Below are 140253 nucleotides of genomic sequence, written 5' to 3'. Positions count from 1 at the left end.
ATTAACAACGTGGGATCGGATAGATTGTTGGTTGCTTGCTTGTTTCCGGGTCACTGTCAATCACATCTGATCACACTAAAATTTGATAAGATGCCTCAAGTGATGTCACGTGTAAAGACTACAAGTGAGGGTTGCCTCAGTGACAAAATGTTAACACTCGCTAATAAACTTGTGACGACACCGGACACCGGATTAGAACACATCTTTTACAAGATGCTCACCTTCTATATTGTGCCGTGTTAATTTACTGCTAGTGCTAACAGAACATTTCCTCCTGCTGCAGCTTCACATTGAAGGTGTTTACCTGGTGAAACACAGGTTGACTTCTCTTCTGAAGTAGGATAGTATTCAGTGAATTTAGTACTATAGTGCTAATAGTACTAATAGTACCGTTAATGTCCATCAAAAATGCATCTACAGAGCAAAACAACGGTCATCTTCTACCTTTGGTGACAGCAGATCAATTATAAATATATCAGAGAGTGTTATTTAACAGTCTGTGGGAGTAACTGAACAAGACGCAGCTGTTGGATGAAGAGCTGTATGTGACAGGATGCACACCTCCAACTTCTCAGTGAGGTAACCAACTCCTTCTCCCCTTATTCACATTGAAGGTTTGAATCCAAAATATTTCCAAATCCTACGCCATCGTATGGCAGCTGCGTTTATGGCTAGTGAGTAATTCTGAAACAACTTACACCAGACAATGAAAGGAAGCTCCTGTTTACTCAGATCTGTAGTCAACCGTCTGACACACACTTTAGCCTACACAGCTAAAACACACCAGCAACATTGAACCCTCACTTGTTCTCTGCCGTCTGTGTTTACAAAGGGTAACACTGTGCCACCTAGTGGCAGACACAACAGACACGGACACAGATACTTTCTGTGCCAGTGTTGGAATGAGACTCGACAATGAATGATCTTTCCACACTTTCCCCTATAGTTCATTTTTGAGTCTCATTCCCAGGTTGTCAAGTATTGACACTGTGGGTTGGTGATGCACGCTATCAGTGGTTTCTGTGAATTGTTTTTAAGCTCAATAAACACAGATTGATCGGAACTTCTCCCATTTGTCCAGGACATTGAAATCTTACAGGACACGTGGACCAGCACCATTAGCTGGCATTAATTTCCACCCAAACAGTCGACAGTTGCATTGTGGGTAATGTTTGTTCCCAGGTTTTGACAAGGACGAAGATTGTGTGAATTAAAAAAAACTTTTTCTGCATTGATTTTGATATTTTGTCAGTTGTGAGTCAGACAGTGTTGGAGTACTGTTTGATTCAACATTTGTAATGATTGTTGTTATTTTGTCATCGATATTTCATGTGACTAAGAAAAAAACTTTAAAGCACTTTAAGTTACTGTGTGCCACTAATAGATACAACAGTATCTAACAGTGATTCGTGCTGTCACAAGGGCTGAGAAGATGAAGAGAAGTGAGCCAAATGCTGAAAAACAAATTAAATTGAGGAAAAATATGGATACAGATGTTGTCTGCAATGACTTGACGACATAAAAAGTCACAGATTATAACTACAATCATTATTCCTTTACTCTTACACCTTCAAAAGCACACAATTCTTTCTTATATTTCCTTATAAATGATCAGTAAACCTGATAGCTGTGGTTGTTCTTCTTCCTCTGTTGCTGTAAAAATCAATCCCACTTCCAATTCATGTGGATAGTAGCTTAATGGTAGCTTGCCAAGCTGACAGCGTTCCTAGCTAAACAAAAAGTGGAGAGCACTGTTCCTGATGCAAAACAAATTGGGATGAAGAAAATTATAGCTTTTGTTTAAACTTAACTTCAGTGCATATTTAGAGAGGGGCGATAACAGCAACGAACTGTATAAATTATACGACTGAAGCTCCTGAACCAGGACGGAAATCAAACTTGTAATTTGTTATGGAGGGAAATGTGATAATAATGTTACCATATTTTCTCTACAACCCAACAGCTATGGGCCCGTATGAGAGTAATGATCCTGCACTGCTGAGGCACAAGCCATTAGATTTGCAGGACAGTTTGGCACACTGACTTGTATGTGGAGGGGTGATTCGATAACTGGGGCTTTACACATTATACTTAAATGGGGTCATTTGCCAGCCTGTGTCTCCTCTCCCACTGTGTATCTGCGACAGAGATCAATAGGACTCATTCTATTCCATCGACTTTCAATCACGTTTCTCTGAGTTTCCCTGTTCCCCACCAGCCGCCAACCACTGACTCATTACAGAGCTGGGTAAAGGTAACCAGGCCTCTGCAGCCAATGCATTATGGGCCGAATGCCCGCGGGCAAAACAATCTCGTCCTGTTCGTGGTGCTGTAATGACAGGGCGCTGATGTTTATGCAGTAAATTTGCCCGCCTCATTCTCTGCAGTAACTTTTCTTGTCAGACAATATTGACTCACTGAAGTCATTCAGAGCGGACTGAATCTCTCATTAGGTCATACTCTGTGGCAACTGATGACGTTTATAAAACAACTATGTACTCGTATATTAGTTATAATTGGTCAAAATCCAATAAAATGGCTCCCTGAAGATATGTAAATTCTATTTATGGTGAGCAGGCGTCAAATGAGCTAACTGCAGGGACAGTTGTGGTCAATAATGAGATAATTTCATGAGAAACACATCCTGAACAGTGACAGTAATGTATAACATCATCAGCTCTCTGACAGTTTTTTCCAATAATAACTGCAGAAGGCAAGATTTATAACATTTATAAAAGCTCTTTTAGGGAATTAAACGTCAAAAAGGTGCCGTGGCCGTACAGTGTTTCCCCGTTAGTGACAAATTACTACTTAAAGGTGCAATATGTAAGAATGTGTGTTTAAAACGTTTAAAAATTACGAAAATTATCAACAGAATGTGAAGAAAATAACAGTTTTGACATTATCTCAAAAACATGTTTGTATTGGGTTGCAGAGATACCTGCTGATGTTAGCATGCTAACCAGCTAGCCCCTAGCTACTTTGTACCTCAAGAGATAACAGTCCGATAGTAGCCTGAATACTGTAACACTACCACTTCCCCAATGCTCCAAGCTCCCGGTCTGGGCAGTACTAGCTAATAGCATCGCTCGCGAGCTTCACGGTTAACTGAGCTAACAGCTGCTACAGTTAGCAGAAGAAGAAGAAGAAGCAGCCATGTTTGGAGTTGTTTGGAGTATGAATTTGGCAGGTGGCCAGTTCTTACATATAGCACCTTTAATAGAAAAACACTGAAGAAACAGCAGTAAGCACTGACTCTTTTATGTTCTTCTAATAAATCACCTGGTTTTCTATTGAATGTTGGATGTTTTTTTGTTTTTCTGAGCAGATGGTACGTTCTACACAATAAAAGGCGTTTGATCCCTGTGCTCAGTTGTCCGCGCACCTTTCCCCGCCATCAGACCTGTGACTCCAACTAACTAACATCACTTCCTGTACAGTAAGTAGGACTCTGATCACGGTGCAAGCCTGCTGTTCGGAGCCAGAGTTAACAACACCCACCCCATCTGTTCCATTAGTTCAGCAAAAAAAAAAAAAAGGGTTTAGGTCCATCTGAGAAACCACAAAAAGAAAAACAGATTCATCTCCTTTGGAAAATATTATTAGGCTTCCACGGCTGTGTGTACACAAGGTCTGCCTGCTGCCAAGCACACAAACACAGATGAGTTTTACTGTCTATTTGGCTTCAAGTGAGAGGTCAGCTGGGACCACTTCCTCCTTCTCCCGTGCTCTTGTTCTCTCTCTGTCTATTGCACTGCAAAAAGTAGCCAACTTCCATTAATCTCCCACTGAGTAGGACTGTCACAACAATCACGTTTGAACAAATCTGAACCAACATGGACTATGTTCGAATAAATTCAGTGCAACCCATGAAGCCAAAATCCTGAACAGCAGAGTAAAAATTGCTTGACGGTGGAGATAACAGGCGGGAAGGCTGCTGTGCGAGACACCGCTGGATATTTTTGTGGATTGACAAGAAGTCGGCAAAACTCCAGCTGTGTTTGTGGCGACAAAACCAGTTATTTTAAGTGAATTCGTGATCTTCTCCCGATCCAAGTGGTTTTTGTGCCTAAACCTAACCAGAGCATAAGTAGAGCTTTTCCTGATTTGAGGAGCTGCTCTGAATCATCCCAAAGATCAAGGATCATTTTCTTTATCCTGCTGATAGTGCTTATTGTAATGTCAGCATGATTCAAGAATTTGACCTCATTGGAAAATGTACTCTCATTTCCTACATTCCTCTCGTGTTGCTGTCAGTAGTGGGTGATTTTCAGTGATCTCTGATATTTCTTTACTCTCTCTTTGCTCTAGATGGAGCGATGGTAGTAACAGATAAGACACAAACTGTAAAAACGGGATTGCACCACATCTGGTAAAGAGTTCTGTCTTTTCCAAAAGTTAGATGAAATTGGACCTTCTCAAAAAATGTCAAATTTTATAGCCTCATTTTATTGCTCTGGTACATCAGCACTGTATTATAGCCAGACTGGTTAAAAAATCCATCTTCAGTTCTTTGCACATACCTGTGAAAACTGCCAGTATTCACATAAATGGGACATTAAAGATAAAACATCAATATTAGCACTGACATTTTTTGCAGCGCTCTCTCTCCTTCAGCAGCTTTCTCAGCATTTGTTGATCTATGACATCGTTCCTTCCATGTGGCTTTGGGAAAGTAGGATGTAGGAGGGGAGAGACATTCATTAAGGTGGCCTTGACATCAAACAGTGGTCTGGAACAAAAACTGGATGAGAAGAAAGGGAAGAGAGGGAGCAGCAGAGATGAGCTGTAGGAATCGAGGCCAGTGGAGAGGGAGGAGGAAGGAGGAGGAGGGGGGGGGACGTGGGAATCGCAGCATATGGACGAGACAATAATTGTGAGCGTGTGCACACATGCCTGTGCATGTTTCGCTCGTGAAGATGATGGAGATTGAGCCATTAAAGACATTATCACTGCTCTGCTCAGGGGGACAATTGATGTCGACGCAGACAGAGACAAAACCATCTCAACCTGTCTCCTTGCCATTTATCATTGTTAGGACGACAGCTGCAGCTCTCCCAGTATCCCCACCAAGTCCCCCAAGTGTGTGCATGTGTGTGCGCTTGTGTGTTTCTAAGAGTCCCAACGTCTCAAACTGTATATTTCACAAAGGAGGCAATTTACGATGATGCGAGGGAGATAACGCTCGGGGAAAGAGAGGAAAACAGAAGACGCTGTTGGAAGGAAGCAAATTTTATCTTGGCAGAGGACGGGTGGCCAGAGGGTCGACGGGTGTTTTTGTATTCCAGATGCTCGCTGGAAAATGGGCTGTCGTCTGCATCTCTACATGAACACAAGAGGAGACAGAGGAGTGACTCGGGCTGTCCCAGTGCTCGGCTGTCTCTCTGTGTGTATATTTGTATATTCTACAACATTTAGGAACCTCCGGACACCTATCCAAACAAAGTTTCATTGTGCACTTGTTTATGCACGCACACGCTCGTCTGTCCGCTGACTTGATTTCCTGTGTGCGTGTTCATGTTTATATGTGTGTCCAGACCTCCTTTGGGGCTTGTCCAGGCCACAGTGTTGAGCACTGAGCGCTGAGTCAGTGCATTACTGTCATGGCAGATGTATCCTCCGGCCTGTCCCCTGGCTCTCACTGCTAGCCCATAGAGATGCATTCAGCTGCAGCCAGCGGCACTTTGCGTGATGAGCCTGGCCAATGGCCTCAATAAGGACTGATGGCACCATTTGGAGGGGAAAAGGAAGGGAGAGGTAGGAGGAAAGGAAAAAGCGAGGAAGGATTATTGAAAGGAGGCGATATAGATGTTAGGATGGAGCGATGCTGAGGAGAGTAATGGCAGGGAGAGATGGGTAAAAGAAGGGTAATATTGGTGTACACTGAGCTCTGTGTGCACTCAAATGGGCAAACTGCTGGCCATTACTGATAAACAGTCATGTTCTCTGACTGCAGCCAAGCTCAGTCACCTATCATTACCCTGGTGAATTTATTATTAGACACCGGGGGAAAAAAATTGAGTCCATTTCACAGCCACATTGAATCAATGACTGGAGCCTCGTTGGCAGCTGAGTCCACGGCACGTGTCGGCCGATGGCACGCTTTTAGAACCTTCACCGAGGCCTGCCGCTGCTGCTGATTGGAGGGGGGCCAGAGCAGGGGGTGCCATCTCATTAGCACTTCAGATCCATATTGCTGGGACTTATAAATAATTAGCAGTAAGGCACTATGGGGAGCCAGGCATGCTGCTGTCTCAAAAGTTAATCAACAAAAGGGTGATTTATTTACTTGGAGATCATTGAGGTGTCACACGGTTCACTCAACACATGTTGGTTAGCCAGATAATGTTTTACTTCACAGTTGATCAGATGTTGACCCCAGGTCAGGAAAGAGAGCATCGGTCAACAGTCAGCCAATATAATTCAGCCTCACAAGTAATATACTCTGTTTCAACAACATGCCAACATCTGTTAGCATCTGAAAAATGTTTCCATTTGAATTTGATTGATTTGTGACGCATCATCATCAGCTGATGCAGTTGTTCAATGAAAGCAGCAAAGCAGCGTCAGCCTTCTCTTAGTATGTACACATGATGCATTCAGGCTCGATACGTCTGTCTAGGTCAACTGTGTTTCAGCTGCATTTACAGCTCAACGCACAATCACTGTAGTTACATGCACAACGCAAAGCCTTGCACACCCTGTAACAGAGTTGTCACGACACTGGAATTTCTGACTTTGATACAATACCTTAAGAAAATTGCCACAACATTGAGGGAATTAAAGTTTCAAATTTTTATTGTGAGATCAAAATATTATGTGTTATGCACAACAGCATCTGAGTGTATTTACTTCTGGAGGAGTTGGGGCTATGTAGGCACTACAACAGTGCATTTGTCAAGAGAGGACAGCGGGAAGAAATCGAGCAAGTACGCCGATACTGCAAAAAAAAGGATTGAAACGGTTTCAAATATCCTATATCACTACTTTTGATAACATTCGCCTATAAACAGCTTTACTGACTAAAATAGAGCAGAGCTGAACTGTTGGGTATGTATTTTGTTTTCAGGCACATATTACAAATAACTGACTGGTACGAAGGTACAGACAAGGTAGTGGAGGTGATTCAGAGATCTTTTATTGATTTCTTTGAGAAGAGAGTTTACTTGTGTGGAGTGAAATGAACTGAACTGAATTTGAGTTGTCTGGGAAGAAAGTTTACCTTGGACAGGTCTGAGAAACTGAACTTCAAAACAAATTGTATTTATATCATTTGTTGTTTATTGGTGAATCCAAGGGAGGTGGAATTTTGTGTTACCTCTGCCAAGGAGGTTGAGGTTATGGTTGGTTGTTTGTTTGTTTGTTTGGTTGATTAGCTGGTTGGCTGATTGGTTAGTTGGTTGGATGATTGTTTGATTTATTGTTTGCTTTTTTGGTTGGTTGTTTAGTTGGTTGGTTGGTTGGTTGGTTGGTTGACTGGTTGGTTGGTTGGATTACAAAAAACTTTTTAACAGATTTCCCAGAAACTTGGATGGAGGATGGGTCTCGGCCCAGAATAGATCCCAATAACTGGATTTTCTCTCTCTCTCTCTTTAACATTGTGAAATAAGCTGTTTTTCGACAGTTTTGTTAATTTCTCAGGGAATAATTCATGGATTGTGGAGGAGGTGTAATTAGGTGGCTGCCATCTATAAGATGCAGATCCTACATCTGGTGATCTTAAATTATAGTTAAGCAGTTACTGTATGGGTGGTTTCAACTTTAGAGTGATACAGGTCTATCGACTTTGACATTGGATTAGGTTTGACTGAATTGCAGAGGACTGTTGGGCCTTGGCGGAGGTATGAGCTCTACTGCTGCTATTCTACATGAACTCAGGAATCTTTATTTTTTGAGTAGTATTATTTGAACTTGCCTAAACTTGACCTACAAAAAGCCACCAGGATAAAGTCAAACTGTTGTAAAATACCCCTATTTTTTTTTTTAGAATAAGAATTTGAAAATGCAACCAATGATCTGTTGATCTTTACAAATCCAGATACGTAACCAAAGCGGAGCTGTTAGTGGAGCCAATAAACAACAAATAACATGTAAATCAAAAATATAATTGAATTGTGACCTTAAACTCCAAAGATCAACAATGAATCATGGATGTGGAGAACTGTGACACCCATACTGCCCAAAAAATGATATTTGGGCCAACAGTAAAATATAGGGGTGTTTGTTCAGACAGACGGCGGGAGAACCACTGATAAAGTCAGCTTAAACACCTCCTACGTAAACTAATGTGACACAGAAAGCAATGGAAACGAGTTGTAAGGTTTTAAAAATGTTTGACAGGGTAAAAACTTTGTAAACCACTCACCACGATCTGATAAGCATATATCACACCCCACAGCACTGACAAATCAACACATCAGTGCTGACATTTAGCTGACTGAGACGACAGATGACTCAGTGATAAAAGTGAGAGATCGGCCTGCTGTACTCGCTAATTACAGAATATCACCTGTAAAACCCTTAAAAACCAAATCAGTCGAACTAAAATGATGTTTCCATTGGGAGTACCTGGCAACAACATCCATGGCTATGAAGGAACAACAGCCACAGTCCACATTTCCAGCGCCAAAATAACAACCATCACTTAACCCGGTGATGTCTGGTCACACTGAAACCGCATGAGACATCCAGGCCCACAGTAATCCTGGTAAACAATCCACTTACATCTTGATTTTGTGTGTGTGGGTTGCAAATGAGTGCAGGGAGTGTTTCCCAGACACATTTATGACTGATCATTTCCTGTGTTTCAATTTGCTCAAGAGTGCTTCTCCTATCAACAAAGAGGACAACTAATTTCTGAATATTACTAAAGTCTCATAATGAGTTCTTCCGCTGAAGGGTCGACTCAGACAAACTGCTTCCTAATCAAGCGCTGATCGCTCGCCGACCTGCTGCATCCACTTCCATTGAGCTTGATTATCTCCGTGCTGATTTCCGGCAGCGTAGCAACACTGCATGACTTCTCCATAATAAGAGATCAGTGCTGACGACTTTGACTACTAATTATAATGGAAAGGCATAAAGGCAGGAGAAAGTGAAGCCCACCGGATAACTTTCATTTTAAAGTTTCATGTGTATATTTGGCAAATCTTTTCTGTCAGTTTGGATTGGCTCCAGTCCCACACAACTTTCTGAAAGGATAAGCAGGCATAACTAATGGATGCTCAGGTTTCTCCTTCATCGCTCACAGTGGTTTGATTTTAATTACGTCTCTTGTATGATGCCCGATCAGGAGAATCACTCCACATGATCCTCATTCATTTGCTATTTATTATGGCAATGTTTCACCCCCAGAGCAAAACCTTTTTTAATGATGCCCAGTCCTTGTCCTGAAGGGCACACAGGACACAGTCTTGTTTCGTTGCTGAGTCTTGCAGATGTAAAGCTGCCTTCACTTCACTTTGCCTCTCCATACTGTAATTTAAGTGATTTCTCATTGCTTAAAGTGATAGTTTGGGTCTTTTGATGTGGGGTTGTATGAGGTACCTAGTCAGTGTATTACCTGCAGTAGATGACCGTCAGCCCTTCTCCACACAGCGGGAGAGCTGACGGTCATCTCCTGTAGGAAATGATTTCTGTCGGATGTGACAATAACCTTTCATGTTATTGTGTTTCACTTCTCTAAGTCAATATAAAGTTTTGAGGTCTGATAACATCCGTTGTATTCTGCAGATTTACACAGAAATACTTAAGATACCACAGAATCATCTGCAATGAAATAACATTGATTGCATTGGATCTCATTAATGCATAAGCATGCATTAGCTTATCACAGTGTTGGTTTGATGCGATGGTATAATCAATAACAGCATCTAATGAACTTCATCTCAGTACACCTAATCCACCAGGGGAAACTGTGCGTGCTTGTTTAGAGACGGATGACTGAATGAAGGGTCACATCGCATCCTGGCATCAACATTTCCTCGCGCGACGCTGCGTGTTGTATCTGCTCTGTATTCAGCTTCCTCTTCCTGTCACAAAGCACAAAGCGTTCTTCAGCACAAACCAATGCCCCCCTCCCAGCAAACAGACCCACAGTCATTATGTTCCCATTAGCTCTTGCTAACGCCGCTGCTCCTAACATTATCACGCCTAGATGCTAATGTTATGACTATGATTATCATTATGTGTTCTCGGTGCTGGAAACACACACACACCAGTGCTGGAGACCTCATTCTGTTCCCTTCCCTGCCGTGAAACAAATCAAAAACTAGTTACGCCCCTGTCTCCGGATGCCATCTCTGGAACCTCACCGCGACAATAATATCAGCTATCGATAGGAGCCGGCTGGGAAACTGTCGAGCGGGCGCACTTCGAAGCTGGAGTCAATTAGTGGGGAGGACGACCTCTTCAGATGCCCAATTATTATTCCCTCACTAAAAACCCTCTGGTTGGTGCTAGTCCGCCCTAATAGCATCTCAGCTGTGCTGCTAAGTAGAACTAATTCACATTTATGGAGGAGCATGGATGTGTGTGTGTGTGTGTGTGTGTTTGTGTGACTGTAGCACAGCCCTTCGGTTGCTAGTGGGGAGTAGCATCGCAGCAAACAAGCTGACATGAAACTGTTTGCTCTCACAGATTGTTTTCCACTTGTTGAAACGGTTTCATGACAGTTTTCAATGTTGTAAACCAAAGACAGCCAAGTGCAATGCAATCAGATCCTGCTGCTTCAATAATGGCAGTGCAATGACAAACAGATGTCCTTGATTGGTCACTTGCCAAACGCAATTTTCTTACTTTGTTGTTTTTCAAGTAGAGACATGCAGAGAAAAGGCTGAGACAAGAATATCAATAATTTCCCAATTCCTGTGAAAGCTGCAGCTGCTGCTCGAACGGACAGCTTTGTTTCATTAACACAGACCTATGAGAGGCACTGTGTTAACTAGTGTATTTACTGTGTGCTTCATTTCCACATTTCAAATGCAGCTAACCATGTAACTACTACATGTAGCTTTAGCTTCAGTCTTTCAGCACAATGTTGTAGCTGTCAGGTGCATATGTAAAAGGGAAGCCTGGTGCAACTCCAGAGGGAGCTGTGTAGAGTCTGTTAAAATCCCTGAAGATACAAGTTGGAAAATGAAAAAAACGAGGATGTGAAAGAAGTGAACAAACCGGACCTCTGTGGCCCGCTCCTCGACTCTGCTTGAGGCTAGCACTCGAGGCTTCATTAGCCACTGCCAGCATAACACAAGCAAGAGACCAACTGAGCAGTCAGGTTGCATTGTGGGTAATGTAGGTATAACTAGCTCAAGACGCTAGGTAGCTGCAGTTGATAAATCTAGTGACAGCTGCAAAAACAGTGGTAGCTGCTCCTGTCTGAAATGAAAGTCCCATTTATTTAAAAAACATCAAGAATAGATGATAAATACATGGTTAGCATTGTAAACTGTGACACCAGAAAACTTGAGAAGTAAAGCAACTAGTGCTGTCATGATACTCAAATTTATAACGACACAATAAAAAAACCCGATATCCGTTACCACAGGGAAACATTTAAGATAAAAGTTACAAGGCCTGTGTACTGCATGTTGGGCACAACAACAGACCCATAGACCATACTCAGATGGCAGCCATTTTCCTCTGACATCACGCTCAGGCTGGGAAAGCTAAATGTTGTACTGGTGTGTTCCAAGCAGGCCCCCAGGAAGTCTGTCGGGGTTTGAAGCCAATTTTTGTAGTGGCCCACAAAGCCAACATTGTGAAAAGAAGCAGCTGTCAAATGCTGGATGCATTTTTTTGAGTGTCACAAAAACCCCCATGAAATGACTCGTTCCACTGTCGTAGTTTGAGCCATTCGATCCAACAACATTTGGAAAGTCTAGAAGAGCCGCCAGTTAAATTATTTTATCCTCATTCAAGTTAGCCGGGCGCTAAACAGGAAGTTAGGTGGCTTGGTTGACCGAAGACTCTATTGCGCTCTTTGGGCCACACAATGTGGAAGAGCCCCGGCCAGAGCATGGCCGGAAGTCGAGCGATTTTGTCTTTGTGCGCTACTGAGCAGCTTTGAACGAATGGGCCTCCACTTCCAGGGCTGTGTCCACTAGTTATTGGTCCATGGTTCCACGTTGCGAGTCGTAAAACATAATGAGTCTGAACAGTCACTATAATTTCACTGCTTCCTGAATTAATTAGCAATTACCTAGGCATACTTTAATGTAAAACAACATACTTGATAAGCCATTACCGTCAATATATACCACCAATATTCTCTGACTTCCAAGCACACAGGATGTGATCAAGCCTGCAATCCAACATAACATTAAGCTTACGAAGCAGGCGTGTCTAACCAGCCTCTTCTAGTTTATCGGTGATTCAGAAAATGAGTACTGAAACCATTTTGAATATTCAGAATTGATATGTATCGATTCATCAATATTTCAGACAAAACCAATTGCAAAACACAACTTTAATATGACTCAGCTGAGCCAACACCAAACGATAATACTGAACTCTCAGACGTCTCTCTTCACCACCCAGCTGATTCAAACAGCCACGTGTGCCTGGAAAATCCCCCTCTCAGTATCTCCGCTCACCTCCTCTCTCCCCCCCTAACCTCACATCTTGTTCTTTTCCCTCTCTGATCTCACTCTGACAGATCTTCACTGCGCCCTTATTTTGTTAACAGTAATTGAAGAGGCATGATGTAAGTAAAATGCAGCTGTACTCCATTTGTAGTACAAATGCAAATGTGACTAACTGAAGTGCGGGGTGCACCTCTTGCTCCTGGCATTAAGACGTCTCTTCTGATTCTTTTCCAAACTATCGATGAATACGAGCGTTACAAGTGTGGTTTCTTTTCTTTTCTTTTTTTTAGAAAGGCAAAGCTAGTTCAGTGAGCCAGAGTTCATGAACCCTTACAGGTTACATGTATCAGTGTGAGTTCTCAGATCAGTCCTTCATTTAAGACTTTATGTAGCTTTACTTAGCTTATACTGAGCAGGTTTGAGGAAAGGCTTCACTTTCCACTTTTTCTCTCCAACTCATTAAATCCTCCCTTAGACTCCAGGCTTTGTTATTTTGCACAAATTGCATGCTGTATCCTGTGAACAACACGGAAAACAGACAATTAAAAAAACATCTTCCAAACCGCCCCGTCCCTCTCCGCATTCTCAATCTTCTCTTCACCTTCAGCTTTCTAATAGCAGTCTTAAGTTGACATTCAGTTTTTCCGGGGGCCAAACACTTCTGCTGCTGCTGTCTGCTTTCTAATTGTAATAATAATTGTGGTTCCGCCTAATCTCAGCCGGGGCTGTGACCCCGGCCCGCTGTGAACGGATTTGAGATAATGAAATAATTGCCCCAAATGCTTTTTTCCCAAACAGCCGCTGAAACCTGAACCCTCCGACGAAACGGCATCAACATTCACTCGGTCTCTATCAGCGGCATTTTCCACTTTAATTGAAATTTAGATTGTTGTTGACCCCCTGGGTGAGGTTTGGTGGACCAAGCCGAGGACAGGGAGGATAGCATGCAGCTCTAATGGGGTGGGTCGGCCCGGAGAATGCCATCTATCTATCACTGTAGTGTGTGTGTGTTTGTGCATGAGTGTGTGTGTGTCCACGGTTTCATAAAAAGAGGAAACTCAGATGATGTATCTTCCCTATCGCTGCAGCCATTTCTGCATATGTATGTGTTTGTGGTGATTTGTACCACACATCACACACACACACACACACACACATAAAGGACATGTATACCATCCGTAGCCGGCTGGGTGCATCATTTATCACGCAGGAGGCCGGTCGAGGCTCCGAAGCGAATAAATCTCAAGATAATTTCTGACTCATTCGTGATTGTCCTGCCTGTTTAGGGCAGTCTCTGTTCATATGTGCTTTCCCACTCCTGGTTAACAGGACCTGAGGGACATCAGTGGTTCTCTATGTTCGAGCATCAGTGGTTATCCTGCTATTAAACCATTACTCCATCTGCCTCCGTTTCATTTTCAGCCTCTCTGCGTCCGTTCGCTATATCTGCCTCGCTAACTAATGAGATCGGGAAAATGCCTGTAAATATATAAAATTACCAACAACTCGCCATATGTCTCTTTAAGCAGCCAGTTCAAGCAGCTTAAGGATTTCAGCTCAGTTATCAGCGCAGAAATGTAGGTTACAGCTTTCATTGTTGGAGCACGCTGCATCATTTAAGGAGCGCTGTGGGACAGAAATAGACATTAGATACGGCGGTATATATATCAGCTGTTTGTCACTGAAGAACACAACCTGAACATATGTATATACATTATATAAAGTTCTGTTTTCAGGCATTAAACTTATATATTGTATACTTTTGGTTTGTTATACAGTAGCAATTTATGCACCAGGATTCAACTTAATCTTATTAAGATAAGACAGAAGTTTATTAATCACCTGAAGAAATTGTCATGTTGGAGAGTGCTACAAAAATAGCATAGTAGGTTCTCTGGGTCAGGGTCACACACTGGGCCCAGTTTAACACAATAAAGAGTATTTAATATGAGTGAAATCTCAAATGAGTCTTCAGGTTTTCGACTGCTGGTTGGACAAAATAAGCAATTTGAAGACGTAACTTTAGTCCCTGGGAAATTGTAATGAGCATTTTTCATAATGATTCTGACACTTTTAGGACTAAACAATTGAAATATCCCGGAAACCTCAAAGAATGCTTGGTAATATTTCACAATTTAATGTCTGGCACCACTTTTTGACGACAGGTAATAAAATACGAAGGAACTCATTATCATTACACTGTCCCTTTCACTGCGTCATTACTGGGAAACACCATGTTTACATCATACTCAGTTACGCTGCGTGCGGCTCAGATATCACTGAGCGGAATCAAACACGAAGCCACTGAGAGGATTCCTCAGAACCGGACCCATTACTGAACGACCTGCGTAATATGGAAACTCCTCCCATGGTTGGGCTCGGATCAATACTTCTGGAGAAATGAGTAAATGAGATGTCTTTGTCTTGCTCTCCCTCACACTCACAGATGCACAGCACTCAGATCCATTGTACCAGAGTTGTACTTATAAAAGCCGCGATACAACAGCATGAATAATAGTCTTTGTGGGTCCACTTCGGGGCCACAGTGACCACAGCCTCAGGAATCAGTGTGTCTGAATTATTCAGACCGTGGAGGGATGGGTGTGTGGGAGTGAACATGCTGCTCAGGGATAAGAAGTATACAGATGACAATATAATTGCAGCAGGTAAATTATCTATATTGTCTTTATCTTTATTATCTGACCGATGAAACAACGCCGCCTCTTATTTTAATATCAGTCGAGTTATTGATGGCTACAGGGGAGCGTTCCTACTTAAAGTCAGGGCACGACCGGAGTAATTAAAGTGAATCAGAGGGGAGAAATAAACTTCATGTGTTTATTTAAGAGGATGTAATGGTCGATCACTGCGCGCTGGTGATGAATATGTTTAATATTTGCCTCCAGTTGAGTCTTCCACCACAGCGCCTCAGCCGAGTAACGACCGGAGAGCCGTTTGAAGTGTTCGAAATAAAGGACAAAGAGGGAGCGTTTTTCTCAAACTCCACAAAACGCTCTTCATCCGACGAGCTCCGAGCCGAACGGCATTCAGATCCCGGTTCCTACACTTTTCATCACGCTAATTAAACTGACTGGGGAACAAAAGCCAGCTCAGCCCATCCAGTTCCCTTAATTGCTTTTGACGCAATGCGCAGATCGTCGATGATAAGATCCAAAGTCGCTGTTAGAATTATTGCAATTTTTAATTAGCCTCTTTTATAGAAGTCATTTTCACAAAGGCAATAAGAGAGACAGGGATGTTTTTTGTGACCATTGAGAGTATTCAAGTGAAGGAATGACCTCATTCAGATACAGGAGGCAATTTCCTTATTACAATGCTCAACAATATTGCTGTATGACAGGAAGTGGAGACGCTAAAGCAAATATGAAAACTACTGCTGGGTCTGTAACAGTTTGTCTGAAGGGCCGCCGGCAGCTGTGGTGACACCAGGTAGTAATGGATATATTACATGCTACAGAGCAGCAGGGAAGACATGTTTTTGTAGGTTAACCTGGAAGTTAGCATCGCCTTGGTGCCCTGCTGTGGGATGTTTCAGTTGTATTTTGGATAAGTGAAAAAATAAGCTCTCTGACAAACTCTGAGTTTATGGTGCTTAAACATTTTGTTCAGTAAGATTCTCCTCAGATGAACACAACTAATGAGTTTGGAAGCATGAATGCAATCGGCAGGAGTATAAAGCTAACGTTAAGATGTAAAGAGGGTGTGAATCTTTAGTAATCTCACGATTCGATTCGATCAATTCGATTCCAATTCAGATTTGATTCTTGACTCAAAATCGATTCTCAATTGCACGAACAGAACAGGGGGCACTATGTTCAGTCTTTTGCTGCAGCTGGTGTCTCCATCTGCTGAAACACAACATGAAACACAACTGGAAATTAAGATAAAAGAGCCTTTTTATTTTCAAAAACGGTAACAGCATCAATGAATTAGTGAACGTGTGTATTTGGACAACAAAATAAGGGTGTGAGCTCCTCTGTGTTGTTAACGTGTTAGGTCCAGCAGTGAGAGCCTCCTCTCTGCTGCACTGTTAGCTCCGGGGGGTCCATCGTTGTACAAGACGCCGAGCGGAAGCAGAGATTTTCAGGTAAAACACACTGAGCAGAGATATTTTTATTCACCGCAGAGTTTGTGTGTTGAACGTGTTGGATGCTGCGGTGTGTCTGTTAGCTTGTTAGCGGGTATCAGCTGGTCTTGTTTGTTACTGCTGACCCCTGCTCCGGTTCGTTACCGTTACGTCGTAACATCTCGTCAAAGCTTAATGTTCATCTAGAAAAGGTAATTATCCAGTCATTAAGTAATATGAACACTAACGACCGCTGCCCTATTTAAAGATGAACTTCAAGATAACTCTGCGCTGTGTGTTGTCCGGGTGCTGCACTGCCCTCGCTTTTTTCCTTCTGTCAACATCAAATTATTAATTAACAGTTAGAAAAATTGATTTTAGATTTTTGTGAATGGGAATCAAGATTCTTACTGAGTTTTTTTACCCTCTCCTTGCAATAAACGAACAACATCGACAACACCACCACCTCCAATTCTCCTCCTAAACGACACGATACACACTTTAGTATTAACTGATCAATCTACAGGGTGTAAAGCTGTAATACTTTGTGGCTAAAGCCAGAATGTAAAGATGAAGTAGTGAGTACATGAGTCTCCTGTTCCTGACAGCCTCTGTCTCACTTTGCCACTTGTTAGCAACCGCCTTCTAAAAGACACGTTAACGCTAATGCGAGGGATTTACTGACACATTTCATGTCGGAACAAAACGTGAAAATCTCCTCTGCTTGTGTAAAACCACAGGCCTTATTTCAGCTGTCTAATTGAAAACCAATTTGAAAAATTAATTGACTCAGAGGCGAGGGAACCAGGAATGCAGATGCTAACACATTCCTGCAGCACTCTGTTGTGATGGGTTTAAAATGAATGGATGTGTTAGTGTTGGTCCCAGAGATGGAATTATCAGTTGTTTAATGGATTAATCGACTGACATAAAATGTTTCAACATCGTTTTGATAATCAGTCAATTGTTGAAGTCATTTTTCAAACTAAAACACCAAGAATTCACTGATTCTAGTGTCTCAGCTGTGGTTCTGTGACCTTATAACCGGGCTTTGGACTGTTGGTTGGACTAAAGACGACGTTTGATGACTTCCACCTTAGTTACAGCCTCAGTTGGGTCGCAGATTAGCTAATCTGTTCATGGCTGTTCATCACTTCGTGGCTTTGGTTGTGGTCCTTTCACATCATTTGCACTGGATTTGTTCTCTTCATGTCACGACCCTGACCCATTTATGAAATAATTTCATAAAGGTAAGCCTGAGTTCACTTGCTGATAAGACCTAACATGAGTATCATCACAGCCGTTTAGAAGTTTGTTTGCACACACTGTTTGTAATCCACTTTCCCGACATCGCTGAAGCCTTAATTCCCGAGCAAACGAGAAATGAGACAGTTGAATAATCATCGCATAAAGTTGGGCGGTCAGAGAGTCTGTGTGCGGTGGGATTAGGGGAGCGATTTAATCAGATCAGAATCTGAGACGCCCTCAGTTATCAAACAAGAAGTACGGTCCGAGGCTTCGGCTCGCCGTCCAGAGCGCTGAACTAACACGGCTGAGTGCGTCCGCTGAGAAATGCAACTTACTTATTGATAAATGCGCGTCTCGGAGTTAAAAATGTAACTGTACCGAGCATTTTAGATTGAGTGCAAATTTATGTTTCATATTTGGAATAAGCTTTGCCCGAGAATTTTAATCCAAACGTTTCAGCCGGCGTTCCTGAGAGGTTTGGAAATGAGATTCTGCTGTCGTGTATAATCCACTTCTATAATGACTTTCCTGTAAAAGGGATAGATAGTCTGAGCCCACGGGGGTTTGCTAAGTAACTCTGTCAGAGAGCCACAGCAACTCACCACTAACACAGCCTCTTACTATAAATACACACCGTCTGCTGAGCAGCACATACCCACAGCTCTGGGTTATACAGTAAGCAGACCTCTCTCTGCGTCCTCGGTGGACAGGTGACAACACGGCGGTGCGGCAGGTTTCGAGCCGAGGCTCAAAGAAAGACTTTAATGTTTCCCCCTACAAAGCTCCATCCGTGGCACACTGCCACAGTTTTATCACGCCTGCCACCGGGTGATTAATAATGAAAATTCCATTATGAAGTCTTCATCACTTCATGAAGCCGCGCCAAGTGGTGCACAAGCTGAGAGTTTGATAAGGCGGGAGGGTTCATTTTTTTAAGCCGTCATATTATCGGAGGTAACGTTGCGCTGAGTGTCTGCTAACAAGATGCATTAACGAGCTTTAACAAGTGTAGTTAACGAGAGCCATAGGAGGGAGGCTCCTCGTTAGAATGCACTCATGTACCGTATGTAGTCCGTCCACAGCTAATGTACAGCAGGTGGGCCGTTATAGACAGCACCTTCTCCAGTATCAGGTGCACAGGTGCTACAGTGTGACTGGATGCTACCTAAACTTCAAAAACTAGAAAATGACTTCATAAATTCAGGATCTCTTACTCAGGTACCATCTTTTTTATCTGTTATTTTCTGTTTTAAAGGGTAACTCCACCAGTTTCACACATTAAAGTGTGTTAACAGGTCTGTCTGAGTGTTACTGCAAATGTAAAAAACTAGTTTAAAGTCTTCTGTGGCTCCAGAGGAAGCTGCATGTACAGTAACCTGATAAATTGCCTCCAGTGAAGTCACTCCGTGGCTACGTTGCATTGTGGGTAATGTAGGCGCCAAGTTTTGATTTTGATCCTTTTGTTTATAAACTGTCCAGAATGAGTCCAACAGTGTTATAGCAGTGCAATACTAGACCAGTAGACCGCTTTTCAAAACCTGGCATCAACATTACCCACAATGCAGCTCAGTCACTGAGTTATATCACTGCAGTTAATTTATCAGATTATTTGCAGCTTTGTCTGGAGCCACAAAAGACTTTATACTACTTTTTTCACATATGTAGTAGAACTCCCAAAGTCCTGTAAACACACTTTGATGTGTCAAACTGGTGCATTGAATGTGAAGAACAGCAGAGCGAGATGACACGTTAGCCCACAGCTTTGAGTTGAAATATTCTCTTACGCTAAACTGTTAGTCTATGTGGCTTTGATAACATATTGAATGGGACAAAAAACATTCAGCCTGCTGTATTCCCAATGAAGCCAGTATTACAGGGTAACAGTATGAATGGGCTCTGTGTGTAAGACAACATGTTTGCACTCCTTAAGCCAGCACACATTCCCTTTGCTTCTGAGGGACTCACACAAAACAACACAACACACAAGAGGAGACAGTAAACACACTGCAAACCCAGTTACAGCCCATAACATCATACTGTAACAACAGTTAACATGAACACGACAGCATCATTCATTCCACCGCTGGTATTTTTTAACACAGGACATGTACTTGTGTTCCTACGCTGTGGTATTGTTACTCACAGGGCTCAGTACTGGTGTTTGGTGACTGGTTTATAAGCAAACGTCCCTTTTCTGCTCAAAATACTGAAAAATGGGATCTCGGGTCCAGTTACAACAATCTGTTATAAATCTTGTTTTTCCAGTTTCACGCACCCTCCAACTGTGTGTTCATGTTACTGTCGGTGGTACATGTGATCCGCTGTGTAAGCTGACCTGATTTAGACGCTATGGTCCATGTATCTTTACATATATACAGCCTAAAGGCCGTGCGTTAGTCGTGTGTGTTGCCCAGCGAGCGAAGCCAAACCTGAATACACACACACACACACACACACACACACACAAACACACACACCAGGACACCCATGAGTCACGCTGAAAGCACAGACAGAACACAGATACACACACACACAACATATTTCAGGATTTTCAGGCCACTGACCATACATCCTGTAAGTAGAACAGCATGCGGCTATACCCTTCATTGCCCTTAGTCAGTTCCTTTGTGATCATACAGCGCAGCATACACAACATGCACTTTGCTTTACAAGGCCGCAGCCCACATTTCCTCTGTAAAGAGCCATTTACATCAGGTTGACTGCTTCACGGAGCTCCCTGTCGTTCCCACAGTCATTCGTCTCACACAGCCACACTGCTGTCAGCTGACTTTAACCCTCACTTCCTCTCCTTTACACATCCCCCCAGAGGCCCAGTCCACGCTGAAGTCTGCTTATGATCCTAAAATGTTTGTGTTTGATATTACAGATGTGGACGTGTTTGACCGGGGCTAATATAGTCTCGTAGATCTTATCCTAATTGCCTGAGATTTGAGTGAAATTCTGCTGAGCACAGGAAAGAAAATTGTCTCTGGAAACAAACGGGGGCCCATCGCGGCTGTAGTACCAAAATAAAGTCCTGAGCAGGGCTCTCATAATATCTTCCCATCGAGGCTTGAGACAAAGCAAGGGAAAGCAAATAAGATGGACTGCCAGCGGGTAGCCATGCAGCCAGCCTCTCCGGGCTGTTTGAAATGTGTAACACTTCCTGAGCCCGAGTTTCCACTCACTGAAAATAATCACCAAAGAGGGGGGAAAAAAAGGCAAATGTCTGGGGTGTGTTGATTTAGCAGATTTGTTGCTGAGGTCCTCAGAAATGCTAGTGTTCAACATGAAGAGATTGTATCCCATGTCTCCTGCTGATAAAACTTTATCACTGTCAGAGGAAGCTGTGAAATCAGCGCAGGAAAAAATAAACTGATATGTTTTGCTCCTCTGGAGTTCTCACGCCCGTGTGTCCACTTCTGCAGAGGTCAAAATGCAAACACTTAGCCTCTGTGCATCTTTTATGAAGGGACACTCTGCTAATGTTACACATCGCTGTCAGTCCACAGCTGTGAATGAGTCCGTGGGAACAGTCGGGTACGTCTTTCTAAAGCCGTCAGGTTATCTCTGTTTGGGTTTAAGCCTTACAATTTTAAAAGATACCGATGAGTTGCATTGTGGGAAATGTAGGATCTGGCATTTTTGGAGCTTATCAGAAAAACAACCATGTAGTTTGAAAGCAGCTTATAACGACCAACGCAACACATCCACATGAGGAGGAGACCGGGGACAAGGACAAGACTTTCACCCCCGAGACCGCTGTTCATGTGCCGTGTGATAGAGATGTATGTTACATTACATTATCTTAAGTTACAATACATTCCATATATTGGTACGTTATGTAATTTAGGTTCGGTTACGTTACATAACGTAGTTATTTTGAGCACAAACCACACAAACCACAATGTTTTCCTAAACCTAACCAAACTGCGAGTGTACAGTACTCCTGTCTTGGTACGCTGCAACAGTGATGTTGTTTTGGGATTGGTGAGTCACTGACAATCAACCTTATCAGTAGTTAAGTTATGAGGGTGTGTTGTAAAAATCAGGACAATTCAGCATCAGTATTGATCTCTCTTTTGTGTACTTGCAAGTCCCAGAAATGTGTCGAAGTTGCAGATTAATGCCAAACTGAGAGTTTTCTGACCTACATCACATGTGTTACCAAAAATAAAAGTTTTTATAGATAAAAAGTTCATTTAACAGCATCAAAACTAAACAAAAGTGCTTTACGACAAAAACATACTCACCAGTAATAAAACACAGTAATGTATAAATAAACAGGCTGGCATGAGGAATAAAAGAGGAATTAAACAATATATGATTAAAAACCACAAATAAAACACTGAGGATAAAATGTAAAAGCAATGGGTGAATTAAACCAATAATAGAGCGGGGCAGGACTTACTGTAAGTGCACAATGTCAAGCATGAAGAATAATGTAACTCAATAGTAATAGTTTCAAAACTGACCAAAACATGTTATCTAGTTCAACATCAACAAGAAAGTGGGAGGTGAAGCTGGTGCAGCTCGATGTTGGGTACAAAGACTTTGTGCTTGCTGAACTGAATTGCCAAGAACATTCCTGTCTCTGTTCTGGCTTGTTTGTCTGATTCCCACAAAATGTTGCTGCAAAGACCCATAAAAACAAACTAATTTGGTGTAGAAATCTCCTTTTAGCGGTTCATTTTTTGGACTGTGGATGAGAAGAGAAAGAATTCTTAATGAGCAGAAGAAATGTGGGTGCATCGGTTTCACGGCTCCATGTTCAGGGGCTGGATTGTCCTGGATGGGCGATAAAAACCTGCAAAAGCTGAGACAGAAACACACATTTTGAAAGTAAAATGGTTCAAGTATACTTCCTTAAACTCTGAATGACGGTATTCTTATTTAACGACCAGGGTTAGCAGTGACTGTTTGACTGCGTCGTATTCCACAAGCTGATAAAAGAAAAATAATATCATCGAGGTTGAAGGAAGAAAGAAAGAAGCTGAGTTATTAAAATAAACAGACCTACGTTGTGTTTGTGCAGTGAAAAGGCAGCGATCTGTCTCGGGCTGAGAAAAATAACAATAAGGTTTCTCTGGCAGGTGTTTGGCAGTTGACAGTTGGTGCATAGTAACGGCCCCACTAGCCTCTCCATTTTCAAATCACATACATCTTTGTGAAGGGTGGATATCAATCAGAGAGAAAGCTCTCCGCTCCCGCTCTGGAATCTGGCTAAAAAACAGTTCATAACGTCTGGGTCAAGACGCCGGCAGAAAATCCATCAGGGGGAGGAAGCACAGAGGACAAAGGTGATGATGCAGAAAGTGAGATTTAAAAGTTTTCGGGCAAATCGCTGTTGAGTCTCACTTTTCTTTTTTCTTTTTTTTGAATAAGCACGAGATGGAGGAAGTTTTCAAGCCCAATTCGTTCTAATCTAGAAGTAGACAGGTATCGACTGGTCCTCTAAAGACTGAAAAACACAAACAACCCGAGAAAAGGAGCCTCCGGATAAACAAAGACGTTTCAAAAAAATAAAAACTATTCTCAAAATCCAAACATATCATTCATAGTTATCCATACATCCATGCCGGTCTCCAGGGCTCATAACTGCTCCTGGTGAAAGAGACCGGGGAAGAGGGAATCGCTCTCTGCAGCTGACCAATCAATGGTGTGATTAATGGAGCTAATTTTACCTGGACACCGCGGATCATTACTTCCTGCTCTCCATCTCCTCCTTCCTCCTGTCTATATGGAAGTCAGCGTGGATAATGTGTTTGCTTCACTAATGAGAGTCCCGCAGAGACACAGAGGACGGTGGAGGGTAAAGCCACGGACGACAAGTCATCTGGGACTGCAGCCCGGCACGCAGAGATGCTATCGGCAGCAGCCGCTGAAAGCACGGGCGCCGGCTTACGCAGTCGTGACCTTCTCCACAGTGTCCGCCGCTGACAGTGTGTTGACTCGAAATGTTATCCCGCATACCTGTCTCGTCACAATATTTCATTAGTCTGGTAAAAAATGTTTCAGGTGGTTTGCACACCAATTACAAGAGAGATGAAATGTAGGTGATCATCAGCTTTACTGCAGACAGTCGATTTAAAATGTGAAGTGAAGTGGCTCTCTGGTCTTAAATATATGATCGTAGCTTGACGGCTACAAAAGAGATATTTTTGATGAAAGACTGACGACCAAACCTGCTCGTTCATCCTCACAAGTATGATGGATCAGACTTCATTTCATTCTAAGATAGCAGTTTGGTTGCTTCATACAAGTAAGACAGAGGTTAGATTTAAGCTTCGTTACTTGATGAAATTTCTTCAATGGACTGATCAGACATATCTACTCAAAGGGAGTGCGGGACAATGCTATTTATGTTAGCCTGCACTGTGTCGTAGCGTCCATGGCTGGCCTCCACACAGTGAAGAAACACTTGTTGTGAACGTGGCTTCTTCCGAATGTAACCTGAAAAGCAGCATTACATGCCTTTGTCTAGAAATGAACACTAGGTTAGGTTACGGTACCCACCACTGTAGGTAGTAGTTCAACTAATTAGCTGGACATAGCTGGACTAATGTTTGCAGCTCAGCCTACATTAGAGCAGACTAAACACACACCATTCCTCACACATCTTTGTTGTCTGTTTGATTGTTGAAAGTCAAAGACAAAAAGACTGTGGGATACTCTATACTCTTCATATCACGCCACTTTAACCTGACAGGTCGCTATACTATGATGAATGGCTAGAGTAATGCCTGATGCTGCAAAACACACACAGCAGCAAATCATGAGACGCAGCCTCTGTTTTGTGTCAGAAAATAATCTACTTGCAGTATTACATGTTTGTCTCTGTAGGATGAGAAATGTTTTAGAGCTTTTCTCTTGTGAAGCCTTTCTAAAACATAAAATGGATTGTGGTTAAGATAAGGTCACATAAAAAGCAGAGGCTGGTTTTTCCCGAGCGAATGCAAAGTCAATATTTTGGACATTTTTATGCAACAGCAACAATGAAAAGCATCTTCTGTTGACCTCAACCACAAGCTCAATTTCACAGGAGGACAGGGTGGTATGTGTGATGCCTTTCTCTGTGAATTCAAGATGCCTGGCTGCAAAGGCCACCTGGGACCAAGGTTTGAAATATGACTAAAAACAAGGAACCTCCCGGGGCTGCTTTCTGAGGACGACCCCTACAAAATATGAACTTGTGACCCGTGTAGGAGAAAAGAAAAAATAAGCCCACAGGGGCTTGTACAATAGATGGTGAAGCTGACAACATGAGTCAACTGAGCTCTATACTCCATCAACTGTTGACCTACAGGATTGTGTCCCTTCAGTCTGTATCTTTCTGTTGTCTAAATCATCATTTAAGGAGTCAGTTTACCAAAAAACACATCGTTCCACCAGAGAGATGGGGCCACTGGGTGACAATGTGTTAGCTGCACTTTCTGCAGAGAGAAATTTACTTTTTGTGAATGTGATTTTTCAAAAGTATCTTCAGTCACGCTGGCAGTGTGGCTCTAGGGAAAGCAATGTCAATTGGTTGAACCATCCCTTCAGTCCAGGCTGAAATATTTCAACAACTATTGAATGGATTGACGGGTAATCTGGGATGAGATGACACTCGTGGTCCCTGGAGGATAGATCCTGATAATGTCGCGACCAGACTTGTTAATAAGCAAATATTGGCATGTTAACATGCAAAACAAAGATGGTGAACGGGGAACATTGTAACATTTGGGCCTGATAAACATTGGACTGTTAGCATGTTGGCACCAATTCAAGTCAACTCTCAGTGAATTCAGCACTCACCAAAGACTTGAGTTCTCTCTCTTCTTTTCCCCTTTCCTCTCTTAAAGTAAGGTACATTTCCCCTCCAGCTCCAGGCGGCAGTCAACATTACAGTGCTACATAGGCACCTGACAATGGAGGTCACCTCCACATATTGCTGCTGCAGTCAGGTCGATAAACAGGGGTGAAGATAAATCCTTTTACCGTCGGGAGGAGTGTTCCTACTCTGCACCTGACCCTGTAAAGCGCCCCTCAGATCATCCATTTTCTTTCCATTCTCACTGTGTAATAGTTGGTCGCAGTAGTTCACCTTAAAGCTGGTTGCTACCCACCACAAAACTGAAAAGGAAAAAGAAGAAGCTGCAGTATCAGTTAGATAGCTAGTTACACTACTCAAAATGAGGGTTAGGGATATTGGGATATGGGTGCATATGTGCATGTGCATGCAATAAAATTCAAATGAAATGTGTTGCATTATTATTGGGGACCAAACATATTCACAATACACAAAATAAAGATTCAGATATTTCACAGAATAAACAATCAAGTGAAACATGAAAATATCCCATTATGCCTCACTAATTTTGAGCATTGTATTACCGCAGTGCAAAATCACATTAGAGCCGGCAGACGAGACGAAACACCTGAAAAGAGTCAGCTCATCAGTGTGGGATTTTTTTTGATTCTGTAAAAAAGGCAGCAACAGTATGCAAAAGGAGAAAACACCATCACTGTGGTCACGTTAGCTTTTTTCCTAGCTGTAATGGTGCTGGTAGCAGGCTAAAGCTTGCAGAGGTCTGCAGAGGGAGCAATAATGGAGCTTTTATAGGTGAAGTCAGTCAGTATCAGTATGTAACGGATGAGCAGATGGTTCTGACATTCTTTATCCAGCAGTCTATAATACCTTAATCTACACAGTAAGATAATGCCTGCAGCTCCAACCTCATCAGCCTGATTGTAGGATGTGTGATTTAGTGCCCTCAGTACCATTAAACCCAAAATTCTTAGTAGCTGCGACAGGGAGCGAGTGAAAGTAAAGAAAAGAACTATTTACTGCATTTAAGTCAGTTCTGTACTGAACCTCCTCTCCTTTGTATCTCAGTCCATCAGCCCCATACCACTGAAGTTAATGATGTGAACATAACAGCGGCGTAGCGGAGACAGCTGGAGAATCAGAGACTAGAAAGCTTTCAGTCAAAACATGGTGGGAAACCTAAACAAAATGTCAGCAATTAGACAAAAAGAGTCTCCCACTGTAACAACAGGGCAGAAATACTTTCAACAAAAGCATAATGTGTCTCATTTGAGCGTCTGGAATGTGCAATATGCCCTGGGTATGTTTTCATATGCATGTAGGTGTTATTCTAAGCAGATTTCAGCAAGAAGGTGCATGACCGAAAACCCATTTGGAACCAATGATGGAAATGAAAGAAATTGGAAACAGATTACGAGCTTGTCTGGTCCGAGGCAGCTCAATCAAAGCCAGCAGACACACAAATGGGTATTTCTGTTGTAGATGTGGAGCCAGTGTGCTGCAGCAGAGAGGTACCATTGATTTGTTCGTTGAGTGTCATTCTACATGTCGCTGTGTTAGAAACTTAAGAGTTTCACTCACCGTCTGAAATCTCCCGTCCGCACAGGGGTGGTGGTTTTATTGCTGCGGAATTATTAAGAATGGTCTATTCTGTGGTGTGTGGAGGGATGCTCTCTGACTCTGAATGGACTAGAGGGAGATTGGAAGATGGCTTTCATCCGTCACACTACACAGAGTGACAGTAACTATTCTGTTTCTCTCACGGCACGGCTCTGGTCACCTCTTTGGGAAATGATACAAGATTTCTTCATGGATGTGGGAGGAATGACATGACAGGCTACAGTATATTCTGTAGGGTTACGTTCAGAAAAGAAACCCTGGTGTTTCCTTGATCATACGTAGCTTTTACCCTGTCAAACTGTCATGTAGTAGCCTCGACTTTATTCCTGCAGGGAATGGCTAAGGGTCACGACCGTGCATGCATGACCACGGGGACGAACAAGACAAGGATGCAGGTTAACATCTTTTAAAATGTATTTATTGGTCGACAAAGACGGACCACAACAGAAGAATGATGAAAAGAGACATTCAAGTGGAAAAAAATGGTACAAAAACAAATGACATGTTCCTCAATGGGTTTTATCGGTGTGCCTCCCCAAACTTAATGACATGTCAGTTGAGTGTTTCGCAGGCCCGTTGTCCACAGTCTTGCCTGTCAAGACATTTTTTATAAACAAAAGCCAGCTTCTCATTTCGGTGAAAGTTTGCTTCAACAGCTGTAGCAAGCAGATTTGATTAGCTGGTTAGCTAATTAAGCTAGTTCCATTAAATGGTTGAGGAGGTTTATATGTTTCCAATTTACGTGTTACAAGAATTGTGGAAAAAAGGACTTAAGTAGAAGCATTATGAGGAACAAAGTTGAATTAGGCTAATTTTATCCTAGCACAACCCTGTTTAGCTTCTCAGCGTACATACAAGAGGTTAGATTTATGCTTTATTGTTTTCATTTTCAGACATATTTCACTTTGAATGCTGAGAATCTTTCAGGACAAGGGCTGACTGATTTGTTGGGTAACTGTGACGCTTCAGTGTAGGATAAACTCCCCCTAATCCAAGAAAGAACATGACATAGCAGCTACCGTTAGCTTAAATTTTGCATCCAAGACCAGCTTCCACAGAGAGTAAACACTGCACAGTAAATGAAACCCTGTAAACCAAGCGTAGCACCCAAAACTTAATTAACCCACAAGGTTTAATTAAGTAATGTTCTACTTAGCCCCGCAATGCTCAACTACAGCAGGTAGGTGGGAAGCTGGTTGGCTGGACGAGCTAACGATGTTAAAGATAACAATGACAGATTTACCTCTCAAAGTTCATAGTAATTTTTGAAACAATGGCTTCTTGATTTCAGATAGAAGTAAACAAAACCTGGCTTCTCATTTCTAGCTGGCGACCATTTTGTCTTCTGAAATGAGGAACCAGATTTTATCAACTAGCTAGATAATTGAGCTAATGTGAGTTCCATGACATGATTGAAGCTGTTTGTGATGTTTCTAGTTGAATTGTTTAAAAAAAGAGAAATCTGTTAAAAGGGTCTGAAGTCCAAATAATGGGAAAAAAAGTAGGATGAGACTAATTTTAATCTACAAAAGCATGTTTAGCTGCTTAGCATAGCCTACATACAAGATTCATGCTTGATTGTATTTTCAGACATTTTTGATTTTTAATGTCGCAGTTGATGTTACTAACTGATGTGTTTGATAAATGTTAAATAATTCTACATAGCTAACGTTAGCTTAAACTTTGCGACCAAAACTGATCTACCTAGCTGGTTAACGATGTTCTCCGTGGCTTTTACTTACTACTGCAGATTGATAGTATGCTAGTTGGCCGGACAAGCTAACGATTGGAACGAGTTTGGAAACTTAAAAAACACCAAACACTCTTTAAATACAGTATCGATCTTAAGCTTTCGTCTGACAGGCCTGGGGCTTCGCGAACGCTCAATTTTGAGAGTGAGCTGAGAAGGAGATGCTGAGATGTCACATTACTCACATTAAACGTCATCAAACTAATGTAATGATCCAACAAACACAGAAAAGAAAGTGGCAAGAGGGGGCAAGCCGAGTTACAATGCTACCTCTGAATACTGATGTTCCACTGCCCACCCCCCGCTGCAAAAGACAGTACAAGTAAGCAACCATTAATCTCCGTATCTGTCGCCTATATATGCTTGAACCTATTTCATCCGGGCCATGGCAACAGATTGACCCCTGCCGACCTTCAGCAAGCTCCTTTCAGCTGCTTCGCCGTGCCGCGCTAATAACCACCACTTGGATATATGGTCCTTAACCTAGGAGGGGCCATTAAACAGTGCACCGTAAGGACTTGGTTAAATGAAAATGTATTACTTTGCTTCCCGTTGTAATCACTCAAGTTTTGAGCCAATGACAGCAGGAAGAGGAGGAGGGCTGACAAAAATAGCACCGTGGAACAACAGCCCTGACCAGCGTAGGTCAGTTTAGCACCAATATTTTAGCCTGGCAGTCACAAAAGAGGCTGCCAGGCCCACAGGGGTTTGTCGGGGCTCCAGTTGTGAGGTTGACACGCACTCACACACACACACACACACTGAAAGTCCAGAAAGCATGCACAGGATGAAGATACAGAGAGAGATTCACTTATAATAAGCCCAACAGAGACTGAGACACAGATACGCCTAGACAGGCAAAGCAACGTGGGTTTTGGTGGACCAACTTATTGCATTAACACCCACCACATACACAAAAAAAAAAGAAAAAGAAAAGAGTCCTGACTGGCTTTTACTGCACTAAACAGCTTGTATTACTGCTACAGGCCTGGTAAATACAGCTCCCACATCTGTGGGGAAGGGAGAACACAAATAGGCACATGGACACAGACACTCCAAGTCTGTATTTACAGAGATGGAGTGGGACGAGACAATGAGTTAGAGCCTCAGGAAAAAGCACCCATCTAAACATAGCTGAGCATATAATGCCTTTGTCTAAAAGCAGAGAGGCAATTTCACCACTGAACAGTCCTGTGATGAGACCCAATGAAGTGTTATTCCTACGAGTGTAATTTCATCACACACACACAGACTCAGTGACCACAGTCAGTAAACTGGTTTGACTCGCACCTTCTTTGTTGTCAGTAACTGTATGTTGTTAAATGTGTCCCAGCAAAGCTAGAATAAACACTAGGCGGGCCGTCGACGGCTCCTGTTTCACATTCAATACGCAATAAATGCCAGCACTCCAGCGCTGGGATCGTACATCTAAAGTGCTGATTATTATCACGCCACCCAAAAATAAAGCTCAAATAATAGCAAAGTGAGCTGAGCTCTCAGGCCCGGATCAACACGTACACCGTTTCCTCTGAATCAAATGCTACTTTTTTATCATTCTTTCCTGCTGCTGCCTGAGGTTATCTCTGGAGGTCAGAGTTCACTATAATTTTAGCCTTATGTACTAAATGTCAGTGGCCTTAGACTGTAGGACACACTGGATCCTAGTTGCTTGAAGTTCACCTACAATTATTTAGTCATCTGTTTTTGCATCAAAATTAATATCAATTTGGTGTTTAACTGCACTGTAAATATTTTTATCATTAAAAGAAAAAATCTGAGATGCTACTTTTCATATCTTCCAGCTGGATGCTGTCTTCCTATGATTGGCAGGCTGAGCCCTGGCAGGATACAGACAAGACCAACCTGGGCTTTAGTCCATGTAGCAGGCAGACATCGTGTTGTTAGTTGTGTTAAGGACCAACGACCACATCAGCAGTTTAGGACGTGGATGACATTTGCAGGTACATTTACTGACGTTAGCTGTGCACTTCTCCCAAGTTAATGTTTCTTTGGTAGCTTGTTCAACAAGCTGACATCCAGGCCAAGACAAGTGTAATCATGTTTGTAAGTTAGATAAGGCGGATGCTTAAAGCAGTGAATGTGATGTTGTTACACAAGTCTGTGGCTCTTGTTTCGTGTAGCAGGATGCTTTCTGGCTCACAGTGACTATAAGGTCTCCATCTACGTAGACAGATATTAGACGGTATTCTGTCAAATTAATGCAATCTGGGGGATGCCATCATAAAAACAATTCTGATTTCTTTTTTGCCAAAAGAGAACAAAGGACAAGTGAAGTTTAGTTCAGATACAGCAATCACCAGACTTTTACTCCAGTGTCGTCATCAGGTAAAATTTCTTTGTCATCATTGCCAACAAATGTTAACATGCATGTAGTGAACATGAAGTAAGCATTAAACTTGTAGAACATCAGTGTCTTAAGCATTGTTATTGTTAGCATGTTAGCATGCTGACATTAGCATTTAGCTAAATGCTATCGTGCATGTGCTGAACCACTGCGGGGCATATTTTGTGGTGTCATGGAGATTAGTATTGTACTTATCAAATTAATTATTTAAAAAATATTGGATCAAGTAGTGAGCCAGGCTGGTAAACGGTGACCCATATTTTACAGTACTTACTGTACATACTTTTTTATTTATAATCAATAATAAAATATACATATTTAAGCTACTTTTGATACCTTAAAAGGTGCAATATGTAAGAATTGAATACCTGTCAAATTCATACTCAAAACAATAAGGAGGCACCATATTCCAGAGTAACCACTTACTGCCGCTAACTGTAGCCACCCTTAGCTAGTTACCTCAGTTAGCCATGCAGCTAGCAGTTAAGACTGGGACCAGGGGAGTGTTATTTGTTTACAGTGCTAGCATAGGAGCTTTGGATAGGAAGGCTCGTTAGCTTGTTAGCATGCTAACATTAGATATTTCTGCAGCACAATACATAGACTTCATGTCAAACTGCTATTTAATTTTTAAACTAAAATTCTTACATTTTCCCCCTTAAGTACATAAATTGCCAGTAATTACTTCTGATATTTAAGTACATTTCATATCAGATACTTAAAAGACGTTTACTGAACCGTTTGTACTATTTCTGTAAGTGACTTTCATTTTACCAATGTATATATTTTAACATGAAATCTTTACTTTCACTAAAGTACTACTTTGAAGTACTCAACATGAATTCTGGGTGTCCAAATACCAACTTTTTTCAAAGTTTCAAAGCACAGCATGATCTTCCTGACTGCATTCAAACCGACTGACCACCACATTTATTCGGTTGGCCACATACTGAGGACATAAAGAGGAAGGAAGAAATCTTTTTGGGCGTTTGTGCCAGGCGAGCACAGATGTTACTCACATCACATAAGAGTTGGAGATGACGGACGACTATAAGCACAGCAAGATCAGATGTGTGGGACACAGATGCACAAACAGCTCCAATACATGCAGGTGAAAAGATGAGCAGAGTTCGAAGGCAGCTCTTAATCATATATTGATCAATTTATTCATTCTGTCAGGACACATTTCCTCGTTGTCCCATAGTCTTACACAAAGAAGTCATGGTGAGATGTCCAATTTGTTTTAACCAGAAAACAGGAAAGAAAGGAAAAAACCAGTATGTGATCATGAAAACAGACACACATTCAAAGACGCTCGCCGTGACAGCGAGGACACTACATGTTTGCTAATGGTTGGTTGCTTTGTAGAGGCCAATTTAAATTGCCACAGATCTTCCAAAGATCTCCCAATTGTACCACTTGAATCTTTTTTCTCTTTTTTTTCTTAGATTTAGTTGTACCTGGAGGTTAGGGGAGGGGAGGGGTACACTTAAAATGTACAAAAATAAATGCAAACAGTATTTTTTAAGAGTAAACTTCCTCCTCAGCTTTTTGAGGGGTTTCCAAAGCCACGTTGAGCAGAACCAGTTGGATGTACAGTATGTAAATGCTTGCATGCACGTTGACACAGGCACTGATCTTGACTTGGTGTCTCACTTTGTGGGTCCTCAGTCAGGAGACAAGAGCATTCTGGGAACTGTGAGCTCTCTCAAACAAGGCAGTCAACAGGATTCTTTTAAAAAATGGTCAGATAACCATACAGAATGACCATTTTGGATGCACACTTCTTTAAAATGAGGGGAGTATGGGCCGAGGACAGAAAAATTAACAACAGCAAATCCATTAAAAGACTTCCAGGCTTGTTATTAGCCTGATTTCTGTTGTACGGAAATGATAAAAGTAACAGTAACAAATATCTTAACACACAAAAATAGTGGCTTGACTCCAGAACCTTCCGACATCTTTTTACGATACAATACATTACTCTCATTACAGGCTGACCCTACTGTATGTTTTTTGTCCAGAATGGCTCAGCAAGCCAGTGCTGAGAATTCTGGGTAACGTAATAAAATCCAGAAAAACCAATCACAGGAAGCTCACAACAAGCTTCTGTTACAATAAACAAACAAACAGAAACAAAAGCGGTATACAAATAAAAAAAAAACAACAACTCCAAGAACAGCAAAACCAAGCACAAGTAGTATGATCTATAATTAAGGCGAGTTAAAATATTGCAGAATAATTTGGCCCCTGTGTCTCAGACAGACTGCCACAACAGTCAGAGCTCCCCAACTCTTAATCGCTGCAAGGATCCAGAGAAGAGAAGGAAGGATGAACTGAAATGAGGACAAAAAAAGAAAAAGAAAGCCAAAAAAGTGATCCTCTTTGGAGAGAAATTGATTTTATTTGGTTTCGTTTGGTCTCTTCCTCAGAAGCGTGTTAAAGGGAACAGTGAGGACCTCCTTTCTTAGAAGTATTCAAATCAAAAAATTAAAAAAAGGGGGGAAAAAAGAACAGAAACGGGACTGAAGACTGGTAATGTGATTAACTCGTGTTTATCTGAGACTGTATATCTTTTGAGCGCAGTATGAAGGGGGGGCACCGAGATCAGAAAATATAAAACTGTTGTTTAATCAACAACCTGATATGACAGATGACAATGAAGTGCCCTGTGAGAAGAGTGCTTGTCCCCCTGAAAGTCCTCCTGATTAAGGGCAGTTGGGCGAAGAAATGAAAGAGGAATGGGACAGGAAGTCAAGTTTCTGAGATACAAAGTGATGCCGACCCTCCTGTTTGTTTTGACTGGGTTTGACGGTCATTTCAGGCAAAGATCCCCCACAAATTGTCCCTCTGCTCCCCTGTTTGTTAAAAAGGCTGGGGGGCTAGCGGAGTCATTTTAAGTCCTGGGGTCACCTTATGTTTGAAGGGCTGCCGGCGGGCTGTTTCTGCGGGTCTGATCAGACGACCCAAAAGGAGGAGGCGTGGCTGTGTGTTTTCACGAAAGTTGTCCAAAGTCCACTGTCCTCCTCTCTGAAGGTGGGGGCTATCATCCTGTTTTCCCCCGTGTCTTGTGCCGCCCCACCTTCTCGCCTCTATCCGATGTTTCAGACCCATTCCTGCATGGAGCGTTTGCAGTACAGTATGTGGCGTGGCGTACCCTTCCTCTTGAACTGCACCACGGTGTAGATCAACACCAGCAGGCACAGTGCCAGCACGCAGGGGATGACGATGGCAATGGCCTTCACCGTGTTCGCCTCGTTGTCCAGCTCGATCACCACGTCCGAGTTGCCGTCATCGGCCGGTGGCCGGGCGGGGTCGATGGGCATCAGCTCGCAGCCCATGAAGTCCTTGAGGATGGAGCGCGGGTAGCCCGGCTCCACTCGGAGGAACTGGTTGTTGAACTTCCAGTACTCCTTCCCCTTGTAGAAATAGGTGAAACCTGAGGAAGAAACAGAAACCTGTAAGTACGTTGTTGAAGAGACTGTTGCACATGTAACCACATCCATCAGAGACATCTTGGTGTATTGCCCATTGATCTATATACTGTAGAAGAACTAGATGGTGAATGCAAAGATGGTGTCAGGCAAGTAGAGCTGCTCGCCTGGCACAAACACCCAAGAAGTTTTCCACCTTCAAAGGTTAACTTCCTCATTATGTGGCCAACCGAATAAACATAATGTTTCACCGACTGGTCCCGCCCATGAGGTCCTGCTCTGCCCATCGACTTTACATTTTAATGATACCACAGGTTTTAAATCACTTTCCTCGGCTTGGGTAAGGTTTTACAAATGTAAATGTAATGTAACACCGCCATGGATCCAAAATGTTTAACAGAAAGAGTCATAATTGACCTTTTTTGCCGTCCAAGGTGTCCAATCAACAGTTTTACAGAGGTCTCTTTTATAATGGTGCTCTATGGGTAAAAGGCTATAAGGGCCATAGGAGTATTTTTTTCACTACAATGCAACAAGTGGCCGGTGGGCAAAAATGGAAGCAAGGCTGAGTGGCGCCATTGTATCCAGGTGTATAATACAGTAATGGCACTGCCTGGAGTACAGCTCTTTGTCACCGCTGCAGTTTAAACCACTGGAAGTCAACAACAACCATCTTCAGCTGCTCTTTCAAAACTATAAATACAGTCGAGATTAGCAAAAGGGTCGACTGAACAACAAGCCATCACATCATTTTTAAAGATTATCATATGCTTTGTGTGTAAAAAAGGACAAAAGCTGTCAAAAAATGAAGTAAAAAGTACAAAATTGCCCTGAAATGAAGCAAAGTAGAAGTACTGGAAATATGGAAAAATGTACAAGTACTTGTAAATTGTATTTTAGATCAATACTAGTAAATAAACTAAACATCACTATCCACCACTGATCTTGGTGAAGGAGCCAATTCAGTACTTTTGGTTTCCAAAACACATTTCAATAATTAAAAACATACTAAAATCACTTGATTGACTTCTGGCGAGCAGTGAGTCTGTGTTTGAGGGTTTTCATAAGTCTGCCAAGCAGGGCAAAGTTCAGCTCACTCTAAGCTCAGAGGGAGTATTTTCTTTTTAATTAAAATATTGAACAGACTCTGCCTTGGGACGGCTGCCTTTCCCATCATCAGGAAACACGATTTGAATTGAAATCGAAGTGATGATAACCTGCCAGAGAGGTAAAAACAAGCCGGCTCAAACAACTGAGTGCGCTGCTCTGCTGCTGAGCAATTGTTTCCGTTTCAGCTCAGTTGTTCAGCTGAGACGTCCCCGACTGTCCCTCAGGACTAATTATATCTGGTCATAGAAAACAAAAACACAGCCAACCAGGAGCCAAACCCCACAGCTAATATCACACAACAGCACAACAAATGTCATGGAGAAGCAAGCTGCTGTGGTGCTTTTCAAACCACAAGAGTGGCAGTTTTTTTTCACAGGGATGTGGAGGCAATTGTCCCGGTGTCACGCAAATCCAGAAGTCTATTTACACAGTAAGTCAGTGTTCATTTTGTGATGAAAAATTGGGGGTTATTTCACTGGGTCCCTCTGTGTTTGTGTCAGGAGCAATGAGCGTGGTGACAGAGGCAGAAAAAAATATTATGTCCCCTATCCAACTGAGATATACCCATTACACACAACGCTTTGACAGTGAATACATTTTAACAATGACAAGTTTGAAAGGCATAAAAATAGTTGTGAAATTACATTTTAGAGTCTTTATATGACATGTTTTCAGTGCTGTGATAATAAGTTATTGTGAAACTGTTGTGTCTATTCGGGTTGACACTAAACTTCACTGCCTCCTGCAAGTCACTGGCTCCGAAATGCGAGTTGGGGAAAATATATGCTGTGTAAAACTGAGTATGACAGCCTGGCTGAATTCTCCAGCTCTCTTCTTCCTCGCTGGACCCTTTTACACTTTGTTTTCTTGCCATTTATTATTCATGCACGCTCTTCCTGGGGAAAATAAGAGGGAGGAAAAGCTTGGATTTTGCAGTCAGATTTTTGAGATGGCTATTGTAGGAGCCGGGGCTTCTTAAATCACTTGTTAGGTGAAGATGTTTCTGGTGAGGAAGTGAGGAGGCACAGGACGGAAAAGATTCATCTGGGGAGCACTGCTTTGCACATGTCTGCTCGTCTAACACTGTCAGACAAAAACTTTGTTTTTACAGGATGTGACTATATCAAAGTCTTCTGATTAAATTAAATTCCTATCTATGTAATCATTCATTACTATCGCTGGTTATTGGTGTTTTTTAAGGCCAGATGTCTGTGTGCCTAAAACTGACATCTTATGAGCAGAAGGAAATCACTTGATCATGAAATTACTGTCTTTCTATCCAAGAGAAGATTGGCCAGGCAGTGGTTAGCTTAGCCAAATAATTAGCTTAGCATAAAGATTAGAGACAGGGTGAAATAGGCCTAGTTTGTCTCTGTACACAGAAAGCTTGACAAATGAACATGCTGTATCTCTTACATTGTGTCTTTTATGGGGAGTTACATGACTATAAGTATTTTTTAAAAAAAAAAACAGGAACAAGGAACAGTGAGTTCCTGGAGAGGTTTTTTTTAGATGTGAGATTTTGTACATATTTGCTCATTTTTAAAACTGTGGAATGAGCCAAGGTAGCCGTCTCTCCCTGCTTCTAGACTTTATGCTAAGCTAAGCTAGGCTAATTGCCTCCCTGCCCTAGCTTTTTTACTCTGCATACAAGCATGTGTGGTATCAATCTTCTCATCAAACTCTGGGCAAAAAAAGTTAGCCAATAATTGCCCAAAATATATTTTTTACCTAGTTTCTTAAAAAGAAGCACAGACAGTTTGGATGGGTCTTATGAGAGACATAAACAGTCGTGAAGTTAACAGGTAGTTTGCTTCATGAGGAGGCACAGTCTGGTCTTTAAACGCCAACCAGTTACAGTCTGAGCAACATGTGGTTATGAAGGCCTCGAAACACAAGCCAGTCTGCACACAACGCCCTCTAATCTCTCATTTAGAGTTTAGTTGACAACCGTGATCAGCTGAAGAATTATAAAAAATTTGGGGGATCTTCTTTCCAACCGGGCAGCAGCTTCTGCCACACTGAACACGAATGATCTGTTATATAGAGACAGAACGGTCCAGGTGAAGCAACAGATAGATGTGTTTGCTTCAACTTACTGTAATTTAAAGAGCGGGAAAGCGAGAGAGAGAGAGGTGAGGGAGGGTGAGAGGTGAGACAGCCCGAGCTATTGTGGGTGAGAGCCAGGTCAGCATCGCCCTGAGGCCCCTGCTCCGAAACGTGTAGCCTCACACGCATCATCGTCGGGAGCAGCAGCACACTCGATTATGGCTGGTAATCTGGGTCAATGTTATGAGCGCACACTGTCTACGTGAACAACAAGCCCGCCAAATAAACGCAGGCTGACACATATATGAGCAGAAATACATGTGATGCACACAAACACCCATCATCCCCTTGGATATAAATCCACCCTTCATGCTCGGATAGACGCCCGCTCCACCTGGCCTCACCGACAAACATGCACGGCTACGGATCTAGGAGGAGATCTGCGCGACAGATGGCCCGAGTGCTCAGCACCACCTGCCCTGCTTTTTCCAACCCGGGCGGTGCCAAGACCAGGCCCAAACCCACCTGGCACGATACATCCAATGGGAAAAGCGATTTCGCTCTTCACACTATCTGACGGGCCAATGGGTGAGCTCTTTGAGATTTCTAAATCCTGCCTCTTCACCCTTGGCGAGGGCCCACTGGCTTAAACCGGAATGAGCGCCCAGCGGTGGTCTTGTCCTTTTCTGCTTTCCACAAGCCTGCTCCAACTGGGTCTTATGGCACACTGAGCAGGATGGACTGATTATGGAACATTCTGCTTGTGAAACAATTCAAAAACAAACCACAAAAAAAAGCCATTTCTGGATAAACTGGCCTCTTTTCATCTTTCAATTGCCATACACAAACACTCTCCATCAGTCTGCCTCCCCTGATACTGCATGTATGGAAGTGTGCCACTCACTGAGACTCAGTGTAATAACTGGGGCAAATTTCAATCAATGCTACTCTGCTTTACCTCCAGCGCAGCGTGTGCCAGTGACCAGCTGAAATCAATGCTGCCTGGCACATGAACCGTGCTGTTATTGCCAAATCAGAGTATCGGGCAGGACAAATCGTACCATTGGCTTTGTCGACGAAGGCCCCCTGTGGCGAGTCAGGCACACCTCTCCACACTGCGATGGGCTTGGGATATCCAGGGTCCATGGTTCTCATTTCCTCATTGTAGCGCCAGTACCTAAACAGGAACAAATGATGAGCCACAGGAAGACAAAGCAGGTACTGTATATCTATGAATGCAAGGTCGAACTGACGACAGATGGCATTTTATGCTCATATGTTGCATCTTAAAGGGGCAATATGTAAGAATTATAGTTGAAATCGATTTGATTAACTTAAATTATCAACCGTATGTGAATAAATAGCAGTTTTGACATTATAATGTTTATGGTTTGATGTGTTGCAGAGATATCTACTGAAGTTAGCATGCTAACCAGCTAGCTCCAGCCCTGCTCTGGTCCAAAGCTCCTGTGCTGGTGGTGTAAACACCAACAATCCCCTGGTCGCTGACCTCCCAGTCCAAACCGCTACCTGCACGGCTAAATGAGCTTACTAGCTAAGGTTAAGGCTAAGCTACTGTAAGCAGCAGTTAGCGGTTACTCTGATGATATGCTGCGCCCTATTTGTATTGCGTATGAAATTGACAGGTGGCCAATCTTACATATTGCAACTTTAATATGAGAATATCTCAACTTCGGCTTCGTCTAGTCATTTTTTATTTAATCTGTTGCTCTCAAATATTTTCTTAACAGGACTGAAGCATTTCGTGACACTCATGGTCACCCAACCCCTTACTAAGACACTTTAACCCAAGTTTTTCTCTAACAACAAAACTTCTTTGGTCATCAAGTGGGGTTTTTGGTATTTTTTTCTTGCGGCTGCTAAATGTCTGAATCATTTAAGTTTTAAGGTTCTTTATCCCCACCTGTCCCCTTTAAAGAAGTAGGTCTTGGCCACATCCTCCCACCACACAGCGGTCTCGATGCTCTGGGCCGGCATCCCGTGGCCGAACTGGGCGATGTCCTTGGGGTATCCAGACTGCAACACTGTGTCCTTAAACACCCAGAACTGCTTCCCTGCACATCGAGAAAGAGAGGGAAAAATAAATCAGCAGGAGAAGGACGAGAAACAGCTGGGAGTACCCTCCAGGAGCAACACAAGAGAAGGCAGATTAAAAAGACAGATACAAGCCTGGTAACAAATGGCCGGCAATAACCTGTTGCCTTGTATTACTGGATTTGATGTTGATGTTCCCCTAATTTAAGATAGGGCACAGACATGGTGACAAGTTCTCCTTGCCCTTGCTTAGAGGTACTTTGGGAACTTTTCAGCGCTGAGAAACTGAGCCGGTAACTGCTCGACTGAGATAAAAAAGAAACAGCCACCATCCCTTGCAGGAAAAACTGGCGAGCAAGAGTCCCATTTAAACATTTGTTAAAAGTTTCCTTAACCCGAGGAGCCGAACAAGTACCTGCACATTTGGATATATCTGGGAGGACGTTGATAATGTTCTGGAAAAATTAAAACCATGTAAAATGTTTTGTGTTCGTCCCCGTTCTCCTTTTACCTTAAACTCTCCTTCCTGCTGAGTAATTAGGTTAAACAGCACGTTTCTGACAGTGTGACCCCAGGAAGTGCTTTCCTCCGTCACTGTTGGAGGTGGAGTGTGTGCCAGGAGGAAGTGGGCGGTGGGTGGGTGGAAGAGTTGTACGTTAGAGGAGCGAGAAAAGGAAGAGGTGGAATGACAAAGGTGGAACGAGGAAAAACAAAGGATGTCAAATATTTTGGCTTCTCGTTCTTTGACTGACGTCACGCGTTTTTTACTTTATCTTATCAGACGCCTTTCAGATAAATTCACTTGATTACTCATTAAAACGAGGCCTAGGGCTGACAACATTCAATATTAAATGCGGGAAAAAAAAATATTCATCAGACTCTGAATTTGCAGCACAAAGATAGTCTTTCAATATTTTCAGGACTGACAAAAATAAATGTCTCTCTTTGGGATCTAAACCCCTCAGGTAGAAGTTTTGTTGGGGGAAAGACGGAGACTAAGCAGGGAAAACATGAAAAGACTGACAAGGACGTTTGCAGAGGAAACTAGCAGACGATAAATATACAGTATGCTACATGCTGGATTCATGAGGAACTTTTGCTCGGTCAGCATTAAGATGAAACGCAGCCCTTCAACAAAAAGAGGAAGTGGGTGTGTAACAAAACAGACATGATTTCAGCAACATTTGAACTCGTTCCCCTGCTTCTTAAAGGCCAAACATCTGACATTTAACCTTAAAGATTATAATTTACAATATACGGCTGCAGTGAAGGAGGGAGAATAATAGGTGGAGAAGAGGAAGGAACAGTAGGACAAAGTGCGGCTGAGTTTAAGTGGGAATGCAGTGGCCTCTTTTTGGAAGAGGAAATTCCTGTCATGTCATCCTCTTTCTCTTACAGTGCGCCTCTCGTTCTGGGTCGCACTTCCTCTGGCCCTGACACACACACACACGTGCGCGCGTGGGTGCGCACACACACACAGTGATTAATAGAAATCCATCCATTCTATCTGTATCCCACATAAAATGGGATTCTCCTTTTCTTTTTCTGCCCCCCCCTTTTTTTTTTTTTTTTTAAATCTGACTCGACTTGCGTAGCACTCCACATAAAAGTCGGGCTTCATCTTCAGAGCTGTGAGGGCTGCTTTGATGTAGCGGTGGCTCCGGCATCTGCTGCAGTGTAACGACTAATCCCCTGCTCGCCCTCCACAGTGTATGAGGAGTTATATAGGATGAAGATTTGTTCCAAAAGGAGACGGGCCACACACAAACATACAACCAAATGAGCCACACATGTGAATACTGAAAATAATTTGCAGAATCACACACACACACACACACACACACACACACACACACACACACACACACACACACACACACACACACACACACACACCAGCGTTCCCAGTGTGACCCTGTGGTAAAAATGCTTTACTTTGACCTAAATCTTGCTGTTTAACACTAAACAGTTGGACTGAAAACCAAATTTTGAGCGGTAAATCTGCCACCATTATTGTAAACTGAATACGTCTCAGTGCCAAAGTGAAAAGCTTGTGTACCAGGCGCACTCAAAGTAACGAAGGCAACAGAAGATGAGCAGGACATTTTATAGTTAAAAATAAACTTGCGACCGATCTTAAGGGAACAATTTCCGCACTGAAAGTTCAACCTAATAATGTACACCAACACTGATATATCTGCAATAACCTTATATTGGCAGACACGATGGCTTGGCTGATTCATTGGTCCGGCTGTAATCTAAAATAACATGCTCTCAGACATGTCTGCATGAGGTAAATGAAGCAAGCAGCTCTGTCTGACCATTAACACAAAAAGCACCAATCAAGCTCTGATTGAAACCTGCCTCCTGGGAAGAAAATGCATACTGACGTTCAGGTCTTGCTGCATGTGTAGGGCGCCCTGTTGAAACCTTGCTACTGCCAACACTTATTTTGATGAATTTAATTTTAGTTTATAACCCAACATGTTATCTTGTGATTAAGGCTAATCAAGTCTATTCTGAGAGAGAGTCTCAGAAGAATGAAAACACTGAAGCAGCACTGTAGGAATAAGAACACATGCTGAATCTGTCTCTAATATATACCAGTGGTGTCTGCTTGCTGACCTGCTCTGTGATGCCATTACAGCACGAAGCAAATCAGTTTCCCAGCCATGACTTCACGAGTTTAATGCCTCCATCTGTGCATTTATTTAAGGAGAATTCATCAGACGAGGCGCTGTTAGAAAATATTCAAAACGGCTGGTTAGACAAGGACCCAGAGTGCTGCGTTTTGTTTCCTGACCGACTTTCTTCCTAATTTTTATTCCGAATGGGGACAGACAGAATGAAGCCTTCTGGGAAATCAGCTGTGCATGTTCAAATGAAAAATGGCATTCTGTTAGTTTAAATTTTCTAAATCTGTGTGCAATCCCGTTGCTACCCTGCAGAGAAAGCGAGCAGAGCGGAGGATTCAGCAACGAGATCAAACTCCCGGAGCTTGTGGCGCACACGGGACCAGCCGTCCGCATTTTCCAGGAATTGTTTGGTGTTGAAAATAGAAACGGGTTTGATTGAAGATTTGTAGTTTTTATCTCAGCAGATTTTCATTGCTTACCTACGTCTCCTTTCATCAACACCTTCCCTCTCTCTCTGTCGGTCTCCCTCCCTGGAGTGTATGCAAATAAGAGTTTACAGGGCTGCTTTGTTTGCTTGCTGTTTCTTTTAAGTGGCTTTTCGGCTTTAGACATAATTAGCTTTAGATCTCAGTGTTTCGGGGCTTGAATATGGAGACAATTCTCTTCACAGAGGTAAAAAAACAACAACATTTGAGATCATCAAACACTGACAGCAGGTACTGAAGCATCTTTATCACATGCAGTGATGGTGAGTTCCAACAAATTATGTTTAGCTACAGCTTAAGATTTAAATTAAAACATAGTACTACCACACCATTTTCATTACAAGTCATAACTTGTGGATTATGGTGGATTTTCCAACCAAGTGAGCAAAACACGGCTTTAATCTCTCACATATTGACACTGAACTCACACACACAGATAAGATCAAGGCAGCAAAGTACAGACGCACAAGGAAAAACACATGCTGAATACAGAAAAGACATGTGCATACGGTTTATACCAGAAGACAGCCATGTACACAGAACATATCTGTGGACGGATAACACGCGAGAAGAATAACACGTGAAGCAAATGTAAACCAGGATGGTACAGACTCAATATTTGGAGCGGATGAAGATGGATGAAATGGAGCAGCAGCTCAGGCTCACCTTTGAAGAAGACGAACTTGCCCTCGCTGTTCTCGTAGACGGCGTCTATCTTGGGCGGCAGGCCCCTCCAGAAAACACTGATGAGCATGGGGTATCCTGGCATTACAGAGTTATCTCTCACCCGCCAAAACCAGTGGTCCTGTAAAAGAGATGAAAAAAGGACATTGTCAGGAAACAGAGGAAAGCAGCACAAAGGTCAGGTATAGTTCATGTTACTCATCACAAGGAGTTTGAGTCAGCCTGTCATATGACGTCTTCTGTGGTCCTGGACACCCTGATGATGTTACCAGGGTCATCGTGGATTGGGCTCAAGGCTTTAAAATAAATCAACAGAAAGCCTGCATTAAAAACTGGGGGTGTGGGGTTTCAAAGATGTGGGCATTCAGGAGGCAGAAGGGTCAAATCAAATCAAAAATCCTGCAGATGGGAAATGTAGGATCCTGTCCTGACCCATAATAAGAACTAAAAGATTGAATATCTTGGCCTCTGTAGCTTCAATTTCTAACTACTGCTGTTTAATGCGTCTCTTGTGAGTCCCCCAACTTCATAAAAAGTGCAATCTTAAACCACTGGAGCAGCCCTTTACACAGATGTACATGGTTTGGCAAGCGTGCATCTGGTTAAAGGGCTACTCATTCCTCGGCCCTGAAGTCTTCTCTCTTTTAAAACCAAAACCAAAACATTTGACACTTGTGCCGCTTGTAGAAATTTTCATCTGCAGCGTCTTCTTCCCCTTAATGTGATGCCCCAGGCAAGTTTATTTTTGTGGGATGATCTCTTTGGGTTGGAAAAACACATACTTAAACTGCATCTCTTTTTAACATTAAGAAGTTAATGTTGATTGCACAATGTAATGGCTGTAGAATAATGACACCATTGGCTGGCAGCCTGGCACCATTTTGTATCTGCTGTCATGTCTCGGTTATAGACTAAATGAACAAATAATAACATGTTTTTTCCTGCATTGATGGTAGTTGCTACTCAGAGGGAAATGGAAACAAACTTTACAACAACGGCACCAACAATACTACCACTTGGAGATGATAGAGGGTGGGAAAGTTGTCTGTTATTACTTTAACATGTAATGAATTCTGCATATAACACAACTGATGGTATATAATAACAGGCGTTGTATTCAGGCCATCTCCTTGCTTTTCCAGTTTTACAAACAAAGCCTGCTGGCAATGATAAACTCCGGCTGCTGCTTTGATAGCCCCAGTGCCTTTAAGATCCGCGTATACTTTCTCAGGTTGCCTGGGAAGCCCATGAGCCTCGCACTCCACACGCAGAACCTGAAGAACATACTGGGAAAACCATCAAGTAACGGGGGCAAAGTGATAGCCAGGAGCTTTATGAGAAGCCAAGAGTCTCTGATTTCCTTCGGGGTGGGAAACGTGAGCGCGGCCAACTGGAAGGTGTGTCTTTTTGATGTTGGATGAAACTTGATGACAGAGGGGGGCCGGGGGGAGACCCAGCTGTGAAAGCCATTAGGACTCAGCGAGATGTCCCACCCTTTGGCAATGAACGGGCAATTGCGTCTCCTCAACGTGTAGAACGCTCGGGCCAAAAAGCCTGACCTCATAGTGAGGGACGCGGAGACAGAGAGAGGGGAGAGACACATCATCACACCCGGCCTCATTCACAGTGAAAGCTAAATAAACAGCCCATTTATCAAACACTCTCTCCGCTGCTCTCTTTCTCTCTCTCTGTCTAATCCAATTCTTTTCTCTGGGACTGTCCTCTCTCCCAGGACTCTTCCTCCTCTTTCTTTTCATTTCCCCTTGTCTCTCATTCCAATTCCTCCGCTCTTCCTCAGCCCCACTCGCTCTATACATACTGCCTCCATAGATTTCAATTGTTCAGCGTTTTCTTCTGTACACGGCCCGGCCCAGTAATTGAAAACAGATCAGACTGTGAAATCCAACCCATTTGAATACTTTTGACTTTATAAAAGAGAAAATGTTCTTTCTCCGGCCCCACCGTCCCACTCCCACTCTGAAAATAAAGCTCTGGCGAGCAGACTTCACTTGTAGAACATTTCAGCCAGCACTTTGCAATTACAGGAACGTCTAGAATAATCACAACAAGTTCGGTCTGAGCAGAAGTTGCAAATATTATACCTCAAATTGTTCATGTTCTCTGCTTTGAGTGAAAGGGCAGTGCAGGGTTTGTCACGCATACGGCCTAATGGTGCGTCATAATGCATGCAGAGCATTAGGGCTGAATTACCATATGCTCTCTATAGAAATATGAATTCTTGACTGCTCGATGGCCTTAACAAACTGTCCCTATCGATGAGATTTTGTCAGTGTCGAGGAGAGTTTGTGAAGCGGAAAGCAAACTGCAGATATTGAACTGTTATTTGAGCTCAAAGTTAAAACTGTACAACATTCACTGTACTGCAGATACATGATTGGATCCGCTTTGCATTTCATTAATACTTAAATTATTAGATATTGACTGATTGAGATAAAAATGTCTACAAACGAGATAAAAACGACTACAAACAAGATAAAAACCACTACAAAGAGACAAAACATAACTACAAAGAGACACAAATAACTACAGAAGAGATAAAACAACTACAAAAGAGATAAAAAACACTACAAAAAAGATAAAAATGACTACAAACGAGATAAAACAACTAAAAAAAGAGATAAAAAACACTACAAAGAGACACAAACAACTACAAGGAGAAAAACACAACACATTTTTCATTTGCCTTCTAATTTGTCAATGAAAAAAATTTACTTTTCAATATATTCATCCACTGCACACTGTTTTTCTATTACATGTACTCTCACATTGACCTTCACAGGTACATTTTTAGTGAAAGACAAATGATGTCGCTGTGTCCTCATCGTAAAATGACCAACAAGTAGCTTGTATAAACAAAACCTTATTAACGTCTAAGAATTATACTTTTAAATGCCAACAAAGAGACAACAAGTTTAACTTAAAACTTTGCCATCGCGGACACACAGGTCAAGCCTGGCGGAGCATCTGCTGCTGCCATGTGTGTATCTGTGTGAGTGAAGAGGTGAGAATATGATAGACAGTGGTGTTAGGATGACAGTGTTGCTGACCTCTCACTCAGTTAATGTGACGCACACACTTGCTTGGCTGAGAGCAGAATGCAGGTGTAAATAATTCAGATGGACAAGGATTAGGGTTGAAGCCTGAGATCTCAATATTTATAAGGATTTCCAAATCGACTCTTTTTCACAGAGGAAATAATTGCAGAAGACCGGCTTTTGTAGCATGCCTGCAGTTGTGTATTTGTGTGTTTTCTCATGTGCTGAAAGCTACCTCATAGGCTGGAATGAAACTTCTCCAAACCACATTAACATTATCCGCAACTCTCGTAAATAATGAAGTATGACCTTGAAATGCTACAGCAATAAGGCCTGGTTCAACTTCTCAACCCGCAGCTGCTTCTTTTTATTACGGTTCAATCTAACATGGCTGCTTTACAGTTTGTACATGTGGCAACATTTTCTAATCCAACAAAAGTGTCAACAGAGTACAACATGCAGACTGTTAAACGGTGACACATCAAGTGCAGATTGATAATGTCATCCTTGAACAAAGCTCCTGTACCTGATATCACTGAAACAACTGGATGAAATGTGAGCCAGAAATGGCTTAAGATCTGCTTAAATGCACAAGCACCAGCTAATCATCTCAATAAAAAAGGTGGCCAGCAGCTACAAGAAATGTTTGATTCTTCTGTATTTCAATAAAAGACAAAACAAAAAAAAAACTTCACATAATTTTTGGAAACGTTTTCGAGAAGTGAAGACTGTTGGTTATATATTTCTGAGTGGTTCAGACACGCTGTTAGTGCAGGACTATCCATCTCTTTCCTCCCAGTAACACAAAAGAGAAAGATCCTGAGAAGAGTGGACAGCTCACTGCCCACTTGGCCACTGTGTTCTCATTAATGGATGTCGGAATCAAAGCATGTCTCCAACATCGGAGGCCAAGTGGCCAATCCTGAACCGCAAGGCACCCTCCGGCGACCCAGAATCCCTTGCTCTAAATCTGTACACATCAAGGAAGGAAGGTCTCTCACTCAACTTGGGAGTAGTGACAAGGAGGAGGAAGGACACAAAAGTGTGGCAGTTTCCTTTATTATAGACATCTCAGGATGAGAGCTGAGTGATAGACCGATGAAAGAATTGTGTTTTTTCTCCATCATACCTGATTGGGAGCAGTACAAGAGGCTTGATTGCATCCAAGTGTTGGTCTGCAACTACAGACTTTTGAGCAGGCAAACCATGCATCATAATTAAGCTTTATAAATGAGAGCAGAGGTAAACTCATTAAATTGACCTTGAAGCATTCAGCTATTGATCCTAAACATGGATACAACCACTCTTAAACCACTGCTTTCCAAAATGTGTATTTTTTTAATGCTTTCGCATAGACTCAACTTCTCCTTAGAAACAAACAGGAGCACAAGATGTTTTAGTCTCAGTAGAGTATCCTTGTGTTGATTTTCAAAATGATTGATCCATTAAGAAAATATTAAGGCTCCCAGAGAAAGATGTTTTAGGGAATCCTGTTTGGATTTTCTGGCGCTAACTGCCAAGAGGGCGGCGTGCCATAAACTCAAATCCAGACTTCTAAATGTCTGTTGGATGACATCCCAGACTATATGTTCATGTTTTACTACACTCAAAGCCTGATAGGAAACGAGTGGACTCTTGGTATCTTGCTGCCCAGTCATTGTCTGACAGTATAAGTGACGAGGTCACAGTTCAGTACATTTTAAGTGCAGCATAGAGCGAAAACTGCTTGCATTAATGCCTGAGAAAAGCATGGCTCCTGCTTTTACATCCAGTGGGATACCATATGGTTTGAGAGTTCATAAAAAGTTGAACCCGAAGTGCTTGCATTCATAAAAGTGGTAGCTGTGTAATTTTAGTGAGGCATTTACTGGTGACACTGGATCTACACGGCCGAACACAGTCATCTGTGAACCTTACACGACCCTCTGTCACTCCACTGAGAGAAAAATGATCGACCGTAAAACTACCACCTTAACAAGCATGACTCCTAACCTGCCTTTGTAGATTAACGTGCCGCGAATAAATCAGGAACTCCTCAGTGCTGTTGTGAACAATACTGAGCTGAACACTAGAAAACCAACATGTATCAACTATGCATATATATATATATATATCTGCAACAGAAAACACAGCTCTGAAAACACGTCTAATGTTCTTCTCAATGTTTTTCATGATATTATTAAAGTATTCTGAAAGACGACAATGTCTGTCATTCACTTTGATCAAAAATGTGAAAGGTGTAACAACAAACTGTTAATCTTTTACCTCCATTTATGGCATCTGAAACATAATCACTGAAGTTAAAGGGGTCACAAGAATTATTACTCATTCTGTAAAATAAACTGTTGTATGTTTTCAGCTGCTCTCAAAGGAGCTCTCCTAAGTTTGAAATATAACCTTGATGATGTCATCAGGGTCATGTCGGCTTGGGTTTTAAGATTTAAAACTTTGAAACTGAAGGCCAGCGTTTCAAATTGGAGGTGTAAGGTTTGATAGAAGTGAGAATTTGAGAGGCACAGGGGTCTAATTAGAGACACTTGTGGGTTGCATTATGGGAAGTGAAGGAACCAGCCTACACAAGAACTAAAAGTCAGGATAGTTTTCAGTTTCTTTTCTTTATCTTGTCCCAACTTTATAGAAATGCAATACTAAATTTATAATTCCTTACATTACTTGTTAAAGAATTACTTGTACTCTAATGAGTATTTTTCAAGTCTGTAATTTCAGTATACAGTAAATCATTGCGGAAATGACGCAAGTGCAAGAGCTTCTTTTCCACTCACGCAATCATCCACAAACAGATGTAGAAACACCTTTAAACATCTGTTTACACATCGATAATTGTGCCCGCTCCACCAATGGTTCGACCCGTCTGAGAACAACTGCAGAGAAGAAAACATATGGCTGATTGTGTTTCACCAGCAAAGTTCTTAACAGCATCAGAACAGTTGTCATTACGCAGGACGCATGGTTTTTGTGCGTATACATCGCTTATACATCTGGCCCCAGCTGTAATATGGAATAAATTTCCCTTCAGGACGGAATAAAGTTGCATATGGTGCAGTTTTGTCAGCAGTTCTTGATGAGCCCCACTACTTTGTGATGGAATTGACATTTTACCATTTTGCACTTTTCAGAAAAACATTTACCTACTTTGTTTGCTTGATTTCAACTATGAAAAAGCTCTGAAAGTCTAGCACAGGAAAATGGAAATGTATGTCCCATTTATTGCAAGGATTCACGTTGATTGAGAAAAAAAACAACGTTCGATTTACATGTAAATGGTTTTGGAGTCCATCTGTAGACTTCAATATACTTTCAAAGGCAGGAAAGAAGCAAGCAGCGATAATCACATCCAAAGTTTTGACACAAGTAATCTTCAGAGATGTGATATGAATGAGGGCTCTTCTATAAACATACAAGTGTAACATGACTCTAAAGCCCTCAACATTACAGCGCTGGACCACCTGTGGACCCCGCAGGCTGTGAGACCGCTGAGATCTCTGCTATAATGACTTGGCAACAACTTGACTCTGCTTTTCCAAAACAATCAAGTGCGGACAGTGAGTATAGCCAAGCCGCACAGGCTAAATGGACCTCCGGCATGAAGTACCCGAGCAGACAATCACTTGAATTATTTGAGGGAAAAAACGAGGAAATCACCCTCATAAATGACGGAAACAAAAGACACAATTTTAAAAAAGTAAGCACAAGTTGTAAATCATTTCTATTCGCAAACCATCGTTTTAACCAGTCTTCAATCTAACAAACAGACCTTGGCACGCTCTGAAGGGAATATATCAAACTCTGGACTAACACAAACATCTCTGATTATGATTCCACATCATCCGTTTTACAGTCGGGCAGCTTCATCTACCAGGAGAGAAGAAAGCATTAACATGATACCTCAGTCTTCTCACAGAAAATTGGCACCAAACTCACTGAGAATCAAGAAATATTAGGACCACCTGCTCCTCCTGTGAAACACACTTACAGAGTGAATCCAAGTCAAACCTGTGATCCCTTATTGATTTCACTTTACTTAACGCGCCTGATTCACCGGCTGAGACGTGGATCATGCGAACGGGTGAGCAAATCGTCGTGAGTCACGATGTTTCTGGTGGTCCTAATGATGTGAACATAGTGGATTTACAACCGCACTTACATGTGTTCTGTAACAAATCACCTCTTTCTGTCAGTCTCTCCCCTCCACTCCTCTATACCTTCGGAAAAATGGGAGCTGCTACTACTTGTAAAAGCCAACGGAGAGTAACATTCATCACGGCCATCAAAATTACGAAGCAAACAGCCTTCTTCCCATCACTGCTGATGCCAACTTAAACCAAGCAATTACAGGTAATCCCACTCATTTAACTTCACTCTTTACATTTCTATTTTCATATTTAACTGAATTCTAAAGTCTGTCTGTTTTTTTTATCCGTTTGTATCCTTTCCATCCATACAGCACACAGTATATTGCACAACTGAAGAGGCATATTGCCCTCCCCCTCATCGCCCCTTTGCTTGGGGGTTAATTATGTACATTTCATTTACAGTGTTAATTGCTGGCTGTTATAAGTGGAAAGTTTAAACAAAGAGGGAGCAGATTATGCCGAACAGCATTTTATGTGTGTGGCCCCTGTGGATCGGCCTTTAAAGAGTACTTAGAGACTCATTTGGCACACAAGACTAAGGACTAAGTAGCAGTTTTTACGACAAACTGAGCCAAAGTTGTGTAGATACGTTTTCTAAAAAACTTGTACTTTATTTTCTTTAATTGCAAAAGTATAAGTGTAATACAAAACAAACAGTAGCAATTAGAGTTAGATTAAATCCAGCAAACCAAAACGTTCATTGTTGCTTTCACACTTAGTTGCTAAAAAGCAGCTCTGGTCACAAAACATTACACATCAGCAACGTCGGTAGAACAAATTATCTGTGAGTGCGTTCTGGTGGGCTAAAGGTGAAAGCGGAAATGTCCCTTCTTTGATTCCAGCCGGAGACTTTTATCATAGCGTGTCTGTCTCTGCACTGACAACTATCAAGTGGGGTTGGAGATGGCTGACAGTCAGTGACTACTGAGCCCTGTACCATAGTGATTTAAAAGGCCCTCCACCAGAGAGTTGTTTGTGACATGTGGGAGAGTGTGGGTTTTCTTATTAAACATGCCAATCTTGCAAACCCTTTTGTGCCGCTGTTAATGACTTCTCTTGACTGTGTCCTGCGTTTTTCGCGGCTTAGCTTCCTCTGCATAGCCAGCCGCCAAACTCACACTGATTACAGAGGTATGCTAATGAGAAAGTCCGTCCTTATAGTAACTCTGAGGGTTACTGTGAGGCAGGAATCCATGTTTCACTGTGGACGTCGGCATATGCCAATTTAGTAGAGTTTAGTAGTAGTTTTGTTTGTATTCATTGAAATTATTTGTTGTTAAGTGTTGCTGTCTCGGATGATGGGATCGGGATGGATGGGAGGTGAAATTGTCATTTGATTATTAAATAAAATTCAAATATAGGATGGATGAAAAATAAATGGAAGCAGCACTGGGGGCGGAAAAGACGATCTGTCAGATTTGATGAGGCACAGCTGGAGACAGACTCATATTTCCTGCACTTGCATGGCACCAAAACAAAGAGATGCCTAGTACAGGGTTGTATTATCCTAACATAAGTAAATACATTAAAGATTACAAAAACAAAACAAAAAAACAAAATCCTTACTGACAAACCTTTCAAAGAGACAGTTATCTTTCAGTTGGAGACTGTTGAAAGTACTGCTCTTTGCGTCAGGAAGCCTTAAAAAAAAGTATTTGATTCTAGTCCCTAAAAACAGGTCAGAGGTAAACAACATTAAAGTGACGTTTGATTAGTTATGACAGAGAGAAGTATAGAGGCTGGCATGCTCATACAACGGAAATTCATTTTTAAAAAGTAGTGCCAAGACAATTTGCTGCACTCAAATTCAATTTTTAATCCACAGGAGGTGTTTAGAGCCCAGCTGACCTCGCATTCTTCTTTTCCTAAACTCATGAAAAGATTGTCTGATTGCTGAACTTCCTTTGTGTCTCCACAGAACCACTGAGCTCTGCACAAATCCCATGATCCACATCACTCCATCAGACCAGACTGTTGCCCCGGGAGCAATGTCGGGTGACAGGGGCTGCTGCAGACACCATGTGACAGAGACCGGGGCTGTATTTAGACTACTGTAACAAGCCGGTGTTATTCACACCAAAAACACAGCCACAGTGTGAGCTTTGAGCGCTATTCTGGTTCATCACCTTCACAGGTAGCAGCTCTGGTCCCGAGATTTATTTGTTCAACTTTAAAGAACACAGAGCGGGGTGGCAGAGAGGACAGAAAGGGTTTTTCCCCCTCCCGACTCCACAAGCCTCTTATTTAACCATTGAATACTATCTATTTATATCCCGTCGAAAAATACAGTCCCACTCACAGAGAGCATCAGAGGCACTCTTTCTCCTTTCTGTGGAGAACACAGGACAGCTTTGTGTTGCCCCAAGGTTTTTCTCTATTCCTTACTGCTTGTTGCCAAGGTCTTGTGCTCACAAGCTGAGACCAAGGATAAAGATGCATTAAGGGACATGTGTACTTTTTTCTCTCACACTGGAATGAAAACCAGCCTGAGTTTGTTGGGGGAAAGGAAAACTTTGCTGCGCTGTGCGTGGCACAGTGCTACTTCTGTGTACAATATCCATTTTGTCCTCCGACCCCGAGTAACCTTGAAAGAGCTTCTTTAAGAGTAGCTGCGCTGATTATGCAATAAAATACACAAGCACTGGTTTTTAAGGTGATTGAGGAGAGTCTAGCATGTTTCTAGACGCTACAACCACAGTGTCAAACTTTTAAGAATTCAACACAACTTCTCTACAAAAGTTCAACCAAACAATTTGTATCACATCCAAGTGAGCCATTTCTACGTTGGGCACACAAGGAGCATGATGCAGATTAACAGAAAAGCTCCCACACTCTCTATATTTAAGTAATCCTTCAGAAAGCTCCCTCTCTGCAGGGTGCTTTCCGACCTACAGGCTGTTTCCATCACTCTGAATGGAGGCATCAATGGAGTTGTTCTTTTGTTGCGTATATCAGCCGATTAAGTTATAGGCTATACCAAGAAATCCCCTGCAGGACTGTGTTCAGACATATATTTTTGATTTGGTGTAAAAACTACCCTTCCATCAAAGTCTCACAACTTTGTTCGGCCTGCAAAGACTGATTGCAGTACCCTCGCACTGTTAGAGAAGTTTGGGGCAAAACAGCTCCAGGCTTCAAAAATGACTCCTCAAAACAAACAAAATGTGAAAATGCCCCAGGTTTGTTTTGATATCGCAGGCTCTGCGCTTACCTTGAAGACAAACATCTCTCTCCTCAGTATGGCGAGGGTGTTGAAGCCTCCGTCGCAGATGTTGGGTTTGGCGTTGGGGTGGGACGGTCTGTCTCCCGGGGGCAGCCTCGGAGGTCGTGTCTGCCTGTCTGGCTTGCGGGGGTCTGAGGGAGGATGGGAGCGGGGAGGGGGCGCCGTCGGCAAAGGCTTGGTGGGCTGGGGAATCTTATCAGGAGGCCCTGGAGGGAGTCAGAGAAAAACATCTCACTATATGACATTTGCAACCAGAAATTCCAGACTCCACTTTTGTTGACTACATTCGTGGGGGAAAGTGGTGTAATTTGAATCACACCTTGACACTCCCTACTTGACTATACTGTGATGTTCTGAGCAACAAATAACTCTAAACACAGTGTAATAAATGCACACTGATGCATAAGAAAAATGGTGAATGTGCATCTGAGTTATTCAAGATGGCCACAAAAAAAAAAAAAACTTGCTTTAAAACCACAACTTGTCACTGTTTCACCTTGGTGTTTTTGTTGGGATTAAATAAACCACATGAAACATAATCATGATTTAACTTTAAAGGTGCTAGCAGGAGAATCTTGTGTCTTTTAGACACCTTTGTGCTAAGCTAAGCTTACCAGCTATTGGCTGTAGCTTAATGATAAGACAGCTTTAGCCCCGAGTTATGCTTGTAGTTGTTATGGTAGTGTGTAAATCTTTGATTATTACAGGGCCAATTACAGCCAATCAGCTACCTGAGCTTGCTTGAGAACTACATGTTAAAGCCAAGTTGATCTTTTTCACCTGTAACTTGAACTCAAATGGCAAAGAAAAAGGGTGAGAAGTGAAGAGGAAATGTAGTAACAAGGAGTTAAGGACCAAAGAAAAAGAAATAAACCATGAGGAGAAGATAGAAAAACAAGATGAGGCCCTGTGAAAATCAGCGTACAGAGTTGAACACTGCCAGTTTGAGGGATCCAGCTCACCAAAGCACAATATGATATGTTGAGATGACTAAAACAGAAAATTAAAAGCATAAGGGGGAAGAAAGTATATACTGTAGAGATAAAAATAAAATGTCCTCACAAACGGCGGCCAAGACATGCCTCGGTGTCATTTCACATTCATGATTTGCACGAGAGAAAGAGAGCGAGAGACGTACAGAGGAAAAAACAGAGGAGAGGAGGTGGAGGGAGGGCAAATGTGTGGGTTGTGTGTATGAATTATTGAGCGCATGACGACGCATGAATAACACAGTGTGTGACTGTGGAAACCAGGATATGAGTTTCCATGTGTTGATTGGGGCCAACTGATGCAGGGAGAGATGACAAAGATGCAAACATGACAAGCTAAACCCCATCACTGTATCACAAATAATGGCCTTCACAGTGACCGCGATCATTCAGGGATGCTGCATGAAGGATTTAATGAATCAACACATGGTTTTAAAGTCAATGAGTGAAAAGAGGATTAAAGAAGTCGATAAGCAATAAATCACTGAACTTACTCCATCTATAGTGAGCAACTAAACACAGAAACAAAGAACGCTAAACCGTTAAACTAGTTGACACACTAGCTGATGATCAGAGGATTAAGAGGCAACACTGCTTTGCCAGACATCTCCCAGTCGGCACAACTGATCTGCGGTCTGTACGAGAGATTCCATTCACTGACTGAACTAAATCCCCTGAAATACACCCCAGATTAGTGGAGCCAAAGCACTCTGCAGTTATGTAAGCATTGGGAAGACTCGCAGTCAGATGGACGTGTAGACAAACATGCAAATGTGTACAGACACAACAACACTACAGTAAACAAAATTAAACGTGGCAGATACGCTGTTATGTTGTACAGATTTTAGCCACTACATTTGTTCCCGTTCATCCGGCGGTCTCCAGGTGGTCCCTCGTGTTTGACCGGCGGTCGCCCATGTGCCACGAGGCCCAGCCAATCTCTGCAGCGTCTCATTTCACTGATTAGTACACTTTAACCAAACAACAGGATCTAATCAGGGAACTCAGCTGGTGTGGTGATTGACTCCAGTGAAAATCTGCATACTCCTGGGCCTTCACCGAACATAGATGGAAACCAATAGTCGAGACTGAGAACAAAAGTGTCTGAAGAGCCTGTCTGAGTGTCTTTAAAGGGGTAATTCAGCTTTTAGTGCGACTTTCCATTAGTTGATCTCATCTCCGACAGACAATAATATACTTGTAATTATTTACTGTAAAGTTGCAAGTGATGTTTGTAAACCTTTACATTGCTTAAAAAGGTGCAATACTTAAGAACTGGCCACCTGTCAAATGAATACTCTAGCTGGGAGCACTGCGGGAGTGTTGGTGATATCCTAACTTTTAATCTCTAGTGTGGTTCAAGTTCACTAAACACTGGATCCTACAATTCCCATGATGCAAATAAAGACTTTCATACATTTGCTTTAAAATACTACTTGATTCTACCCATGAGTGCCAAATTACTTTCTTTATTAGCTACACTTTGTATTCAGTAGTTTGTATTTCTTTGTACAGTAATGTGGTGGCTCTCTTTACTCTGCTAGTTGTGTAAACAGGAAGTCAGCTGTTCCCTTCAAAAGAGTAGGAAGTCATTATGTTCAAAGCTCAGTGAGAAACACAGTGATTTGTTCACTGGGATTTAAAAAAAAAAAAAAGCACAACAGTAATTCCACTTTCATATGTTTGTATATGATCTGTCTTTATTATTTATAAGTACTCGCAGGCTGCTAAAAATTTTAGCTGTTAAGCCTATAAATATATCCAGTGAAGTTTAGGCTGTTAATTATTCAGGAGAAATGACTGTGTGTTTGCACACAGGAATATAAATGATCTGAGGAATAAATGCATCCAGCAGGCTTTTCCTCTCTACTGTACTGTGACCTCAACTCTGAGGTGAGAAACGGAAAACAGCTGCTAGATGTCCAAAACTGCAAGAACGGATCGATCCTCACCATCAAGCTCATCCTACCCGTCAGACCTTTACTTCCCACAATTCATTGTGATCCCGCTTAGCTCCCACTGACTGCAAATCGAAGTCCTGAATTCAACATCCCCTTCCAATTTACAACGCTACACCTCTTCTCTTTCCAGCTCTCCAGCTCTTCTCCTACACCTCACCCACAACTCCCTTCATATCTCACTACATGTCTCTGTTTGGAAACTCATTCCCATTTTTCCCTATTCAGCCTTAATGATGCAACTTCTACCTTTGTCCCTGTTTAGCCTCCTCATCTCACATCCCTGTTGCCATGACGAAGGAAAGGAGGCCAACTGCCAAACAAGACTGAGAGAGGAGCTGCCATCACTTGTCCTGCCCTTCAACTCCTGGTACAACAGGGAGGAGGAGGAGGAGCAGCGGAGAGGAGTTAAACACGAGAGGGATGAGGAGAGATTTGATCGCTTGCCCAGGTCTGTCACTCCCAGAGGTACGTGCCCTGGCCATGTAAGCAGATGGCAGGCTTTTTTGTGCTTGTGTGTGCGTGCAGCAATTCATGTGACAGACCAGAGTCATCTCAGCTGAGTGTGACTGGTTTACAGCCACGACAGCTGGAAGGGACAATGCTGTCACTTCTCACCGACTTGTTTCTTACCTCGAATGTCAAACTGAGGTTGAAACGACAACGTGAACATTCAAATACATTTAAAAATTAATACATATAAAAACAAATCAACCCTGTTACAAATAAAAAAGCCTGTCTAGATTGAGGTCTCAGCCACTTCTACCCTGATGTACAACTAATTCAACTCTGAGAGTGTTAAAATGAAGACTACACTGATGCTTACATAAATCCCTAACCGTCAAATTGAATTTCACACTTCTGATACACCCGCCCCTGAGCTGCATCAGCTTTATGAGTAGACAAAGCACTGCAATCAGCATCTGTCAACTCAAAATGTGTGTCAATGAGGAATGTGTGGGTGCTCTGATGATGACGCTCTCGCCTCCTGCGATCTTAAATTTAGGTCTTAATCTTAGATCTGTGCTTTATCTACTTATCAAAGTTGTGCCAAAACTGGGTTAGAATAACAGAGACAAGACGCTACCTACCTACACTTATGAGAGACCTAGTTATGATGTCTAACTTCTGGCTTGGTTACACTGTCATTTAAAAGTTAAATATTGTGTTGAGACACATATTTTCAGCTGAATCAGTTCAACTCAAATTTGCACCTTGACCAACAGCAAACCGGCTCGACAGTGCTGACTTCTGAGGAAATGGCGAGCCAAAACAAAGTGTCAATTGTACGTTTTCCCACTGAGGACAAAAGCCAGATGTTGATGGGTGTTAGTGGGTTTTATTGTCCAGTGTGAAAGGGGTTATCAGTTAGTTTGTTAGCAAGCTAGCTAGCTAGCTACAAAAGTTAATGTGATTGACTGGCACTTGAATGTTTCCAGGATGTGTTGGCAGGTAATTGGCCAGCTACAGTAGATCTCCACTAGCAAGTAGTCACTATGTCAACAAGCTTCAAAGAAATTTCACAAAGCTAATGATGTGTGACTTTCTGGTATGCCATTATTCTGGCAAGTTACTAAGGCATGTAAATAAGACCTCAACTGGATTTATAGTCCCGCTGAACATCTAAATGAAGCCAGGAAGCCTTACCATAAATCTTCTGGATGCCCAGCAGGTCGTCCATGGGCAGTTTAAAGTTGTCAGTGTCCATGTACTGGTAGAAAGGAGCCATGATGGCCGTGGGGTCGTTGGAGTGTTCGAGGCCCAGCGCGTGGCCGAGCTCGTGTACCGCTACCAGGAACAGGTCGTTACCTGAACACGCAAAGAGAAAACAGAAAACAGAGCAGTCTGTCAGCGCTGTGCTCAACATTAAAATGTGTTTACAGCATTTTATATCTCTCACAAGTTGCACCTGCTCAGGTTGGCAGTGACGGTAACTTTCCTTCAAAATAAAGCCAACTTTTGGGTCAAAGAAACTATAGAAACAAAGTAAAAATGAAAGAAACGTTTCAGGCAAGTACATAGCTGGACAATAAAACTGTTAACATACGGTCCTCGGAACAATATCAATCCAAACGTGTGAATGTGCGTCTGTGAGCATAGATAATCCACTACTTATGCATCTAATGAGTGGATTATGTAGCGAACAGCCATTGATGGGACATATAACACAGAAACATACATACACACACACACACACACGCACGCACTCACACACTCTCACAAAGCACAGAAAAGCCGGCGCTCTGTAATTAGTCTCGAGCCACGGTAAGCCGATGACTACGCTGGGTTGACCTTTTGACTCAGAAACCCTCTGTGGCAGACAGCCAAGCCTGAACCCAATCCCGACTGTATTAGATTTGGATATTTGGGATTTAAAGCCGCCCGTCCGTGCCCCATTCAATCTCCCAAACTTCGTCAATAGCGATGAAAAACAACAACAAAAACACTCCTCCTCAACATCCTCTTTGATCTTTTGCCAAGATGTCAAATCCGACTCATAAAGAAACTCGTTGTTATTGTTGGGAAACTTGTGGGTTTTCAATCAGGGTTAGGTTGCTATGTATAATTTATAATAGGGAGAAGCTAACACGATTCCAATGAGACATCTATTGGCTAAAAATAAACACCATTCCATTACTTCATCAAAGCCTTTAACACTCATAAATACAACCATATATAAACTCAATCATAAATAAAGTGTTGTGACAAACTGATTTAGACTACACAGAAAATATTGGTAAAAAAAAAAATATTTGGTGTTTGAAATTAGGCTAGTCAAATGTTTGGTTTCATGGGTGACCCTCCGATGCTCTTGCCACTGCCACTGTCACTGTCGTTGTCAGTTTTACCTTTCTCTCTCTTTCTTAAGACACACAGAGACGCGCCAGGAATGAAAAACAGCATCACTTATTCATTGCGATTCCTGCTAAAGTGAGGCACTTATCTGCTGCAAATCTGTCACATGAATAACGCATCAGCAGATACAGACGGTGATTCAGATCGCTTCTTAGCAGGTACAGTACAATGCTCGAGAATTTAAAGACCGGGCTACTACTGAGAGATGGCTTAATTGGAACCTTGTAAAGGATATTTGACTGTATAAATGTCAGTGAGTCTTTATAGGGCTGATGTAAAGCTCTCCACCGCACCGGGTGTAAAAGGACAGACAGACTGTGTCAAGATCCAGGGTTCTGCTGAAAAAGCTCCACCGTTCAGCCAAATTCTTCCAATGAAAGTAGATGGCTTGTAAAAATAGAAGAAGTACAGCAAGTGAGGCACAATTTATGCAAGCTTGTAATATTGAACAAGTGTCTGGAGATAGAGTTTATAGCAAATAAAGAGAGGCAGAGAAGAGAAAGGAGATAAAGCAGAGAGAGAAACGGCTCAGGGATTTAGGAAAGACTTGAGGAGGAAATGGGGTCACGCTCATCCGCAGCTGAAGACCCTTCTTCAGGCCATTTCCTATGATGGCAGTGGAAGAAGAGGAGCAGGAGAATTCAATGTAGCAAATAAATTATCATTATCATTGTTGAATTATTTGTGGTACATGCATAATTTTTGTCTATATTCACATTAGAAGTGAAGCTAACTGGAGACAGAAAACAAAACAGAGCCAACTGGTGACACGGTGAGCGGTGCTGGCTCAGGTGTGCATGAGCTGACCAACCAGAGCGGACTGGGTATTCGGGAGGTGGGCCTTAAAGTGACAGGAGCTAAAAGAGCGTTTCAGACAGAGGGAAAATACAGTGCTGCAGCAATGGAGAGTATGAGAAAACGGATGTGTTTTTTTGAGCATTTAAGCATATAAACCTGTTCTAGTTGTAACCCAACCTGAAAATTAGCATAATATGTCTGACCATCTACAAAAACATTACTCAGGATATGATGATAACATTTTTTGTTTGCATTAAACCTTTAGAGGTAGCTGCATTCCAAATATTTCAGTAGCCCTTTATGATAACCGTTATCAATAAATGGTAAATTTATAGTTAATTAGACTTTAGTTAATAGTTACTGACTGTTAACAAACATTTAAATGTTTTATTAACATTTGTTAAGCAAATATTTATCGTCAAAAGTTTAATTTACCATTTATTTATGATGTAAAGTTTTACCAATATTTCTTTTAAAAATGCCAAGCACAAGTATTCCTTTTCTGAATTGATCCAATTATAATATGACATGCGATATCCAACACTGAAGTATTATACAGTACAAGTATTATTAAACTTCTTTATTTACAGACAAATGTAGTACAGGTTCAATAGAGCTGTACCAATGCAAGTCCTGATGCTCCAGATTCTCTGGTCACATCAGCTGCATGACTGTCTGTCTTTATACATCTCCGTCTTGTTCCATCCCTCAATCTTGAGTCTGTCTTCCCGCCTCCTGAGGCCATTTGAGGTCAGTGTTGTCACTTTGTGTCGGTTGCTTATGTAAGTCACGCTATGGTAGACAGGGAGGTCCTGTTGGGCCCGGGGCCACAAACACAGCCGAGGCAGTTTGTACTGCCTGGCTAATTATCAGCTGGAAGGTATATGGAGCCCACACAGTGGATGGTAGAGTGTGCAGAGAGGATGAGGCAGAGAGCGAAGGATGAAAGAGACAAAGAGGTAATGCGAGGGGATAGTGTACGAGGAGGAGAGAAGAAGCAACGTGAAGGTGGGAGAAGAGATGAGTGGGAGACGGATTCGAAAGAGTGGATAAATACAGAGATAAAAAAGGTGAGCTAAACTGAGGAGAAAGGGCGTTTGGAGTGATCCCTGCATGAGGAAATGTGGAGGAAAAAAAACAACAGGATGATAAAGAGAAGCGGAAAAACTGAGGCGAGGAAAAATTATAAGGCTCGGGACTATTTGTTATCTCGTAAGATGTTCCAATGTTCCAGCAATCGGAAAAGATGGAGATGATGAATTATACGACTGTAACCTTTGACCTTGGCATCTGTAACATCACCCCGTCCTGTCAGTGGCTGTATCTCAGCCCCAGATGCAAAACATGAAGCAGAAAACAGAGCAGGATACAGCTGACGAAAACAATGCCAGCAGATGAAATACATTACAAAGCTCTGCAGGACTTGTGTGATAACCCACTGAGGGCACCAGATTTTTTTGTTTGTGGGGGAAAAAGAACAGACAGAGAGTCCTATATTTTCACCACACTGTGATTCATCACTCGCATCTGTGCCGTCCACTGGTTTGGCCAGGAATTTAGTATAAAAATATCTCATCCAATCAACTATTTTATGCATAAAATATATATTTCTAGCAACAAAGCCCCCAAAATCTGGTATTGTTGAATTATTTTATGTTTATTTCTATGATAAGTGGGCGATGATCACAGCATGGCAGCTCGCAGCAGCAGCAGTCTTGCAGACACTCTCCTAAGGATAGGTCAAGGTTGCTGCTAATGAGATAGTGTAGCCGAGAAGGAAAAAAAAACTGAAAAATAAAGGAGGGAAGATAGAGTGGATGAGGTGGAGGAGGAGAGTCACTGGAGATTTATGATCAGACATACCTCTCTCTGTCTTTCCCCACAGGGTTGCAGTAAAGTAAACAGGGGTTGTGATTAGAAACCAGAGACCTCTACCTGGCTCTTTCTCCATAATTTACCAGCTCCCTGCACATGCCACTGCCCCGGCAGCCCATCTGCTGATGGGGGGCACATGTGACATGGGAATACCGGATTTCAGACATAAACACACAGAGATAAACGCACTCTGGCCCACAAATCAGATATGGGGCCCTGGACAGTGCTGTTCAATTGCAGTAATAGCTCAGGTTGTCAGTGCGGGTCTCCAGGGGCCTGTAACCCTCTCTGCTTCCTTACTGTTTAACTAAGCGTTTGGGGTTCGCCCAACACATGACATTTGACGTCAGATACAGGCTTGGCTGTCCACTTGTTGGTTTCTCTGTTCTTTATACAAGTTTTTCCCCTAAGCTTTCGGATGTTCATTATCACCCCCGTGGTTGTGTTTGACAAATTACCAGCGCTGTCAAGGGACCAATTTTTTTCTCTCCAGTCAGTAAGGCTTTTGAAAAACACAACAACCTCTTGCGAAGTTAATACCATATCCGCATCTTGAACGAGAGCAAGCCCCCAAACAAAGCTCTAACAACCCTCACTGCTCCAATTGTACCAACGAGGATGCCCAGAAGAGACAGACATTTCCAACTCCTCCGCCCTTTCTTTAGAAAACACAGCTGCGACTGTTTCTGCTGTTATCTTGATGCTGTTGTAATGCCGTCCAAATCTAAGCGAGCATAAGCACTCTCTTTGTCCCCGAGGACCTCAAATGTTTCCCATTGTTCAGCTCCAACAACTCCCCGAGTGGCTGACACTGCACTTTCAGGAATGGTCTCGGAAAAATTTACCGAAACAGTGCTGCGTGGTAAAGTAAATGCAAAATGGGGTTAAATGCATTTTCAGGAACATTCCTGAAAATGCATTTGACACCTTTTTTGGCAGTAGGGCTGTGGTTCCTAACCTGTTTTGTCTGATGTTTTCCCACAGCCCTGTTGGATGAATTTAAGTACTGCTTCATTATGTATCATGTTCCAAATGTGTTCATTTATACTGATTTTAAGCTGGATGGTTTTTCACACTATTAATGTACATAACAATGGACAAGGATTTATGATCTTTGCCCTACAATTAATTAGAGGTGGGTGCAATTCATCGATGTGGCGATGCATCACGATGTGTCACGTGACGATTCAGCATCGATTAATTAACGTCGATGCTTTGCTAGGTCCGTGCATTTAGACAAAGGCGGCAAATTGGCGGTCTGTTTTGGTCCGCCGAAGTTTTGGTTTTGGCCAAAGCAAACTCTTTGTTTACCCATTACTTTTAGCTATTTCAACTGTTTATCAAATACTTTTAGCTAACTCTTTCAGTCATCTTTTTATTTTAGGTAAGTGCTTTGACTATAATAACTTGTTACCCAGTTTCCATGCCCTCTCCATCGCAACATGAAGGTATGTTTAGGTGGTACAGCTGACCAAGTATGCGGATATCTTTTTCTTTTTAATCATAATTTAATTTCTATTCTTTTTTCAAGTTAGTTAAGCTTTTACACAATCTTTCCGTGTGCCCCCTAGCAACTGCAAGCGAAGTTCATTATTCGGTGTGGTACAGGGAAGAAAAAATAAAATCCTATTTTACAGTAGTCAATAAAAATCTTTCATCTGTATCGAGGTACTGTGAATGCAGAACCTTAGAAGCAGTGAACAGCAGTGGTATCCCTTGACCAGCTTTAATTTAAAAGTTGGCATTGGCTTTCAAAAGAAAAAACGTGAGATAAACTGGTGATACTGCTGTTAAATATCTTACTGTCCCTGACACTGACAGTAGCTCTACAACAAAGAGAGAGAAGGAAAAGGAAGGAAATTAGCTTTTATTCACTTGCTGAGGAAGTTCACAACACTGACACTGGAAGTTGTTTCTCTACGTCATCAGAAATTGGAACAACCTTGACCCTGAAGGAAGCTGGAGATGCGTGAGGTGAGACGAAAAGCGGAGAGTCCAGAGAGGCAGCAGAGACAGTGAAACAGAGTGTGCGTCAATGAGAGCACTGGCCGTCCAGGAGTGCTGCGCTGTGCTGTACTGACAAGCTGCCAGAGGATCTCAGCCCAGTGGTTCAGTGCCTGGCTCAGAGGGCCCTGGGCTCACACAGCTCTGCTGGCTGTCAAACCAAAGCTGTGTGCCTGACTTGACAGAGTGACCATTGTGAAGAATGCAGCCAAAGTACAATGGCTGCATTCTGCTCGCTTCACTTTCACACGCACTGTGCTTCCAACAGACCCTCACTGGACAAAGCAGAAACACACTGTACCAGCTTACAGTAGCAAATGTATCAACACCAAGGTTTTCAGTTGCCAAATCCCAGGAATTTCCATATCCAAGCTGGAATGAAAATGCCATTCCATTCTGGTTTGTTGCGATCACAATTAAACATTGTTGGTAGATAATGTAACCGTCCATAGGGATTTGATGTGGCAACCACCAATATACAGTCATACAGTTCATCACACAACTGAGGCTGTTATCTTTTCTCAACTTTTAGTCGGCACTTTAGCCACAAGACAATTAGGATGACGATAAAACATAGTGCGACAGTGGTACAAGTCAACACACTATTAAAGTCTGGCATGCAGCAGTGTCTATCCAAAGTTTGCTTATGCCATAACATTAGCTGAGTGTATTTAAGCATCAGCCTTTGTCATTGCTTAGTTCAATTTTCATTAGCATGCCGAAGAATGTTTTATTTCATCCTTCAAATATTACAGTCTTGCTTTAAATGGAATTCATGATGCTTTCTGGTGGTATAAAATTGGCTTGTATCAATAATATTGGATCAAAAGGCATAAAACAGTCCTTCGTGCTTAATAATATAAGATGTTAAGCATTTAATTACATTTATAGACTAGACTTTGATGTTCTTCTGTTTTCAGAAGTTCTCATGTGAGACCAGTTTCCACTACAAATACGGCTGGAAAACACCGTCTAATGTGATAAAACACCATAGTTATCATTTTCTTTGACTTTTTCTTTCACAAACATGTTTGATGTTTGAAAAAATACCCTGATGACCAGTTCAAGATATGATGAACCAGCCATTAGCGTGATGACCACCAGTATTAATCTAAATCCTAACCCTGGCACTGCTGGTATCAGTACCACACACTATCCAGTATGTAGTGAGCTGCACTATCCTATAGAGAACAGTCTGTTCCACTTGCTCTCTTCCCTCCCCTCATCTTCCATCCCTTCACTCTTCGTCTACCCTCTCTCTCTCTGTTCCCCTCGCTCTAGGCTGTTGACATTGGTTGAGCAACACTTGTGCTGTTGAATTTATTACACTTAATTCTCACAAGCTTGTCAGAGAACAAAACCCTTGCTGATGGGAGCAACATATGTACACTGGCGTAATTATTTATTTACAGAGACTGCTACAGACTGAAATAGTGTGTGTGGAACGTTGCCAGGGATCCAAATATTGGCCGTTCCTGCGGACTCGAGGTAAATAAACCAGCAGAAAGGAGGAAAAAATGCTGCCAAGCATAGGACATCCTTTATTCTTGTCATGTTTATCTCTGTGCAGCACCTGTGAGCTAGACGGGGATGTGTGGACATTTTCATTGTGATCATTAATCATTAATAATGCATTCCCAAGCAGTGGTGTGTGCATGTGTGCATTTCACAAGCTTGCACACACTCCTGCAGCTGTGTCTGTGGACAATGCAAACACTACTTCACCACAAAAAAGCTTTCTTAACTGAGCTTCTACCAGTGAACCAGACAGAGAGGTAATGGTAACAGCATTTCAAATGAAGCTACACAACCCAGAATAATAGAAAAATATAATACAGATCTGATGCCTTAAAGTGTGTGTAGCGCATCACTTTTGACCTCTGTAGGTCATTAAGATTCTCTGGTTAGTTCAGCAAACAAGTGATGACCCACCAGGCCAACCAATAACACAATAACAGCTCATAGGGTGAGTCATTTTTTTCTATCCTCCCGAGAAAAAGAGAAAAAGTTCACTGCTTTTCCACAGTTGCCATCTGACATTTCCCCCATTAATTCATCAAAAAAGTAGAAGTTTAAGTGGCAGTCAAAGTAAAGTAGCAGTTTAATCTGATGTACTGAAGGAAGTTCAAGTTTCAATATTTCTGAATATAACCGTTTTCAGCTCTTCTACTTCAGCTGAAATTTGAACTACTTTTACCACTTGCATGTCAACTGGCATTTCAACTGCTTCCTTCTTTTACTCTTCAGCTCCTTTCATCTCTTACCTTTCAGCTGACTGTTCAACAGCTTTCAGTTGTTCTACATCAACTGATCTTTAATTCATCAGCATTCATCTCTTATACTCATATTTCTCCTTTCAGTGTTTGCACCACCGCTGACACTTCAAATCCTTTCAGGCCTCAGAAAACAGCCTTTTCTTTCTCTTTTGTCTACCTTTCTGTGAAGTAAAAGAAAAAGTTCACTGCTTTTGTTGCCGAAATCCTTTTTGCTTTTATGACTGGATCAACAGGAGTATTATTATGCGAGACTTTGTTACAGAATGCAGAACTACAAATCTGATATTTTCAGACTAATGCTGCCTTTGTGGATGTGTCAGAGTTTCTAGCCTGAGGACTTTATGTAAGCAGGTTACGAGTGACAGTCTGAGTTTGTAGGAAACACATTTTCCTTTAGTGTTCCAAATAGTAACAAAGTGTGAGATATTGTTTTATCGAAGCTTCTCAGTGGGTCACTTTTATGCCAAGGCACCCCTGAAGATTCTAAAATTGTTCCTTTAGAAATGTGTGACACTGCTGATAACATGGCTACTTCATCTTTACAATACAAAAACAGGCAGATATTACACATCACTAAAGACACAAGTGATGCTCCCTGAACTGTGATAATATGTGTGTGTTCTCAGAGGGAGACGTACCCTAGGCAGGGCTGTTTACACTTTTTGTTTGCTAAGGATCATGGGTACGAGGTTATGAGAGCATCTGACTGACTAGTGGGAGGGCAAGTCTCCCCGGGTGCACGATTTGTGTTCTTCTAGGAGTGTGTGCGTGTGTGTATTCATGTGTGGGGGCGGAAGAGAGTACTGCCGCCCACGTGGAAGTTGATGCTGCTGTCAGTAGGCGGCCGTCTATTTCTAGTGGCAGCCTGGTGGGCAGGAACGCATGGTGATATCTCTGCTTTCTTTCTCTTGATTTCATTTTCTTTGGGAAAGTGTGGAAGGACTGACTTAAATGGCTTGTCTTTCTCAAAGATGGTAGTCATACTTGGATAGTATGTACCAGACAGATATTTCCAAACACAATAAACAAGATATTAAAGGATTAAAGTTCACCCAATAATGAAAATTCAGTCATTTATCTCTCACGTTAAGTTTTGTAGTAGTCCACAAAAACAAATCAATTTGGGATCTCTGGGGCCTCCGGAGACTTTGATTATGTCACATGAGCTTTATGGAGTCAATTTATCTTTTTTCACATTTTAAAACAAGTCCCCATCTATTCAAGTTGTTTAGGAGAATGCTGCAATGCTGTTTTGCTGTGAAGCACCAGAAAAGTTTTGTGGACAATAAAATCTCACCTGACTTTCAATTGGCATGGGGGTGCTTGGATAATGAATGTCATTTTTGAGTACACATATCCTTTAAAAGGTACTGTATCTCACAAATTCAAGCGTGCATTCATAATTATGTCACTAAACCAGAAAAAAATATTTACAGTATCAATACAGCATTATCTTTTAATAAAAATCACATGTAGTTTCATTGATAGATAATCTTTTATGATGTTTTTTTCCCCATCTGTGAATAGTATTCCATCCCTGTGAATAGTGTTCACCAATCACAGATTAGGATAGCCTATATGCTGCTGAGAGGCAAAGCCCAGGGCAAAGACAAAAACTCTTGCTGCTCCTAAATACTGAGCTCTATGTATAGCCATATATCATACAAATAGCCTACAATATGCTCCATGTTGTGTTATATATGTCTATGTATCATGGTATAGTATTGCATCAAGTTCATTCATCATGTTCCCTGACTGGATCATGTAGCATCCTGTGCTGATCTATTGTATCGCACTGTAACATATCATGATGTTACATCATGTAATGTCGACTGTCCTACTGCATTCTTCAGACAAACTGCCTACAAGGTAGTGAGTTCTTCCAGCACCCTTGAAATGTGTGTGTACGTGTGTTTGTGTGTGTGTGTGTGTGTGTGAGGCTTTCAGTGCTGTTATACCTCATGTGTCCTCCCACAAACTCCACTTACAGTAACCCAACCATCAATACTGTTCCTACTGCCTGCCCAAATGTAGCCATGCTGGACGTCCGCAGGACTCACACATACACATGCTTCCAGTAAAAGATAAAGCTTCTGCTCCTGTGGTAAGAAAAAAAAGCTGATTCTCCCCATTTATTTTCTTCGAGATATAAAGAAAGGCAGCAGCAGAGTAGGGGAGATAGAGGGACAAAGATAGGGACAGAGGACATAGGAAAGATTGACGATCTTTATACAGGGAGGGGAGGTATTCTGAGAAGCTGAACAACCTTGAAAGAATGAAGAATTATTTAACTTCTCTGTGTTATCCTTGAATTGATCAAGTGCTTGGAGATGAAACCTCAAGATTAGATATCAGTTTTTATCTTTGTTAATATTTTAATCAATTCTGGTTTGTGACATTATAGAAACAATAACCTTTTCTAATTTAAGATGAAGGCGGCAAATCCTCCTCTATGCAGATGACACACTTCTTTATCAGTAAAGAAGCGCTTCAATGAGACATGTACCTTCTAAGTGATTACTAGATTACTAATAGTGACCATCTCCAGGCGAATTTTAAGCCAAACCATGTTGTTTTCCAACATCAAGAAGTGCTAATTTTGAACTTAAATGTCGTTTTGTAGAAACGTACTTAGCTAACATTTATTTTTGTGCAAATGAGACTTCAATTCCAATTCAGATCAGAATTACGCTTAAAATAGTTAATGTGTCACACACAAATTCTGTGGAAAAAAATAAAGTCTTCTAAAGAATTTCAGAGCTTCGTCCAGTCCAACACTTCACATTTCAGAGAACTAGAAAATGTTGAGAATAAACTATGCACAAACTTAACTGGAAATGGACTGCAATAGCCAATTCTACTCAAACAAAGAATGTAATGCACTGGGTATATAGGGCTGAGATTGGGGCTTTAGTCTCTCCAACAAAGTTATTGGGACAAAAATTCAGACTGCATCTCTGCAGACTTCTGCAAAAGTAGTTCTAAGGCCCTGAGCAAAACTCCCACTTCACTCGCATGGCAGGAGCTCAATATCCTTAAAATTTAAAAAGATCTGAAGTCACATCAAAAGCAGTGATTATACCCCTTAACATTATCAAGCTCCATCCCGCCAGGAGCAAAGAAAGGAGTTCCCTTTTGAGTCAAAACATTAGATGAAAATACTACCAAAGAAAATAAGAATACATCATGCGCAGGAATGGAACAACAAATCCAATGTAGCAGCAGACTAACTGACCAAAACAGCTGATAAGAAACTTAACTGAATGGCCAAAATCAGACAGCAGACAAACCCAATTTACTGAAACATTCTTTCAAATATTTGGACACTGCAATTTCAATGTCTGGACGGCAAGACGAAATTATTCATCTGGTTAAGCAAGCAGAAAATAAATGTGTGTTTTCTTAATTTCTTTCTTTTAATCTTTCATTTAAATGATTTTTTATATCCACAGTCACCTACATATGTGAATCAGGTATGTTTCATTGTTTTAGCCAATTTCGTTTGTAGTCATTATTATTTCAACTGTAACAGTGTTTTGGGAACCCATCAAGCGTCATGCCAAGTAAACCCGCTGAACTTAATGGAGAGAGCGAGTGCAAGAGATGAGAAGGTAGGGAACAAAAGAGAAAGAGAGAAACAGGGTGGAAAAGACAGTCCACTGCTTCCTCCTCGTCACACAGTAGGAGTAGCAACCTAAAAATAAACCTGCAAGGACACCATATGCTCCTATGCTCCTCAACCTCTCTTCCCTTTCCCTCTTTTGTACTCCACTTGCTCTAACATCTCTGATTTTCTCCATTCTTGTTTTCTCTTTCCTCACAATACCCTGACACGACAGAGCCCTCTCCACATAACAATGCCTCCACTGTCCACTGCTGAGAAGCCAAAGATTGATTGACTTTCATTGTCTGCTGGTAGAAAAAAAACAAAAACGGCCAAAATTACAGCAGCTTTGAATGTACAATCAAGTTACAGGATTGGACATCAATGATAAACCATTCTGTCAATCGAAGCAGGGGAGCAGAGCTTTCTCCTGCAACCATCAATCAATCAGTTGATCAATGTCGAGCTGGTCCCGACATCTCCTCCCTTAGTCAATCATCACTCTGTTATTGAGTGTCCCACCAACCTAGGAAACATAAATTCTTGACGTATTTTTCCGCCTGGTGACAGTGTGTTTTTCTAACCTCATTGGCTCATTTTGGGGGCAAGGGGGAAGAAAATAATAAAGCCCTGGAATCTCTCATTTCCTGTGTGTAGGTCTAGCTCGCAAGCTGTGTTATGTTACACTACAAGAGGCTGGAGGTCCTTGAAGGCATACCAGGCCTTATAAGTCACCCTCGGGTTAGACTGGGTGTTTGTGTACAGTCATGGTATGCAGTGGCAGCGATGGAAGTTTTTTTTTGGTTTTTTTTGTGATGCCAAGTTGTTTTTTTGTGTAAAATCCAATCAGCCTTGCTGTGGCTGAAAGTCAAAATGGAATCTGTCTTATCTATTCCTGCGTGCATCGCTTTGATTTTTCACAAAGAAAAACACAGCGGCCTCAGCCCATGAAGATGACCTTGTGATAAAGCGCGGATGAGCGTCTGCTTGTTCGCCTTTCTTGTTGCGCAGAAATTGAAAACTGTCAACTAGAGAAAAACCACCCTCTGCAAATGCGTTCCCTTTCGAAAGTGGTCGTGGCGTGGTGAGCTCTGATGAAAAGACAATCTAATCATTTCGATCTCCAGTTCTTTTTTCTTCCTTATCCTGTGTTCACACTAAATCCCTATACAATCCTCGCTTTCAGGCCCTCCAGCACTCTGCCACTGCATCTCGATTTTACCTTTTTTGAAACATTCGCAATGTTTTATCCAAACATATTTAATCTTCTCACTCTCCCTGCATACTTTTCCTGTCCAACCTGCTCTGCTCTTCCCATCACAACCTATTATGTCTTTAATTTATTCCCCCATGCATCCATCTATCTATCCCTCCATCTATTGATCCCTCACAGCTATTCATTCATCAGTCTCTAAAGCCAAGCAGTCTAGGAATGTAGGGCAGCTGTAGGAGCTCCAGGACCACTTCTCTCTGTTTTGCCCTCAGGGATGATGCACTCTCAATGGGGATATTGGCCGATCAGCCGCCTTTGCACAATCCCTCCCTGGTGTTTCTCTTTGCATCGTCCTGGCTAAAATAGAATTACAGCTATCATTGTGCGATCCTGAACACAAAAATTTCTGAAGTTGTACAGTGAAAGATGAAATGAGATGAAAGTACACATCAGTCAGTGTGTTTCTTCTTAATATCTGACCTTCGTAGACAGCTCAAAGGCCAGAGAATAAAGGAAAAACTGACAAAGAAAGACATGGGACTGATGTGTGTAAGGGGCCACAGGTTTGAGATTACATAACAGTGCTGTTATCTATCTCCAGCATGGACACACAAACCAAACGGTTCACAAATCATCTGGGATGTTGCTCAATTTTGCAAAATCAACACAGACGTTGATCTCTCTTGCATACAGTGTTCATGCACACGTCATGTACAACTTCACATTTGACCACAGCAAGGTTGTAGATATCCAATTTACTGTTTTTGTTAATTGGACATGCATTCCACTTTGTGAACAACACCAATCTGATATGAAGAGTTTGATTATGTTGGAAAAAAACCCACAAACAATTTCCTCGAGCCAAAAGTGGTTCTCTAATCCACTGTTGGAAATGTTTGTTCGTTTAAATACTGCTTAAACAAATCCTTTCCCTCGACTGCAAGCCCCATTGTTTTAAAGCAGCACCAAAGGCTGACACACACTTTGTAGTGAACAAGAGAGGAGGGAGGGAGGGTGGAAATGGAAATAAATGGGTAAATCCGACAGTTAGTCTTCATAAAAAAGGATTTCTCCAAACCTCTGTGTCAAACCCTCTTCAATCTTAGCTGCTCTGAAGTCTTTTCAGGCGTGATATGCTGCACATAAAAGGTTCTGGTGCTGATGTTTGACATGTGTGGTGCGATCATGTCCACTGTCAACCACAGCACCACACACACACAGCTCAGAGAGGAGTGTTGAGTGTGAAGCAGAGGCAGTAACACTGAGGATGAACGTGAGATTCAATTCCCTACAGTTTCCTCGTCTTTTGCGGTCATGTTGCTCAGTAAGGACGGTCTCCGCTTCACTGGTAAAGTGACACTAAAGGTGCTGCAACTGAATCACTGTTACCCACAACACATTTTCATCCACCGCGATTTGGTTATATCAGACAGATCTTTTCTGAACCTGCATAGCTGCAGCAACATGACAACTCACTGTTTACTGAACATATTTGTGAAAAATGTCTCTGATACCTTTGAACAACTATCAAAATACTTCAATAAGTCAACTACTATTACAGCTCAAAATCAAATTAAAAGATCAGACTGAAGATCAAAAAACACTAATCCAGGCACTTACAATGATTGGGATTCTGATTTTAAATTAATAACAATTACAGTCAAATTCTTGCCTTGATGGAAGAGATGAGGCAAAGAGTCACAAGAGGAAGTTATTTGAAAACAGCCAAGAGGCACTCAGGCACGAGCACATGAACGCAAACTCTATAATGGAAACAAACATCTGTAATTAAAACCCGCAACACCTTGAGGAAGTGTGCAGGACCACTTTCCTGATGCTAATGCTGTTATCTGCATTTTCCAGTGTGTTTGACTCGGCAGACACTGCTTCCTCTTCTATATGATTAAAAGCATCAAGTCACACACATATAGAAAGCAGCTGCTGTGTACTGTACATCCAAGTCTCTCTTAAAATGCCATTAGCTAATCCCAATAAGAACCTCATTCTGCTGTGTGTGCTAAAAATGCTTGCTGAATGTAACTTCTGAGTAATCCTCTATCCTCAAATGCCTGGGTTGCAGTGTGAGCGAAGGTGGAGAGAAAACAGTGCAAGTGCACGCCTGTGTGTGTGTGTGTGTATGTGTGAGTACTTAAACACGTGTATGCAAGCGTTTTATCTCCATGCAGACCAGAGTTAATCCTCCAGTGTGCATCTGTGACGTCACCATCGAAAACAACTACAATAACATCTACGGTGTGATGCTGGCAACGGTTGCGGCGACGACTGATCCTGCTCGACAACAGTGTGGGGGGGATTAGGTATGACAGCTTACTGGACAGGAGCTCGTCTCCAGTGTGTGTCGGTGTGTGTGTAACTTTTGAAACACAATAAAAGGAGGAAGAGGGAGACAAAAAGAAAGAGATGAGGAAGAGAGAAGTCGGACACGACATTATGTGATGAAATTACATCATTCCCAGCTGTTCCCTACACAGCATGGATACAGGAAGAGAGAGGAGATGATGATAGATGGATTACAAATGCTTGAAACTAGTTGCATTGGAAAAATATGGAATTATCTACCTCTGTTGCCAGAGATTTTGAGACTATATCTAGATTAAAAAGAACATTAACATGAATAAATAATGTATTTCGGAGATGTAAGCTTTTCATCACTGTTACAGGTAATCTTTTGGTCAGGCTCATACATGCTGTTGTATCAACGATCTGATATTGCTGAATCAGGGACTTCACCCTCTGATGGATACGCTGCAGTTGAACTGATCACATATACAGTAGGACAAAGAATCACAAGCTAACTCACAGAACAATAATATCACAATATTCGGCCGCATGACAGTATCAACACATGTAATTTTGCAATAGGCACTATGTTATTATAATCATAGTACATAATTTGACAGAATTATGATGTGTGTGTAAGCAATGAGGAAAATTTACCTGCTGCCACATGCTGTAGGTAAGAAGAACCTGCAGAGCAGTAAATGCAGCAGTTATTATTTTATCAGCCACATTGTATGTACAGTATATTCGACTCGTTTCTTGATGGAGTGTAATGGTTATATTTCATGTGTTTTAATCTATAGGTCTAATCTAAAATGATTTGATTATGTTAACTGCTCAATATTTAGACTTTTATTTGCCGTTTCATTAATTTTTTAACAACATAATGTTATATATAATGTTATCAGTGTTCAGTTATACTCACATAATAATATCAAACCTAAAAAAGTCCAGTATCTGCTAAGCTTTTGTTTTTAAAGGCGCAATTTGTGAGAAGTTGCAGGCAGCTTCAAAAATATACTATACTCTATGCGGTAGCCATCGTTCGCTATAGCGACTAGTTGTCGTTAGCAAGTAGCTCAGTTAGCCAAGGATCTTTTGGCATTATTTGCTGACTGGAGTTTGCCTGGACTGCGACCTCGCAGTCACAGCTCAAGACGTCAGTTTGAGCAACACAGTTTCTATCATCCCTGGCTAGGTGACCGATGGCCTTAATCTCTAGCCCTGCTATGCTATGGCATTTTAGCAGTCACCTGCTCGGCTTTTGTAGAGACCATCGATGGAACTCTTCAGAAAGAATGTTAGCCAATAACTGGCTAACATTTGGTGGCCGATCAGTTGGAGCACTCTTTCTATCACTATTGCCTATTTTGATACACGGCTGTATTACTAGACAGGAAGGAACAGGACTAGCTGGTTAGCATGCTAACTTCAACATCTGCGCAACACAATAAAAAGTCGTCGTCAACATAACATCAACACTAATGGTCCTTCACAACCTGTTGTTAATATTTATTTACTGGCCAAATCTTACATATTTCCCCTTTAAATGCAGGAATCAAACCTATGATGTATTTTTCTATTGCATTAAGCTTTCAGTTTTCATTGACAGCTAGGTTTAGACAGTGTGTACCAAAATGAATGCACACACACACACACAACTCTTCTCAATGCCAGAGATACATGCTGGCAAAGAGATTAAATGCGTTCGCCTAAAAGCCTCGCTGACTCTGAAATACTGCAGCCAGAGAGTTGATATCACATCACAAGAGATTGTGTCATGGCATTACGCTGATAAATACACCAGGTGACTGTGTTTAATTTTTAGTAGTAACATTAGTAATACTTGCAGCACTATTATCTTACAGTTTCTTTTGGTTTTCGCCTGCCAAAATTGACACACTCCCTCGGAACTGCTGCGATCGTGCCAAGACAGAAATAACAAAAAAAAAATCTGGCTGGAATACAGAGTACCAGATATTTGTAGTATTTTTTGGCATAAGTATTGTAAAAATTTGAAGATATTCAACATCTCAGCACAAAATACAGGCTGTAAGCAGCTTGAAGCTGTACGAGCCTTCAGCGATCCATCTCAGTGTAACACTAGTCACTGTGAAGGAATAAGAGCACCCCCCGCCACGGCGAGCAGTCAGGATTCAGCCAGTGCATGTTCATATTTGGCAAGAAAGCCAGCTGGAGAGTGCGTAATAGAACTGCATGCATTATGGGATGTTTTCACAGAAGTGTGGGCCGCAGCAGGGCTGTATTAATATTGCATTGAGGGGTAGAGAGACAGTGTGTGTCTGTGAGTGTTGAAGGGAGTGAATCATTGCCTTCAATGACAGCTGCTTCTTCGTCCTCCAAGGCAGAGAAGACAACACTCTGTGTGAATGTGTGTGCGAGGCTGAGACTCCATCGTCACCTGCACGTTTAAACATGTTTGAATGGAGTGGATCAGGTGGTCAATAAAAAGTTTGAGGTTATTGTTGTCACTTCCATTGTGTTATTCAACTAGAAGGAGTGATTCGATTCAAACTACGCACTCTCTTATATATAGCCATTCATAACATATTATCTAAGCCTACAAAAGCCCCTCTGCTTCTACTTAAAATTCAGTCGTCGACAGCAAGTTCTACACTTCTATTTCCGACACGTAGTGCTTAACAGCTCCCACTCATCTCCTCTGCTCTCCTCTCTCCCCTTTCCTCTTCAAATGTTTTCTTTACTTCTCGCTACGCTGCTTCCTCACTCTTCGTCTCTCTCTCTTGTGAGCTCTTGAACCTCCAATATTTGTCTAGAGATGCTCTGCCATTCTCTCTTATCTTCTCTTCCTCTCTCTGTTATCTCCGCTGCCTTCCTTCTAGTGACTCCTCTTTTTCCCCCTCTCATTCGTGTGCTTATTTCTTAAGAGCGTCTCCTTGTCTCTCGCTCAGTCATCCCTGTCATTGTTTTGACTCATGACTCAGTAACAGTCATGACTCCTCTTGAGTCGTCTCAGTGGACCGCGGGGCAGGTTTGCCCCTTAGATTTAATGAGGGATCCGAGGAAGAAAGCTCAAACATCAATCTATCAGCATCTTAGAGACAAATTCGCCCTGCTGCGACATACGTATGGTCACGAATATCAACCAAGAAACCACTTTCAACCCTTGCTTGGATTTTCTTTCCTCTAATTTGACTTTATTTATATTACGTCTCTTTTACTATATTTTTTTTTCTTTCTTCTATTCTTTCCTCTCCATCAACTCTCTTCCGAGTTCCATTCATCACCACACTGAAGCCTGCACCGGGTTCAGAGGTCTGCTGGCTGCCACTGATGCCACGCATCTGTTGGACCACAACGCAACGCTAAACGGCAACACAGCTGTTCAACATGCAACCCACGCTATAGCATGACAGACAGACCGAGTTTACATACAGCCTGGCAAGCTGTAAAGCTCTGAGGGCGAGTACTCAGTTATTGCAAGAGCTCAAGGTCAAACTCATGCAAGACGAGCGAGCAAGCCTCAACAGATTGGAATTAAATCGCACCAGTACAGAGTAGAAATGTACAACACACGGACCAGCAAAACCCATATATCCAGCAGGCATTACACTGCAATACATTAGACTTGCTGGAGGAGCAGCACAGCCTATGGTTTTCTGAAAGCAGATATAATGTAAACACAGAAAACATCATTAGAAAAAATATCTGATCATGATCAAAACCATGATTCTGTAACTGAACCATTTATTTGAAAGGACAGTCTAGTTCAGTATGCAGTCAGTTTGAAAAGCATTTCACGGCAACAAATGCATGAAACAAACTATCCATTGGGTTCTATTCTAATTGATGCACCATGTCATAAGAAAAAATATTCACATTTAAATTATTTTGACATATTATGCGTGTAGTATGATATACGATTAGTAGGAATGATCATATAGTAACTGTCAACTGTCAATATCTGTTACTGCTCCTGCTGTTCATACAGCATTCATAAAAAAGCCTCTACCTCCTCCTCAGTATCCACCTGTAAGCTCTGAGTTGATGTTCCCTGAGTGGGTAAGTCATTCTTGTCACTCCCCACTCCCTGCTGCTGCCATTCATAGAGCATTTGAAAAACCCTCTTCCTCTACCTCAGTATCCAACTGTCTATAGCCATGTTTCTGCCCAAACTACCCAGAACTTTTAGTCCAAGGACCAACTTTTCAAGAAACCTTAAGGTTCCTTCGGCCCACTCTGGTCTGAATTCCCAACTCAGCCCAAAGACTAGGGAAGATGAAGCAAATCTGCTGACATATGAAAAATGGATGCCTGTTTTTACGTGACATTAGTGCAAACAATAATACAACAATGACGTAGACAGTCATCATTGGTCAAAGCACAAAGAACAAACAACAAACTTTTATGCAACTACTGATTTTTATAAATTATGAAATGTTTAGCACTGAGAGCCCCACCTAAGTTAAGTTGGAACTTAATTTAGACCCTGGTCCCTGCAGTGGAAATGGAGTCTGTAGGGAAGGTCCTGTAGAGGAAACGCAGCTCCTGTTCCTTTAGTGAGTAAGTTTTTATTGTCACTCCCCACCCCCTGCTGTGAGCTTTTTATGGGGATTGATAAGGTCAGAGCTTGGACACTAAATATCAACCCTGTGCATATTTGACATTTACATATAAATTCAGTCTCAGTTCAGTATTCTTGTTAACATCTCTTGCACCATCCCGTGTAAAGCCATCACAACATTCCCATGACTACAAATCAATGCTTACCGTCATGGTTGGGGTTTCCCAGCGTCCAGGGCTCATCTGAGTCGAAGTGTGTGTCGCCTCCTATTCCTGGCCCTGGAAAGTAGGCGTGTGCCAGGAAGCCACCCTCACCGTCAAAGGGCGAACTATCACCATGGAAACCTGAAGCGAAGATGATGGTGATGTCCACGTCTTTCTTTGTTCTCTCCAGCTCACTGTAGGGCACAGCCTCAAAGCGCAGAGGCGTCACATTTTGCCAAACGTCAAAGGCTCGCCGAATGGCATCATGGGTCTCCTCTGCACCCACTTTGGGTGTCACGTTCTTTATGCTGCAAAGATGTGAGATAGAGGAGGGAAAAGTTAGAGTGGGAAAACACTAAAGGCCTTTGTAAACATTTCACACAAGCAGATAATTTTCTCTTATCATCGAGCCCCAGCAAGCCTCAAATCAGGATTTCTCCTTCAACTGTCAGGATGAGCAAATCTATTGTAAATTGGTCTGATAAGACTCTTGGGTTCGCGGAGCGTTTGGTAAAACAAACACACCTAAGAGTATCTTATTCTGCTGAATGTCCACACAGAGGAATAATAACAGATTAGAATCTAATCAGACAAGGTAAATAGCCTCCAACTCCTCTGAAGCATGAGATATGGTGGGATAGAAAACAATGCAGTTAGTTTAGTCAAACAGTTAGCAACACAAGGACTTAAAAAGGAGGACGCTGCTGCATGTCAATCTACATGATCACACTATGCCAAAAAAGAATCTGTCACTATCACTGTTTTCCCTGCGTGCTGCCATTTCACGCTCATCGTGTTCGCCAACAGAGAGCTAAATGGAGCGATTTGTGAGAGAAAACAGCTGAGTCCTCCCCCGCTGGCTTTGAGCTGCTGCAGGTGTGGAAAGGACGGGACAATTTCCTGCCTCTGGAATTTATTTTCTAATTAAGGATTATCAACAGCCCACTGCCTGCTGAGAGCCCCAGTCTGGTTTGGGCAATCAGAAAAACCTCTCTCTACTTCATTCGCTCCAAAAATATCTCAGTCACGCTCTATTAAAATTTGGCCTCTCTCTCAGGATAGACAGATAGAGTAATTGTGCGTTATAAGCATCTAAGTTGGATGATGTAAACTATACCTATGTCTTCGCTTGCCCTTAGTGAAGTGTCAGAATTGGGTGAAAAGTTTGTTGGTCTGTGTTCAGTTGCCAAGATCAGTATGTGAATGTGAAATGTGAAAGTGCGCAGCAAAACAGCATTGTGCCAATTTCTTTTTCCCAAGTCTTCTAGAACAGGTGTTTCATATTGTGTCAGGAATTCCCTTTTTTCTCCTCACATCCAACCTGTTTCCTTGCTTACTCTCTGTCACCTCCTCTCCTTTGTTCGGTGTTTCATGTAAGTTCTTCATAGCGTCTCTGTTTGGCTGTCAGGTTGTCATTTTCCATAATAGGAATAAATATTATCAGAACGTCTTCTGTCTTTGACAATTCTCATCCCCGTCTGCACGGTGGGGAGACTGCTGCAAGGCACATTTATATACAGCATTATTAATATTGCATGTGAGTTCAGATTAATTATTGACTCAAACTCAGTGAAAAGGGACGCATAAAGCCTGGTTATGAAATATAAATAGAGTGCTACTAAATAACCTGCAATGTTCATTTAAAATGTTGTAATTGCTCAGACACAAACCACACACTGCTTCTGTTTCTCTAGCTGCTCTTTCAAGACTGACTTGCTGACAGCTGACTGCCACTTTAGCAAAGTGTTGCTTTAATTATGCTCTTAGGTTTTGGCATAACTTTCCTTTTCAGCTAATGATTTTTTTTGTGTTGATAGCCCTGAGTCCTGTACACATAGACACACAGGTATGAAGAAATGGAACCTATGTCATTTTAAAAGACAAGGGTTAATTAATTGTTTTGGTTGCGTGGTTTCATTTTATTTGTTTTATTTATTTAGGATATACATATACAAGAACTATGTGTGAAAGAAAACAGTGAAGTTGTGGGCTAAGACGCTCAGTAGAACTATGAGGAATCGGGTTGTAACTTATCTGACACAATGAGCAACTGCTTTTAAATATACAGTACACATTGTGATTTGATTCGATATAGCAGCTTTAATTGTTGAGAGACAAATATTGAATATGGCAAGTGAAAGAGTTGCTATTGCTACGTTAAACTGAAGGCAGATGAGCAGATATTATCCCCATATAAACCTAGAAATTGCATTTGACAGCTTGTACTCAAATGTTTTGAGACTGTGCTGTGCCTGTTTTGATGGCTCGTTGTTGATTGTGATTAGATTTGTTATATAAATTGTGCTGAATGACAGCTGGAAAATAGTCTGTTCTTAATTGCCCTGCAAGTGTGAGTTATAAATACTTGGATCTCTTGAGTCACAGAAACAATCTTGAAGATCCATTGAAGCGGTTTCCGATTGTTGGTTGTTGAGTGAGCAAACAGTCTCTGCCTGATATAGACCATTTGTGGAGTTAACACTCAATGGCCCTTTTGTCTTTTCAAGTGTAGAGCAGATAGAGATACGCAGAGTACAAGGGTGATAAACATGTCAGCTCATCAAGAGAGTCTACAAAAAGATACTGAAGTTCCTCATGAATACATGTCCTTTTCCTTCTCTGTCTGGGGTTACAATGAAAGGCCTTCCCAACAACTGCGGCCTCTTGAGGAATAAAAAGACGGATTTATTTGATTCCATTACCCATCTCACTTTTTGCAAGTCTTTTTTTTATTGGCAAGATGGATAAAGCGAGAAATGGTTGCAGGGAGACTGTGCAAAGCAACAAACAAAAGAAGACCAACCTGCTCTCAGGCCACTTTAAATATTAAAATCCATGTTGTGAGGTGATAATGACGCCGGATGCAACTCATGTGCTATAATGGTACCTGCATGCAGGAAGAACAGTAGGGATGCCAAAGCTAATTAGTGCCTCCCCACAGCAAGTACTGTATGTGGCTACATGGAAACTAGCACACACCTAGGGCGGCCATGCATTTGTTATGCTTTCCAAATGCCACCGTTGTTTTTTGAAATTATTTTTGGAGCATTCAGCTTAAAGAGACTGAGAACAAAGATTGACTTGACTTCAGTCAAAGACCTGAAGTTGGATTCAGAAACACATTGCAGTTTTCGGCTACCAGCAGAAAAATGACAGATTCCATTATGAAATGTGACACACATTATATACACACAAGGTGTGAGGTTCAGATTGCAACCAGCTGAACACCCCTCGTCTCACACTTCCCTACGGCGGCAGCTAAAAACACTAAAAAACAAGGAAGGCCCTCTCTTAAGCGAGGGTTTGGTTTGTGTGGACGTGAAACAGGATTCTTATTTTTCAGGTGATTATAGACTAATTAAATCGTAATTATATTATTAATATTATTATTATATTCCATTCCTGCTTATAGGTCCCCCTCAATCATACACGATGGACCTTTAAAGAACACTGAGAAAAGTGAGACGGCAAAGCATCTTTATATGTTTGGCTGATAATGAAATTGAGGTTTGATGATTTAACCAAGTAAAGTTCAGTCTAATTTAAGTAGTTTTGACATTTCTATCAGTTATAATAAAATTGTTGAGAGCTACCTATTGAAAATATTGTGTGACTCACAGCTACAGCACTGCTACAGCTAGGATCAGCGTAAAACTCACAGTTAAATCACCAGTACAAAAGAGTAAAAATGAATAAGAACTGTGTTACTTTGATAAGACATTGAAGATACCAGCCTGTGTGCATTAAAGCTCAAGGCTGACGTATTCCGGCAAGAAACATCCAATCACTTCAATCAAAATTCTGTTACTTTCACCACTAAGGGTGAGTGGAAGCTAAAGATTACAAAGGTAATAAAATCTGGTTTTATTGTGGGTGAATTCAAATGTATCAACAAAGCTTTAATCAGCTACTAATCCAGTGTGTGCCTCTGACTGACCTCTACTCCATACCAATGTTGGCTGAGGCCTATGGGTATTGTAGTATTTAGAGCAATATGCCAGTCCAGAATGACAGACAAAACATGATTCCTCAGAAAACGAATCTGAAATAATTAAACCTGGTGGCTATAACATAAACCAGCAGAGACACAGTCCTGTGTCCCTGTTTTAAGTAAAGAATAAGTTAGCATTAAAACTTCATCTTGAACAGGCATTTGCCCGGAGCCCACACTTCAATGATACACCCCTGATCAACACACCCAAGAAAAAGTTACAAAGCACCCAAAGCGGCCATCTGGTAATAAACACTGCGCCAAATTCGACACTTCACTTCCCCGGGTCCTCAGCAACCAACCTGCCAAGTGTGAAGTACATCGGATGAACGGTTCTGGAGATATACGAGTAACACAGACAGACGGACATTCCTTTTTGATAACATTTTCATGCTAATGTTTATCATTTTTCATGATAAATGATATGTAGACATTACACATGCGACCTTTACGAAGATTAAGGATGTCTCTCAATGAAATATAATGTGCTACGTTCTCCAGGCACCTCTATAGCACCAATTTGAGTTAAAAGGAGCAGCTGCAGGCACATCTGACTATTGACTGGAGGCCAGGCACACATCCATGTACAACACACACACACATGTATGCACACACACGAGCACACACACTCTCAAAATGCTCCCATCCTATTACATAACCCTAATCTGTCAGAGAGCACCCTCTGCTTTCCACTGGGGTTTCCTCCTCTCCTCTCCTCTCAGCTCATCTCTTTCTCTCTGCAGCTGCTTCTCCTCCAACACCCTCCTCCACGCCTCACTTTCCTCCCTCCTCAACTCCACCTATCCGCTCCTCCACTCCTCATCTGCCTGCTCATTTTCTTCTTTTCAACTCTGCGCCGTGACGGACGAACCGAGCTCTGATGAAACGAACTCCAAACCCAATCCCAGTGTCATTTTTTAAAAAGAAAAATGCACAGGCATGAATCTGAACCGTTCTGCCATCGATGATTTACTGTCCTACTTCAGCTGTAGGTTACTGATCCAGTAGATTACATTCAGCATGTAATGCTGCTCATACATTTATCCTCAGGGCAGAGCAAAAATAAAAAACAAGCCCACTTCCTACGGATTATCCTATAAAACATGAAGCTGCGGGCAGGCAGCATATAGTATGTATAAAATATGACAGAATCTGGGCTACTGACCTCACTAAATCAACAGAGAAATATTATATAACCGCAGCATGTTGTCCTTTACGTTATTACTCATGTGGCTGAACATTAGAAAATGTTCTTGTGAATTATAGTATTGGTAATGAGGTCTCTGGCCCACGCATGGCTCTTACATGTACAATCTTTTCCCATTTGTGCTACATGTTCTGTTGAGGATAAAGCAGGCTCTTCTAAAGTCCCCAGGTTGGGACAGGTGTATAATAGTGTAGTTTGGCTTAAGACTATGCTGACCTAGGGTTTAGGCCTGCAGCTAATGGTTAGTTACATTGCTGATTAATCTGCTGATTATTTTCTTGATGAATTTATTAGTTGTTTGGTCTTTAAAATGTGAAAACTGATGATCAGTGTTTCCCAAAACCCAAGATGACGTCCTTAAATATCGTTTTTGGTCGACAACCCAAAGATATTCAGTTTACTGTCATAGAGAGGTAAAGAAACATGAAAACATTTACATTCAAGAAGCTGGAGTCACAGAATTGTCCTGTTTTTTTCTTAAAAACAAAAACAGCAGCACAAAAAATCCTTAAGCTTAATTGATCCAAGTAGTCGGCGATTTATTAAACAGACAACTCATCGCTTAATCGTTTAAAGGGGACCTATTAATCGTGTTCTTTTTATTCCTTCCCTTCTGTGTTTTATTCATTTCAAAAGATCTTAAAAGTTAAAAAGGTCTGCATCAACAGAAGCTCATCTCTCCCCCAGAAAACACTGCTCCTGAAACGCCTTGTCAGTAGTCCCTTTGTGACATCACACTATGTCACAGAGTCACACATTTGCATAAGTAATGCCTTGCAGCTAGTTTGGTACGCAAGATTTGATTTAGTACAGTGCCTCTGTTGTCGATAGCAGTGCTGGCTCAGGCATGTGTGAGCTGACCAATCAGAGGAGACTGGGTGTTCAGGAGGGGGGGCTTCAAGAGACGAGAGTTAAAACAGAGTGTCTCAGACAGAGGGGGGAATACAGGGCAGTCTGAGAAAACTGATGTGTTTTTGGAGCATTAAGGTGCGTAAACCTATTCTAGTAGTAGCCCAAAATAAAATTATGAATGAATCTGAAAATGAAGCATATGCCTCCTTTAATTGTTGCAGCTCTACCTGGGTTTAACCTTTGATTTTGTAGTTTTCTGTCCATTATACAAGTCCAAATATTGTTAACTGGGTTCATTAGCTGCTCCTTAGTTCAATTAGTGTGAATTTGGAAATATTTACGCATAAAAGCGGACAAACAGGGACCTATTTAGTCAAAGGTGACCAAATTTGACAGTTTTAAATTGGCTGCCACATCGAGCGAAGAAGAAGAAGAAATAAAGAAGATATGGAGTGTAAGAAAATAGCAGTAACTGCATGAAAAAAATGACAGCAGGCCGTATCTTTTTCTGTCTCTGTGAAAGGAATGTGTGTCTTAATCAAAAGGTCAACGTCAAGTTAAGTCCTGAAGCCCCGTCTGTGTGCACATGCCTGTGTGTGTGTGTGCATGTGTGTAGATATCAGTTATTTCTCTGTGGCTGTGGGCCCACACTGGGTTAATCTCGTTGACCGGATGTCTTCACAACTTGACAAAAGCCCTCTTGACAGGGAGAGCTGCTGTGTGTGTGTGTGTGTGTGTGTGTGTGTGCGTGCGTGCGTGCGTGCGTGCGTGCGTGCGTGCGTGTGTGTGTGGCTGAGATTTTCTGTGCATGTCATAGTGAGGAGAGTCAGATTAACTACAGCGTCTTCATTTTTTCAGTTGATCAACATATTCTTGATGAATTCACCCACCTGTATGTGATATGTTTGTGTTGCCACTTCTGTCCTGTGAGGGCGTACCGCCGTTTCCTGACGCTGAATTTGGCTGCACCGCCTACCTGGTCAGGGACACCGCATCTGGGCTTCTTCATCCACCTATGGCGAAGGAGAGAGGACACAACTAATCAACACTGAGGGTGCATTGATCATTTTGCTGTGCTGAAGTGATGTACAACCACAACATGTAGTAATCTGCATTTGTATGTAAAAGCAATTCTAAAAGGACAACGTGTTGGCAGGAAATTGATGAGATACTTACAAAAAAAACCCACATCAAATACATGCACACATTTTATCACAGGTCCTGTCTAAAAGTACTTATTCATTCACGTATTGCACACAAGAGACGCCTCACCTTATCGTGTTATCGCTACATCAACAGAGAGAAGCAGAGGAAGAGAGAGAAAAAAACACAGGCATACTGTTAGCTTATCACATTTCACTCTGTTTCAGCCCCGTGGTTGGACAGCTGTTAGTCTGCATTCACACCGCTGGCCACCACATTGCCATGTTACAGTTCAGTGGCCAATTTGAGCTCATTGCTATTTGTAGCACGGATGGTATTTGGTGGGGACAAATGTCAGTGAGCACTGCATTTAGTGAGTTGCAGGTAAAAGGATGTCTGGTTAAGGTCCTGGGGTTGAAATCTGAGCTGCAAAGCAACATGAAGAGGCAAATACATACACGCTATATTAGCGATTGTGTTTTATTTTCTCCCCTACATCCATGTGTATGTATCTCTTCTCGTCAATCCACCCCTGCTCGTGGCTGTGGTGTTCAGCTTTGACTGATCGCACGATGAGTAACCAAACGTCCCCGTTCTTCCGCTGAGTATTAATACTTTGACATTTCTCAGCCTTTGATCTGACGGTGGAGGTGTGCTCTCTGTAAAAGGCCCCTTTGATCAAATTAAAATGCCCCACTTAATCCGTGTCAGGGTAACTTTGTGTCTGGCGAAGTGACTCTGCTCGCCTTTGGAATGCACAACAAGGGATGAATGACAGACTATGAATGACAGACTCATCGACCGTTTGTTCCCCATTGTGAAGATGTCTAGACCACTTTGTGAGTCTTAACAATAAAAAACAATAACTGACTGTAACAACATTTTATTTTACCAAGCATAAAAAAACAACAATCTCTTCAGAAAAATATAGAAGGAGCATGATGTTTTTGGTAGTATAACAATTCTGAAATAGAAACATTTAATTTGCCACATGTCATTTGACTGAAAAATCACACATTATTTGTTCATTTATCCAAACATATTATTGCCATGTAAGCTAATACAAGAAATGAACATCTACGCTACTAAATTAAACACTGCCTCTTCTTTGAACTGACATTCACCTCCTAAAATAGGCTACATGTGCAACTGGCCATGACTTCCCTTCGCTTCAAATTTTTATAAAGAAGAAACACATCATGAATAAAGCACACAACTCCAGGTCCCATACTGTGGCATCCTTAAAAGATACTTTTATAAGAGTATGACTCACTCTATAGTGGTGCCGTCCAGAGTCCCTGTGACATTGAGGCCGTAGCGGCGCTGCATGGCAGCGATAGCGGACTGCATGACGCGAGCAGAACGCAGCACTGACATTCTGGGGTCTGCAGATGGGAGGTAACCATACCTCTGGAGCCATGCCTATGGACAAACACAGGGAGAGAGAGGGAAATGTGAGACATCACAGTAAAGGGTAGGAGAGTAAAACACCAGTTTGATCATGATACGATAAATATGGGTCATTTCTTTAGGGGGTCGTAACAGATTCCATTCAATTTTTTTTTACAAAAGTCTAAACTTTGGCACAACTGTCAGGAGACAAAACAAATGTCAAATTAAAGGTGGGTGTTAATGGGTGTTTTCACTTCACATCAATAATATTTGATCATTAATCCTTAAAGCAATGAATCGATCTGAATCAATGGATCGTTACACCCCTAGTAAAGAGTTTCAAGTTGAGAGACCAGAGTCGATGACTCGAGTCGTTTGGTCCAAATTTCAAGCAAGTCCCAAGACATGATTTCTTGGGCAAGTTAGTTAGTTGAAGTTAAGCACGAAGTCAATCACCCCTTGCAAAAAATGACTGCGGCCTAACCTGCAGTATCCGGCCTTTATAAAGAGAAAAGACAAGGTATTAGTATGTGTCTCATAATGGTATTATTGGCCAATTTATCTAACCTATCCAAAAACAATGACACTGAATTGAATTTGTATTCTGATCATTGATATTCATTGAAATAAATGTTATCAAACATAAAATAAATAACTATAAAAGCTTGTTTATTTTATTTTTTATATTTTATTTATTCTCACTCAAAAAATGTCGCCTTCCCCATCACTTTTAAACTGTGAAATAATGACAGCCAGACTAAAAAGGACTACAACAAATAAACTGAACACAGAAGTAATTTGAGTCATCGTGTCTCAAGTCAAGTCGTCAAAACAGTGACTGGAATTGACTAGACTCCAACTCACAATGGCTCACAAAGTCCCCATCTCTGGAAGCGGATGGCTACAGCTCACGACCAACAGTATCAGTATTGATGAATCTGCCAACTATTTTAAGGAGTAATCATTTAGCACATCCAAAAAATTGTGAGAAATGCTCATCACAATTTCCAAGAGCCGAAAGCGACATCTTCATATCGCTTCTTCCGTCCAACAAACAGTCTAAAGCCCAAAGACTCTTTATTTACTGTAATAAAAGACAAAGAAAAGCAGCAGTTTTATACGTGAGCTAAAGATAAAACAGTAAGATCAGCAGATAACAGATCCAAAGGCACGTTATTCATAATATGTTAGCAAGGAAAAGGGCATGAGTAGAGAGAGAGAGATGCGAGTTTAAAGTGCAGAATGTCATCTGTTATCACGTCATTTGGCTCGTCAGGGAAGGGCTTTGGTGTAATACAGCTTTCAGTGCCCCTTTAAAATCCTGCCAGAGGGAATCGCAGCTCAGATCTTTGGACCAGGGAGTAGCGGGGGGGATCGACTGGGCTTTCCCACTGAAGAGGCTTTAGGGATTTGGAGAGTCCCAGCCTCTCAGTCTTCATCATAACAATGCTATACAGATTCTCCTCCTGCTGCATTTAGCAACACAAAGCCGCGCAATAAAAAAGAAAATTAAACCAATAAAAAATTAATAATATTGTTTGAAGTGGAGGGAAACACCACAACACAGAGACACTGGACTGGAAAGACCCAGTGAACTCAGTGCTCTCAGGCAGCACGTTTGCCTCAGACCTCTTTTATTTTTCATTCAGCAGCACTGCGCTGTGAAACGTGAGCGCTATTCTCGTACACAATGTTGTCGAGCTGCTTTAGTCATCATGGAAGGCCTGCTGCTCGGGATAGCATACATACTGAGAATTTAATTCACTAAACGGGAAGGGAAGCATGGTGTGAGAGGCAGTGAGGAGAATGCAATAAAAGGCAAAGCATGATTCAACAACGGAACAAATGTGAGTCTGCAGCTTCTGTAACACAGAGCGAGTCTCGTGTCAGGCTCCAAGCAGTGACAATGAGCTCTTCAGAAACTCAGGCTGTTTGTAGATATTTAAAAAGTGCTACCGACTGGGACACAAAGAGGCCTGTTACAAGATGGCAATATTTGCGATTTGAGGTTGTGGTGGAGCAAAAGCTAAATTGAGCTCGGGGACGGGAAGCAGAGTCATGCAGTCATGTCGCAATCTTAAAAGTCGTACTGCTGAGTTTGAGGTTACAAGTCATACACAGGGAATCTGACAAATTGTTATAATTTTACGATCAGTAACTAAAAAGACAATGGACAGTGAAAATTTGGACGGACATCAGGCCATATTTCATGGTCAAACAACAAATTTGATAACCCATTAGCGTCGGTTAGACAACAGCTAACATAAGCATTTAACCACTAGTTAGCTAATATTAGCTAGGAAGTTAATAAGCTTCAAGTGTGCCCCATGGGACCTTATACTGATATCTCAATGCTATAATCTACATTCTACACCATATCAAATCTTCTATCACAGCAGATATAAAGTAAAATGAACTACACAAACATAGACGACGGAGCAACTTCATTCCCCAGGCCGAGTCAGCACTCCAAAATAGATGTAACAGGACTCAAAAGGACTCAAACATTGTTTCATTTTTGTTTTTTACTTTTTCCAAAAGTCTTTCAGGCTTCCATTAAAGGAGATTAACAGAGAGGAATAGTATCTAAGGCTGACTTGCTCCTTGTAGTTTATCTGCACTCTGATTGACACACTGACAAATCCCAGATGATCCCCTGAGGACTACAGGTGGGTGCATGCACATATTCACACTCTGCCACAATGACTTATCCCGCCCAGCTCTCATCAGGGTGGCAGACGTCAAAATGTTATGAATGTGTCATGATTCACATTTCTTCGCACCTTCCTGCACACCAGGGCTTCCTCCTCATACTTCACTCTTTCTTCCACCTGTTGACTTTCTCATTTGCTTACACTTTCCATCTTCCTCTGCTGGGTGCCTTGGTCTATTTCATGTATCCCCCCCGCACGTGTGAGATCACCAGGTGTGGAAAATGACTTGTCCCCAATCTGAACATGTCACATGTGTGCATGCTAATGACGATGACACAGAAATGTCGTGAAACATGCAATAAGCCACGCAAATAAGCCTTATTCACTGACAGAGAGCTCAGCCATGAAAAATCACATGACAGAAATACCACACATCCACATACAAAAACGCACATTTCCTTCCAAAACACACTCATATCCAAGTATGAAAGTGAGGTTGTGAAAGCATAAAAACTATGATTTAGGTTTGAAAAGCACAAATGGCTGATTGACCCTCTTTTAAACCCTGCCAAGTTTAGTTTAAGCGGCTTTTCCTCTCTCAGTTTCAGATCTTTCCCCTGATAAAATAGTGTCATAAATACCAGCATGCAAAGCTGAAAGGCCATGTTAGAAGGGTGTTCAATCTCAGAGGCGAGCACACAAACATAATTTAATCCAAATCTTCAGTTCTATGATTGTAAATTAGATTGTAGGTCAAGCAACATTTACATTATATTATGTTGTATATTATTATATTATATTCACACTTGATTACAGCATGCTTAACAATCATCTTCATAGTGCCATCATGAATCTTAATTTATTCAAATCCCATTAACCAGCATGCTGGAAGATCTTTACTTGCTCCCTCCATGCTTCCTTTTCCCACGTGTCCTCTCCGTCGCTCCCTACTGTCGTCGCTTTTCCTCCTAATGTCTACTTTCCCTTTTCATGTCCTGTAATCAGCTCCCTCGCATCTCCTCTCTGACATCGGAGGTCTTTCATTGTAACCATGTTTGGCTCTGTCCTAAAACCACTGACCCCGTGAATTCCCCGCAGTTTTTGGGGTGAAGGAGGATCAACAGAAACAAACTAAAGAAAAAAGTTTCACAGTTTAGACGTGGCACTGCGTATTGAGCGGGAGCAAGTTGAATGAGTCTATGTGGGTGAAAACAAACGCAAACTATACATTCGTGTCTGTGTTGTAAGTACATAAATGTGTATACAGATTTAAGATGTCCTCTGCTCAGAACATAAGAAAAGTGTGTATGAAATGTATTTGCAGTATGAGCAACAGCATTATTATGTAAATGAGAAGCTGCAGAGAGAACATGACAGAGGTGTTGGCAGTAAGCATTAACTGAGGCGGTGTGATGTGTTTGGGCTTCCAGACAATGCAGCCACTATCAGATCCAGAGATGCATTAGAAAAGAAGCAGCAGAGGAAAAGAAAGCTGACGCTGTTGTGAGATATGTCTGTCACTCAGACACTGACAGGATATTGGAAGGTGTGTGTTTGCTCAGCATCCCATAAGAGAAGGAGATTGGCGGGACATGGAGGGTGTAGCTGTCAGACTGGTTCACACAGCACAATAAATGAATAGAGCAGAAAAGAGCAGCCAGTGATTTCAGTCAAACTTTGTACACTGACGGTGACAACAAGTCTCTGCGCCTCTTCTTTAGCAACATTTTCCAAATTAAAGGAATAGTTCACCCAAAAATGAAAATAAAGTCATTGGTGACAGGCTTTGGTTTGAAATGGTGGTTTGACTTCAACTGGCTCCGCTGCGTGGTGTATCTACTGCGTTGCAGCTCCGGACACTAGCAGATACGCAAGGCTTCTATTTCTGCCGGATGCAGCAATTCAGCACAGAGCAGACAGGAAGCCACACACCGAAACAACAACATAACATCTGGATAATTTTCAAAATCAAAGACAAATCCAAGCACTTTTTCTAATCCTTCAGTTGGGAACACTTTATGTTGTTGTGTTCATAACATGTACGTATAACTGCGGTCGCGCATGATTCTTTAATTATCGCGGGAACTCCTCGGTCTTGCAACTCCAGCTGTCCGGCAATGATGTGCCGTGCTGCACTCAAAACGCAGCCGGTGGGTGTTGCCGGACGATGTGGTACGGAGTTAAACCGTAAAGGCGCTGTTCCGCAACGTACATGCATCCAATGGAATTCCCGGGTGAGACATCATCAGCGTTGTTTCCTCTCCCACCTTATGTATTCATTTTCTTTTTCCAAAGCAGTAACCTTGGTTAGTTAGTAAGTTCAGAAAAAGATGAGACAAAAGCCCCTAACTGTAACTTTGCTGTGACAGATGTACAGGACCTTTGTCATACAGATGTTTGGTTAGGTTAAGGCAAGAAAACTACCCGTTCCTAGGTTGAGGAAAACATTGTGGCTCAGGTTAAAATAACTATGTTACTTATATAACTTCAGTTACATCATGAACGTGGTGTAACTTAACTGTATTAGCAGGATAAAATAACTAACTGTTTACTTTTGGTTTCACACTGGACATGAACAGCAGCCTTGAGAGTAAAAGTCATGTGCCCTTTCGACCCAGGTCTGTCATCTACTTCCTCCCTATGTGGACTTCTTCGCATGACTTCATACTTTAGTGCTGTCATAATAACTACGTCCCTAGAGGTCACCACCTAACAAGACACATCAATATGGGTCGTAGTAAGCTGCTTTCACTGTCGACCGATATGGGTGACGAGCTGGTCTTTCCTCAGGCTATCAGTCAAACAGAAAACTTCCATGATCAAAAAGTTATAGAAGAATAGCTCAACAACAATACAAATGTTTACTGCTGCCTACAGTACAACACAGCTGACTGAAGCTGTGTCTCCTACTCTTTCACTACTTCCAGGAGAGTGACCCATCTTCTGCCTTTAATCCTAGAGACGGAAGAGTGGATCTTAAGAGTAGATGCTTTGCTGAATCAGCACCAAGCTCCATTCCTTTCCTCTAGCTTTTGCTCTCCTATCAGTCCTTATCTCTTTCTTCATCCTCCCTCTTCTATTTCTCATCGATTCGCTCTTTCTCTCTGTGATCTATGGGTCCCGGTGTTCAGCCAATGTAAGGAGTCTAGAGACCAGGAGGCTCCAGCTCGACAGCCTCCTTATTCAATAAGACAGAAATTCCTCCCCGTCTTCTCTGCAGATAACAAGGAAGCTTGTAAGAATAGACGGTGCTGTTCAATAGAGCTGTAATTTGGACTCCCTGTTGATGTAATAATAATGATGCAGAATGGTAACCATACTTCATCCATGGCTGCATGACAAGTGGCTCACTGGGCTACCGCAGTAACATTACTGCAAATAGAGCAAGAGGTAAAGTATCAGAGGGACGATTATCAGGCACCATCATTATTTTGACCAGAGCATCAGATCAAAACAGGAGGAGAAAAGCTTCATGAATTGTTGATGAGGAGATATCAAGATGAATGTTCACATCTGAAGCTCACTCCTCTGGATCAAAGCAGGAAATGATACACCGGTGATTTACGCTCCTGCCCATTTAGAGTTGACACACTGTCTTACACCAATACAAAACTTGATGTACTGCCTCGAGGTTGTCTGTCTTTACGCACCAGTTAAGTTGTAGTTTACATCCATGTCTGCCCAGACACATATATTATAGCCTATGTAACAAAGACTTTAAAAGGAATGTAATGAAAGGTAAATGTAGTCTTTGGTGAAATCACTATATTGACATGTATGATTCCAGTGAATAATGTCCGGTGAGAAACGTGATGCAACGACAATCACCTGAAGCTCAATATCAGCAAACCATTTTGTCCCAAATTTGAAGAACTTCCCTCCATGTGTTCTTGAAATATGGCGTTCATGAGAATGGTAGTAATGTGAGGTCATAGTGACCTTTAACCACTAAATCCTAATCAGTTCATCCTTGAATCCACAAGAACGGGATGGACGTTGAAGTTTGCGTCAAATTTGAAGAAATTCCCTGAGGGCATTTCTTAGATATCACATTCAGAAGAATGGGACAGACGGATGGATAGAAGGACAACATAATGCCTACGGCAATTCGAAAAATAATTGTGCATATACGGAAAATTAAATTTCTTGCAAGGGGTTAGGCGATAAGAATGACTGTTAAATATGAATCTACAGCTAGTAGAAAGTCAGCCTGGCTTAGTATAGGGACTGGAAACAATGAGCAAGCAAATAACCAATGGTGAAATCCTAACTTTCATTTCAATACAGTTTTTTTGTGAGGATTAATAAACTATGACGTGCTAATTAATCAGATTTAGAGTTAGTATATATTATTTGGTCCAAGCCAGGCCAAGGGTCTCACTCGCTAAATGGCTGTAAGAAATGACATGCAACTGGATGTAATCAGTTTAAGAGAACACAAAAGGACTGTTAATGACAAAGGATACAGATCAAAGACATGTCATATAGTGCAAAATGGCGAGGGGAAATACATTTAGGCATCAGATAAAAATGTTCAAACGAACCAGTGATAAATTTGGTGTGTTTGTTCAATCCATTCATGCATTTACCAAAACTTTCACCCACATCATCATGCAAATGAAACCAGCCAATTGTGAACAAAACAATAAGTCTCCTGTGTGTAATCGGATAATGTGTGCAGTAAGAAAAACAGTGTTTGTTCCTTAAAGAGTGGCGTGCAATAATGAGGTTCAACATCTCCAGAAATCAAGTTTTCAGATTGATTTTAAGTGCACAGATACAGAGTCCAGCAGCGTGCCCCGATGAAGGCTAAAGTTTCTGAAATTCATCAGTGCCTATTTTTGGGTCGTCCACACTTGATTTCACTTCACTTTGAAGTAGATTTCTCTCATGCTTCTGATGCAGGAAGAACTCGGCCTCACCTCCCTTCTCTACACAAGACTTCACACAGAGTGCATTTCATCTTCACTTTTGTCACACTATGAAAAAAAAACTGCTTGTGGTTTAAAATCATGGCCTTCATATCTCCCCTAAAAGGACACTTCAGCGCATTTATACGGCCAAAGCTACATAGAACCTGTCAGCAGAGAACCAAAGCAATGTCATCTCAGGTAAACTGAGACTCTGCTACCACCATTGCACATCAGGGGAGCAACATGCAGAGTTACCAAGTGGAAGAGTAGGCTTCGTCCTGAAGTGACTCACAAGCCTTGTCCTCATCCAGATGCCTCACACATGCGCTGAACTGGGGTGAACCCGCAGCATTCATGTCCCCAGAACACCTCCCAACCAGCCGGCTTGGCCCATTACCTGACGAGCAGAAGGCGGGCTAATTAGCCGATGGGTGCCATCAAAAGGCCAACCTGTAAGGCGATGGAATCACTCCATTATGGATGAGAAATGCCTCAGGAAGCCCCGTCGGCATGGCAACGTGCAGTGGCTGCTGATGTTGACGTTTGTGACCGATCAGCTGATAGGAGCTCGGTCCCCTCGGGTTACAGACAGCATGTGGCTGCAGATCACATGTGCATTAATTCTTTATGCTTAGTTGTAGAGGTGGAAGTTTGGTTTTAGACGGATGGTGAGGGAGGACTTTCTGACATTAAAGCAGCTTAAAAAATGACTGAAAAGATCGTGGCAAGAATGAAAAATCAAGACTTATATCATGGCTTATATTTGTTAGTGTCACCAATTCTTAGTCCTTTGTTGGGAAGTGCTGCCATAAAGTGAGTTTGAGAGAAACAAAAACTGAGAATTGGTCTTGGTTTCAAGTCTGGTTTCAAGACCACTTTTCGTCCAGCTCGTCTCGGAATCAACTGCATTTTTACTCTGCCTCGTCTGGGTCTCAGACAAAGAAGAGTCTGGATTTCCTTTCATGGCCTATGGTTTGCATTACATGTACATGTTCCACATTTTAGTGTGCTATGCACTGTGGGACTCACACTGGTCTTGGTCTTGACTTGGTCTTGTCCTGCCTTGATCTTGGTCTTGACTTGGTCTCAAGACCTCCAAGTCTTGGTCTTGGTTTAGGTGGCCTTGACTTCAACACTGCTGGCTCCTCTGCATGTCCTTGCATACATCAATTTCTGTGACAGTGCCTGGAATTACACGTTATTTCCCAAGTTTTTGCAACACCTTTGGGTCCTGTGATACACACTGCAATATCAGAGGTAATTAGTCTCAGACTGGTCTATAAAATCTCTTCATTTATGCCTGTGATCAGAGCAGGTTTGTCACACACCACTGCTGAGAGCAGAGTGTGTGTTTACAAGCCTGAGCTACTCAGAAAGGGTTTATGGGCTGAATGGAAACGAGGAGACAACTGTACCTCATATATTTAACAGTTGAGTACACATACTGTCCCTGCATGTTTTTAACAATTTATGTATAAACGTACTGTACGTATATGACTACACAGTATCTGACTTATAGTCTGGCAGTTTGGGCAGAGAACAAAGCAATGCATATCGGCATTAATGGACTCACAATGAGTGCACACTATTTAGGATCTCATCTTTATATACATTCCTTCATAATTCAGAAGATCCATTTGTTAAAACTGAGAATGGTAACAAACTCTAGAATAATGTCTCATTTTAAATTAGCAGGTTTGGTGGTTACTCTGAGCCATATGCTACTCGCTAGAATCTCACAAACATCAAGTGACACAGGTGTGCTACTTGGCAGGACAGAGACGCTGCCTTAAAACTGCCTGAAGACTGCTAAATGCCAACGCATTTCTCTGCTATGGGCAACTTCCTGTCAGTACTTGCCTATGAGCCCTCCAGGTTTTCATTCTACTCATCTAATCAGGGAATGATTTACACCCAGGGGTGCCGAGTGAATACAATTAGCTCCCTGCAAGGATAGAAACTCAGCAGGAGAAGACCTTGAAGTTTTACACCACAAATATCAGGTCTACCAATTAGAACCAAGTTAAGAAATCAGTTAAAGAAGAAAGATGTTTTAATCTTTCCTGCCCTGACATTTAATTAAAAGAATTATGTAAATATGTATTAGATAAGTTGTTTCAATTTTAAAGGGGTTACAGCAGTGAGAAAAGGCAAATGTCACTTTTCCAACATTTCTACTTCACTATTTCTCTAAATCAGCAGTGCAACAGATTACAAAGCTCACTGTTCGGATCCAGTCATGGTTTTGAGTCTCAGATCCGATAATTTTTCGGATAAATAAATAAATGAGGCCGGTCAAATGTAACTACGAACAGATCATGATGGTTCAACTGTATTCCATTACACCACTACTCAGCAAAGCAGAGATCTGTATGCCATGCAAGTGGACACTGACTGTATCACGAAACACTTGGGCGATGGCAGCTGGAGGGGTTAAAAAAGTGTCTCCATCTCTCCAGTAACATAGCTGGGACAGAGCACTCGGGAGTGACCAGAGCTCTCAGCCCAGGTGACTCGTGGGAACATGATCCCGGCTTCATGGGAAAGCCTGCCGCCTCTGACCGCCCTGAATTATTCATCGGTTACACGCCGAACCACTGGCGAGTGTGCCAGGGTCGTCAAGGCAACCGCAGCATTCCTGCCCACACCAGTAACCATGCACCCACACACATACACACATAATTTAACTGCTCTCCTTGAATTTAAATTTCAAAAATGATGATGCTGAAACTATCATCTGCACCTCCTGACCCCAAAGCAATGAGATCACTGCAGAGGTTGAACGGTGTATTACTGCATATTTAGCCGCCAGCGCCCACACAGACACACGCACAGAAAATACTCAATGCACACCATGTTCACCATCTCAGTGGCCCCATTAGGACAAAATGTCACAAAAATGTCATCCAAAAATGTCACAGTCTGATCATACATACTGATCAGAACAGTGCCTATTCTGGTGGATAATCTTCTGGGGGTTTTCCAAAGCATTTTGAAGACTTCAGATGTTGGAAAACGACAAAAAGATAATTGTCTGGAGTATGATATCTGACATCAGCTGATGCAGAAAAATCTCAATCAAGACCAAACCTCCATACAGCTGATTGATATTCTACTTATGTTCATTTCATGGTGAGGCGTAATCATATATTCAAACATGCTGCTATAAGATTCTATTAGTGTGCGCAGAAACAGATTGCAACAGTTGACATGACTCACTAAACTGTGTAGTGTAAAAATACCCACACACAGACACACACATGTCCCTGAGCGCTTCTGTCAACAGCTTAATTGACAGCCTTACATGTGATGCCCCATTGGCATCATCTAATGTTGCACTTGTCAGTCACATTAAAGATTGAACAGCTCAGTAAGCTGTGACCAAAGATACATTTCAGTGAGAGAAAGACTGCGTGTTGACATGCAGGGAGGAAGATTTGGAAAGATTTGTGTCTTTGTGTGTCAGTGTGTGTGATTATGAATCATTTAGGTCAGTGCAGGTGTTGTGTATTTCTCTAGGATTGGGTGAACAGACTGACACAGACACCCCAGTGGCTCTGAAATCTGCTCTCTTATCAAAGCCAAATGACGTCAAGAATACTGTGTTAGTGTGCGTGCGTGTGTGTGTGTGTGTGTGTGTGTGTGTGTGTGTGTGTGTGTGTGTGTGTGTGTGTGTGTGTGTGTGTGTGTGTGTGTGTGTGTGTGCTATTGCAATCCATATGATTGCTCAGTGAGAAATGAGGGCAGAGCACACAAGTATAAATACACTCATGAATAGGCCTGCAAGCACTCAGACAGAAGGTAAGCTCATACATACAAAATGTACTGTATGTAGGAGGAAAATTTGGCTGCATGGAAACATCAGCAACAATGTACATCTACTTTATAGAAATTAAAAGTTCTAGTTGTTAAATTTGTTCAAATTGTGACTATTTCAAACAATTGTGTAGTTAAGTAGTTAATATAAGTGCTGATAACCACCATGGCACAGGAAAGTGAAGGAACATTTAAGCCTCACTAAGAGAAAATTTCAAGTCAAAACATACCAAAGTACCATGGACATTGGTGTGACTGCCAAGTGATTTCTGGGAAACGCAGCACAAAAACACCATGCCAGTGAACGCTTATCACCAAAAATAGCAAATAAGATCTTTCAGACTGTTTTGAATTGCATTCAGTTATATTTAAGCCTCAGTTCAGTCCAGCAGAGTAAATATTTCAGTCTTTGTCTTTGTCATCAGCAGGACTGTGGCTACCTACCGAGAGCAGCCACTGTCCCATGTAAGTGTGACTGGCAACAAACACTGAGAAGACGGAACCAAAGAAGCTACAACTGCTTACACTCAGACACACATTCACATTCACACCAGTTGCTTCCCATTACTCAGATGCCACTCAGAGGCTGAGCATGCCAACTGGTAACATGAGCTGTGACAGGAATGAATCTCTCCACATAGTGACAACAGAACTAAGTAGTTTGCATTGCACAGGAGTGAGCTCTGCATTAGCATAGTGCTGAAAACAGCTACAGTGGTTACAGTGGTATGTGACTCATAGTTTTGCAGCAGGGCTGGGTGATGCAGTACATCATCATATGGGAGATAATGTACTCTATAAAACAACAAACTGATGTTTAATTCAATGAACTTTGCTCCTGCTGTGCATTACATCACATACTTGTAATTTACTTTTAACTATAATTGGTTTGGAGTCATTAGAAATGTACAATATGTAAGATTTTTTGTTAAAAACATTTAGAAATTAATGAAAATTATCAACAGAATGTGGAAAAAATAGCAATTTTGACTTGTGTTGCACAGATATCTACTGACGTTAGCATGCTAACCAGCTAGCAGCAGCTGCAGTTAGCAGTTACTCTGGTGATATGCTGCCCCCTTTTCATTAGAATATGAATTAAATAGCTTGCCAAATCTCACTCACTCTAATGTCTGTACATTAGATCTAAAGCTTGAACCAAGAGGTGATGAGCGTAGCTTATCATGAAGACTGGGAAACGATGGAAAACAGATAGCCTGGCTCTGTCAAAGGGTAATAATGTGCCTTCCAGCACATCTAAAGCTGAATTTCTTCTTTATGCTAAGCTAAGCTAATGGGGCACCAGCTGTATCTCTCTTCTCATCCAGCTCTCTCCAACAAAGCAAGACACAATATAATTGATTTTAATAATATCACAATTGAAAAAGAAAAAACTCAGTCAACAAATTAATCATTTTGAGGGAAATACCATTATTGCAACCAGACAAATTACAATTAAATCTGTAACAGCAAGTGCGGGGTACAGCTTTTTAATCCATAACAGTAAAAAAAGCAGCAAAGAACTGTTACACCCAAAGACACATTTCTATTCCTACATTGATCGATTTTGGCATCTTTCATACCTTGTAACCAAAAGTCTATCTGTATTCGTTTCATAGTTGTGGCTAAAAGTCAATGACTGACTAATGTTTGAGTTTCCACTTCTGGATCATGACCAAAATCTAATCAATTGTTTCATGACACAAGGTCTGTCCACCACATTTCATGGAAAACTGATCATTGATTATTCAGATACCTCACAGACTGACTGACTGACTGACTGACAGACAAACAGAGGGAACAGATCAAATCCTTGGTGGAGTTAATAATTACAGTAGACTGTCAGCGGAGTCTGCCTGAACCAGCTTTCATTAATTCATTCATCCATCTGAGACAGGATGTGTTAACAGATGGGAGTACACTGGAGCAACTTTGCGCTCGCTTTGTTGTACAGCAGATTACCTTTGACTACGCAACTTTGCTTAGTCTCTGGTGAGCACAGTGGCATGATTCAAACACTTAATGTGACTCAGAGCAGAGCGCTGCACCTGATGCCTCTATGTGAAACGCCGAGTGTAACCAAGGCAGTGTGATGCTCATGAGGCTCTGGCGCTTCCTCGTTGTTGTTGTTGTTGTGTTCCTAGAGAAAGCTACTGTGGTGAGAAAAATCAGCCATGAGTCAAAATATCACAAATCCCAGCAGAAGGAGAAGATGGTAGGCTACAGAGCACGGAAACAGCTGTGAGTGATACAACGAGGATTTTATGTAACCAGGCAATTTTTGGACACAGATGGAAACAAAAGCTTTTCAGATCAATATATTCCTGTTTCACTGCAATGTTTGTAAATTCTTAAAATGTACATATCGGTCGCTCTGTGCCTGCATTCAAAGCTCAAACCATAGATTTCAGGGTAGCATCAATCCAATGCAAACCCAGCACAGGGTTAAGAGTTAAGAGTAGTGCACTTGGCCTTTAAATATGATGTTGTATCTTGAAGCGAAAGCCTCAAAGCACCAGTTCAAAACAACCACTTTAGACAAAATGGGACGATGGACACAGTTCAGGCTGGCAGTGAGCGGAGAAAAGTCTTATGCAATATTAAAAAGGTCCAGTGTGTGGGACTGAGGGTCAGAAATGGAATATAATAGTCATAATTATGTCTTCATTGGGGCATAATCAACTGAAACTGAGAACTGTTGTTTTCTTAATCACTGCTCAAATCACTGGTTCCAGAGAGTCTTTCTCTTTTTTATTTTTGGATTTGTTAGCGGCCACCATAGGGGAGGATGAGACAAGGGGTGTTCAACTGCTCCCTTAATCCTACACACCGTACCTTTTAGAGGTCAATGCCGGTGCCGATAGGACCTTTTAAGAACTATTGTTATTGGCTGAACTTTGCTCCGATAGTTGCCAATGGCTGCGCAGCATCCACCGACTGCGGAGGAGTATGTCACCATTTTGCATGGAGGATATGCAAATCAAATTAATCGGCTATCTGCTCTTTACTTTTTCCTTCTCCAACCATCGTTATCATATCGGCCTTTTAAACATCTAGTACCTTTAAAGGATAAGTTCACCCAAAAATGAAAGTCCAGTCATTATCTACTCACCCTCATGGTGATGGAAAGTCTGGTGAAGTTTTGTGACCACAAAACATTTCTGGAGCTTCACAGCAAAACGGCTTTAAAAGGGTGTAAATAACATTGTCAAACACGTAGAGGAAAAAGAGATTACCACTGAATTACTCGGCTACCTACCACATACAGTATTTGGCCTTGGAGAGAAAATGGTCCAAACGACTTGACCGGCTGTCGCACTAGTCGTTATTTTCCCATATAAAATCAATATGGATTGAAACAGAAAATAACACTCACAAGGAGATAAATGAAATTAAGTCGTGACTGTGCCATTGTTAATGACACTGTCTAATTCGCAGAGAAAATTACTTCTTCAGGGAAGACAATCGGATAAACAAAAGCTGAGGAGCTTTTCAGAAATATTTCAGCAGTAAGCACCGGCTGGCTGATCTATAGTGTTAGACTGAAGAGAGGTGTTACAAGTTCATATTAATTACTTGTTTTATCACCCGGCGACAGGCTGTACTCAGTAAAATGTCATCCAGAGCAAAGAAAATTGTAAGAAAGGAGAAAATTGGCAATACAGTAAACTCAGCCATGCAGTCAAATCCAGGAAGTCGGCGCTACAGCTGCCAACATAAAGGGTAAAGTTTTCTGAAAGACCGCAAGTCTGACCCGCAATTACAGGGCAGGTTTGGGTGACCTCCCACCTCAGACCACACTTGTCATTTAGCGGGAACACTCTTCTCTCTCTCTTCATTATTACCCTCTGTAACCTGTGGCACACACACACACACACACACACACACACACACACACACACACACACACACAGTCATAACAAGTCCAGTATGTGGCTCCAGTGAAACCAGTTCATTGCAGTCCACACAAACTGTTTATACCATCGCAGACACACATGAGACATCAGTCACCCTTCTGGCTGCAGACCGCTGCCTGGCTGCAACATAACACTGCTGGGCTGAACACTGTTTATACAGCACTTACAGTACGACACATTTCAGGACATCGCTTTGTCCTGCTTCAACTGTCTCCCAAGGTCAACTAAAGTTTTGTTTTAAAGCCAGCTGAATTTGTATCAGTCTTCATTTCCACATTTACAGCAGAAAGCTGCCAGTACAATGTCACTCAGATACGTTTGGCAGCGCGATGCTCAAACCTGTAAAGGTTGCTCGACAGGAGATTAAACACCAACTATTCTGACAATCGTTTCAGCAAAAGCACATTTGCTGGTTGCACCTTCTTAAGGATTTGCTTCCTATCTTTGTCATTTATGGACAGCAAATGAAGAGTTTCAGGTTTTGGACTGTTTTATGTACAAAAGAAGCGATTTGAAAACGTCGCTCTGGGAGATTGTGAAGAGTGCTTTTCAGAATTTTTGACATTTTAAGGACTAAAAGATTCCTCCATTAATTATGGAAATAATCAGATAACGAAAATCATCAAGTTTGCTAAAAGGCACCTCAACTGTTGAGGATATAACAGAGATAAAATGTGTCGCACTCTCTCCTGCTGCATACGGAGTCCTCTCACCTCTAGGATACCCGAGACAATGATGATGGTTAAATCAGGGGCCATAAACCAAGACATGTGGAGGCTTTGAAACCCTCTAACACACGCTATCATGTCAGGGAGCTAAAAACACTGTGATCACAGATGTGCAACTACTGAAACAACATTTATTCAGCGGATAAGTCACCGACTGAAGTGAGAGCACGGCGGTGTCTACACATGACAGAGGCATAGCGGGAGGCTGCCATCAACATACAGTCAGAACATCTTATTTTATGGCGTCTCTACTCGTATACATGCCGAGATGTATGGAGTCTTAGATTTTTTTTTTTGAAAAGTATAAGGCGTTTGGCGTTTTCTACGTTTTTTACCCACAGGGCTGAGCACACATCTCACACATTCAAAAAGCCAGTGGGTTTACAAGTTCATATCTTTGCTCGGGAGTCACTTGGCTGCCAAAGACTGACTTACAGCAGCGCTCAGATTTCTTTGACTACAGTGCATTCACATGTAAGCACCACAAAGAAACGCTTTGAGAAGAAATTGGATGCAAGGGATTGTGTAGGATAATAACAAGTGAGGGCAGAGGATGTGGGAGAGGGGAATGTGAACTATGACTGTGATTATACGCCGGCCGTTATCAATAATCGCCTTTATTTACATTTTTAATAATGTCGAGGCTAGATCTCGTTGAAATGCTCGGGTTGGTTGACGTCTGTTTGGCCCAGTTAGGAGACAATAATCAAGGCAGTGCACGAAACAAACCTTTTTACATCTCTCTAACTTTCTTCCTCTTTCCGTCATGTATGCCTGCACATTCTCACTGAATAACCTGTAGCATCTGGACTGAATCTGCTCCCTGCCTCTCCAAAGGGAACGGTGTGGCATGCCAAGCTTGCAAATCATGTGGATATGTGGATGTAGGACTTAAATGACTGTCAGTAGACATGCCAGGATGTTCCTGTGTGGTGTCTGTGTGTTGTGTGTGCAGCCAAGTGTGAGAGACAGGAGAGGAAGGTTGGCAGTGTCACACTTTATGATAGCCCTATCAACTGTGGCTTAACAGCAGATCTTTGCTGTCGAAATAATAAGAGGACGTAAAGTGGACGGATGTGCCCTTGATAAAAACCCAAATTGGGGTCCGCTCGTGTTCTTGACAGGAAGAAAAAGTCAAAGAGAATAAACATTGATTCCTTTTAAAAGGCTGATTGAGTGTTAAAGTTTATTGGCGCAACACTTGTAGCCCGAAGGCTTTTAACAATCCATTAAGTCGAGATATCAGATGGGAATAAAAAGCTCCCTTTGAAAAGAAAAACCCTTTTTCCCTTTAGTTAAAATCTCATCTCGCTGCCCACATTGTTGCCTGTGAACCCATCAGATCTCTTTCTGGAGAATTTAGCCTCAGAGCATGTGCTGCTTTTCATATAAAAGGCACAAAGTGATATTATCTGAGGGCTCTGTAGCGGAGGCTCTCATGTTCAGTCTTAAAAACTCTCTGAGACACAGAGGACCTGGCCACTGACAGATGATTTCTGTTGACTTTGTATTGAATTACATGGGCATGTAAGGGGGAGATAACAGCATTACAGTTGACTAAAATTAAACCGGTCTCGCTGCTGTCTACTGGGGACATTTTCTATCAAATTATGGTGAAAATAAGCAACTCCTTGTTTTTCTCAGCTTAAATGCTGGTCCATTTTCAGAACACACACACACACACACACACACACACACACACACACAAGAGGAGAGGTGGGGAGAGAAATGAGATTCCTCCAGAGAGAGAATTCAAAAAAGTGGAGGAAAAAGAGGATGGAGGTACGACCCAGCTGGGCATCTCCCCCCACAAAGACCCTGTTGTTGGTGAAACATGGGCTGAGATACATTATTCCCCTGAAAGAAGACAATATTAGCAGGACGGAGGGAGCAACGTCTGCTGCCATGTCAACAGATAACGGTCCCGGCTCTTACCTCCACGCTGAACGGCTGCTCCTCTCCGTTCACGGCGCATAAAATCCACAGCAACAACTGCAAACATAACGTCCCCATACAGCAGCTATGAAGACATCTCCTACTGCGGAGAACCATAGTTGAACCCCGCTGTGGTCGCTTATCGTCTCAGTTTTATTTACAGTCGGCACAAACACAACGGACAACCGGGATAAATCCTACACGTTTAGCAGCGACATAGCTGGCTGTCTCGGTGTGTCTCTCTAGCGGAGCCGAAAGCAGAGGAGAGGCGAGGAGAGGAGAGAGGAGAGGGGGGAGAAGGAGCGGATTCGTCGACCGCTCGCCCCGCCGCTCTCAGGAGGAAGGTTGTCCCCGGGGAAAGAGTCGCCCGTTAGCGCCTGTCAGCAGCCTCCCGGTCCCGCAGTCCCCGGGTGAGTCCTCCGCTACACCGGCCGTTGTTCCAAGCGGACGCGTCCGGCTCGTTTTCTGCACCGCGCGGCATAGCTGCCCGTTTTCAACCGTTGTTTCCCACCGAGTGCGCATGTGCGAGCTGGCACGAGCGCCCCCCCCAATCCCGCGCGCGATACAGATCCTGCTATAAAAACAGTCCTCAGCCCCTCACAGTGATGGTAGAGATGTTTTTATGAGCTTCAGTACATTGTAGTCTACTTAGTCTCGTAAATAAACACCAAAATATAAAATATTTTATTTTTTTCCCACCATGACATTGTAGACTTTTCTGTTGTAAACCAGGACCAGCTCAGTTTACCAGAAATCAAAGAGATTATTATTATTATTATTATTCCCATCAAACACATTGAGCTACAGGTAAAGGGTTTCAGGAAACTACTAAATATGGCGTATTTGGGGTATATTATCAATTAAAAATTAGGATAATGGCTGAAGCATCAGTTTAATACAGGTTGAATTACCCTTTTAATGACATAAATGGCTCAATAAGTTGCATAAAAACACTAAAGATCAAACTAGCTATATGAGAATGAAGAATAATGGTGCCTTATGTTCTACCTCATGAGTTTTTTATGTACATGCATGAATTATTATTGTTCTTCTTTCTATCCTCCAACGCACAGCTGCATGTTGTGTCACTGTTTTCCTGCCTGTGTGGGTTTTTATTTACTGTGTTTTCTTTCAGAAGTCCGTCAGCGCCACTAGAGGGCAATGAAAGGCTCGGAGCTGTCAGCCCTCAGTGTGCTGTGAGTGAGTCCTCAATGGTACCCTGAAGTCTCATCCGTGTCTCAGCACCGTTTCCAGTAGATGACGATGATGCCATCGGCGGTCACTGCTCTTACTGTAGAGTGAATGATGTATTCAAGGTGCCAAGGTCTTGCATTTACAGGCAAACCTTTCATCAATGTCTAATCATCTTTACATGTATTGAGCATAATCTTTCAATTTTATGTCTCACACACTGATATTAAACTGTGTTATGTAAGTTATGTTGCCTGGTAAAGAATGATGCATGATACATTGACTTTTGCCTCTCTGATAATACACAAAAATCCTGAATCTAATGCAAAAGCCTCCCTGTAAATCTCAGATAATAGAGAAGGGTGAGATCTTAAGAGCCACATCAATGATTTGTGTGTGAATGTGTGCGCATGCCAAAGGAGAGTTAGGTGAGCCGCACCATTAGCCCATTGATGAGGTTTCAATTTGCACACACCTCACCACTTTCCTCTAAGGGATTCTCACCGATCGCACTGCATGGAAAACTCCATTTAAAGTTTTGAAAAGCATCTTAGACACCACGGTCAGGAACACAACTGTTTATCGCAGTGATCGCTTTGACCTCTGAGTCACCTGTGAGTCTCTCGTTTCTCGCTGTGGGACACACTGTCACACTGTAATGTTGAAAGCACACATGATTACGCTCACAGTAAATCATGGCAGGGCTATTAATAAAATAAAGATTCACTAGAGTAAGTGAGAGACACTGTCTGATGCTCTGGGGTTGACGTGTGACACGGTTCATCGAGGGTTGAAAAGGTTATGGACTGTGTGGTGCTCTGAGGTCTTCTGACAGCCATTAGTTCGCACTGTGTGTAACAATGTGGATCGGAATTGTTGATTTACCTTCAGCACAGTTGTGACCCTGTTTACAATTGTAGTGGTTTATGAAAGAGACAGAGATGGTTGATTTACCTCTTAAGTGATGAGAATATAGGCACTAAAATCCCTCTGGGACTTCCACTAGATGATGATGCTAGTTAATGCAACAAGATGGTGTTGAAACCAGTAAAAATGTCTGTTTAGAAGTATAATTAAAGTTGCTGTAGGTGATATACTTCTTATGTTAAAGGGGCACAGAAGCACGTCAGAATTTTAATATTTGCAATATTAATAATACAAACTCAGAAATATTTATTTTTTTCATAACTGAATAAACAAGAGGAAAATAAGGTCCCCAGAACATTGTTTGAAGCTAGAAAGGTGGCAGGGTCCGCCACATGTAAACAAAGTAAAACAGTATGAAACTGTGAATGAATGAAATGAAGATCTTTCTCTTCTAAAATGTCTTTCCCAAAACTACATAGTGCACCTTTAAATAGCTCTATACTCCAACAGTAATCACTGTGTTTGGTCAGTAACACATGTTTCTCCTCCTGCTCATAACAATAAAGGAGATAAGAAATTGTCTGGTATCCCTGCTCACTTTATCCAATCAGGACAGAGAACTCCTTAGAGGCGATCCTGTCTGCTTTGTCTAGCGATAACTGCTGTGTGTTCATGTGGTGATGTAGAGAGGAGGGAGGGGATTGCTAACTGCAAGATGGACAGGAAGTTAGCTATAGCTCCAACAACACATACAGCAGCTTTAACTGTGGCACTCCAGAACTTCTGGTCTTTCCAAAACTAGCGTACTAAAGACATCTGACCCTAAACACAACACACAGTCTTAGATGGAAACCGAAGCTAGCAGCAGTATTAGTACCCACACACGTAACATTAGCATGAAAATCATATCCAGAAGACATCAACTCTACATCTTTGACAACGTCAGACTCTCAATGAAGAGCCACATGAAAGGTTTAATGACGTCTTGTCAACGTCCACTAGTGATGTCCAAGAGTTCAAAATGAGTTTTATAATTAAAATTTATAATTTTTGGACATCTTTTCAACTTCAGTTTTAGGCATTTAAAGAACTTCTTGTGACTCAAAATTAAAGTTTTTAAGATGGCCGAATTTGACTTCTTGCAGCTAAAAGCAAGTGGATTTTAACCCTGAACCTCAGTAGCCTGCATGATGTACTTTACTTGGTGAGCTATTCGTCAGTTTTATAAAATGCCATGTTTTGGTCTTCCAGCCTTTGTCAGGTACGCTAATATTCCAAGCTTGGACCAAAACATGGTATTTAATAAAGCTGATGAATAGCAGGTTGAGGCTTGGGGTTCAAATCCAGCCTGTATTTTTTGCTCTATTGTGTAAGATTTGGCGTGTTTTGGATATGTTTCTGCTCAGTGGGGGTGTAAAACTATTATTATCATACGCTGATTCATATGTTACATAAATGTAAACATCCGTGTGTGGCTTTAACATGGGTGAAGATGATGTACATTGCATTTGGGTGAATATTTGTTGGAGAATAAACTGCCTGAGAACAGCTGAAATGAATCACAGGCAGCTAAGCAGTGACAGAGAAGTTGTGTCCCTTGGATTTAATTAATTTCACTACTAAGCCGGGATAAAGGTTTACAGTAATTTTGCGAGTGTAAAAGTTTGACTTCCTTTCTTTGTCCGCCTCGTGCTCATTTAGAAGTTTGTTGGCTGGTTGAATCACTTTCTCAACCCGACTTCCCTTTTTCCTTTCCTAATTCTCTCGCTCTCACCCGTCTCTCTTCCTCTCCTCCTCTTAATGATTTCCTCTCTCACTCCATAATCCTGAATGCCCTTTCTGAAAGGTTCTGGCCCTTTCCAACTGGTCCTCCCACCAGCGCACAGCCTTGCCAGGATCCTCAAAGCCTCTCTCTCCAAACATGACTCTGTCTCATAACTGCTGCATCTGCTCCCAGTCAGACCTCCTGGATCTCCTGGCAGCATGAATCCAAAGCCTCCCGTCTGTCTCTCTTTTTTTACCCCGAGCAGGGGACTAAAGAAAAGAGGAAGAGAGGAAGAGGAAGAGAGGGCAGTGTCTGGAACGGAGCACTGACTTCTCCCAAAATGATTGTATCAATTAAAACCTAGTACTTTTGTTCAGGGGGTGAATAATTCCTGGGCACTTCTGCCTGACTCCTGATGTGCTTCTTGAGGTTGGGTGGGTTCAGGATCGGATCTCTCTCCAGATGAAGCTCCGGGGTCGGTTTGGAAGCACAGCGAGAAGCCGCCCTGACTGCCGCTCGGACTGATTGCAGCTGTATCGTACCAAACAGCTAAAGCCAACGAAAAGAAAAAAGGCTCCAGTAAGAAATAACTGCTTTATTCCAACAAGAGCCTTTTACACAGTTGGACCTCTTTACATATTTCAAATCCCAAAATCAATTTGTGGTGCTTGTCACCCTCACAGTGCTGCTTTCTCTCACATGGAAATCCTTCCAAACCATAAACTGTTTGTGGTTGTCATCATTACTTTTCATTTATTTCCTACCAGTATTCTGAGGTTAATCTCAAAAGTCGTAGTGAATAAGGAATTTTTACTTAAAGGCGCAATATGTAATAATTATGGTTGAAAACGTTCAAAAATTACCAACAGAACTAAAATTATCAACAGAATGTGAAAAAATAGCAATTTTGACTTTGTGACAACTATGTATGGTGTCGCAGAGATATCTACTGAAGTTAGCATGCTAACCAGCTAGCCCTGGCCCATCCTTTTTCATAACACCACTCATAGCTCACAGTCCTGACCACTAGCTGCACAGCTAACGGAGCTAACTAGCTAACACCAGCTACAGTTAGTAGTAGTTAGTGGTAACACAGGTGTTATGCTGCCCCCTACTGTATTTGTTTGGAGATTGGATATGAGAGATGCCCATTTCTTACATACAGTATTGCACCTTTTAAGCATTTCAAGTGAAAGTTTTCTGCTAATCTTCTGCTTTTATGTGCTTCATTAACTGTCTAATTTTTCTTTTTCTCTGGATTTATAGGAGTTTTCAGGGGAGATTACAAGTCTCCTAATGCACACTTAGTGATTCAGTTCAATAAAAGATGGAAAGTTTGGCTCGTTCTTTTCCAGCTTGCACCAAATACTTACCTTTTTTAAAGAGAAACCCTCTACAGGTTTCATTTTTTACACATGATGTTCAATCAGAAAACGGTCCTGCATGCGCACAATACAAAATAGTAGTTTTTCCATTTCTAATCATGGCTTGGCTGAGCACTCGGAACCAAATGACACAGGAAATCAACACATCTGGGTGTCTGGCTCTGGTTGCAGCCCATCGATGATTTGATTGCGCCTCCTTCTAGGAAGTTTTGACATAAGGCAGAGAGTTGATCTCTATTAAACCCACCCGTGACGCCGTGAGTCCCTGCCATGTGGCTCCATGTGAGCACTGGCTTGTTTAAAGTTTGGACACACAGACGTACAGACCGACAGCAGAAATGGGTCTGCTCGGTATAAAAATAACCTGATTACAGCCCACACGTTGCCAACACTGAGAACAGATTGGATATTTACATAATAAGCTTAGTCGTGCAGTCAGTTTCACACCAGCAAGAAACCAGATTCACTTTGCAGAAGCAATGGGGTCCCTGTTATCTGCACTGACAAATATGTATGGGGCAAACGTGTGCGACGTGCATCAAACACTCAAGAACCACAACTTGAGTTGGTTTATTGAGGACAGAGAAAATATGTATGAATGTGATGAGCTGTTCAGGTGTGAGGGTTGTCAGGTAATTTGGCAGTAGATTAGTTGTGTGGAGCAGACAATGATTTTTCTATTTTTTTTGCTTTAGAGTCCTGGCGGTCTCTTTGCTGATGAAAACAAAAAGAGAGGACAGACAGAAAAAATAAAGAGTTGAGAGAGAGAAGGTGTGGAGGTGTGCTGTGAAAAACAAAGCGTGGAGTAGGCACTGTAAGTAGTTCACCACCGGAGGCTGTGAGGAGTTAGCTTGGTGTGATCTAGTGTTGGTCTTCCTCTTGAACTTCAGTTGTTATCATATGGTGTCATCATATGGTGAAGGTACGGCAGCAAATAAACGAAGCATAGTTGAGGTTTGGAAACGCCAACACTTAGATCAGTCTAAGCAGCGTGAGCCTCCTTAATCTTTCCAGACTAATGTCATTTTTAAATATAAATGAGATTAAATAATCTCAAATCCTTCTCTCTGAGTTTAAAGGGGCTCTGTGGAACTTCTGTGTTGTGCTGGAAGCCAGCTGTCTGTTGCTCTCTGTTAGCATAGCAGAGAGAGGCACTGAGGCGGAGAATAAAGTTAAATCCTTCGGTCTGTTGCAGAAGAAGTCTGAGCCGCGCCCACAGTCCAGCGGCATGAAACAACGTCCACAGGCTTGTATAGGCAACCGAGAGACATGAGGAAGGTCTAATTTTTCTTCATTACAATCCGCTCACATATGGCCAATAAAAAAGTCATTAATGTATGTAAATTATGAGAAATTGTTACATAGGGATCCTTTAACTGCAAGTTAATGGTCATTGATAGCTGTTGTAGCTAACTGTACAGTGATGGGGCAACCAGCCAGCTAACCAACCTAGCTATACGCCTGTTTGTTCTCTCAGTTTGTGGCCATGCTGCAGAAGTACTGAAGCATTTTGGTCGTCTAATGAAATGTTAAACAAAGTAAAGTGAATCAAGTGAGCATGGAATAAACAAGAATGATGACACAAGCAGGAAAGTAGTGAGAGGAACAACCTCTCTGATATGATTTTTTCCAAACTCTGCATTTCCTGAATCTCTGCAAACATGAGCAATAGTTCAAAGTGGCCACAGTTAAAAGGGAAGTTGAAAGTTCTTTAATTTGGTTTGGGATATGGCATGGTTACAAAAACAAAAAGCCAACTTGAATCAGCCAATCACACAAAAATGTGTCACTAGAAACGCGTCACCAAACACATTCGTCTCCTATGGTTTCGCTGTGCGCGCCTCTCTTGCCCGGCCCGTCACCCTAACCACCAGCACACCCAGGTGCACCATGCTGTTTTGCCCAAAACAGGCTTCTCCAAGATTATTTTGAACGCCTGTAGTAACAAACAAGTCTCAATGTGACACTTCCTGCACTTCCTGAATGGTGGCGATAGATGTATATGAGCACAATTATCCACTATGGACATCATTCTCATGGAAATACTGGGCTAATACATAAAATAAAGTTACAATAAACCATACTTTTGCTTCAGATGTTTAAACTTAAATGCCTGATGATGATTTGGTATTTTTATTTGGGAGGGTAAACCATAAAGATGCTTACACACACACATCGCACATTGTTTTATAGTAAAGAATTAAGGTTGTGAGCTTTTTAGACTGTTAAACATTTCTGAACAATCCAAATTATGGCATTTATTGTAAAATCAGTCAGTCAATTCACTTTATATTGTAACTACATGGAATTTGATTCTACACCTTATCCACCAAATTGCCATTAACACATTAATAATATCAGCCTTTGGACAGTATCACACTAATGTTACCTCCTAGGTTCTGGAATTCCAAAAATAGTTGTGCTGAACCTCCACATAGATCTGATAAGATTAGAAACGTTAAGCTTCAAAGTCAGGCCAATGGAAACTACTTCACTACACACACACACACACAGACACACACACACACACACAGACACACAAATGGCTCTGGGGAGATTTTCCCTACTGATTGGTTGTGGTTACAGTGGCTCTGAAACCCAGAGTCTGCTCTGCACCAAAAATGTTTCCACCCTTCCTGTACGGGGTAAACATTCGTACCATGCAGCCACCCATTGGCCAAAAAACCTGAAACTGATCCGTACCGCAAAATCGGAAGTAGGTCGATTGGCGCTGTTGGCAAACTCTGTCTCCCTCTCCCTCTCCCTCTCTTTCTCTCTCGCTCAGTGCGGCCAACAGTTTCTTTTTCAAACTTGTGCTTGTGGGAATGAGGCAGACTGATGCCATAACAGAGCCGTTAATAACTTCAGTGGGAGAAACTTGGAGGGGAAGTACAAGACTAAAGAAGGCAGCGGCTACCTCGCATCTCCTTTACCTAATGGCAATATATAGAAACTATGTATTGTGTGCGGAGGCACGGATCCTTTGCAGTAGGTGTTTTGTTTCTGAAATGGTAGACACGCTGTTAGCTTCAAGGAGTGTGACATTTTGGAAAATATTTTGCTTATGAAGCAGCAGCCAGCAGCTGGTTTGCTGAGCCTATTATAAAGGCTGAAAACAGGAGTTATTGCTTCCTACCAAGAAACAGTCCAGCATATAAATCCCCAGTAAAACCATGTGTCAGCTGAGTGACAGCTGTGTCTGTGTTTTCTGCAACAAGTCATTCACTTTTATCAGTGAGTATTGAGCTCAGCGAGGTCATCTCTGATTCTGTTTGTGAATTTCATGCATGGATTCAAGGTGATGCCGAGGTGAAGGAAAGTGTGAGGTTTGGGGATCCACAATTGCATCTCGGCTCTTTGCAGATGATGGGCTTCTGCTGAGAGAGTTGGGAGTGAGTTGCTGCCCCGAGTAAAGAAGTAGACGCCCGGTCCACATTGCCTGCCTGAGCAGCGCGTGACAGCTGCGTTGCTGAACTGCTGCGGCTCACACACGCGCCCGTGTGTGACATAATCCACAGATACAGACATTAAAACTGTAGTAAAACAGTATGATGTTGATATGACTATCCACAGATGGCTTTCATGTCTATTATTACAGAGAATCCTGCGCATGATACAGAAAAAAGTCTCAAAATCTGTAGATGATGCAGCATCAAATGAGCCGCGCTGCACATGCGAGACTGTGTGGCTGCTCCGACCTGTCTACAAGGCTGCAGAAATGAGATGTTCTGCCACGCAGAACATCAGGCAAGTATCTCAGGGTGTTGTTCACATGAGTACCGGACCACTAAGAGGTGGCTGAACCGGCCTGCGAAACTTTTGATTGAGCAGTTGATGTAGGTTCTTCCCCTCGCCTTCAGTCGTGAGCTGTTGAGTTAAATTTCCTCTGTAGGGTTGCTGGGCTCCATGATAATCTGATATGGATGTCTCCTGGGTGCCTACCTTTGTTTTTTCTGGCATGTCTAAATGGTAGGAGAGCCCGCAGTAGACACACTGGACAGATTCCAGGACTGTGTATCTCATCTGGCTTGGGAAATGGCTTCCCACGAGGAGCTGGAAGACATTGCTGGGGAGAAGAACATCTGAACTACCTTGATCAGTCGTCTGCCGTCCCAATCCTGCCCAGGATAGGCGACGAAAAATGAACTGATTGCTACATGGATATACAAACACAGCATAATGAGTTTGTTAGGGAGCTTTAGAGGTGCTGGTTGGCATAATCTGTACAAAACATGGCTTTTAATCGCTTTTCTCATCCGTGATATGGTGATAATTACTGTTTGTACAATTCTCAATGATCTAGTATTATTGGAAGTGGCACCAGTGCACCGGTTCTCTGCAGAAAAAAGAAATATGAAGAGTATAAATTACTGCCACCAATACATTATTCATTATTAGTGTTGTGTTCTTTTTTCTAAATGTTGCGGTGAAAAAGCAGGAAATGCTGTCGCACAGGGAGAGAGAGAGAGAGAGAGAGAGAGAGAGAGAGAGAGAGAGAGCGCTGTGTTTGCCAACTGATCTATAATTTACCAGTCAGGGTCTTACAATATCTGAACCATCTCTTTCAAATGTGTGTGTGTGTGTTGAGGAAATGAGTTGGCTGTGACCTAAGCCTCGGAGGGAACATGCAGGCTTTGTGTGAGTAATATGACATAAGACTTCAGTCAATATGTTTTAATACGGCTGATGTGAAGGTGGGAATACTCTCAGTGATGGATCAAGCACCTCCAGCGCCGCGGCTGCCGCTTGCTCCCTGTCGTCCACCTCGACATACTGCCGAATAAAAAGCTGAATGGTGCAAGTTCAGCAGCGAGGGGAATGCCTCGGCAGAAGGATGAGCGGTGCACTCACTACCCTGCTCTGAGAAATTATGATTGATTATAGCTCCTCGAAGCCTTTTTCTCACACCAGGCGTCTCCGAGCGCTAAATTTGTTCCCAGCTCTGAGGGGAACACCATTTCACACAGCGACATTTTAAAGCATGACTACAGCCTGCAGAAGGGGGTTACCCCAGACCTGTCGCAGTTAGCTTGTGAATTAATGCTACTTTACAGTAGATGAGTTTTATTCTTATTCTGAGTGCGACTGTAGGAACCCAGCTGTCGGCACGGATTAGCCTGTAGTCTGAATTGGGTTGAGGAGTGAATACCTAGACCCTCCTGACTGCAGACCAGGCTCCAGGGCAGCCGGGGCCCCGTATGACTTTCTGAAATATGTCTGAATAGTTGGCCCAGACTGGCCAGGTTCATGTAGTGTGAAGCAGTGCAGACAGAAAGTTTTTGTCAGTTTAGCTCAAGGGAGTGAAAAGAAAATGTACACGAACTGCAGTCACTTTCTAGCTGATCCACTCCTGATAAGCTGTGCTGGACATATGTTGAAATACTCAGAATGAAACAGAACATATTTAAAATGTGACAAAATCTGGATCAAATTGCACCTTTGTGCCATTTTAAATACTGTAACTGGGTTTCATACAACTCAACAAAACACCTAATGTGGTCCTTTGCCCTGCATTTATTTGAAACACTTCAAAATCTGACAAAGTGACTGCTCAAACAAAATCGAGGAAACTGATAACATCAAAATTAGTAATAAGTAATTAAAGTAGATATATCGAAATAATTTTAAGTGAGCTTGTACAACTTAACTTTAATTGTCTACTTTACTTGGTAATTCGTAGGGTAAATTGGTTTCCTGAGTTTTTTAAGGTAAAGTCAGCTTTTAAATCGTACAGTGCAGTTTTAAGTCCAATATTCAGCCTCCTTTTGGCTCTGGTTTGGTCTCCACCAGCTCCATCAACACAATCCCACTCCCGACTCATTAAAGGCAGCTTGGTCAGCGGCCTTATGCTTCAAACTATGAGCTCTACCTAACCCTCCAGCATCGGGTTTACATGTGAAGGGCTCGACGATGTCTCATATGCAATCTCTGTTTTGGACTTTCAAAATAAAGCTTGCTGACAGACAGACCTCTGGACAATTGTTAATGTTGCTGTGGTTTGGTTAGGTTTTGGCTCCAAAATGTCTTGGTTACATTTAGGAAAAGATCATACGTTGGTAATTCTGAGTCTCATAACTGTCAACTTAACAGTACTAATAACATAACTTTGATTAACTTTGACTCTTGGTCATGAGCATGGCATGAACCCTGGTCTTAGGAGGCATAATCTGATATATGGATGTACTCCTTTTCTTGTCAGAAGCAACTATTGTTAAGCTCAGTGCTGGACTGAGGCAGAAAGGTTTATGAATAATGGCAGGGTTATGTAATAGGTTAGATCTCCCTTCTCACATTGAGTGCTTTCTTTATTAGGGCTTGCATAATTTTTCTAACAACGAAACAATGAATTTAATGCTGATTATGTTGGGGATCTTGACATTGAGGCCTACTCCAGTGCTCACTGTAAGCAGCTCCAGACACAAGTGTTAGCTACCCGTCTAAAATGTAAATGTAGGAAATGTAATAGGCAAAATTAGCCCTGGGCCAAGAATAATCGCTAGCTAAAAAAACGCCATGGGAAAACCATTATCCTGCAGATGCTTCTCAGATGAATGATCACATTAAAACAAAGGTGTTATGACATTAGAGGCCTTTAAAAATGTTAATTGTAAGCAAAAAGCCCTGGGCTTTCAAAGACAAAATTGCTCCAACTGTTAAGAAACACTTCATGAGGAGGCTCTGGTACAGCTGCACAGCTGATATGAAGACTGTGATCATTAACGGAAATGTGGCGTACTAATGAGCAGGGTGAATTGGGAACACTGGTGAGGAGTCAGAGGGTTTACTACTGTGTCTAACTGTGACACAGATACAAGAACATACTCCTGACTGAAGTCTCTGCCAGCTTTCAGATGGTGCAAGTGGAAACACTACTGGGAGTAAGAGGAAATGAGCGAGGGCTTGCTGTGCTTGTTAACACCAAATAGTGCAATCCTGAAAATATTTTTTTAAGAGCACACCTGCAGCTCAGACATTAAACTAACAAGAGACGGCCAAAGCAGCAGAGGCAGACAATCATCTACAAGTGGACAGCACACAGTCCAGGTGGTGCCATGCCAGCCAATAGTATAACACAGCGGTATGGATCACGTGGTATCTGTTTTTTTGTCAGCGTCGCGATTCTCGATAGTTGACAGCTTGTGGAAAAGAAAAACGTGGTGCCACATTTATTGGTCGAATATTATCAATAACATCTTTAAGACATCTTATCCTAAGATGTTTAGCCGCACTAGCAAAGTGACCATTTTGGTTCTGACTCATCATTTCTGAACACAGTCAACTATTGGATGGAGTGAAAATGTTCACGGTCCTCAAAAGTTTGAAATGACATGATGTACCTACAGAGCTAATGACATTCCCATCAGTATACAGTATACTGAATATACTTGCTGGGCATCAGCATGTTAGCATTGTGTCCACCATGTTGCATATTTTGTCAATTCGCACTTTATTAATTTTAAGGACGCTTGCAGCTAAATCTACCACCACAACATTGTCCTGCTTACACTGCCGACAGCTATGGAGGACTGAAACTGCAAAAATCAGAAAATGAATCAAATCAAACAGTTAATATATACGGAGGCACATTAAAGTAGAGATATTATGTCACATTGTATTATATATATATAATATATATTATATATAATAACATATAATATATATATTGAGCTATTTCTTTCTTTCTTTCTTTCTTTCTTTCTTTCTTTCTTTCTTTCTTTCTTTCTGATTTTGGCAGCTTCTTTCCTCCATAGCAGCAACCTGAGCTCTTTAATATACCTGAGAATTTTAATATAATAACATCAAGCATCATTTCCTGAAACAAAAGGATTGTATTAAGATACATACGTGAACCTCACAGATACATGCACGCACAGACTACAGATAAAGTATATGTGTGTGTGTGTGTGTGTGTGTGTGTGTGTGTGTGTGTGTGTGTGTGTGTGTTTGTGGTCAGAGAGAAACCTGGCAGCGTTGCCCCCTAGACAACATGTCATTTCCTGGCAGCCCCCCTACAAACACATGTGTGTGACGGCATCACAGGAAGTTCACCTGCTGCTTATGACCCTGACTCATAAACCAAACTGCCAACTGGGATGAGGATGATGTACAACGTGTTTCTATGAGTGTTGGATCCCTGCGCGGACGATGTAATAGGTCACATCCTCTCATATTTACTGTATGTTGGCCTTTCAGTATAAGTCCAATCCAATCAGTGTGATCTTCCTCTGGTACATAAAGTATGAAACTCGTGAGAAACTTTGAAGCTGAGTGTCTCTGAAGTTACAGTTTGATCATATTCACCAAAAGTATCTGTAATTTTTTTAATTAAATATCCGAACGAAAATATATATATTTTTTTACTTTATAGGAAGTTAAAAACATTATGTCCAAACAATATTCAATATACAGTCCAATTCCATTAACACATAAAAAACATGGTCATGCAACAGAATTGGGACCCTCCTGTCAGTGCCTATAAATAGTGAATTAAAGGGTGAGTTCACCTCAAAATCAAAACTATATTTTCCAATAATAATGCTAAAAGAAGCTAGCTAACTAAGCTAGCTCACATTATAGCTTGACGAGCCGGATCCCATTAATGTTTACATACAGACTTAGAATACACAGGATGAGCTGTATGGAGCCATTTTTGTTTTTTGTTGTTTTTTTAAAAACATTTTAAAAGAAGTCCCCATCTACTTAAGTTGAATGCTGCAACCCTGTTTTGCTGCGACGCTCCTGAACATGTTGTGTTGGCTACAGAACTTTGGGTGAACTCATCCTTTAATAAACACGTGAGTTTGGGTGTGGAGTCCTCCAGTCAAGGCTTTTACCTTGTCCATTAAAAAGGACATCAACAGATACATATTGATAGACAGACATACCATAATAAACGCATCATTATGTAACTCCAGACAGGTTTGTGGATTAGTCAAGGATTTTTGACCACAGGTGGGAGAGCAGACCTCGAGCTTTCTCGAGTGTGCGGCGCAGGTCAGCAGTCACCTCCCGAGCGACGATGAGCCGGCCCTGATGAGCGTCCCACGGCGTGAAGCGGGGCACATCAAAATGCCAGAGCAAATAAAACGCAGCCTACGGGAGCGCTGCTGTTTGTATGCAGCTCGGAAGCAGCACAGGTTCAAACAAATCTATCAGAAGTGCATTCGTGATAAGAAGATATATTCATTTGAAAGGTCAGGCTTGTTTGAAACAGACAGCTGGAGATATCTGCAAACATTACATTATCTATGTAATGAATATTTGGAGGCTAGGGTGTCCACGAGATGAACAGGCATACAGAAGTTCAACGAATCAACAAAGAGGAGCCTGCATACAGATGGAGGCTCAAAGTTTGCTCGCTCACATTATTTCCTTACATGAAAAATGCTACTGTATGTTTGTGGCAGGTAATTCTTGGTTTCTTGCTGTATATTTTCATCACTCTGCAGCCCCCATCAGCTGTCTGTAGGTTTTTCCTCGTGTTCACTTGATGGACTTTAGAGGTCGGCTCACTTCCTCATCATCATCAGTCCCCATTATAAAAGCAAACAGTACAATCTGACAGTAATAACGCTCAATTTCTCCACTTCTGTTTTGTAATGACTCCAGTGAATGTTGGTCTGCCGCCTGCCAAACACCCTCAGCTGCTGTCTTGCTATCAATGCCGCACATTGCTATCTGCATTATTATCCATTTGACCCAGTATGGGTGTGCAGCAAACGGGTACTTAGAGCTTTATCTAAAGCTATAATCTGTGAGCGCTGTAATCAATGGCTAATAACCATCCAGGCAGCTCAGCCGCTTGATTGGACAGCCAGGTGGAATTGGATTATTTGATTGGGTCGTTTACCATTTGTCAGACTGGGTATTGAGCGTTGTGGACAGCTGCAGGGCAGATGTTCCAAGTGGGAGCAGCATAACCCCTCTGCTGGTACCACAGGCCCACATTGGCTGCAGTGTGGTAGATATTTTACGGTTAAGCAATAAACTTTATTGTCCAAGAGGAGTGAAACAGTCAAATTTAACCTTACAAATTAAATGTGAGATTTTTGCAACAGTGTATTGTGCAAGCAGAAGGCTGTTCAGTATCAGTTAGTGCCATAAGACCTGTAGCAAGCCATGTTACAACTGGTAGTGAGTGCCAAGAAAGTATTGTCTCATTATGGGTGGATAATTATGGAAGCCCATTTCTGCCATTTAAAAGAAAGAAAAAGACTAAAAGGATGAAAACAAAGCTTGATGAAAATATACCCTTATGGTAAGTCGTAATTATGAGTTTAAAAATCCTAATTATGTGATAAAAAGTCATAATTATGTGATAAAAAGCTAAATTTATATTTTCTTTTCTGGCAGAAATGGGCTTCCATACGTTATAGCATAATAAAATATAAAAGGGAATAAATGAATGAACTGGTGCATCCATACATTCACTTTCTGATAGTTATCTGGGTCGACATTAATGTTATTAATCATATTTTTAGTAATCGTCATGATTCACTGCTGGGAGGTCCTGATAAATAAATAACTCTGGGTTATATCATCCTTACTAGTTTTCCATTGCACTTTATAATTCCACTGGTATGATCATGAAACAGCTGTCAGACTGCAGGAACCCTGTGCAGAAGTAATTGCTGCTTTAAGTTTTGCCAGTCGTGTTCGTTCGATCGGGAGGTGTTGAATTAAAAAGTTGAAAATGTTGATTGTTGTATAGGGAAAGATTGTTAATGTGTGGATGTTTTGAAATGGCTCTCAGCGATCATATAGGCTTAAAGTCTGACGTGCTTCAGTCAGCAGCTCGCTGTAGAAGTTGACAGCATGTCTCCTTGCAGCAGCAGCTCTCAGACGTCAGTCAGCAGCTGCTATGGGAAACACCCCCGGAGGCTTCAAACTTAGATGGTGTTTATCCAAAAACTATTTTAATCCTGTTTTGAAAAATGAAATAAATAAATAAAATATGCACACACTAGCTGCAATATCACTATAATTGATCAGTTCTTACAGGAAAAAAAATGAAGGATCTACATTTTATAGTTCATAGTTTAAGGTTTGGTTTGCCCCTTCTTTCATGTATGCAGTGTTGAACACTTTGGCTCTGCTCCCCTCTCTGTCTGTCCAGCCCTTCATCCCCGACAGCCTCTTTGATTGAGATCATGCTGTCATCTGCTTTCAGTGTTACTCACACTCAGAAATGGGACACGTCCCTCCCACTGCAATCTGTCTCCGTTACAGCGCTGACATTGGGGTGGGACTCTGGTCACTTTGCACACTTCTTTCTCTCCCTCTCTCTGTCTCCCCCCTCTATCCACCCACTCGTCATTTGGTGCCCAGATGGAGCCGTTGCAGGCGAAAAGGAAGCTTTCGCTGTGCGCCCTACCTTTCGCAGAAAAATTTGCCGCAGGGCAAAAGAGAGAAGAAAAATATCAATGAACACTCTCTGCTGTAATTGGTGTCCAGCAGAGTAAGCAGATAGACACAGAACAGTTGAGAGTTGCAAAGTTAAACCAAAAGAAATTTGAAGCTGGTATTGAGAGTAAAACATGACAACCATACTTGCATCAATACGCACTGCAAACATATTTATGCACATAATGTCATAAGAGTCCAGAGGAAGTCAACAGCAGTCACTACGAAGCACAACTTAAGTTTGCAGACATCATCTTTTTGGTGACAAAGACATTTGATGCTGCTGGTGGGAGAATTCATGTAGGAGTTACAGATCTGTTGATTTGTTCCTGTACTCCAACACTGTGATTCAGAACAACACAACACCAATGGATGGATTGCCTCGTATCATACAGACAACTATTAGATGAATCACCATGAGCTAAGCAGACATTGATGTTCCTCCTCAGGGTGATTGCAATAACTTTGGTGATCCCTTAACTTTTTCTCTTGTGCAGAGCGGGTGATTAAAATGGGCCAGAAAATCATCAGTGAATAGGTGAAGTGAGACGTGTGATACCGAAAAGCAGCATGCAGCCTCTTCACTCAGGCGGTGAGACGCCTCAAGTCATCTTCAGCTCTCCACCATCAGAAATATCTTTTTATTCTTGTGTAACATAAAGTTGAAACCTGACAATTATTTGAACCTTTGAACCTCCAAAAATCTCCAAAACTTATAGCCCCATCAGCCTCAGCTGAAATCATTTTAGGTTTGTCACTGACAGCATGTTGGCATGCATTGGCAATTAGCCCTCACAGCATACCTTTAGACCCTTATAGTTACCAAATAGTGACAGTTGGACTTGCTGCCAATGCCAAGCTACCAAACTCTACCTGTTTTCGACCATTCATTCGCTACCAAAAGAAAAAGCGGCAAGGGCTATTTAAAGATATAACATGTAGGAATTCTGTATTAAAATGTCTAAAAACGACTTGGTCTTTATTATATATTTTGTTGAGTTGTGTACTTACACTTTCCCAAATGCTTCAAAACCCAGAGAAATCCACAAGTTTTCACAAGGTGATGGTGCGTTTCGTTAGATTGCGTCGCTACTTCAGGCTTCCCTCCGCAGATCGCTGCTGCAGTCTGACTGATAAACAGGAGTGAAGATAAATCAACTTTTGCTCTCCTCCCGTCACAAAACGTTGCCGGATCAGAGCAGAACCCGATGAGGCTGTTTCTTCTTCAGGTCTGGCTTAGCCTCCGACAATCTAGTCAGAGTCGAGCAGCGGCTCCTCCCAACAAAACACTCTGCAAGTGTCTGTTTTGTTCGGCAAACTTACATGTTGTACGTTTTTTATTTCTTTCTTAATTCTTAATTTCTTTCTTAAATAATAGAAATACTGCATCAGTACTTGCGCCACAGAGGAGACAATGCTTCAGTCACAATGTCTTTGTACTGTGTGATTCAGTTGTCTGGATCAGATTTGATGACTAATCGTTCCGGTGAGTTTGTGAAGTGTGAATGCGTGACTGTAACGTTTGCAATTCAAATGAAACATGTCCAAAATATGAACTCTGTGTTTTCATGTTGCTAGTGGAGGCTATTCTGAGCACCAGGAATATATCACTGTGAGCTATTATGCAGCCATCTACACAGGTTTACCTCCTGCCACTTACCCTCTCATTCATAACCTTGATAAAACAAATCCGGGACCATTTTGTGTTTCCATTCAATCGTGATGTGGTGTGAGAGTCTAATCGCAGTGATACAGTATAATCAGAGCACCCAGCTGAACTCTGGTTCTGTGCAGCTCGGTTGGTAAAGCGTGTTATTGTAAAAGCCTGCGGTTTGCTCACCGCAGGAGACAACCGTGCTGAAAATGCATGTTCTCCTCTGAGCGAGGGCACCTGGCTCAGCAACATCAGTGTAACATGCACTGGACGATGGCGTAGAGGAGGTCGCTCACCACGGAGATGAAAATGTGCTTCAGCATGTTGTCAAAAATGAAAACAACAGAGGCCGGCGAGGGAATCCCATCAGGGAGGAAGCGGGGAGCTTGGATTGGATTACGGGTCATTTTCAAAACACATCCTCCCACATTCTGGACAGACATCAGCTGCAAACTAGTGTCGGTACAGTACAGCTTTTTCTTCTCACTCAACAAGATGCGAGGTTAAGGCCAAACATTTGGCCGTGGAGGAATACTTCTCTATCAACTCTTGGGTGGATAGCAAAGTTAACTTCCTCAATATTTATCCTGCAATATTTATTTCTTCTAGGAAAGTGTTAGTGATACTTCGAAGAGTTAGTCTACTTTTGAGCAAGAAGAAATTCTTATTACATGCACAATCGATGCAGCATGACAGGATGTAGAAGTATGAGGTCATTTAGATTTAGAATAAACTTTTAGCAAAACATTAATCCAGGGAAGTGTCGGTAGCAGTCAAGTTGCCAATACCACGGCGGCGTCTCCCTACAGTATCCATGCTTGTGACTGCGAGCTGTCCTAAGAAGTTAACTACTTTCAACTTTAACTTTACTTTCAGTGTAACATTACTTTTGAAAACAATGTCCAAAAGATCAGGAAGAACAGCAGTGGCAAACTGAATGCAAAATAACTTAGACAAGCCTTTACTTTATGAAGAGTGCTCCTGTCTGAGACCATACACTTCATGTTGATTCCCTGGACATGCAAAGGACCAAGACTGTTGCCAGAAGTGGATCAAGAATTACTATTATTGATTTTTCGATATAATTAATATAAGTGTCATTTTATCCCTCTATGAGTGGCATTTTGCTGCTCCTCGCCTGGTGATTTACTCAAATAACTTTGTATTTTTTAATCTCTATTTTCCAAAATAATTGATCTGTGATTAATGCAACTCTTGAATGATACTAGCTAACTCACACAATAACATTACTCCATAACACAGTTACTTCATCAACTGGAAGGTGGTGGATGATGAAGTTTTACTGTCTTTCTCCATTATGCTTTCTGTTGTAACAAACCGCTAATATGGAGAATGTGCATCAGGTCAAGATCACCGTCCATATCTGTAAAGCTACAAGTTCAGCTGAGTCATGGGAATAAAGAAACAATATTGTTCTTGTATTGCAGTGTATGTAATGTAACAGCAGGCGGATATTTCATTCTGTTTAGTTTACATACATGGACAGAGGTGACATTTTTACATTACAGTATGTATCACCTTTAGGTAGTCTAGTAAGCTAGCTAGCTGATCATGCTAAAGTTCACGGCTAACAATAGCATAGACAAACATGTTTAAACCCTACTTTTGTTGTTATATTTATAGTTTATGAAGAGCTAAAAAAAGAAACTCACATCAAAACTCTTTGTACAGAGGCTCGCTCTTGCCACAGCCCCATGCACACCACTTCAGCATGTTTTAGAAATGGTAAATAACTGAAGATTGAATACTTAATATCTGAGTAACGATGCATTCTGCTCTCACCTGTGTACGGGCAAGACCAGAGAAAATGAGCTGTAAACAAAGATACCAGTTTGGAAGCAGGACTCGACTGCTGCAAACACAACAGAATCAAACGTCTGGGACCTATTACTTAGAAAATGCCGCTGGTCATTAATAGCACATTTTATGATTTTTATAAATCCCTATTGACCTCCAAGTGAAGTACAGACTCAAGGGAAGATTTAATGAAATACTTGGACAGCAGCTCTCAGCCTGCTGTGTCAGAATATGAATACCGGCTCGTCCAAATGTTCATTTTACCAAGGAGGAAATTAGGAAGGCCGTTCGGTTAATACCCTCTGGCAAAGCACCTGGTTCAGACAGGTTCCCATTAAAATGTATAAAAGCATTGGCCTAAATTATGCCCTGATTTAATTTAACAGTCTTTTGGAGGAAGACAAAGCAGGAGATGTAGCAATTGCGGGAAAATGTCCTCTACACAACAATGTGCCTGTATCGAAGATTGTGGCCAAAACACTAATAAGACCTGTTAATTATTACAGATGTTACTTGCAAATAAGGTTAACTTATAAAATATTGCTCATTGCTGACATTTCTTCTTCAGGTAGGACCCCTTCTTTCATTTCTGTTTTTCAGGACAACACTACCAAACTTTCCAAAGTGCACTTCCAAGAGGACGATTGTCAATTAGCTTTACATTTTCAAGACATCAGACGAGCTCTTCAAACCAATTCACGAGTTCGACATTAAATCCAATGACCCGGAAAACTGTTTGCCAGTAGCCAGCAATAGTTGTTATGTTGTGTTCAGTGAGAAATATTGGATTAGTAAGAGCTGATAGTCTTCCAAAAGTTTCTTTTCTGACAAAAATGAAAAGGATCATAAAACAACAGGTTGCTCTTCAATTATTTTTTATCTCCCCTTCAGGCAGACTGTTTGAGGTATGCTCAGAACCGGATGAAACCCTGCATTGCAGCCGTCACCGCTACTTGTGCATCATTGAATTGGGGGAACTTTAACGATGACAGTGCACCTATGAGAGCAATAATAATAAACCCAATCTTAATACGCAGAAAGGAGTTATGAAGCTATAAAAATACATTAACCCCCTATTGTTTGTGTGGCTTGCTGCAGGCAGGAGTCATGAAAGAGCCAGAGGAAAAGAAAAACACCTAATCATCATCAATAAAAAAACCTAATCCACTGCTGCTTGTGTAGCAATGCCAGTTATGAGAGGACATGATTTTATGGAGTCAGAGTATACTGTGGCATAAAAAATCAAGCCGGTATGATTGCCTTGGGGGAGTGTTTTTATGTCCAAACCCTGTGAAACCTTGAAAAATTGGACACACTGGGGGGTTATGGGTGTTATCAACCCCAGACACTCTGCTGGAGATTGTCAGAGTGAGTCCATCTCCCTCCACTTCCCGAGCCCTGCAGTACTGTATATTTTCGCCGGTGTCACGGTGCACTTATAGGAGAAAGTAATTGAGTTGAATTTGACTCAACAAGCATGGCACTCACTGGGTAAGAAACACTCCTCTGTGTCTCAGAGGGAGGTCAACTGAGACAGTTTACAATTTAGCTCGATGTGTGCAGTTAACTGTGCCGCCGCCGAAAGTACAACTTTCAGAATTTCTTCCATTGAGAGGTCTTCGCATCGACGCTACAATACAAACTCAGACTCTGCTCCCAGCGAGCCTCCGTGTGTCTCAAGGCCAGTTTGTCAAGGGCAAGTGAGCCGTAAATCTAAGAGGGAGGGTTGGACAGCAGTGTATGGCACTCAGTCCTGTCAACAGCCTTTGACTTATACCTGACATCCCCGTGATGGGGTTTCCATTGACCTGTCGTCACCATCTCATCTCATCTCATTCCCCTCGGCCCCTTCCTTTTCTCTTCTTTTGTCTGCTCCCCTTTCACAGCAAACTGGTTGAACGCAGCATTTCACATGTCCGGTCACCACATAACGTTTAACTGTAACCCTCAATGTGTTGGCATCAGTGTGAACGCCTCGCTCATCTCCCAACATCTCAAACTCGACAGTCTTCAGTGATCAATGACGGCTTCACAAAGCCCCGGTCTAATTAACTATGTAGGTATCCTTGCTCATATCCTTGCTTATAACTGCAGACGCAGGTTAATTGTGCCCCACCAAGGGTATCACTGCCTTCCAATTGCTTATTTTTCGTATGAGTGACTGGCTCAATGAGACACTGAAGAATAGCATCTATTCAGAAGGCCTTTGGGGTGAACAAGAGGCCACACTGAGGATATTAGGCAATATACCCACGTAAAAGTCGCACAACAGAGCTCTATTTGGAGCAACATGGCATTATCTCTTTACAGAGGCAATATTGAATTAATATTGCTGAAAAGTCATGTTGTCTAACATGATTTTTGACACCTACTATAACCAGATACATCTGTAAAGCATCACATGTTAAAGCCTAAAACGCATATGTGATGAACTGCGTTTCAACAAATTGGAGAAAAAATGAGATTTAGGACATTTTGGTGTGCTGCACAGGTGCTGTGTCAGAAAACATATTCAGTAATTAAAAGATAAACAGGATAATGTTGCATTATTTGCCTTGTCATTCATCTCCCTGATGAAGCACCACTGACTTTTGTGACAATGCTATTATCATTGCACTTTAAATTATGCTCTTAAGGTCATTTCACACATTCATTGTGATTAATTCATCATATTATTCAATCAATAACTCAGCAAATTATAATTACCCCACTTCCCTGGCATCGCGTCCCAAACTGACCTTGCCTGTTGAAGTAAATCTTTTGACTAATATCGGGGAAAAATTCATCTGTTATCATCAATGACGCCGGCTGTATAAATAGTCATTTGGTAAAAAGTAGTTGGAAGTGTCAAAACATCCTGCCTCTTATCTCACAGTTAGAAAATGTTCTTTTTCCTTCACAGTCTTAAAGGTTCTTGCTTTATCCATCTGGTGTTGCAGTCTGGGCCCAAATGGCCGATGACGAGATACAGTGTGCACTGTACCCTCTGTGGCGAGAAAGGAAGCGATGAAGAGCCAAAGAATCATACATAAGACGAGGTGGGTGGGCTGAACTATGTCCTCGGCTGAGTGATCATAAGTCATCGCAACCTGTCTAGTGATCACCATTTAAAGGCTTTTTTTCCCAAACAGCTACACTCGATCCCCGGCATCGTATACGCCACAACATGTGTGTTTGATTTTATCAGCAACAACCCTTTTTCAGGAAATGTCTGCCTTTTTTCTTGGCATATATGCAGCTATTTAATAGGAATGGCCTTTCAGCTGCTTTCTATATGCTTTGCCACAAAAATGCATTTGTACTTTGGATACGCCTGCACATTCTGAACGCCGAGCGTCCACGGATTCTTTCAATCAGTGTCTGCTTAGATGAATATATCAGCACAATATGTTCAAGGTTTTTACATTTCATATCCACGGGGCTGCAGCCAGACATGTTCAAATACAGATGTCAGGAGTCTAACATACAGTACGACTTTTTTGCTTTTCTTTTGTTTGTTAAAAAAGGACAATCATACAGTTACTGTATATGATTTGATAATTATATAGATAAGTATACAGTATATTTACAGTAGGTGATTGTTTTGAATGATGTTTAGTACTTTTCTATTCAAAATCTGTATTTTACAGGAACTAGACCGTCAGAAAGTCAACACTGATGTGCTGCAGTGAGTTTTGATTGTCTCATTTGCCACCAGCACAACTGAACCCCTGAAAGAGAGACGACGTGACTTACACACACCCCCGTCCTCAGTATAGATGACCACAGCACTGAGTGTGTGGAAGCTGTGAGCCTCTTTTGCTAATGTTAGTGCTGCTTTCAACTGTAGACGTTAGCAAACTAGACTAACTAGCCCCTAGTGACATGCAAACTTGAGAGCACGGTGATGTTAAAAAGGGACAGATGGCTTTAATCATGTATGGTATGGCGCCTTTGGCCGTTTTTCTTCACACACACGCACACACACACATTTGTAAGGCCATATGCTTGAAATCACATACCAGACCTGAGGCATACGTTCTAAGTGGAAGTTGATGTAATCACAAATGTTATCATCCAGTTTCCACCTAACTTAATCATACAAATAGTAGTAGGTTGCAAAAACCTCCACAAACACTGAGGACGTGACCTTGTTGTACTTACAGCAGCTGTGTATGAGCTGTATGTGTCTCCTAAAGGTGCTCCTCACAAGTTGTGAATACACTGAGTCAAGATTACTTTCCAGACATTTATTATATATTTTGACGAGTACTTACAATGTGCCAAATGTTCTGACCATGTTCGAACCAGAAAAAGTTTACTTGAGATGACTGTTTAATTCAGTCACCTGTCGCTATGACTTCTGGGAGAGAGTCGACGCATGAGGCTTAATGCAAAGCGAATAAAACTGAAACATTTGTGCCTGAGTCACGTCAGATTTTGATCAGCAGTGGTTGTTGTTTAATGGTGTTTACCACCAGGGAAGCATGTTTGACCGAGGGATCATGTGTGTTTATTCGATGTACTCGCCCAAAAGAGCCAGATTACTTTACGATACATTAGCTCTGATCCATTCGATTCACTTTGCATAGGGACACGTTTTGGCGAATAACTCCCCAACGAAACGTCGGATTGACTTGCGACCACGATCCATCTAATGGTTTTCGGTGGTGCTGAACATGCCAGATTTATTGGATTTAAGTGGAATTTGTATTTTTCATGAATATTTTAATGAAAAATCACCATTTTTGGCGAATACACCGCCCGATTTTTTCAATAGCTCCCAGGTCATTTGAGACATCGACTCCAAATCAATGCCGACATGTCTTGTTATACTGGTAGAATGAGACACAGCAGTTTTTATTGGATTCAAGTGGAATTTGTATTTTTCATGAATATTTGAATGAAAAATCACCATTTTTGGCGAATACACCGCCCAATTTTTTCAATAGCTCCCAGGTCATTTGAGCCATCGACTCGAAGTCAATGCCGACATGTCTTGTTATACTGGTAGAATGAGACACAGCAGTTTTTATTGGACTTAATACGAATTTGTATTTTTCATGAATATTTTAATGAAAAATCATCATTTTTGGCGAATACACCGCCCGATTTTTTCAATAGCTCCCAGGTCATTTGAGCCATCGACTCGAAATCAATTCTGACATGTCTTGTTATACTGGTAGAATGAGACACAGCAGTTTTTATAGGATTTAATACGAATTTGTATTTTTCATGAATATTTGAATGAAAAATCACCATTTTTGGCGAATACACCGCCCGATTTTTTCAATAGCTCCCAGGTCATTTGAGCTATCGACTCGAAATCAATGCCAACATGTCTTGTGATACTGGTAGAATGAGACACAGCAGTTTTTATTTATATTTTAGTGGAATTTGTATTTTTCATGAATATTTGAATGAAAAATCACCATTTTTGGCGAATACACCGCCCGATTTTTTCAATAGCTCCCGGGTCATTTGAGCCATCGACTCGAAATCAATGCCGACATGTCTTGTTATACTGGTAGAATGAGACACAGCAGTTTTTATTGGATTTTAGTGGAATTTGTATTTTTCATGAATATTTGAATGAAAAATCATCATTTTTGGCGAATACACCGCCCGATTTTTTCAATAGCTCCCAGGTCATTTGAGCCATCGACTCGAAATCAATGCCGACATGTCTTGTTATACTGGTAGAATGAGACACAGCAGTTTTTATTGGATTTAATACGAATTTGTATTTTTCATGAATATTTTAATGAAAAATCACCATTTTTGGCGAATACACCATCCGATTTTTTCAATAGCTCCCAGGTCATTTGAGCCATCGACTCGAAATCAATGCCGACATGTCTTGTTATACTGGTAGAATGAGACACAACAGTTTTTATTGGATTTTAGTGGAATTTGTATTTTTCATGAATATTTTAATGAAAAATCACCATTTTTGGCGAATACACCATCCGATTTTTTCAATAGCTCCCAGGTCATTTGAGCCATCGACTCGAAATCAATGCCGACATGTCTTGTTATACTGGTAGAATGAGACACAACAGTTTTTATTGGATTTTAGTGGAATTTGTATTTTTCATGAATATTTTAATGAAAAATCACCATTTTTGGCGCATACACTGCCCGATTTTTTCAATAGCTCCCAGGTCATTTGAGCCATCGACTCGAAATCAATGCCGACATGTCTTGTTACACTGGTAGAATGAGACACAGCAGTTTTTATTGGATTTTAGTGGAATTTGTATTTTTCATGAATATTTGAATGAAAAGTCACCATTTTTGGCGAATACACCGCCCGATTTTTTCAATAGCTCCCAGGTCATTTGAGCCATCGAGTCGAAATCAATGCCGACATGTCTTGTTATACTGGTAGAATGAGACACAGCAGTTTTTATTGGATTTTAGTGGAATTTGTATTTTTCATGAATATCTGAATGAAAAATCATAATTTTTGGCGAATACACCGCCCGATTTTTTCAATAGCTCCCAGGTCATTTGAGCCATCGACTCGAAATCAATGCCGACATGTCTTGTTATACTGGTAGAATGAGACACAGCAGTTTTTATTGGATTTTAGTGGAATTTGTATTTTTCATGAATATTTGAATGAAAAGTCACCATTTTTGGCGAATACACCGCCCGATTTTTTCAATAGCTCCCAGGTCATTTGAGCCATCGAGTCGAAATCAATGCCGACATGTCTTGTTATACTGGTAGAATGAGACACAGCAGTTTTTATTGGATTTAATACGAATTTCTATTTTTCATGAATGTTTTAATGAAAAAATCACCATTTTGGCGAATACACCGCCCGATTTTTTCAATAGCTCCCAGGTCATTTGAGCCATCGACTCGAAATCAATGCCAACATGTCTTGTTATACTGGTAGAATGAGACACAGCAGTTTTTATTGGATTTAATACGAATTTCTATTTTTCATGAATATTTTAATGAAAAGTCACCATTTTTGGCGAATACACCGCCCGATTTTTTCAATAGCTCCCAGGTCATTTGAGCCATCGAGTCGAAATCAATGCCGACATGTCTTGTTATACTGGTAGAATGAGACACAGCAGTTTTTATTGGATTTTAGTGGAATTTGTACTTTTCATGAATATCTGAATGAAAAATCATCATTTTTGGCGAATACACCGCCCGATTTTTTCAATAGCTCCCAGGTCATTTGAGCCATCGACTCGAAATCAATGCCAACATGTCTTGTTATACTGGTAGAATGAGACACAGCAGTTTTTATAGGATTTAATACGAATTTCTATTTTTCATGAATATTTTAATGAAAAGTCACCATTTTTGGCGAATACACCGCCCGATTTTTTCAATAGCTCCCAGGTCATTTGAGCCATCGAGTCGAAATCAATGCCGACATGTCTTGTTATACTGGTAGAATGAGACACAGCAGTTTTTATTGGATTTAATACGAATTTCTATTTTTCATGAATATTTTAATGAAAAATCACCATTTTTGGCGAATACACCATCCGATTTTTTCAATAGCTCCCAGGTCATTTGAGCCATCGACTCGAAATCAATGCCGACATGTCTTGTTATACTGGTAGAATGAGACACAACAGTTTTTATTGGATTTTAGTTGAATTTGTATTTTTCATGAATATTTTAATGAAAAATCACCATTTTTGGCGCATACACAGCCCGATTTTTTCAATAGCTCCCAGGTCATTTGAGCCATCGAGTCGAAATCAATGCCGACATGTCTTGTTATACTGGTAGAATGAGACACAGCAGTTTTTATTGGATTTTAGTGGAATTTGTATTTTTCATGAATATCTGAATGAAAAATCATCATTTTTGGCGAATACACCGCCCGATTTTTTCAATAGCTCCCAGGTCATTTGAGCCATCGACTCGAAATCAATGCCAACATGTCTTGTTATACTGGTAGAATGAGACACAGCAGTTTTTATTGGATTTAATACGAATTTCTATTTTTCATGAATATTTTAACGAAAAATCACCATTTTTGGCGAATACACCATCCGATTTTTTCAATAGCTCCCAGGTCATTTGAGCCATCGACTCGAAATCAATGGCGACATGTCTTGTTATACTGGTAGAATGAGACACAGCAGTTTTTATTGGATTTAATACGAATTTCTATTTTTCATGAATATTTTAACGAAAAATCACCATTTTTGGCGAATACACCATCCGATTTTTTCAATAGCTCCCAGGTCATTTGAGCCATCGACTCGAAATCAATGGCGACATGTCTTGTTATACTGGTAGAATGAGACACAGCAGTTTTTATTGGATTTAATACGAATTTCTATTTTTCATGAATATTTTAATGAAAAGTCACCATTTTTGGCGAATACACCGCCCGATTTTTTCAATAGCTCCCAGGTCATTTGAGCCATCGAGTCGAAATCAATGCCGACATGTCTTGTTATACTGGTAGAATGAGACACAGCAGTTTTTATTGGATTTTAGTGGAATTTGTACTTTTCATGAATATCTGAATGAAAAATCATCATTTTTGGCGAATACACCGCCCGATTTTTTCAATAGCTCCCAGGTCATTTGAGCCATCGACTCGAAATCAATGCCAACATATCTTGTTATACTGGTAGAATGAGACACAGCAGTTTTTATAGGATTTAATACGAATTTCTATTTTTCATGAATATTTTAATGAAAAGTCACCATTTTTGGCGAATACACCGCCCGATTTTTTCAATAGCTCCCAGGTCATTTGAGCCATCGAGTCGAAATCAATGCCGACATGTCTTGTTATACTGGTAGAATGAGACACAGCAGTTTTTATTGGATTTAATACGAATTTCTATTTTTCATGAATATTTTAATGAAAAATCACCATTTTTGGCGAATACACCATCCGATTTTTTCAATAGCTCCCAGGTCATTTGAGCCATCGACTCGAAATCAATGCCGACATGTCTTGTTATACTGGTAGAATGAGACACAACAGTTTTTAATGGATTTTAGTTGAATTTGTATTTTTCATGAATATTTTAATGAAAAATCACCATTTTTGGCGCATACACCGCCCGATTTTTTCAATAGCTCCCAGGTCATTTGAGCCATCGACTCGAAATCAATGCCGACATGTCTTGTTATACTGGTAGAATGAGACACAGCAGTTTTTATTGGATTTTAGTGGAATTTGTATTTTTCATGAATATTTGAATGAAAAGTCACCATTTTTGGCGAATACACCGCCCAATTTTTTCAATAGCTCCCAGGTCATTTGAGCCATCGAGTCGAAATCAATGCCGACATGTCTTGTTATACTGGTAGAATGAGACACAGCAGTTTTTATTGGATTTTAGTGGAATTTGTATTTTTCATGAATATCTGAATGAAAAATCATCATTTTTGGCGAATACACCGCCCGATTTTTTCAATAGCTCCCAGGTCATTTGAGCCATCGACTCGAAATCAATGCCAACATGTCTTGTTATACTGGTAGAATGAGACACAGCAGTTTTTATTGGATTTAATACGAATTTCTATTTTTCATGAATATTTTAACGAAAAATCACCATTTTTGGCGAATACACCATCCGATTTTTTCAATAGCTCCCAGGTCATTTGAGCCATCGACTCGAAATCAATGCCGACATGTCTTGTTATACTGGTAGAATGAGACACAGCAGTTTTTATTGGATTTAATACGAATTTCTATTTTTCATGAATATTTTAATGAAAAGTCACCATTTTTGGCGAATACACCGCCCGATTTTTTCAATAGCTCCCAGGTCATTTGAGCCATCGAGTCGAAATCAATGCTGACATGTCTTGTTATACTGGTAGAATGAGACACAGCAGTTTTTATTGGATTTTAGTGGAATTTGTATTTTTCATGAATATCTGAATGAAAAATCATCATTTTTGGCGAATACACCGCCCAATTTTTTCAATAGCTCCCAGGTCATTTGAGCCATCGACTCGAAATCAATGCCAACATGTCTTGTTATACTGGTAGAATGAGACACAGCAGTTTTTATTGGATTTAATACGAATTTCTATTTTTCATGAATATTTTAACGAAAAATCACCATTTTTGGCGAATACACCATCCGATTTTTTCAATAGCTCCCAGGTCATTTGAGCCATCGACTCGAAATCAATGCCGACATGTCTTGTTATACTGGTAGAATGAGACACAGCAGTTTTTATTGGATTTAATACGAATTTCTATTTTTCATGAATATTTTAATGAAAAGTCACCATTTTTGGCGAATACACCGCCCGATTTTTTCAATAGCTCCCAGGTCATTTGAGCCATCGAGTCGAAATCAATGCCGACATGTCTTGTTATACTGGTAGAATGAGACACAGCAGTTTTTATTGGATTTTAGTGGAATTTGTATTTTTCATGAATATCTGAATGAAAAATCATCATTTTTGACGAATACACCGCCCGATTTTTTCAATAGCTCCCAGGTCATTTGAGCCATCGACTCGAAATCAATGCCGACATGTCTTGTTATACTGGTAGAATGAGACACAGCAGTTTTTATTGGATTTAATACGAATTTGTATTTTTCATGAATATTTTAATGAAAAATCACCATTTTTGGCGAATACACCATCCGATTTTTTCAATAGCTCCCAGGTCATTTGAGCCATCGACTCGAAATCAATGCCGACATGTCTTGTTATACTGGTAGAATGAGACACAACAGTTTTTATTGGATTTTAGTGGAATTTGTATTTTTCATGAATATTTTAATGAAAAATCACCATTTTTGGCGCATACACCGCCCGATTTTTTCAATAGCTCCCAGGTCATTTGAGCCATCGACTCGAAATCAATGCCGACATGTCTTGTTATACTGGTAGAATGAGACACAGGAGTTTTTATTGGATTTTAGTGGAATTTGTATTTTTCATGAATATTTGAATGAAAAATCACCATTTTTGGCAAATAGACCGCCCGATTTTTTCAATAGCTCCCAGGTCATTTGAGCCATCGACTCGAAATCAATGGCGACATGTCTTGTTATACTGGTAGAATGAGACACAGCAGTTTTTATTTATATTTTAGTGGAATTTGTATTTTTCATGAATATCTGAATGAAAAATCATAATTTTTGGCGAATACACCGCCCGATTTTTTCAATAGCTCCCAGGTCATTTGAGCCATCGACTCGAAATCAATGCCAACATGTCTTGTTATACTGGTAGAATGAGACACAGCAGTTTTTATTGGATTTAATACGAATTTCTATTTTTCATGAATATTTTAATGAAAAGTCACCATTTTTGGCGAATACACCGCCCGATTTTTTCAATAGCTCCCAGGTCATTTGAGCCATCGAGTCGAAATCAATGCCGACATGTCTTGTTATACTGGTAGAATGAGACACAGCAGTTTTTATTGGATTTTAGTGGAATTTGTACTTTTCATGAATATCTGAAGGAAAAATCATCATTTTTGGCGAATACACCGCCCGATTTTTTCAATAGCTCCCAGGTCATTTGAGCCATCGACTCGAAATCAATGCCAACATGTCTTGTTATACTGGTAGAATGAGACACAGCAGTTTTTATTGGATTTAATACGAATTTCTATTTTTCATGAATATTTTAATGAAAAGTCACCATTTTTGGCGAATACACCGCCCGATTTTTTCAATAGCTCCCAGGTCATTTGAGCCATCGAGTCGAAATCAATGCCGACATGTCTTGTTATACTGGTAGAATGAGACACAGCAGTTTTTATAGGATTTAAGTTGAATTTGTATTTTTCATGAATATTTTAATGAAAAATCACCATTTTTGGCGCATACACCGCCCGATTTTTTCAATAGCTCCCAGGTCATTTGAGCCATTGACTCGAAATCAATGCCGACATGTCTTGTTATACTGGTGGAATGAGACACAGCAGTTTTTATTGGATTTAAGTTGAATTTGTATTTTTCATGAATATTTGAATGAAAAATCACCATTTTTGGCGAATACACCGCCCAATTTTTTCAATAGCTCCCAGGTCATTTGAGACATCGACTCGAAATCAATGCCGACATGTCTTGTTATACTGGTAGAATGAGACACAGCAGTTTTTATAGGATTTAATTTGAATTTGTATTTTTCATGAATATTTTAATGAAAAATCACAATTTTTGGCGAAAACACCGCCCGATTTTTTCAATAGCTCCCAGGTCATTTGAGCCATCGACTCGAAATCAATGTCAACATATCTTGTTATACTGGTAGAATGAGACACAGCAGTTTTTATTCATATTTTAGTGGAATTTGTATTTTTCATGAATATTTTAATGAAAAATCATCATTTTTGGCGAATACACCGCCCGATTTTTTCAATAGCTCCCAGGTCATTTGAGCCATCGACTCGAAATCAATGCCGACATGTCTTGTTATACTGGTAGAATGAGACACAGCAGTTTTTATTGGATTTTAGTGGAATTTGTATTTTTCATGAATATTTGAATGAAAAATCACCATTTTTGGCGAATACACCGCCCGATTTTTTCAATAGCTCCCAGGTCATTTGAGCCATCGACTCGAAATCAATGCCGACATGTCTTGTTATACTGGTAGAATGAGACACAGCAGTTTTTATAGGATTTTAGTTGAATTTCTATTTTTCATGAATATTTTAATGAAAAATCACCATTTTTGGCGAATACACCGCCCGATTTTTTCAATAGCTCCCAGGTCATTTGAGCCATCGACTCGAAATCAATGCCGACATGTCTTGATATACTGGTAGAATGAGACACAGCAGTTTTTATTGGATTTTAGTGGAATTTGTATTTTTCATGAATATTTGAATGAAAAATCACCATTTTTGGCGAATACACCGCCCGATTTTTGCAATAGCTCCCAGGTCATTTGAGCCATCGACTCGAAATCAATGCCAACATGTCTTGTTATACTGGTAGAATGAGATACAGCAGTTTTTATTGGATTTAATACGAATTTGTATTTTTCATGAATATTTTAACGAAAAATCACCATTTTTGGCGAATACACCATCCGATTTTTTCAATAGCTCCCAGGTCATTTGAGCCATCGACTCGAAATCAATGCCGACATGTCTTGTTATACTGGTAGAATGAGACACAGCAGTTTTTATTGGATTTAATACGAATTTCTATTTTTCATGAATATTTTAATGAAAAGTCACCATTTTTGGCGAATACACCGCCCGATTTTTTCAATAGCTCCCAGGTCATTTGAGCCATCGAGTCGAAATCAATGCCGACATGTCTTGTTATACTGGTAGAATGAGACACAGCAGTTTTTATTGGATTTTAGTGGAATTTGTATTTTTCATGAATATCTGAATGAAAAATCATCATTTTTGACGAATACACCGCCCGATTTTTTCAATAGCTCCCAGGTCATTTGAGCCATCGACTCGAAATCAATGCCGACATGTCTTGTTATACTGGTAGAATGAGACACAGCAGTTTTTATTGGATTTAATACGAATTTCTATTTTTCATGAATATTTTAATGAAAAATCACCATTTTTGGCGAATACACCATCCGATTTTTTCAATAGCTCCCAGGTCATTTGAGCCATCGACTCGAAATCAATGCCGACATGTCTTGTTATACTGGTAGAATGAGACACAACAGTTTTTATTGGATTTTAGTGGAATTTGTATTTTTCATGAATATTTTAATGAAAAATCACCATTTTTGGCGCATACACCGCCCGATTTTTTCAATAGCTCCCAGGTCATTTGAGCCATCGACTCGAAATCAATGCCGACATGTCTTGTTATACTGGTAGAATGAGACACAGCAGTTTTTATTGGATTTTAGTGGAATTTGTATTTTTCATGAATATTTGAATGAAAAATCACCATTTTTGGCAAATAGACCGCCCGATTTTTTCAATAGCTCCCAGGTCATTTGAGCCATCGAGTCGAAATCAATGCCGACATGTCTTGTTATACTGGTAGAATGAGACACAGCAGTTTTTATTGGATTTTAGTGGAATTTGTACTTTTCATGAATATCTGAAGGAAAAATCATCATTTTTGGCGAATACACCGCCCGATTTTTTCAATAGCTCCCAGGTCATTTGAGCCATCGACTCGAAATCAATGCCAACATGTCTTGTTATACTGGTAGAATGAGACACAGCAGTTTTTATTGGATTTAATACGAATTTCTATTTTTCATGAATATTTTAATGAAAAGTCACCATTTTTGGCGAATACACCGCCCGATTTTTTCAATAGCTCCCAGGTCATTTGAGCCATCGAGTCGAAATCAATGCCGACATGTCTTGTTATACTGGTAGAATGAGACACAGCAGTTTTTATAGGATTTAAGTTGAATTTGTATTTTTCATGAATATTTTAATGAAAAATCACCATTTTTGGCGCATACACCGCCCGATTTTTTCAATAGCTCCCAGGTCATTTGAGCCATTGACTCGAAATCAATGCCGACATGTCTTGTTATACTGGTGGAATGAGACACAGCAGTTTTTATTGGATTTAAGTTGAATTTGTATTTTTCATGAATATTTGAATGAAAAATCACCATTTTTGGCGAATACACCGCCCAATTTTTTCAATAGCTCCCAGGTCATTTGAGACATCGACTCGAAATCAATGCCGACATGTCTTGTTATACTGGTAGAATGAGACACAGCAGTTTTTA

At 41.4% G+C, this 140253-nt stretch overlaps 1 protein-coding gene across 4 annotated transcripts; it reads right to left on the bottom strand.

Moving 5' to 3' along the window:
• Nucleotides 1-32605: 32605 nt before the first annotated feature.
• LOC311249762 (matrix metalloproteinase-16-like) lies at nt 32606-106023 on the bottom strand. Of its 4 annotated transcripts, XM_084341065.1 has the most exons (12): nt 105522-106023; nt 87440-87588; nt 86296-86310; nt 85914-86036; nt 78977-79281; nt 74882-74911; nt 58945-59106; nt 54339-54556; nt 43900-44038; nt 39982-40132; nt 39119-39234; nt 32606-34903 (listed from the first exon to the last, which is right to left on the bottom strand). In XM_084341065.1, the coding sequence occupies exons 1-12, from the start codon at nt 105636-105638 to the stop codon at nt 34569-34571; spliced, it is 1860 nt and encodes a 619-aa protein (XP_084197191.1). In that variant the 5' UTR covers nt 105639-106023; the 3' UTR covers nt 32606-34568. The 4 variants fall into 4 exon arrangements, with proteins under 4 accessions (XP_084197191.1, XP_084197193.1, XP_084197192.1 ...); XM_084341067.1 differs by lacking the exon at nt 74882-74911; XM_084341066.1 differs by lacking the exon at nt 86296-86310.
• Nucleotides 106024-140253: the final 34230 nt, after the last annotated feature.

The sequence above is a fragment of the Pagrus pagrus genome (genome assembly GCF_965226575.1).
Source record: "Pagrus pagrus genome assembly, chromosome: 20".
Taxonomy (NCBI): domain Eukaryota; kingdom Metazoa; phylum Chordata; class Actinopteri; order Spariformes; family Sparidae; genus Pagrus; species Pagrus pagrus.
This window is presented reverse-complemented; position numbering and strand designations above follow the sequence as displayed.

Bases quoted from the DNA above. Each gene is read 5' to 3' on its own strand.
- LOC311249762 (XM_084341065.1), bottom strand. From the start codon at position 105,638: ATGGTTCTCCGCAGTAGGAGATGTCTTCATAGCTGCTGTATGGGGACG. The intron at 87,589-105,521 runs GTAAGAGCCGGG...GTTTGTCCATAG, and splicing joins AGCAGCCGTTCAGCGTGGAG to GCATGGCTCCAGAGGTATGG. The intron at 39,235-39,981 runs GTGGGGATAAAG...GTTCCTGTTTAG, and splicing joins TACTTCTTTAAAGGGGACAG to GTACTGGCGCTACAATGAGG.